General features: G+C 39.4%; 6 protein-coding genes and 1 non-coding gene across 7 annotated transcripts; 6 read left to right on the top strand and 1 right to left on the bottom strand.

Annotated features, from left to right (window-relative positions):
* Positions 1-7,608: 7,608 nt before the first annotated feature.
* lrrn1 (leucine rich repeat neuronal 1) lies at positions 7,609-10,524 on the top strand. The gene has a single exon (XM_069678175.1). The coding sequence runs from the start codon at positions 7,655-7,657 to the stop codon at positions 9,806-9,808; it is 2,154 nt and encodes a 717-aa protein (XP_069534276.1). The 5' UTR covers positions 7,609-7,654; the 3' UTR covers positions 9,809-10,524.
* A 12,984-nt stretch (positions 10,525-23,508) lies between these two features.
* On the top strand, positions 23,509-27,863 carry setmar (SET domain and mariner transposase fusion gene). Its single transcript, XM_069678828.1, has 2 exons — positions 23,509-23,619; positions 26,832-27,863. The coding sequence occupies exons 1-2, from the start codon at positions 23,509-23,511 to the stop codon at positions 27,627-27,629; spliced, it is 909 nt and encodes a 302-aa protein (XP_069534929.1). The 3' UTR covers positions 27,630-27,863.
* An 11,577-nt stretch (positions 27,864-39,440) lies between these two features.
* On the top strand, positions 39,441-117,269 carry itpr1b (inositol 1,4,5-trisphosphate receptor, type 1b). Its single transcript, XM_069677580.1, has 57 exons — positions 39,441-39,532; positions 43,323-43,393; positions 52,589-52,704; positions 52,919-53,005; positions 53,888-54,046; positions 55,584-55,682; positions 55,840-55,923; positions 56,196-56,342; positions 56,547-56,651; positions 57,891-57,935; positions 58,648-58,802; positions 61,544-61,643; positions 61,728-61,888; positions 62,092-62,233; positions 62,329-62,487; positions 62,575-62,747; positions 63,170-63,289; positions 63,376-63,567; positions 63,831-64,082; positions 64,177-64,318; positions 64,437-64,590; positions 64,795-64,988; positions 65,069-65,207; positions 65,572-65,626; positions 65,715-65,880; positions 66,003-66,170; positions 66,297-66,368; positions 66,450-66,587; positions 66,743-66,868; positions 67,032-67,232; positions 67,445-67,696; positions 68,299-68,424; positions 68,639-68,767; positions 69,835-69,955; positions 70,068-70,252; positions 72,439-72,587; positions 73,420-73,531; positions 81,561-81,690; positions 83,577-83,761; positions 90,603-90,786; positions 91,068-91,330; positions 92,044-92,244; positions 93,677-93,787; positions 94,965-95,060; positions 95,132-95,266; positions 95,777-95,884; positions 96,347-96,539; positions 99,139-99,261; positions 104,574-104,753; positions 105,266-105,426; positions 105,766-105,955; positions 106,124-106,219; positions 107,169-107,317; positions 108,409-108,574; positions 109,631-109,791; positions 114,354-114,515; positions 115,876-117,269. Exons 1-57 carry the CDS (start codon positions 39,441-39,443, stop codon positions 115,960-115,962), a joined length of 8,169 nt encoding a protein of 2,722 aa, XP_069533681.1. The 3' UTR covers positions 115,963-117,269.
* A 2,493-nt stretch (positions 117,270-119,762) lies between these two features.
* bhlhe40 (basic helix-loop-helix family, member e40) lies at positions 119,763-123,299 on the top strand. Its single transcript, XM_069678106.1, has 5 exons — positions 119,763-120,103; positions 120,226-120,286; positions 120,374-120,481; positions 120,860-120,983; positions 121,146-123,299. Exons 1-5 carry the CDS (start codon positions 120,027-120,029, stop codon positions 122,000-122,002), a joined length of 1,227 nt encoding a protein of 408 aa, XP_069534207.1. The 5' UTR covers positions 119,763-120,026; the 3' UTR covers positions 122,003-123,299.
* A 3,420-nt stretch (positions 123,300-126,719) lies between these two features.
* On the top strand, positions 126,720-131,975 carry LOC138605707 (N-acylethanolamine-hydrolyzing acid amidase-like). The gene is made up of 11 exons (XM_069678115.1): positions 126,720-126,921; positions 127,301-127,465; positions 127,602-127,725; positions 127,863-127,953; positions 128,056-128,141; positions 128,231-128,403; positions 128,488-128,550; positions 128,637-128,703; positions 128,828-128,856; positions 129,254-129,323; positions 129,471-131,975. The coding sequence occupies exons 1-11, from the start codon at positions 126,746-126,748 to the stop codon at positions 129,486-129,488; spliced, it is 1,062 nt and encodes a 353-aa protein (XP_069534216.1). The 5' UTR covers positions 126,720-126,745; the 3' UTR covers positions 129,489-131,975.
* Positions 131,976-132,239: 264 nt separating this feature from the next.
* trnae-cuc (transfer RNA glutamic acid (anticodon CUC)) lies at positions 132,240-132,311 on the bottom strand. The gene has a single exon. It is a non-coding gene; the product is annotated as a tRNA-Glu (tRNA).
* A 640-nt stretch (positions 132,312-132,951) lies between these two features.
* On the top strand, positions 132,952-138,666 carry arl8bb (ADP-ribosylation factor-like 8Bb). Its single transcript, XM_069677997.1, has 7 exons — positions 132,952-133,151; positions 134,591-134,671; positions 134,770-134,843; positions 135,119-135,212; positions 135,646-135,713; positions 136,595-136,665; positions 136,749-138,666. The coding sequence occupies exons 1-7, from the start codon at positions 133,029-133,031 to the stop codon at positions 136,796-136,798; spliced, it is 561 nt and encodes a 186-aa protein (XP_069534098.1). The 5' UTR covers positions 132,952-133,028; the 3' UTR covers positions 136,799-138,666.
* The last annotated feature ends 5,513 nt before the right edge of the window (positions 138,667-144,179 follow it).

The raw sequence follows: 144,179 nt of genomic DNA, 5'->3' as shown, positions 1-144,179 counted from the left end.
CCTGTAGAGTCTCTCCTCAGTGGACCTGTTTATGACCTCGTTTTCACAGCAAAGTGATGGAACTCCTCTTTTTGTGGCCCTTTAGGTTAAATAAAAAGTGTTTTTTAGACTTTACACTTTAATTACAAGCTTAGTGTCATGGTAGCTACGCAATCACTTCCCACACAACATTGTTTTTGATACTACTGTGAGCTGCTGTCTGAAAGATCACTTTTTTTAAGAGAAGCTGAATCAACAGAACAGACCAGATCACCTGATTGATTTCTTTTTGTTGTCCTTCAAAGGGGGCATCCCGTCTCACATGCACAACACACACTCAACGTGCACACACACAATAGACATACTCAGCCACACAAACACACATTCAAGATGCCTATTTTCTTTAAACTTGATCATGAGGATAGAGTGTGGTGTGCATGTTGCAGGCAGGCGTGTGGGGTGGGGTGGGGTGGGGGTAGGTTAAGAGACAGCAGGACTCATGGGAGGGGGTAAAGGGCTTCACAGCCCCCACCCCACCCCCCACAACCACCACCAACATTAGCTCCCAGGGGTATAGGCGGGGGTGAAGGGGGGCTAGGTTATAGAGCTCAGCTCTTACCATTATTCCTATAGAAGAGGGGATAAGGCATTAACCCTTTGTCCTTTGCGGGCTTCAGGTCTCAGAGACAACAGGCACAGTAACAGTGTAGCTCAACCTGCTTCAGTGACCTCCAAAGAATGTCAATGTGTGTACTAGTACAGGATATTCTTTATAACCCAGCAGTGTGCATGTGCAGATGTGTCAGAGAGAGACATTCAGAGACGCACCTGGTTGGCCTTAAAGTCCTTAAAGCCCGGTCATGTCAGACAACAAAGAGTGATCGGACCTAGCTGCATGCATTAGGTACAACACAGACATGGTTCTAACCTCCTTTCTCTAAATTTACATTTGATAGTAGTGCAAGACTTCAGTAAACATTTGTACTGCACTTTGCTTCTCTTAATATACCTTATACTAGTAGTTGTTGTAGCAAGACCTTCAGCCTACAAATATAAATCAATCAGCCTGTCGAGAGGCAGAGGATTTCCATCCATCCATTCCCTCAAGTGTCCAATGAGCTTTCTGGTTGAAGGTGAACTAGTTTGAGAGGTGCAGCAATCAAGCTGCTGTTAAATCAACACCACAAGTGCTGCTGATGACCTAATGGCCCTGTTGTTTCCTGTCGGGGAAGCTTTAACCTGAATCACGTAATGTAAAATGCTGACACTTACAATTAAAGATATAGTTGTCATTATATTGAGGTGTAACTTAATAGAGTCTGATTGGACACGTGTTTCCCAAGAAGCTGCAATATGTGTTTTTTCTCTATTTATTCAGGTGTTAGGATAGAGACAGAATGAAAGAGGAATAGGAAAGAAAGTGTTTTTCTCTTTATTCTAATCACAGTCCCAGTCTGTTCTCTATATATTATATTCTCCCCAATCCCCATGTTCAGTTTCTTTGCCATCATGTTCTGTCATCTAATTAAGGACTGTTTTGTCGCCTAAGTTTTGTCTGTGACTACATGTGTTCATAGGCTCTCTGTTTTTTGTTTTTTTATCTCACCGGCTAAACTTGTTATTTGTTTTCTGTTTTGTTTGTGTTTGGTTTTGTGTGTGTGTGTGTGTGTGTAACCGTTTTCCCACTGGTCAAAAAAACGGCTAACACACGCCTTTTTTGCTTAATGGGAAAGGCTACAATCGGCATTCAGACCCGGGTCAAATGATTCTGCAGTAGACCCGGGTAATTATCGCCTCAGCTCCGATCGGCATTGATGGGAACACAAAATCCGTGTCGACGCGCTTAATCTCCTACCCCGTTCCAGCGCGATGCTATGCTTCGTCGGTAACTTCTGCGACCCCTTGTCATCTCAGCTACAAATTCCACTCGTCTCCGTCCGAGCAGCGCTCGATCATCGTTCCAAATTTGTCCACGCCGAGTTTGATACACAGACTGACTGAGTAATAGATACAATAAAGACCTAACCACCATAACATATTCACTGTTTACTAACCCTGTTTCGGGCACGTTCGTGACATCAGGCGATGACGCAGGAGAGGACATAATCACATTCTCCTTTTAAACATTTCAGTCTCAATTCTTATCGCACTCAAGGAAAGATTTCCTTGAAGATTTCCCTGAGTGAACTTGGACTTGGAAGGGATTTAAAGTGATTTAGACTACAGTCTATAGTTTTTGCACATGTGATTTTGTAAAAGAGCTTTCACATTCACATTCACATATCAAACTCACAGGGCTCACAGGATTAGGAAAATAGACTTAGAAACTCATCACAGAATCTCTCAAAACTTCATATTCTGAGCACTCTGGTAACCCTTCATGGCATGCAGGGAGATAGATATGAATCTAGTGTTATGTCATCGAGTTATTAGCACTATAAGAAACTGTGCTTATGAATATTTGTACAAGCAGCCAATTAACACTTAATGCTATTAATGGACAATAACAAATATTCTTCTGTAGAAAACAGTTCACTTCAATCAACAATCTTCACACCGTTTCTTTTACTCTTAAAAAACACAACTATTCTTTACACCTCATCAAAAGCACACTCCAAAATAATGTTTGGTATGTACTTGGGAATACTTCATTTTGTCACTTTTCAAGTGTGAACCCACTATTTATTGAAAACACGCCTTAATTACGTATTATGGATTTTGGTGTTCTGATAGGGTTACGAATGGTATGTTTGCTCTTTGTGCTGTGTTTCAGCCTAACAGGGTTTGAGTTTATGTACTTGTGTTATAGATTATTCAAGTAGACGGTGGTCTGATTAGCAAAACTAGTGATCAACCTGTAGAATTATAAATATAGACATTACAGATTTGATCAGGAAAAACGTATCTGTTGATGCTGTGGCAGGCCTTGTATAGAGTCGGTGACGCAGCAGGTGAAGGAGTCTCAAAAGTAAATCAGTGCACTGCATAAGCATAGTCTTCAATGCACAGGCCCACATAACATGTAGCTGTTCTGCACAGCTGTCTGTTTTTCAAAAAACTCGAAATTTTCCCCTCAAGACAGCTGCACAATTTGTTCAGTGCATTTGTGCAAGAACAGACTAATTGTTTGGCACCGGGAAAAAGGTCCGTTCATGCGCGTGCTGTTTGAAGACGGAAAATTAGTTGTAACTGATTTAGCTTAAATAAAGACCCTTTAAACTTTTAAGTCAAGTTTCTGTTTCTCAGTTTCTGTTAGTAGTACATACATATAACAGTTTTTATTCAAAGATCTTCATGGAGCCCCCGAAGGTAAGCTTAAGCACATCCACATAGCTACACGACTGACGACCTTCGGGCACACATACACACACACATAAGTAGGGTAGAGAATCTGTCTGGTTAAAAGCTTATAACTGGCTTTGGGACTAAGTAGTGGACAACAAAAACTAAGTGAGTGGTAAAGTTTGTCAGGAAGCCAGGACCTGCGGAAGCCAATGTGGGCGAGAATCACATAGGGAAGCTGTACTCTTAGTCTTTAAAGTTGGAGATTAAATTTAAGATTTAAGGTAAAAAATCTTACGAATCATTTGATTACAGTAGATTAACTTTAATCTTTAAAAATTAGATTGATATTACCTGATATTATTATTGACCAAAATTGGAATCTTAAGTAAATAATTCATCGAGGGCTAAGGGCCCGCTAGCATAGCCCCTTCGATCCGTGAGTGCCACAGGCAGAAGATTAATGAACGTTCCATCGCTAGCAGGAAAGTTTGGGATTTGACACCCCAAGGGCAGCCTGTTAAGTCTCTTCGTATTGTTGTCACAGCAACTCGCTTCAGATGTAGTCAACATCTGACATCTACAATCTGAACTTCAAATTAGTTGTAATAAGTTCATCATCCTTTTGTCTGAGGATCATTGTTACCACCACAAGACTATATTTAGCAATCATTGGTCTTTCTGATCCATTTCCTGTGTATTTTTTAATTCAACATCATGATGAAGGTCACTAACAGAACCTAGCACAAAAAGTATTCTGCAGCAGGTATGGTTATATAAATGCTGTCTATGTCTGGAGCTGTTGGTATTTATTTCAAAAATCCTTTCAAGAGGTTGAAAGGTGGCCGTGGTTCAAACCTCAGGATTTTTCCGTTTCCTGCCTTCCTGCCTTTGAGGTTATGTTGTGTTGTTAGTGTTATTCCACCTGCTGTGTGTTTAAAGCTTTCCTTTGACTCTGGCTCACAATGGACCTGTGAACTGTGTCAAAATTAGTTGTAAAAATCAAACAACAGGATGTTACATCAGTTACACAGCTCATCAGTTTCATCATAGAAACGTCTTTATCTTCCTTTGAATAGAGGAAAGCTGTCAGTATCTACAAAATGAAGGGACTTTAAGATTAACCTCAACTTGTGGCAAAAACACGAGGAAGTATAAAAGAGCATACTTGATTATGTTTTTATATATCTTGCTTACAAACTTGCTGCATAGTGCTTACCCATGTATTTGCTCAGCCTCCCAAGAACAGCACCTGTTGTAATAGAAATATGAATATTTCAATCAAACTGTTTAAAAAAACTTTGATGTTTGAAATCCAGCTATCTTGATGCAGATGAATTAATTAACAATTACATGAGTGAGCTAATGCTATAAAGTGACATGATCATGTATTAATGGTGAGCAGAAGGAATTAATGGACACACCCTGCATATATTTATGCATTTAAGCTCCTGTGAGGAACTTTCTGTTCGTGTTGATTTTGGCGCCCCCTGTGGACAAAGCCGTACCTCTTGTCTCTTTGCTGATTTTGTCCTGTACATCCTTATGTGCTGTTTTTAAACAAAAATGTCACCCTGCTTTCTTTAACGGTCATATGTATCACTCACTTAAAATTTTTGCCCTGGAAAATGTAAACAAAGGCAGACAGCAGTTAAGCGATTCGTGTGACACCTCATCCCCCCCCAGCAGTTTCAGGCAGTAAAAATAACTATATAGATCTTGTCACTGATGGTCTGGTTTGCTTTTGTAGCTCATATAGAGGCATCATTATTAAATTCAGTCTGTTGCATAACCAGACCAACCAAAAAGCATTATTTGGGATAGCTTGAGTATATTATTTGTACCCTCAATATAAAGTGAAAGAGATACTTTTTTAAAACAATTGAATGTTTTATATCTTAATCAGTCCAACCAAGAATAGACAACAAAAACAGCTTTCTTTCATATGATGATGCATATTATAAATTATAAAACTTATTGAAAATATTAAAAATATGTCCAGATGACAAACTATTTTTTAAAATGAGATTTGGGCTCCTCTTCTATGCTGTATGTTTCGTAGATTCCACTGAAATAAAGTGTTAAGTGACCTGTTTCTCTACTTTTGGTTTGAATCAAGTACACTGCATGCCTCTAATCTCCACTTCAATATTTCCATCCACCAATCCTGACCGGCCAGGAATTGTCACAATATACAGTGCTTCAGCTTAAAGACAACATACTGTTGTATCCTTGTTTCACCCAGGCTCCGCCCTGTCCCATAGGGAGTTCCTGGTATAGGATGAGCAGAGACATGCTCCTGTCTCCCTGGTGCTGTTGCCAGGCAGTTTGCATTCACATGAATATGTCAGCTCTTCTGTCTGAAAGCCTCTTAAGTACTGTCTTCTTAAGCTGGTGTTGACCACAAAGCAGTGTGATGGAGAAGGCTGGTGCTATGGTGCTGCCGTATGGCTGTCCTCTGGCTGGGGTGCCTGCTTTAGTAAATGCACTTGGTTGCATGATGGGATCTCTGAAGTTTTGCTACACGTGTGAATGCTTGAAAAAGAAGTGCTGCCAACCTATAACTTTAAATAAGCAATTGTTAGGGATTAAACTGTTGCATAAACATACTATGTCTTTATACAGTATTTGAACAGAAGTACCAAGTGTCTGGGACTCATGGCTGATGTCAATGCGTTAAAAGGAATATGAAAGGCATGGTTCACTTGAAATCTTCATGACAACTCTGCAACACTCTCCATTCAAAGCACTTTTACACTGCATGTCACAGTGCATGCAAAGGCTTCTATGCAAAGTGCCAATCTCCACTCAGGAACTTACTACACTCATACACAGAAGGCTATGACTTTTGGAGCATTTTGGGGTTTAGTGTCTTGCCTAAGGACACTTCGATATGTAGACTGTAGCAGTTAGCAATCTAACGGCCAACCTTCCAATTAGGAGATGACCGAACATACATTGTTGTAAGTGTTTGAGACCAATTTTCAGATACACAGTGTAGGTCTATGTGAACATAAAAAAATGAGGTTTAGAGTCTAATTATGTCTCGTCTTAAACAAACCCAATTCCTCTCTATCTAAAACGTATCAGCAGCATGTGAACACCTTTTTATTCTGCTGAGAAATATTTCCTGTATTTCCATTTTTTCATACACGAGAGGTTTTAAAATGTAGCAGTGCTATTGAGTAAAATCTGTGTATTGTTTGCCAGAATTAATGCTTCATCTTCCAAGTCCCTGGTGTAAGTGTTCCTAACATATGGGCAAGCAGATGCCTTTTGTACCTTTCAGCATCTTGCAATCGCTGAACCAAGCGACTGGGCTATGTCTGAGTCCCTGGTCCTCTCACAACCCTCCCCCTAAATACAGATTTGTATTCATAATTATTCTTTGGGTTAAAGAATACTACATATTGTTTTGAAAGTTATCCCTCTTAATCCAATATTACTGAAAAAAATCTATATATGATCAAACTATTATTCATGTTTGGCTTAAAAATCAGAATGCTGAAGAATAAGACGTGCATCTTATTTGCTTTCTTTGAGGCATGGCACATTCAAATATCCCATGGTGCTTGATGACGTTCAGATAATCTAATAAACGAGGGCTTATGGGCCTGTTGAATAGACAAAAGCCCCTGATAGAATTTGATACAGTCATGCAAGCAGCTGTGTAAGGCTATTCTTTGAGCAATCAAATATCAATATGCTGTCAATGCTCAGAATGTAAAAGGATACAGGTCGATGCTAAGCAGGTATGTTTACATTGTTCACCATCACAGTGAACAAAATAATATTAAGTTTGCAGGCAATTTGTTTTAAACCAAAATATGTACCTGACGGTGGTGCCCAATTTTTGGAAAATTAATGAAAAAGTTGCTGATATATTTCACTCTAAACCAAATTTGAAAGCCACATGCTGGCTTTTGGAACCATGAATATGTGTACTAAATAAGGTGCCATCACTTTGGCATTGTATGTGATTCAACACAATATTTAGTTGATTTGACTGGATGGTGATGCAAGTGTAAAGGGCAGAGACTATCACTGAACAAAGTCTTTAGGACTTGAAACAGATATTACCACTAAATCTCACAGCAATCTAAAATATCAACTTCCTCAGGGGAATATGCTTCTAGTGGGGCAAAAGAAAAACATTCTTACTATGATATATTCTTTTTATCAAGAAAATGGGTAGACACTGTGGACTAATTAAATTCATGTTTGTTGTCTTCCAGAACTCTGCGGCTCCAAGATCTTCATTTAGAATTCTGCCCTCTGCTTCAACTCCTGACCATTTTGCTGGACTAAAAGACCTCACCTGTGGAAAGCTGGTTGATGACTGTAACACACTCGCTCCAAAAGTCCTCTGCCCCTCCTCCTGTTCCCTCTCAGTATGGCTAGACGGAGGTTAGACTGCTTTTTCCTAGGCCAGGTGTTTGCTGGCCTGATCCTGTTATCCATAGGACTGTCCTTTGTCCAGAGCAATGAGTGCCCCCAGCTGTGTGTATGTGAAATCCGCCCCTGGTTTACCCCACAGTCCACCTATAGAGAAGCCATCACTGTGGATTGTAATGACCTTCGCTTGACACGCATCCCGGGCAACCTCTCCAGTGAAACTCAGGTTCTCCTTCTACAGAGCAACTACATTGCCAGAACTAGCGAGGAGCTGGAGCAGCTCTTCAACCTGACTGAGCTGGACTTGTCACAGAACAACTTTAGTAGTATTCGGGATGTTGGCCTTACCAATATGTCCCAGCTCACCACACTTCATCTGGAGGAGAACCAAATAACTGAAATGCCTGATTACTGTTTGCAGGACCTCAGCAATCTTCAGGAACTCTACATAAACCACAATCAGATCAACACCATCTCTGCCAATGCCTTCTCTGGGCTTCACAACCTGCTCAGGCTTCATCTCAATTCTAACAAGCTTAAGAACATAAACAGCCAGTGGTTTGAATCTACACCCAATCTGGAGATCCTCATGATTGGGGAGAACCCTGTTGTTGGGATAATGGACTTAAATTTCAAGCCACTGGGCAACCTCAGAAGCCTGGTTTTGGCTGGGATGGATTTGACAGACATCCCTGGAAATGCCTTTATAGGACTTGACAATCTTGAGAGCCTTTCTTTCTATGACAATAAGCTGGTACGAGTTCCTCAGAGAGCTCTCCAGAAATTACCAAACCTCAAGTTCTTGGACCTAAACAAAAACCCTGTCCATAAGATTCTGGAAGGAGATTTCAAGAACATGCTAAGACTGAAGGAGCTGGGTATAAACAACATGGGAGAGCTGGTTTCCATCGCCAGGTACGCTCTGGACAACCTTCCTGAGCTCACAAAGCTTGAGGCCACAAACAACCCAAAGTTCTCCTACATCAATCGCCAGGCTTTTCGTGATGTCCCTGCTTTGGAGAGTCTAATGCTGAACAACAATGCCCTGAATGCCCTTTATAAGTCCACAGTGGACTCTCTCCCAAACTTACGTGAAATCAGCATTCACAGCAATCCCTTGCGCTGTGACTGTGTTATTCAGTGGATGAGCTCAAACAGGACCACTGTCCGTGTTATGGAACCCTTGTCCATGTTTTGTGCTATGCCAACAGAGGTAAGGGGAATGCATGTGAGAGAGGTTCTGCAGAATCATTTAGTAAACCTGTGCTTGCCCATGATTTCCCATGATACTTTCCCAAGCCACCTCAACCTTGACATTGGTATGACTGTGGACTTGGACTGCAGAGCCATGTCCCAGCCTGAGCCTGAAATCTACTGGGTAACACCAATGGGAAACAAGGTAATGATGGACACCCTATCCGACAAGTACAGCCTGAGCAATGAAGGTACATTGAGAATTTCTCATATTCAAGTAGAGGAATCTGGCAGATACACCTGTGTGGCTCAAAATTCAGAGGGAGCTGATACAAGAGTGACAGCTATACGGGTGAACGGAACTCTGTTAGACAGCACTCAGCTTATGAAGATCTATGTCAAACAAACAGAATCTCACTCTATACTGGTCTCCTGGAAAATAAACTCCAATGTAATGACCTCTAACCTTAAGTGGTCATCTGCCACTATGAAAATAGACAACCCGCATATTACTTACACTGCCAAAGTACCTGTGGATGTCCATGAATACAATCTCACACATTTACAACCAGCAACTGAGTATGAGGTGTGCCTCACTGTCTCCAACATCCACCAACAGATGCAGAAGTCATGTGTAAATGTGACAACAAAACAATCAGCCTTCACTGTCGAAATATCTGACCAAGGGACCAACACTGCTCTTGCAGCAGTCATGGCAACAATAATTGCAATCATAAGTCTGGCCTGTCTGGGAGTGTACATTGCCAAGAGGTGGAAGAGAAAAAACTATCACCATTCTTTGAAAAAGTACATGCAGAAAACCTCATCAATACCTCTAAACGAGTTGTACCCTCCCCTTATCAACTTGTGGGAGGCAGACACTGAAAAGGAGAAAGAGGGCTCATCTGAGACCAAACCAAGTCAGGTGGACACCACACGCAGTTATTACATGTGGTGAGAGCTACTATCCAGTGGAAGATACAGAGACAAGTTTCTTTCAGGAGCACAAATATACATACTTGCTTCATTGTGTAAAAGTGAACTGATTCATTTTTTTCTTTCCTGTTTCCCTTTTATTTTCAGATTTCTCTTCAACGTGAATTACAAACTGAGAAATCTAGATCTTTAGTTTAACATATTGCTTTTTTAACTTCTAATTTACACATAATATGGCAGCTTGGTTTAGCTTCCTTATTCACTTTGCTTTATCTTTAGTACTTGATTTGATGAACAAAGCATGAGCATTCTCACAGATTTAGCATACAAGAGCAAAGGAAAGGCTGAAGTCCAACCACTTTTCCCACGTTTTCTTGCAGAACTGTTAGAGACTGCAATCTTTCTTTCTCTTATGAAACAGTTTTACTGTTGACTGTTGTGCACTGAAAAATATATATACTAATTTCTCTATCAAATATAAGCTGACAAAGTATGTTTAGACTTGATATACTGTCTGTTGAGTAATGTTAGCTATTCCTCTGTAATGTTGTATCAGCTATGATTTAAATTACTTTTTGTACATTAAATAACAGTATTTTTGATTTAGACTTTAAGTTTGCAGAGCAGCTAATGTAAACCAGCAATAGAAATATGAATGTTTTGAACTAGTTAAGTAGATGTAAGGCTTTTGAAATTACTTAAATATGTCTTTCTTATTTTGCTACAATATGTATACAATCACTGGTTTTCTTATTGTTTACTCACATAAACATGTTGTTTATTGAGTAGCAAGTTTAATAAAATCTTTTTTCCTCATATTTTTAAACCATGATTTTCACACCCAGAGTTATTACCATGAAAAGTACATAAGGTTTACACTTTGATTTCATACGTATGCTTGAGAGAAACCGATATTTACAGGATCTAAGTAAGCTTAAAGGCTAGTATTTTGCTAAAGGGAAAATCATCATTTTTATAATTTCCATGTGCAGCATAGCTGTGGGTGTTAGGTTACAACGAAAGTGTTGAGAGAAAATACAAGATGCAGTATGCCCTTGCAATGCAATTATAAGGGAAACATTTGAATTCTAGTCCTGGTACACTATAATTACTGCAAAACATGCCTTGGAGTATACGGTTATATAAAAAACAAAGAAATTAGTCACTCCAAACCAGACAGATATATTACCAGCATTTACTTGTTCATTTTATCTTTTTTTTGATACTGTAAATAACTCTGAATTTCAAAATCCAAATAGGGAGACTAGCGCAACTGAAACAAGATAGAAGGGAATGTTAATATTAAATAAAGGATACTTACAGCAAGTTCAAGTAATATTTGTCACCATGCAACCCTTTTATAAAGAACCAAATGTTTCATATTCTTAGCATATTTTACTTTACATAGAGAGGATTTCACAGCAAGATTAAGACTGCGGCTATTCATCATTGTGCCATTTAAGATTTTCAGTTGATATAACATTATGAGTACTTTTTCTTTGTCTCTTTCAGTAAAACGACAAAAAACAACCATCTGTTCTCTGTGTATAAACTAGTTGATGGGAATATGTTGAGTTCTTTGCAACACAGGTGCCAGATTTTTAACTCCAGCACAATGCAACTCCTCATCTCAGTGACGTGCTGTCTACAAAAATGGATCTCCAGTGGGAGCCCAGAAGCCCTGTTTATTTCTAATGCTGAGTGACAGCTCTGGGATTTGTAGTGCAATCAAACATCTTGTGTTTAGCCTCCCTTGTTAACATGCTTGTGCTCGTTCATGCTCTCTCCTGTGCAGTGTCTTTAAACAGTTAATACATGAAAAGCAACATAATTACAGTTTTCAAAAAAGTTTTTATTTCTTTACTCTCTCACTCTTATGACTCTCTCTGATGAAGATGATGAGATGCAGCTGATAGCTCGAAATGGGGACATTAAATTATAAACATTTAAAAAATCTTAATATCTGCTTAAAGCTGCATTATACTATAAAAATGTTTATCAAGTTATACACATTATACATCCCATAATCAATCCCTTGACTCGTAACAATAATAATAATGTAACAATGCTTTCAGTAACTGATTTGGCTTTATGTGCATTATGCTTTACAAAATGCTGGTGATGAAATTAGTTAGAACTCTTCACACTACTGCTTTATTTCATGTTTTTCGTGTTTACGTTTATTTCATAGAGATATCAGGAGATGCTACAAGAAAACTGAATGTCATCGACCCTTTAGTGACCTGTGTGATACGCTGAGAATGATGGACAAGGGCCGCAAAGTAGCAGTGGTCTGGCATTTGTCAACCTGCACATTGAAACTGCTACTTAAAAAAAATCTGTCGCCGTCCTTTTGTCCGCACAGAATGGACGAGCCTTTATGTCGTCTCAGTGGGAAGTCTAGGTGCAGACCGGAAATCAGCTCATTGGGACAGCTATGAATGAAAGCTTTTCAAAGCATTTGCTGGAGCCTGCACCATGTCCCATCCCAGTGGCCTGTTTCCATGACAACCTCCCCCCTCCATCCACCATCCATTTCTCTGAGCCAAGTGAGAGAAGTCCCTAGAGCCTGAAATACCACTGACAAGGTCAACAACTCGCAGGTGGGAAACCACTAAAACATCATGTACACATTCAAAGGTGTGGAGGTAGAAAGTCTCCATCTTTGCGCTGAAGGTGAAGTAGAATGCCTCTTGTATTCGGTATCTATTATACTGGTTAAAAATAACCATTGTTAAACTATAGCGTAAGACAGGATTAAAACTGTAAAATAAAACTTCCATAAATATTTGCACATATATGCTTTCAATCAGAGGCAGAGGTTCATCAGTGGACTTAAGACTTGAATAAAGGCCATTTATTTTTTCTGGAATATTTCAGCTGACAGAAAACAACAACAGCAAGGGGTCAGGGGTCCGTTTCACAAAGAAGGTTCAACAAACTCTGAGTCTAACCCTGAACTCTGAGTTGATCTACTCTGAGATAGGAAACTCTGAGTTTCCGGTTCCAGAACAGCTGATCAGAGTTAGTTCAATCAACTCTGAGTAGGTTCAGCCAGAGTTAAGTGCGTGCACGCTGACTGTAAAAAGCCAGCATAAATGGAGCCCCGACACCACGATTCACCATGGCAACGGTACACAAAAAGAGGTCCTCCTACGTCACACCAGTGGAGCTCGAAATCCTCATGCGGACGTTCAGCGAATACCAGCATGTTTTTAGAAAAATAAAGTAACACGGCTGCAGCTGCAAAAGAGAGAGAAGTGACGTGGGAAGAAACTGCTGCTCGAGTAAATTTGCAAGTTTGAGCTGGTCTATTTATTTAATACTTAATCACGACCGGAAGCTAAAATTTATATTAATTTAGGAGCAATCCAGCGGGAGAAAAAAACATACATGGAAGCACTTCAATCATATTTTAAATATTAAACTAATGAAATATCATTCAGTGGCTGTTTTAATGTGCATTAGCTTTATCACTAACATGATGCTGTCTTCACATACATTATAATTCATGTTGATTAAACTGAATGTGTTAGTTTAAAAAAAGAAAATCCAATAACTTACGGCATCTTATTTGAGTGCTCTCGGCAGTGGTGGTGGAAAATTGACTTTGACACAGATTTGTCTATTTATTTTTTTTATCATAAATATAAAAGACTTTTGCAAAGCGGTCAGAGCAGCACAGAGACGCAACGTTTCTTCTTTTAATTCGGTAACCGCTCAAACACATGCTTGAGACGGGCTGAATGAATGAGGAAGTCGAATGAGGGTTTTATATTCTAGAGGGAGGAGACAGAGCAGAACTCTGAGTTTCCTGAAGAAAACCTGCTCGCGACCAGGTTAGGTTCATAGAGTCTGTTACTACGGTAACTGACCGAGAGCTTAAGTTACCTCTCTCTGTGAAACAGGCTAGAGTTACCCCTCTTTCTCTGGTTTGAGTTACCTCCCTTTGTGAAACGGAAAACTCAGAGTTTTCAATAAACCTGCTTTGTGAAACGGACCCCTGGTCAGGGGTCTGTCTACCATACAAATACTGACATAACCCAAATTGGTGGTATGTTGATGGCATGTTTTGCTAAGGGTTGTGACCTGTCTGTTTCTGGCTTCAGCTGGTTACTTTGATAGATGGTTGTGTCCTCCAGAGGCTCAAAGCCTACTGGGGGAGTTTTTTTTCTCAATTTCAACTAATTTCCAACATACCAACTGCAGATGCTATTAATCAACAGTTATCTATGTCAATCTATGTCAAGTGACGAAGCAGGAGACAAAGCAAAGCTAGAACCTTAGAGTCACCACCCTCTTGAAGCCTAAAAGATTGAACCAAAGAATTGAGCTTTGAGCACAGCAGAGTGAGTTCAAATGAAATCCCAGAGTTAACCCACAGAGCTACTGCTGGCTAGCTTTTCTTCCCTTGACACTTTCACAGGGTGAAGTGTCTAATAGGCCTCTTATTAATCATTTGGTCTATCAGATCTATGACTTGCATTAAAACACTGTGTTCAGTGACATTTTAATATTTGTGCCGATTAATTTAAAAACAAGAGGATGTGTTGCCCTGTTTTTCACCTGCCAGGGTTGTGTATCAAGGTTGAGTCCTTACCAAAACTGCCCCATTTGGATTCATCCTAGCTTACATACTTATTTTCAAACTATATGTTTTGATATTAACAGAACATGTGCCAATGTTTTCAGAATAAGAACTAACCTGCGTATTTAGCAAACATACTACACATTGGATTTGGTTTTTAACCCCCAAAACTAACCTACTTAGTCCATTCATTTGACCTTGGAGTTGACTTTTGGTACTCTAACCAAACAAATACAAAATTTTGCAGTTACCATTACAGCACATCCTTCTTGGTTGCAGCTATCAAACTGGCAATGCCTAGGCTATATTCACTGGATGCACTGACTTTTTATCTAGAGTCACCAGCAGAAACAAGGTTGTAACTTAATATGTAAAACTATGGATCCTACTGACTTTGCTGATCCTTAGACTTGTATCATCATGAATGTTACAATGTTTAAATTTCATGAAGCAGACCAAGTAGACCTAGCAGATTTATTGCCCTTATGATCACATTTTAAATCCACAGGCTTTTTGTTTATCAGGTCAGAATTTCAAAATTAGCTCTCATCTTACTGGTCACCTTGGAAAAGTTTTCATGAGTTCCATTACAGGTGCAACATAACCTTCCTGTTGTTCATGCTTGTTACCATGACCAGTCTTGTGACTGCCTTTTCATGTTGAAGATGTTGTGAAACATTCCATCACAGTTTACTTAAGCAGCGTTAGCTACTACCTTCCCCTCAATGCAGACTTGTCTTGCATGCGTTTTTGGTTTCTTCAGATGCTCCATATTCAACACCTGACTTTGACTTATGCCGTTATGCCTGCATTTGAAACCTGTCTTATTTCTATGGTGGCACAATGGTACTATACCTAAAACCATCCATTCTGTAAACTTGCAGCTTTTTTACCTCTAGGTCTAATCACTGCTCAATCCTCTTGAGACCCTTGAAAACGTTTCTGGAAACCACAGCCCACAACATTGACAGATCCTCTCTTCTTCTCCAATTTCAGACAAGTAACTACTAAATCCTGGTTCCACCGGCACTTGCTTTCTCCTCTCCTCATCTGTCCATATTTCTGTTCAGTACTCAAGACACTTTTTAGGAGTTGCCACTACCCTGGCCCCTCGCAATGGCATGCTGGGACACATTGTGCAGATCATGGGCTGTTGGTCCTTCCATAGGAACCTACGCTACATACATCCAGATCTCAGAGATCTCAGATCCGCTCAGCCTTTTATGTAGCCTGCCTGATCACCTGACATTTTTGGTTACCTTAATTTTTTTTAAATGGTCGATTTGGATAATGTGGAAACAGTCACCAGGAGAGCTGAAGGTTAATTTTCCTTTTTTGATGTTGAGTGTCACATTAAAATGTGAAATTATTGGCTCTGTACTATCTGAATAATGAGGCATGCTGTGTGAAAAATTACAAAAAAGTGTGGAAAAATAATGCACTTCAGTTAATCCCTAGTCCTTAATCATCTGTTAAATGCATAATGAATTGTTGGACAGATTGTTCTATTCTTTTCTCCCAGGGCCCAATTAAAGAGCTTGGATTTTTGCCTGCAGCGCACTGTGAGTGTGAATTTAGTCTCACTGCTGAAACCTGGGCTGGAAACTCATTTCCATCTTCTGAGACATAGCTCCTACTGTTACAGTTGTGTTGTTATTCTAATAGGTATATTAATTGCAGTAATAAAAGTCTACATCCATGGCAACAGCAGTATAAACTCAGACAGAATACAGAAAGAACAACATGCAATACTAAACAGTTTTACAGACAATAGTCCACTTTGACTTGAAGGTGACACAATAATGGGACAGTTCATTCAGAGGTGGCCTAAAACCCATTACTCTATTGATTGCATTGACATCACAACAGTGCAAAATGTTCCCTGATATTGACAAGTTGCTACTTGATGTGTGCATACAGTAAGTAGCCACACCTATGCCTGCGCTATGTTTCTATGTGTGTAACAATACATTTAAGCCAATAGGTTTAAGGCTTGTCACATAATTTAGTTGGTTTTTTTTCTACTTATGTTTCTGTGTGATATTTGATTGTTGGAAAGGAGTTGACATATAACTTAGAAAGGAGTGTTGGTGACAGCACAAGAAATCAATGTGCCCCCCCCCCCCCCCCCCCCCAATTTAGCTTCCAAGAAATTAGAAACAATGTCTGCAGTTATAAATAGCTTTGTAGGACTATCCATCATCTTTCTGTCGGAGGTTTGGTGTTTTGCTTTACAATATTTCAACATATTTTGGCCTGACCTGATGCTGCCTCTGACTACACAATAATGAAATTAGAAAGCAGGTCAGAAAAGGTCAAACATCTGCTGACTCAGAGAAACATTTCTTTCCCTTAAACATGAGGGATAGGGAGTTTGTGTTCTAACTGATCTTTTATTAGGAGGAGAGTGTGCAGCTTTTATTATATGGCAAAGTCTCTCTGAAAAGCTTTCGTTTTACTCATCAGGCCTTTTAAGCTAAGAGTTTAAATTATTTTTTTTATGAATTGGTCAGGTGTGAGGTTACAGGGTTAAACTTTTTTATTTGGCAACACTGCTTTGTTGGTTGGTTGGTCCAGTACTTTTGTAAAGAAATTTGTGGTGTCCAGAAAACTAATCCTCACACTGCTGACTTTTTCTCTAGTGGAACTTATAGGTTATAGTTTTCATTTATATCCAGAAGAAAATACATCCACATATATAACACAGAATGGCACAAAATGTGTACAAGCACTGGATCAGATGACTAATCTTAATGCAATAGTGATCCCAAATTTTTCCTGCAATTTTTCCTGCACCATGAGGTTGGCATTTTGTGACTTTGAGATAGATATCTGAACTAATGAATAGGTTGAATTGACAAATCATGCATATATCTTCATGTCCCTCACAACATGACTTGTTATTCCTTTGATAACTCCTACATTTTTATCTAGTGTCATTATCATGTCAAAATTTTACTATTACTGTTACTATTGTTTTTTACCAAACACCTGCAAAAGTCATGATATTTCTGGAACCTTATTTTGTGATTCATTTGTATTCATCCATCCATTTTCTATACCGCTTATCCAGTTCAGGGTTGCGGTGGGGCTGGAGCAGATTCCAGCTTAGGCGAGAGCATTGTTTGCCCTGGATTGGTCACCAGTCAAACTGACAGACAACTTTTCACATTCAATTTAGAGTCACCGGGAGCACTCGGAGGAAACCCACGCATGCACAGGAAGAACATGCAAACTCCACACAGAAAGACTCTTGAACCGGGGTTCAAACCTGGAACCTTCTAGCTGTGAGGCAACAGCGCTAACCACTGGACCACTGTGCAGCCATCATTTTTCTTAGCAAAAGTAATTACGCTTACTTGCTAAACTAATGTGTGAGCATTGTTTACATAATATCAGACATATCAATGCAGCTGAACAAAGCTGTGCTTACTTGAGAGTGTCCTGCTTGATTTATTGCCCCCCTTCAGTAGTACTGAGTTCTACCCTGCTGTGAAATGAACCCTGCTGGTGGAATTACGCAAGGAGGAGGGTCATCACCAATATGTGCATACATCAGCAACTTAGAGAGCCAGGAGGTGGAGAGGTGGCTTGCCAAAATAAAAATTGCAAACCAACAAAATGCTGTATTTACACAGGACTACTTTTTTGTTATTTGTATTGATATATGAATGAACTTTCAGATCAGTAAATACAGTAAGATTGTGGCATTATTATTAGGCTCTATGATATGGACATTTAATGTAGGTTTTGGTCTAAGTTTTCTTGGTTTTCAAGGTTTTGGGGAGTCTGTTTACTGTGTTGTATATTCTTTGATACACAGCAAACTTAAAGTCAAGCTGAAACAGCATTTCGAGAGCATCTAGCTTCTGTATCGTGACGTATTTCCGAGTGAAACAGGACGTGCAGGCGGCACATATCGTCAGAGGGATTTGATTTGATCGTTGAGAAGAGGGCATAGACAGACGTTCTCCACAGCGCAGTACCTAGCTAGCTGACCGAGCATTCTTGGTGCTCTGCGGCTAAATTGTAGATTGATTGGTTGAAATTGGTTGGTCCTAGCTTACGTATGCACACGTGATATTTTGTTTTACAGGAAGAAAAAATGATCGGATTTTGATATAAGAATACGAAGAAATGGATTTTCTGTATTTTTTTTGGCCTATATTGTCAAATAGATGCACAATATTACTGGGGATGTGATCTAAAAGGATTAAATTCATTTCACCTTGACTTTAAGCTTGACAGTTTGGCAGTGTAAGTTACCGTGGTTACTGAGCAGAAAATGTTATTAGCCACAACTGAATGTAACTCTTCCATCATCCTTAAATAAGGAAGACTCAACACAATAAATTAGTAGTATTAGTAATATTAATATCTGTACCTTAGCATTGCCATTGCAGGCATCATATTAGCATGCTCATGTTAGCAATACTTGTGTTTGTATGGCTGTAAACTTTTAGTTTTGTTTATTTGTAGAACAAAATGAAAGCATACAGTTTGGGTTCAAACACAAATACTTTAAAATAGATTTAAGAAGTTATTAGAGCAGTGAAATAAGAGTCTGTGAATGTTTGCTCTGCTTCAATACAGCGCAGAGCGGCTTCGAAGGACGAGTGATGCAGAGAGCAGCAGCAGCAGGTAGGAGGGACAGCAGGCAAAGTGGTTGTTGTGTTTAAGAGGAAACTACATATATGTTTGCGAGTATGTACCCCAAATCAGGCACCGGTCCTGGTGGAGCCTTTGTGTGTGTGTGTGTGTGTGTGTGTGTGTGTGTGTGTGTGTGTGTGTGTGTGTGTGTGTGCGTGTGTGTGTGTACGCGTATTTGTGTATTTAGTTCAAATATATTGTGTCAGATGTTTGACTGACAAACTGCTCTCACTTCCTGTCTTCCACTCTTGCTCATTTCTCCCACAATCCATAGGCTACACATCGCCTCTGGGAGCGACATCCAACTTTTCAGGCTTCCAGTGTAGCCAGTGGTCAGTGATAAAGGACTCCTGGCCAAGACCTACTTTTTTGTTGACTGTATACAGTCCAACAAATGGTAAATGGTAAATGGACTGCACTTATATAGTGCTTTTCTAGTGTTCTGACCACTCAAAGTGCTTTAGCACATTCACATACACTGATGGCAGAGGCGTGTGTGCTAGGTGTGAATTCATTTATGCACAATTAATGGACTGGACCAATTTGGGGTTCAGCGTCTTGCCCAAGGACACTTCATCATGAAGACTGTAGCAGTCAGGGATCGAACCGCCAACCTTTCATTTGGGAGTTGACCAACTCTACCACTGAGCCAAAGCCGCAACTTCCTAGAATGTAGTTGAAGAAAATGTTTTAAAATGTTACATTTTTATTGTTAAAAAACAATAATAACTTTATAACCAGAGATGTAGCACTCTAGAAACTTTTTAAATCTAAGTTAGGCCATAATATGATAAAATATTACATATTTGAACTAATTAGGAAAGGGAGTTTCAAGCAGGCTTACTTTACAGAGACGGTGAGCTAGCTAGCTACAGTAAGAACAATGTACAGCTGACCATTTTTCAGTTTTATTGTTTGCAAACACAGAAGGTCTTTATGTCATTTTTGGTGAGCGGAGAAGCTGCTTATAATGTAGCTTCAGGGAACTAACTTAAGTGTTGAGAAATAAAGTAGTCTGGGTCTCCAGGGTCTGGGAACTATGAGAAAATTATAACTGACAAGTTATAATTAAGTAGAAGCATATACTGTTGCATTGTTCTGACTGGACTGGTTTTTATATTTTGCAATATTATGTATTCTGTATTTGCCTGCTTTTAACTGTATAAAGCACATTGAATTGCTCTATGTATGAATGGTGCTTTATAAATAAACTTGCCTTGCCTTGCCGTAGCTTCAGTTATTTCATGTTGATTAATCTGCCGGAATGTTTTCCCCCAGCACAGCTTTAGAGAGGCAAAAATAAAGATGTTGTTTGGGTGTATAGCCTACAGTCTCAAATAGCTTGTCTCTTTGTAAATTTCAATCAAACTTTATTCATTTTTCAAATTCAGAGTATGCTAAATATGTTGCATGCCTCAGGAAGCTCCCTAACCTGACTCCTTGCCTAATTGCTTTCTAACATGTTGTTGTGCGAGTGTATCACACTGTCATTGCAGTTTCCTGTCTTCAGAGGAAGGCTTCCAGGAGTCTCATGGGATTGTGCCCACAGGGTGCGTGAATGAGAGCCTTTCTCCTGTGAACGGTGTTTTCACACAAGTTTGAAAGCTGTGAAATTTGGTTTGTTTGTGTGATGTATCTCTTTCTTTCTTGGCCTCTTTCTTTTTTATTTCATTTTTCTCTGCAGTTTTAGAATACAATATCTGACTTTTCAGATCTTCTGACAAATGTAAGCTTCTTTGCATTACGGTTTGTTTTACTGCCTTTGATAGCCTTTAAAAACTCAGTGGGGCAGTCACGGAAAGCCCCTTTGAAACCACTTGGGTCAACTCGTCACAATCATGCCTACTGAAGCTGACAAAGACAGATGAGGGAAACCTTTGAAATTTCCCTTTGTTCTCTGCTGTCAGACAAGACAAGAGTGTCTCCACCAAGCCATGGCACAGCTTTCCTTACAAGCTAGGAGACGCATCACAGCCAATTTGAGGCCAAGTCAATCAGAACAGCAGCAGAGGGAGTGCTAGGCTGTTGCTGATGATCTCTCCAGAGAACATTCTCTATCATGCCTTTGGTTCATTAACTCTCCAACCAATTGTCCAACCTCAAAGTTCCTGCTCTTATATGTTAGTGTGTGTTGTGTGCGTGCTTGCTCTTATTTGAGCCAAAAGATTGCTGATAACAGCATGAAAGAACTCCAACAACTGGCCTTATCTTGAGTAAGAAAAGCTGAACAATGACAAGCCATGATACTTGAAAAGCCTCATTGAAGTGCTGTAGGAAAAACATTTAAACACATTATTCTTTAGACATCCCTAACATTAAAGAGGAAAATATTTCTTTCAAAAATTTAATGTTTAGATTAAGCAATGGAAAACCTTTTGATATGTGGTAAGTGAGACAGACTATGCAATTCTTTCACCATATCCTTGAAAATGCAGTCATCAGATGTAGCACTTTGGCTTTAATTAGTTCCCGAGTCTTTCATGAACAAAAGGATACGTGGTAGAAATGATTTCATGACCCTGTTGGATTATGATGTAAAATTTACATGATAGACTGGCAAATCATTTTGTGCGTGCATTCATGGTGGGAATCAAAGAGACCAAGGTTCAAGTTTCGTGTGAAATACATGTTTTAACCTCCCCATGATGTTTCCCCGATCCTTAACTTAACCAAACAGATCAGTTGATGTTCAACATGTTGTTAGACAGGGCAAAAACAAGTGTTACCATGTGAACTGTAGGACACGTAACAGAGCTACCTTATGTGTCTATATGAGACGCAAAGGGATAGATTGTAAATCTGAATAACACAGAGTGAGTGTGACAAAGTAACTATTTGGCAGATAGAACCCAGGTAGGTAGAAGTTATTCCCTCAAGGTTCAGTTTTAGCCTCTGTTTTATTTTATTTTTTTTTCAAACAATATTGGGAAGCCCAAAAACGATTCTTGTTTCTATCTAACTCATTGTCCCACACACTTCACTGTGTAGGCTACTTTATTTGGTTTCCTGTCTTTTATTAAGCTTATCAAGGAGACAATAGAAATGGTATGTTTATATTTCCAAAGCCATACTGAGTAAACTCCCTTCTTATTTGTTTAATCTCCTATCACTCACTGTTATGATTTTCGCTCCACTTCTCTACCAGGTACTAAGGATTCACTCAGAACATGGTAGAGCAGCTTTCTCCTATTTCGCATCCTGGAGAGGGAAAAACCTGAAGAATTAACTACAGCTTAATGATATTGTCAACCTGGGAGAGCTCAATGCTCTGATAACAACTAAGTGAATGAAAAGAGTGCAATTGCTTTTCCTAAACTTCCTTTCCTTTTTTACATTTTCAACACCAAAGATTTAAGTTGAGTGATACATTTGACATTTAAAAGACAGCACAGTGTGGTTTTTTGGTCAGAAAACACCACTTACACATGTACAGGACAAGGTCAGCAAAGAACAGAGGTTGCTACCGCTCAACAACTGGCAACATTTCTTAAGAGACCTATGGAGAAACCTAAACTCTTATGGTTATTTCAAAAACAACTTGTAAAGACTCTTCAGAGAAAGATCCCTAAATGTTATATATGAAGAGTTTTAAAGACTATTAGTGAACACATAGGGAACGTTCCCTAAAGGTTCAAAGAAGTTTGAGTATACTCTTTATAAAGATTGTAACATTACCTTTAGGGACCCCAAAATGTTTCCTTGAGGTTTTCTGAAGTTTACATAAAAGTTTCAACAACTATTTAAGAACCTTTAAGAAACATTTCCTAAAAACTTTGTAAATTTTATTTTTTGGTTATGATGATGTTAACACCTGGAATCATCAGCTGCGGTCTGACAGAACAAAACAAACAAACAAACAACCAAGTTGTGTTACTGATCTGCTTTGTTTGAGATGCTATGCTCTTTGGCATCCAGCTAAATATATTAACCATTTTAAATGCAATTTTAAATGTTTGGCATATAGATATATATACAAGCACTTTGCCAAGCTAATCCTGCCATCTCCAGGCAATATAATAGTATTGCAGTTGTCTAAGAGCACGAGACACTATGCAACAGCTGGTGAACGGGGAGGGTGATAATGAATAACTGGATGTGAGGAAAATATAGATCAAGAAAGGAAAGACAGAATCAAAGACAGAGAACACCACCAAACAAATGATAGTCAATAAACAAACGGGATACATTGGTGCGGCCGCGTTTATTTTCTCGAAGTAGTGCTCTCTAATTTCTCCCTCTCAGTAGTCTGCGTGAAACAATTATCTCGTGCTGTGCTGTAGCCTATTTATCCTCGTAAAGCTCCTGCCCACATTGTTCTGAGCCACGTTTGCCAGATGGTCAATCTACGCGGTTTACAGTAGTATTAGATCGTTAGAGGGAGCCCGCCTGTGATTAAACCACCGGAAGTTGCAACTGCTGTGTTTTAGTTTTTCGACATCCCAGCTGATTTTACGGCTGCCGTAGTTGTAGTTTAAACATCTGATATGTCACATCTGAGCGTTAACAAAATTTGTGAGGATTTGAGCAACGGTCTCGAGAATGTTCCTGTTTCTTTTGAGGCGATTTCAGCCATACGGACAGTTCCTGAATTTCAGGTAGGCTACGTTACGGAGAATTATCCACTTTGAAACCTGACAAAAACACATTTAGATGTGTCGTCCCACAACTTTTGTAGGCTACAGATGTAGCAACACAAACATCCCTTCAGTGCATAGTGTTATTTTGCTAGACGAGAATACTATTTTGGCTATGCAATATTTGTTTACTGGAACTAGTTTTACCTCGGTAAAATAAAAAATAAAAAGTCAATATGCATTCAAAACGTATCGCCTACTTAACAAACCTCAGCAAAATAGTTTAACCTCATAAGTTAATGCAGAAAATTCCAAGTCAGTAGCTTTGTTAATAAGATTTTTTTTTTAATAGGCCTAATTGTTTATCTTCACTTGCATTAATAGATTGACATTTGAAGAATTAAATACCTTATTTTTGAAGTGAAATTTGTGGTTTCAGAGTCTTTTAGAAGGCTGAAAGCTGTATTCATATCATGTTGCCTTCAGGAAGGCATGAAGTATGACCGAACCCTTTCTAAACACAGTATTCATGTGATTTGCAGTTACAAAGTTAAGCAAGCTGTTTGAGACCATAGTTAGCACCAAGTGCATTGTAAGAAGAATTAGCTTTGCCAGACTGTGTAGTTCAGCAGCCACACTTAAATTACTGACTTAACTTTTCTTTCATCAGACTTTGACTGTGAACACAGTGTAGATGCTTTGACAACCACACCATGCAGTTAGGAAATGTCAGCTATTTTGTGAACAGTTCATCTGTGAAATAGTCTACATTGATTTTTGTTATCAAAAGACGGCTACTTAAAGGGAAAATACATCAGGTGGGACCAAAGCTGGAAACTAAACATTAAGTTTAGTTTTTCCCTTTAAAGCTGGAGCTGGACTTCTGTTTGTTAATGAACATGTATTATATTCAAGCCCTTACCAAACTAATTCACTCAATGTTACTTCCGTGGCCACTGCCAGAGCTGAAAGGGGGGACAGCGCAGCATTGGTGGGTTAAAAGCAGTTATCACAAGACCATTGGTTTTTTCCACTGCCTTTTTGAAGCCTCAAAATTTGCCCTACAATTTAATAGAGAGAGAGAGTGGCGGGTGAACTGCACTACCAGGTAACTCAAAAGAATATTATCACTATAGCCCACTGTCTTCTCTGCATGGAAAAGCCAACAACAATCCTGAGTCTGACTCACATGCTGGGCCTCCATAAAATATACTGATGTATGACAAACACTGAATGAGAGAACAAGCCGGTGAGCACAGATGCCTGCTTTTTATTACCAACATATCAGCATAATACTAGAATTTCACTCTGGAGCACAGACTTTTTTTATGATCAATTAGCTGAGGTTACACCAAGCAGCACCAAGCCTTTGCCTTGGCAAAGGTTGCCGCCAGAGACTATTTACACCTGGTTTAAATATGTGAGTGATCCTAACACTAATGGACAGCTCTAATTAATCTGTTTACAGTTGTTAAGATGCATCTCCAAATGTGTCTCAAATTACTTTTTGTGTTTACATCTCAGTTTTCTCTACTACATCCAAATAAACAGCTGGCTTCAATCATCTTTATTAGCCTTCAAAAAAAATCAACTGATAAAAAGCTGTGATGCAGGCCTCAATCAGCACATTTATGTAATGTAATTGAGAGAGCGAGAGAAGGAGCAGCTTAATACGGACAGGTCGGATAAGTATTATTTGAAACTTTCAATGTTCTGTTTCAGTTCTGTGGTTTAGTGAAGTGTAAGAACTATTCTGCAGTCTGTGAACAGTGACAAATAGACTGATCCACGTTATAAACACTTGTCTCCTCTATGAGATATCTGTATCTTTAGTGTGGTGAATTATTATAAAATATGATGAACTGCTTGTTGGTCACATCAGTCAACTGTGTCTATCTCGTCTGCTTCCCTCGTTTGTGCAATGACCCTTACTGATTCAATGCAGGTGACAAATTGTCCTGTATTTCTCAGCACAGCCCACCATAATATATAAACTATGTTTGCACAACTTCGAATGACATGAGAAATAATGAAGCTTAAAATTTTTTACAAGAAACAGAAAAAAATAAGTATTAAATCGGATAAGAAGACCAGGCAAGAAGTCCGTCACTCAACTGCCAGATGAATGTGGAAACATGCTTTGCAGACCATCTACAATTTGGCCTGAGTAATCAGATCCCAATGTGTCCTGCGAAAAGAAAATCCCTGAAGCACTGTTTCTGTTCCTCTCCTACTTCTTGGCAGGTAGTTGTGTACCAGCGGAAGGTAAATGCAGCTGTGTCAGTGCGCATGCGTTGTTAGCTAACTCATCTAGTGAGATGGCAGAGAGGACAGCATTTACTTCATGGAAATATTCCCATTATTTTTAATTTCTGGGCAAAGGGACAAGAGCAACATCACGGTGAAATGTAAGTTGTGTCTGAAGGATAAGTGCTTGTCAGTTGCGAAGAGCTCTACTTCTGAAGTAGCATCTGCAGCTACTATCTTCAGCTCTGCAACACTGGTGGGACTAAGAGCTTGTGTTGTATTGTTGTCATTGAAACAGCTGTGCCTAATACTGTATGCCTCTGTCCAGTTCCCTGTCAGATTGTTAGCATGATAAAGAGCTCTATAGGTTATACTGCGTCAGTCTGTATTCCTGTTATTAGACTTAAGAGGTATGCTACCCCCACAGAAATTGGTTGTAAAAGCTCACATTTGGTGGCTGTAACATATGCACTTACAATTTATTTTCAGTGCATATCATAACCACCACAATGTATAGGCCTACTGTAGGCTACTGTTTTTGTTTTTTGTTTTTTACAGCAGATGGCAGCAAATCATTACTGTTTGCAGCCACACTACACACTGTAAAATGAACCCACTAAAGGAAAACAGCAGATGTTAGATCAGTGTTCTTTATCTCATCGCACAAAGTCTGATGATTGATTTAAAATAACAATAAATAGGGCCCTATGTTGGCAACCAGACCCCATCAAAAGATACTTGTCAACGGCTCAACAACTTTTCTGGGGGAAACCCTGCTGTACAAAAATACCCTAAATATATTCAGCTGACTGTCACAGGCAGCAAACCTCACAATTGAGAAATAAGTTGCAGGCTAATTTTTTGTTGAACAACTAATCGATGAATTGGTTAAAGATTTCATTTGTAAATGGAATAATTGTAATAATAATTGACATATTGTTCTACTTCACTTTTTAAATGTATTTTTTATTTTTTTATTTTTTCAGTATTCCCCGGATAATGTTCAGGGACCTGGATGCACTTTTGACCCCAGTGAAGTCACCCTTCCAGGATGCTCCTGCCTTTCCTACTCCTGCTTAACTGAGAGCTGCTCCTGCCTGCAGACACACGGATCGGCATATGACAGCACTGGGACACTGCTGAACCTAAGCAGCACAAACTCTGGTTACTTCTCACCTGTATTTGAGTGCAATGCCCTTTGCACCTGCAGCGATGCTTGCTCTAACCGGGTGGTTCAGAGGGGGTTATGGCTCAGGTTAGAGGTTTATTGCACCAAGAACATGGGCTGGGGAGTACGGACACTAGATGCAATCCCAAGTGGGACCTTTGTGTGCGAGTATGCAGGAGAGGTGATAAGCTTTGAGGAAGCCAGACGCAGACAGCTTGCTCAGAGAACTGAGGAAAATAACTACATCATTGCAGTGAGGGAGCATGCCGGTGCGGGCTCCATCACTGAGACGTTTGTGGACCCAGCCATGGTGGGAAATGTAGGTCGCTTTCTTAACCACTCCTGCCAGCCCAACCTTTTCATGCAGCCAGTCCGTGTGCACTCTGTGGTACCCAGACTGGCGCTGTTTGCTGGTCGGAACATTGATGCACAAGAAGAGTTGATGTTTGACTATTCAGGAGGATACATTAACCAACCTCCTGCAGAGCTGCTGTCCACACACAGTGCAGATGCAAAACAGGTCAGCGGGACAGATGAACTCCAGAGAAAAAAGTGCCACTGTGGTGCCAACAACTGTGTTCAGTTCCTTCCACTAGATTTATCAATTCTCAACTGAAATAATCTGAATTAGATTTCTTAATATGTTTTTATCCAAATGTCATGAGATCATTACATTTCTAAATAATAAACAACATTTTTTTTTTTTGCTACTTTAAAAAGTTAACCTGAGACATAAGGTTAGCTATGTCTTGGACTATTCTTAGGTTTCCTGAAATCTTGGTTGATTCAGCCCTTCATTGGAAGAAGACAATGCAACATGTTGATTGCTCCATAAACACATTCGGCTGGATGAGTCATGTCTGTGCCCGTCATTGTTTCCTGTTTTGTTCCCCCCTGAGGTCACCTGATCTGCAACTGTCTCCCACTCAATGTAGGATGATACAATGATACAATACAAAGCTAAACAGGTTTTATTTTAGAGGAAAACTATTGAGAATCGTCTTTTTGTGGTGCAATCGATTTTATCTATCAAGGGATGCTTGTTCTTGGTAGAACAGAAGATTAACAGTCTTGCAACTGTCATCTTGTCCTGACACAAAGAAATCCCATTTTTCACATGACACAAAAAGAGAGCATAAACAACAGAATTGATTTACTTACAATTGCAGTTATTTTTTTGTTTTGTAATGAGATGCCATGTCAGTCAAAAGTGAAATATCTCAATTGTCAGTTAAAGTTATCACTGTCATGTGTTTCCATCAGCTTGACATTTCTTTCCTGTCTTCATGCCTCACCTAGTAGATATTCTCAGTTTCTCATCGCACTCAAACCTCAGGAGAGATGGGACCAATTAAAAAGGGCCAGGGGGTGTTTTTTATATAGAAACAGACTTTATTCCCTTGTCAGAGGAGGGGTGAAGGTGTCCCACTTTAGTGTGACCATTCTGAAATCAGGACCTTTTCCTTTCAATCTGGCCCCTTTCTAGTCTAGACCTGCTTTCATCTTATTAATATCCACATCTGGGTTAATTAGGATGGAGACCGTTTTTCATCTAGAAATGAGACCAGTTCTCCAGCCACACAAGGGCTGAGAGAGACTAAATGGTGGGGGAAGATGGAAGCCCTCTGTTGATCAGAGACCACTGTCAAGTTGACTAGTTTTTGTGTCACCCAGATGAGAGGCGAACGTTGCATCTGTTTAAACTGTACAAAAAAACAAAGTGTAAAAACGAGGCACCGTGACCTGTGGGAGGCTTTTAGTTACTGACGTAACCCCCCTAAAAAATGTTGTTTTACAATTTGGTTTTGTATCTGTCAAACTAAACTAAAATAACATTCTCATAAATAAGCCTCAGAGGTGTTGGTGTATTAAGCTAGGTAGCACTAGTATCTTTGTATTTAACATACATCAGAGTGGTATCAATCTTTCAGCTAACTGTGTGTAGCACAACAATTAAGAGTTTTTGCCATTATGTCAAATTATCCTTCCAAACTCATCAATAGTAGTTTGATTGATGATAGATTGTTTAGAAACATTCTGCATTATTATCATTCTACAAGAATAGACTACATTAAGGTTTGGTTTATTATATACCCTAAGTCTAAGAATTGGAGCAGTTAGAACAGCTGTATAAACTTTTTATGATAGATGCTAATATAAGCTATATTTGTAAGAAACTCTGAACTGCCATGTGGAGGAACATGGCTGAATGTTAGCTGTGGCTGTGACCTTGGAAGAAACTGGGACAGAGATTATGCTGAGAAAAAATCTCTAGGCATCGCTCAAACCAAAGAAAAGAAAAGAAATGTATAGATAGTTCTGGGTCAAGGATTTTCTGTCCATCATTAGCTGAATGTTGTGATCTGGTATTTTACCTCAGCAAACAATTGGTTCAACATTTAATTATAGGACAAGAGGAAGCCCTTAGACCTCTTAATTTGAGGCCCTCTTTGTTACGCCATTGTGATGCACTAGATTCCACTGATCTTTAAACAAATGTACTACAAGTAAAAGAAAATCCATTTCCCTTCAAATATATGACTCATGTCATTTTTGAGTCAGATGTCCCTGGAATCCCTATGGCAACTGGCTATGTCTACAGGAGGTGATTTGGACAGCAGTGGCTGGTTCTGAGGTGCAGGAAGGCTGTTCTCAAATCCTGCCTGTTGAAGTGCTCGACTGCAAATGAGTTGCTCCTTTCCGGGATGGTCACCTAGCAACCAACAGTTAATCACATGAGGTGAACTTCCCCACCAAACCCCCTCCACACCCCCTCCTCACAAAAACAAACATGTTGAGTATTTCATAAAATGAATTTGTTGCTCTATGATGGTATCTTGTGAATGAAAACAGGCTGTGTGTCCTCCATCTCAGAAAATATTTTTCTGAAAGAACCTATATCCATCCATTATCTATACCACTCATCCTGTTCAGGGTCACGGGAAGCCTATCCCAGCTGTCATTGGGCGAGCGACGGGTTACACCCTGGACTGTTGCCATTCAATCCTAGAAGAAAGTACATGAAGTAGCTAACTGAATGGTAAATGGACTGCACTTATACAAGCGCTTTTCTAGGTTTGCGACCATTCAAAGTGCTTTTACAGTACATGTCAGATTCACCCTTTCACACACACATTCATACACTGATGGTAGAGGCTGTTATATAAAGTGCCCAACTGTCAATCAGTACTTATCACATTCACACAGCGATGGCTATGTCACCGGGAGCAATATGGGGTTCTGTGTCTTGCCCAAGGTCACTATGACATGTAGACTGAGGGAGCTAGGGATCAAAACACCAACCTTCTGTTTGAGAGACAGCCAACTCTACCAATGAGCCACAGCCACCCCAAGTAGGCTTACTATCATAAACTGTAGAGAGAGTCATTGTTATGTGTCACCTGGTTCTTCCTTATTATACTGTCACATCACTTTAAGCATGTTATAGGCACTGTGGCTCAGAGGTAGAATGGGTGTCCTTAGGCAAGACACTAAACCCCAAATTGCTCCCGACAGCATAGCGATGGGCATGTTAATGTAATTAAAGTAGTTCATGACATGCAGTTTGTATAGCAGCCCCTGCAATGAGTGTGAATGTGTTTGTGAAAGGGTGAATGCTGAAATGCAGTGTAGAGTGCCGCAATTGGTTGGAAGACTAGAAAAGCTCTTTATGAGTGCAGTCCATTTACTATTTACAGATAAACATTTCAATGGTTTTATTGCAAAAGTAAAACAGGAAGTGAAGCCACTAGCTTGCCGGGAGAAATGTTTCCAGCTAGTGGTCTTATTCGAATTGCTTTCAGTTCGGTTGCCTTCTGTTCAAAGCTATAGTTTGACATTTTCTGAAAACATTTTGTTAGATTTTTTGTTTGGAGATAAATGTCCTTATAATTTGAGGGAATGTTAAGTGGTCATTTAGATCAGCTTAGCATACTGGAAGACCGGAAACGGCTTGCCAGGCTCTATCGAAAAGGTAAATCTGCCTATAAACACCTGTAAAACTCACTAAGTCACTCCATATGTAGGGTTTGTTTCCAATTCAAAACATTGCAAATCATAACTCCAAAACAAAGAGAAAAAACAATGAATTTATAATTCTGTAACTGCCACTGGTGGCTGCAGTAAAAGTTCCATAATCTCATTTTGAAAAGAGATTTTGGTGTGTTCTTGATATTGGTTGCAGCCTGACTTTGATTTAGAAAAATAGAAATTACCTGAATGTCTTGCCAAGTCTATCTTGAAAGGACAAACAAAGAAACACGTTGCATTCAACAGAGCCATGCATTATATTGATAAATGAACAAGACACTATTTAAGGGTTAGTAATCAGTGGAGAAACCTCTGGCAGTCCATTTCTCTGATGAGGGACCAGATGTCCTTGCCTTGAATCCTTCAGCCAAATAAAAATAAATAAATAAAAAGACTGCAGCTGGGTCTCAAGTGGAAAGTGCATATTTAAAGTGCAATTTTATACATTTCTTTGTGCTATTGATAGCTTGTTGTGGATTCCATAATTTAGCCTCATCAAATAAATTGTCAAACTTAAATAATAAATGCCAGGAATGTAAGAAATCTTGTGATATGTTCTTGTACTCTTTATCAACAACACACTAGATCTGATTTTTTTTTTTTTTTACTATACTCTAACTTGTTCTCTGATGCAGCTTTGGTGTTGAAGGCAGGAAATGTCAGTGGTGTTTCAAATTGGGTCCTCCCATCACAGATGTGATGTTAAATTTGGCCCAGGACACCTGCAGCGGGTTAAGCAGGAAGCTCTGGAGCCCAAGAAGCACAAGCCTCCACAGCTGCACTTACCTCTGATCAAATTTATTTACATGTCTCAACCATACCGACACTACATTTACAGCACACACATTCTAAATTAAGCTACTAGTGTACATCCTGAGCCTTTGTCTGATTCTTATATCAAAGAAAGCAGCATTTTTTAGATAACAACAAAAGACAACAAGATTAACAAATTCTAAGGTATGCTTTCATTTATGTATGTTCCACTGCAATCACAATCTGCTCTGTGCCCTTATACCAAAGGCTGCACTTGTGATCGGATCAACAAAGACACATGTTAAAGCCAGGTGTAAACATGGCCATTCTTACCTCAGATGATCCCTTTAAGACAACATGCTTTGTGGGAAGTGTTAATGAGCTTGACAAAGGTGCAATTGTTGATGACATACTGTGCATATCCAGCTAAGACTAATGATGTGTGAGATATCACACTTTAGGATTTTTAAACCTTGTTCAACAACTACCAGACAAATAGTCAATCCCAAGTGCTTTTGTGCAGCTAAACTGTGACAATCCAATTCTCATTCCTGTCTCACCTTTGCAGCATCCAGCAGAATACCTTTCAAAACATTGTTGAAATATATGCTGTATTGTTGCTAGGTTGCTGTATTAACTGTTATATAAATAATATTATTCATAATAATAAGTTCGAAAAAGTAAATCATCTTTAATATCATTCTAATATGTGTGGGTCTAAGTCAGAAGAATTTCTTTGCATCTTTGTATTTTTTTTTTTTTTTTTTACTTGTGTTTAATGTACAGTTTAAAACCACACAGACTGATAGGACGAATAGGTTATATTGTATAGTGAAAGTCAGGCAAGGTTTGCTCTAACCCTTAATGGTCTCAGTGGATTACCTGCAGTTAAAGCAGCTTACAGAACATGCTCTGCAGGTTAAATAGGTGAGTTCCGATCACTGCCTCTGTAGATATTGCTCTCCTTCCGCAAGATTAGCCCCAACAGTGTTTACGTTGCAACAGTGTGAAAAATATCTACTTGTCTCCACAAACACCTGTCCGATAATTTCCCCTGGCATATGTCTATGGTCTGGCTTATTGATTATGCCGTAACCATGGGGATGTGGTTAAGTGATCCTCTCCACTGTGTGCAGTGATTATGGAGAGGGGACTTGTGAATGGTTCTGGGTATTTGATAAGCTTGTTCTGCTATACACTGCCCGCTTTTAGAGCCTAACAGAAAATGAATACCTGAAAACATATTGCCATAATGTTATTGTCACCAATTCTTTTTTTTTTCATGTAGATCAGCATACAAGGTCCAGTTGAATCCTAATTTTATTTTTCCTGCATGTGTTAACAAGTTATGGTACAAAATTACAGGGCCTAATTACAATATCTCTGCAGCTGTTCTAATCAGATTATTTCCATTGGGAGTGTGCAGGCCATTATACCAGCATAATTGTCTTTTATTTTTAGTGAGGTAGATCTCTACCTTATACTAGATTGCGTACCAAAACCCGTTGTCTGACAGGCAAGGCAGGAGGTGGAACCTCCTAAGCATCAGCAACAACACCAAGGCTGTGTAGCCAAGGCTCAATGGCTGTAACATGTATCTCTGTATCTCTGTATCTCTGTATCTCTGTAACACTGTATCTCATGCCTGATTTTCAAACTAAATGCTGGTTTCATGTATGGTCTCTTGGGAGGGGTCAATACCTACGTAGCAGTGCCCTCGTCCATGTCCGGTTCCTGTGTGTGATTAGAGCAAACTGAGGTATGTTAAACCTCATAAGCGACGACTGTGCAACTGCCTCTACAGAAACATGATGTTATTAACAGACTGTTAATGACACCATGTCCCTGTCAAAGACTTAAAGAGGCCTGCAGACAGAGACAGGATAGTAGACTGTTGTTTGTATGGCATTCTTTTCACACTACACCAGAAGGTCCTGTACTCAGTAAGTAATATGAAAGAGTGTTTTAACACTACACTTGTTCACACCACATCTTGTTCACACATTCTTTCATCTATATGTGCATGTTTCATACTGACACTGGGAAAGCCTTGACTCACTGTTTCAGAGGTCAAAGTCCAAATGCTAACTTTAAGTTCTTATACAGCTTGGATATACAGCTGTTTGTGAGATTATTGAAGACGTACTATCATTATTCTATATTTAGCTTGAAATTGCTTATAAGCCATTATGTATTGTTCCTACTCCCAGTGGCATCAGTCTTCAGTGATTCACTGTCCCAGATCTGAAACAGCAAATAGATGCCCCAGATGGATTTATAAAGTTGAAGATGTAGAGACCCCAGATTTTCTTTACAAGACTAGGCCTGTTTTTGAAACTTAATCTCTGAATAGAAACCAAGAAAAGTTGACCAATGATGAAAATGCAAGAGACTCTTAGCTCTACCCTGACATTTGTGATGAATGTGAGGATTAGTTTGCAGACATGGCTCAATGTCAGACAAGAAAACTACCAGCTATTGTGCCCACACATTGCTGCTTAGAGAAGGCCTGCATCTGCACATGAGAATACTCACTCCAATACATGCATAATGACGAATCTCACAATCTGTGCACCCACACAGATGTTCACTGTATTTTGTCACTCCTCTGTCTATGGTGCATACCAAACATGCAGATGCTGTACCCAATAACTTGTTATTGTCATAACGTAACAATTGTCATTGTAAGTCTCTATGTAAGCTACCAATAAAAATGAATCACCACTCCCTCCCACCAAACTTTTACAGTAACCCTTACAGTATGCACGAAAGCAATGGGTGTTCCCTGACAACTCATCTCCTGCCTTTCTTTATCAATGGTTGGTGTGTGTGCTTTACATGTGTGTGTGTGTGTGTGTGTGTGTGTATGTGTATATATATATATATATATATATATATATATATATGTGTATATATCAGTCTTCTGTGCACTGTATCCATGACAACTGAGTACTCAATGATTTGTATTCAACTTTATTTAATGTCGAAGTCTGAAAATACTTTCTATGAAATTAAGTTAAGACAACTTGACATCATTGCATTTAGACACATGTTCATCTCTAACTGATCAAACTAATCCTTAGAATAGCCCTTTTATGGTAATGGACACTATGGTAAACCCATTTATTCCACTTTTATCTTCCTTCTGGATTTTGTGGCCAAGAAACAAATTTAACAACTTTTCAATGGGTTTGGTTAATAACCCTGAGCTTGTTATAAAGTGCCCTTTCTCTACCTTTGTCTGTCTTTCTTTTATTCATATTGCAAGTAGGAATACATATGAATAATCAAATGCAACCATCTACTTGAAAAAGAAAGATACTAGATGCTCATGGTAGCAGGTTGTTAAACTCCAGGTGAATGCTAGGTGCTCTTGAAGGCTAATAAGTTAACTGTCGAAGGAAGGAAGCCACTGGGCTTTCTTCAGGCACACTCGCACCGAGACAAGAATTTAGTTCAAAATGCCTATATTCAATTAGGGCATCTCTCCTAAAAAACATCAATATTACAGGAGTAAACGCAGACCGGTTTTGACCCTCATCAACCATCTACTTATTGTTTGCTGGCTTTCATGGAGAAATTGGAGGTGAGCCTCTTTACTGTTTTGGAAGATTTACAAGGATTCCAGTGAAGTCAGTCATTGTGTACACTATATTTCATTCATATGGCAAGTTATTTGTTAGCTCCATATTGTACAATGCTTCTGTATATTTCAGGACAAGGGTCTGTTCCAATTCCAGAAGCGGAAAATGTCAGTGTGCTTTTAATGGGTCAGTTGCAAATAAACCAGATCACTCTCAAGCTGTGAGATTTCCTAACTGTTCATCACAAACTTAGAAACGTAGTGCTCCATGGGCAACACCACAGGCTGCTATCTATCTATACATGTATGGGGCATCCCTGCAATATCTCTTCAGTATTTAAATATACTTTATTTGTTGGTATCTTTGTAAGAAAGAAAGAAAGAAAGGGAAAAAGAAGGAGAAAAAACACACAGGCATTGAGAACTTGACTGCCAGTACCCGAATTAGTGTTTCTGACAGGAGACAGCAAGCACAACTGATGTCTTTATCTCATGTCCTTTCACACTTGGATAGGCACAGCATGACCCTTTCTTTGTATGGCAGTTTGTGTGCTTCTGTTTCTGACATTACATACATGCAATAATGTAGACATTGACAAACACCTCAAGTCACATGGGTTGTTTCATTCACAGACACCGTCTCTACAGTTCACCACATATGACACAGGTGAATGAGCTATTTCTTACATTTTTTGTTTAAACAGGCACCTCATGATTTAACAGAACTGTGAATTTCCATTTGTTATGTTCAACTGCAGTAATTTATTTTCTTTTTATTAACTATCGCTATTCAGACAACACTGATATGCTGAAGTTCTGCAGATATTATGTTAACATGATCCAACTTTGATTTGTTGTGTGTTATCTGTGTGTTTTATTATTTTAATTTTTTCCCGATAGGGCTCTGATTGGCAAGGAAAGCCCAATGTATTAAACTCAGGCCATTCACCCAGATGGTCGCTGTTTGTGTCCCGTGTCAAACCAAATGTCAGCACTGACATAATTAATAAAACCTAACCAAGTAGTTTTGGTGCCTACACCTAAACAAGTACAGTATGTGGTTAACATTGTGAAGCATTTCAGTTTCAAAGTCCATGTAAGAAATCAACATAGACTTTTTCTAGGGACACAAACAGCATCTCATTTACCCCTATGTGAAAGAGCTTCCTGACAGAGAGAAAGAAAATAAAAATCCTCTGGACTAAAATGCCCCATAAATTTGTTTACCAGTTCCTTATCGAGCGCAGCTCGTGACAGTACTTTAAATGCATAAAGAACTACATCACCCAGGGAGCTTTGCAACAGTATAAATAGTAACGAAAGGGGCGTTCCCTGCAGTGACATGTGGAGGAGGTAAGAAGCGGATTGTTGCCGAGGACGCATTCAGCTGTCAGAGATAACGCCGCTCAGCCTACCCTTACCTGGAGTTTCACTAACATGGACTTAACCGAGGATAGCGCTGTGGAAATGATCCTTTGCTGACCCACTTCTTCACACGTTTCGTTCTCTATCTAGCTTTGACGCCTTCTCTCAATTCTGCCAGGTAAAATCCTTATCTGTCTGTAGTTTTTCAGCTAGAGCATTGTTCATTTTGCCACTGAGCTGTAAGCATCCCTGTCAAGGAAGTAGCCCACGCGCTCATTTGTTGCTGTTGTTTTTACCACAGCTCGTGCGATTTAAAAAATGAAGCGACATGACATTACATCTAGCTAGCAGAGATAATAGTGTCCCATTTTGCAAAACTGGGCTCACAAGATGATCAAATTATCTTGAATGTTTTTTCAATGGGTTACATAGAACAAACTTTATGTTGCTTATGTGTCACAGTTAAAGAGGTTTAATGTTGAGAATTCACGCCTCATACGGCAACATTATTAGGCTAGGGTCGAAATAAAAGTAGGATATATTAACCCATTAATGACTATCAACTAAATTTAGTATGTTAAGGAAAAGCACCACAGATTTTTTTCTGTTGGAGATGGACATACAAAATTTGCTGTGGAAACTATAAATACATGCGGCTACACAAAACAAAATTAAAATTTTTGAATTTGAATATTTATCATGCCTTAATTGGCTGACAAAGTTGTGTATTTGTAAAAAACGCAAAAATCTCCAAAACAAGTTCAACATTCATTTGTCATGCTAAATATCCAACTTACACTGAATACATTTTTCAAGGATACATGCTAATGGCTAATGGGCCCAAAGAAATGAATGTAGTCTGATTAGCCGAAGCCCTTTGAGGTGCCTCAACCACTAGTAAACACATTTACACACAACATACACATGCAAAGACACGTGCACACACACGCACGCGCGCACACACACACACACACACACACACACACACACACACACACACACACACTCACTCACTCACTCACTCACTCACTCACTCACTCACTCACTCACTCACTCACACACACATTCAGGGGGAGAGAACAAAGGCCATAACCAGACACTTGTTTGCAAACATCTTTGCTCTTTGAAATGCAGGTGCAGGAGGTTTTTTGTGTGTGATTTGTTTGTTTCTCAGTTGGTCACTGCCAGTCTAACAATTCTTATACTTTATGAGTAAAATCTAAACTACTTTTTGTACAGATTTCAGAGGATTGTGTAATAATGGTGTAGTACTAGTAGTGTGTGTGTGTGTGTGTGTGTGTGTGCGCAGGCATGCGCGTGTGTGCAAGTGTATGTGTGCGTGTATAAGTGACATGGATATTTAGTTTAGATGAATTTGAGATTAAAACAGTAATTTTGTTCATAGAGTAAATCCCATAGGACAACATAGAAACACCATAGAATACTAGAGAAAAGGTCCCTAATTTCTGCAAAATATGACTACTGGACAAAGAAAAAGAAGTGGATTATCAAAATTATTTTTGAATATAAATTGTAAGAGTCTAGACTATGCGTGTATGAAGAATTACGAAGATGTGATATTCTTAACCTGTTGGTTTAGATGTTTTATTTGTGAAAAATCAAAAAACCTGCTACCCCTTGTGACTAACAACTAAAAATAGTTTAAGAAAAACTGGTGCTGTGGCCTCATACTTTGAAAGATTTGAAAATTTTCAATGGATTTGTTCTCAGCTCAGCTGGTACTTTGAGTGATGTGAAGGAAATCATAAAATTCCACTGTGGACATTAATGGGTTAAGAAAATATATTTTCTGCTTTCCTCCTTAAGACCTCTTCGTTTCTGTTGCTGTGAAAGTTATTACTTTATGTCAAGTTCAAGCTAACATTATAACATTAGAAAATAAGAGGGGGACAGTCCACTTGGCCTCTTTAAATGGTTCTTAAATTTGGTTCTTTCGTTCAGAAACCTGGAAGCGGACTAAAGTGGTGAGTGGTGACCTAAATTTAAGATGCACAGTAGGTTTCCCACAACTTAGAAAGCCACAGTGCACACATAAAGTAGATTTAGGGCCTACTCTACTTGGTAGAAATGCTTTCATTGTTTCATTTAAGATGATTTTATATGTTTTTATGCAGATGGATCAACTTTAATGAGCTGTAAATTTAAGCACAAATGCATCGGATTTATGTTACATCCGAAAGGAAAGAAATCCTTACATACTAAATGAACTATACATTTATTAAAGGACAACGATTAGCTTAATAATTTGTGTTGAATGTAGATAATGTTAATTTTAGAATATTTCTCTGTAATAGTTACTCATGATCTTACAGTAGGTGGTGCTCCAGGGGTGGGCTAAAACAATTAAGATGGTCTGGACCCAACTGACCATAAACTCCAACAGTAGCAGAGTAATTGTCAAAAATGTAATGATAGACCCCCCTGGTAATCAATCTTGTGCTTCTGTTTACACACTCTTGACATCTGAATCAGCTTCTTACAATCTATGTGGACAGAAACATGAAGCTGAAACAGCACATTATTTTAAATGATGAATATCTTACACGACTAATGGGCTTTCTACATTTTTTTGCTTCATTTTGACAAGTTCAGTGAGTTAAAAAAAAAAATTGATTTACAGTGTGTGATTTGATATTGTTGACAATCTATTGCAGGTGTAGTGATCCCTGTGGAACCATGTCGGACAAGATGTCCAGTTTCCTCCATATTGGGGACATTTGTTCCCTGTATGCAGAGGGTTCCACCAGTGGATTTATCAGCACTTTAGGGTAAGTCTGCTTAGATTTTTAATTTTTTAATTTTCCTTTCTTTATCTCCACATCGCATCTCATGCTGCAGGATCACTGGATGGATGGATAATATTGTCCCAGTGTGCAGAATACACAACTATTCTCCGTTACAGGCAACCAAATAAAAACAGTAGTGATCTACTTGATTACTATTTAAAATTAATAAATAAATAAGTTGTTTACTGTTCTGAGAAAATACTTGTAAAATATTGCAAAATACTTTTAAATACACACTGAATACCACCTCCTCAAAATGTATCTGGACTGTGCCCTATAAAGACTCTAAAGTATTTATTTTCCCAAAGAACACTTTTACTCTGCAGTATTTGGTGGCCTGATTTGACAACAAGCATTGAGCATTTAACACAGTCGCACATGTGAACTGCATGGAGTATGCTATACACTGGGTTTCAAGTAATTCATTGTACCTAGTTACTCTTAACATTGTCTGCCAAATGTTTTGTAGGATGAGGTATTTATTTGAAAAGTGCTGGATCCTGCAGTTTTCATTGCTAACCTTTTTATTTCCCTTTTACATTGTTAAAAAAGAGCTACATAAATAAAGAGTATTTTAATTGTTATATTTATTTTGTGCTTGGACTCTGGCCTCAAATTACCTTGTCTCTCCCTGCTACTTGCTAAACACCATTTATTTAAGTACTTGAAGTCTTGCCTCCTCCCTAATTGTAGCCTTCAAGTTAAAAGTGCATATTATTATGTACAATTTGGGCAAATCTTCCATTGACAGTCACAGAAATAACAGAAGGCTAAAAAAAAGATGTAATGACAGAGAGGGTGATCATTGATGTTAATTTCCCTCTCCAGCATGCCTGACGGTATATCTGGCATGTCAAGCTACATTTTCCATCCTCTGTTTGCAGCACAATACCATCTTTAATGGTAAACTGTGGTATGAAAATTTGGTTAAGAATTGGTGAGACTAAACACCCCTTCTGTTTTCATTCCTTTAAAGGCAAATGAAACCGATAATAATAATATATGTGTTATAATAGCATATAACTTACACATGATTTTTTTGAGACAGTTAAGGTAACATCTGTTAGCAGTGCAACCCTGCCCCAGACTTTGTTTTCATGCATCAAGCTTGTCTGTTCCTGCTTTCTCCTTGCAGGCTGTTTGTTTCTCTTCTCTGATGGTGAAAGTGAGCACTGCATCTGTTTTGTTCTCTCCTTTTTAAGTGACAACAACTGAGAGCTTTAATCTTCCTCCTCTTGCCATGTTACCCCTATTCTATTTGCCACTCACTACATGGCGCACGAGCCCTCCTTGCCAGCTTTCAGAAACATTGCTCTTTCACAGTTTAGTGTTGTGCGTCACCCACCATGGCAACAAATGTGTGCACAGCTTTGAAGACTGCAACCATGACAGAGCTCGTTTGTCAAATTTCCCATCTCGTATTGTCATGCGTGGTAATCATCACCCCCCCCCCCCCCCCCCCCCCTCACACACACACACACACACACACAAACACACACCCCTCTCTGCTGATGTTGCTATAAATAGCATTATTGTAGAAGGCATTGCTTTTGCTGTCAGCATAGTGAATGTGACCCCTGAGAGGCAGCTGCAACCACCTTGAACACTGCTGGACCAACGTCATATGCATAAGACTGAGTTGCAGCTTTGAAGCTATATCCCGGAATGCAATAGATGGTTTTTGACCTTGGATATAGATGACCCTTTAAACTGCTGTTCTTTTTGGACTTTTAATGCACGTGTGTGATCAAAGCTCTTCATTCCTGTAGCAGAAATTCTACCAACATGTTCTCTTTTCCTCTATCATCACAGTGGTCCTGTTTTGCAGTGTGCACTGCATGAGCTATAAAAAGATGTAACTGACTGGGCCAGCTAGAGCATCCTACTAAAGTGTTGTATTTGTGCTGCTCTACTCTACGATAGTATTCCCAGGGGTTTCCCCAGGTTTTCTCTGTATGATGGTGTTATCAAGTTAAGAAAGTTTTTCTCCAAACATATATTTCATGTCTTGTTTAGACAAATAGCAAGACAATCTTGATTATGTTGCTTCTGAGGGGTAAGATTGGGTGAGTGTTGTATTAAATAGAGACCCTAAATCCCCTGTTGTGTACAGGTAGAATGATGATACAATCTATTACTCGTGCCCCAGTTCAGAAAAGTATCACCTCATCGTTTGAGTGTTTGATTGACATCTCCTGCTTCTCCACATATTTATTTTGGTAGTATTCCATATATTATTTTCTTGCAAAGAAACAGAAGAAACCTGATATCCTTGCTTCATAACAGAAAGCTTTTCCATGGCCAGTTTCCATGGCCTTTGTGTGTGTTGAATCGTACTCTCAGTGGGTTAAAGGCCTTTAGACTGTTCACGCTGCTTGATTTAAAACCAATGAACTCATGTATTGTAGAATATTGAACACAACAGCCTTATTGTGTCTCAAATCTAATGTTTGTTGTCAATACCATGAAATATGTTTTCATCCTGCTCTTTTTTTTTTACCAATGAATGAACTGAAACTTTTGATTTTAACTGTGCGCTACACATTACATATACAGATTTGACATAGCAGGAAAGTTAAATCATGTTGAATCAAGTCAAATTTAACTCTGAAACACATTTAAAACAACACTTTGTCTTAGATGTGTCCATGTAACCAATATAGTTCATGCAGGCTCTCTTCTATTAAAAGATACCCTGTGGATATTTTCCTATGATCAAACAGGTGTTATGTTTACCTGACATTGTGTTACTCATCAAAGCTCACAATCTGTATCTTTGAGCTCTACCAAACATGTACGAGTTCATATGTATTAGCAAATCAAATTTGTATTTTCTCATGTTATGTTATCTGTAGATCGGTGGAATAGCGTGATGCCATCTAGGTGCACATACGCAAGACAAATAAAAACCTGCTCCTCTAGGTACCTTTTTAGTGTCGTGGCAAAAATACCAGAACCCAGGAACTGACTTTTGGAATTCGGCCATAGGATGGGTATGCTCAATCAAATCAAAATGCAAACAAGATGACTCCAGTGCTCTTTCTGAAGTTCTATCCCTTAAGTTCATGGGCGCGCATTGCCTGGAAACAAATCAACAGCTAACTAATTAAAGGCAATGTAGTGAACATCAGAGAATCTGGTCTTGAGGGTAAGTAGCCTCAAAAGGGAAAGTGGTTCTTCTTGTTATCATGGTGTATCTCTGTTCCTTGCGGGCAAGTACGAGGAAGAGGGAAAAATGGCATCTCATATTGCAAAGTATGAACACATCTATTGGTTTGGAATTGTGTTGTGAGGCTGGCTTTGAGGCATGTTGTTGATTTAGCATTTAGAATGCCAAGGCTTTGTACAATTCAGATTTCGAGCGCAGTTACAGAAGGAACAACTAGTGGACTGTGAGGAAATGTGCTTAATTTGAAAAAGTGCGTTAGATTAAAATTGCACACTAATGATGATTTTCCTGCTATGACATCTCAAAATGCAGTGACAAAGAAACAGTGTACATTTTCTCGGTTTAGTTGTTCTTTCAATGGTGTCTCTTCTTTTTTTTATGTAAAATGTTGTTATTGTGTAATTTCTATTTACTAAATTCTAACCTTCAACTGCATACAAGTTTTGTTATGAGAGTGATATCAGCTTCAATGTTTGTCGATGCATGGACTATAGAGTTTGAAGAGTGTGTTTAAAGGATGTTTAGTTGTTTTAGGTTTTTAAGTCTTGTGTAATTGCATGTGTTTGAGTGATTGTCTTATCACAATGATGGCTGTGTCCCCAGGCTTGTAGATGACCGCTGTGTGGTACAACCCGACACAGGTGACCTCAACAACCCACCCAAGAAATTCAGAGGTAAGGCTTCAAAAACATTGGCTTTCCACATAATATGTTGATGTTTATTCTATTAGTCAGGATGATGATTGGCAGTTGAAGTTTATAATATTTAACCATCATTTTGGGATGTCACTGCAGTAGTTTTACTTTCAGTAGTAGTTATCATATTAACCTTTTTATCAAATATTCTTTAAAGAGATTCCCCTCAATTGTGGCAATTACTGCCTATTGCACCCAACACATTTTAAACCAGAGTGATGCTCTTCTTATTAAAAAAAGTTAATTAATAATGCAGTATGAAGATAGAAGACAGACTAGATAAGTGACATTTCCTTGGCCAAGGCCAGCCAACCTTCCAACCAGGGCCATACAAGAAGATTGGCACCAGCTTGAGCTGATGATTCTCTGTTCTTTGTTTTGGACCTAGTTTTCTGTTGCATTAATAATTCTCTCCAAATATTGTTTTTTCATGCTGAACTTGAGTAAGTGGCTGTTCTGAGTGAGAGCGCCATATGTTACAGAACGACTATTATTCTTCAATTTTTACTTCACAGGGCATTTAAAACTTTCTGAAACAATTTAGCTTCCTGCTGGTTAAATACAGTTTTGTTGGTAAAATTGCAGGTGACCCTCCATTTCTCCAAAAATTGTTTTACCTTATTCAAATTTGGAGGCTGTGAAGGTCACTGGTTAGCAACAATGCTAACCAGGAGGGCTGCTGCATTCTCATATAATGGACTAGAATAGAATAGAGTATCTTTGTTGTCACTGCACCAGGTACAACAAAATTGAATGTGCAACTCACCATCAATGCATCAATAAGTTCTCAGCAACAGTAAGACACGTTAAAACAGAAACGACAACAATGTAGTAGGGTCCAACATGTGCAAATGTGCTCCCAGGGCCTTTCCACAGAGCATACCAGACACAAATGGAAAGATATGTCCAATAGCATCACAATCAAAAAATAATTAAAATAAAAACAAAAATTCAACTGGCTGTATTTCTATAAGACAGATAGCAAAAAAAATGTATCCATACAAAATCTTACATACCTTTAGCTGTGGAGAAAAAAAACATTCACAGGGTGGCTCTTAGCGCCTGGACAACATCATGATTAAAGTCACTAATGCCACCTGCAAAGACATTTTCAATATTCTAGCATAGTGATTTACACTGCAACCCTGCTACACACATTCCTAAATACACTTCTCCAGTAACAAGTCGATTCATGCAGGAAAAGACACAGCAACTCTCAAACATAATGAAAGTTATAGGAAACTTGAGTTCACATTTGTGTAGTAGGGTCCAACTTGTGCAAATGTGCAATAACAAAAGGGCAGATGTGCAACAATAAAGGTCAGTGTAGGCAGTTAGGAGGGGCATTTAAGGGACTGATTAAGGGCTGTTATGGCTCTAGGGATGAAACTGTTCCTCCACCTGGAGGTGTGGGTGGGAAAGGCCCTGTATCTTTGCCAGATGGAAGGAGTTCAAATAGAGGCTGACATGGGTGAGTGGGGTCCTTACAGATGCTGACAGCTTTCCTGTGGCAGCGTGAGCTGGGCTGCCATTTTATGAAATGTTGAAAGCATCAAGTGTTTAACGTCACAAACACTGATCCCAGACCTGCTGTTCTCCATTAGTGCATTCATGTTTTTAAGCAGCAGTCACTGGTGACCTCTCCAACCATTATATCTATTTTTCCAACTGAGCTGCCCCAATGAAACTGTAGTTTAAAAAACATGTCAGAAAAGCATTTTATTTAGAAATACATGAAGCTTAGACCCAGTGGGAGGTAAACATAGGCCCCAGGGGCCACCGGGCATTCATTACACTTCCATGCTTCCATATTCTAGCAAATACATTTCTAGATGTTTCTGAGGTAGGTTTGAGAAGCATCTGAAGAAGGTCTCTTTGCAAAAGTGTAACTTCCAAATTGTGTCAGTTGAATTGACTTAGGTTTTTAGCTTCCATGGGAAGCTTTGCAGGAATTTATGCCATTGTCATAAGGAATACTCCAATTTTCATCCTTAAATGACTAAAACTGGACAGTCGGAATATAATGCAACATAAACTCACTTACTGTGGATGACTGAATTCTCTTAAATCTTTTTATCACAACATATAGTCATAGATTTATTTGCCCTCTATTTGATGCCATGTACCAACTCTGAACAGACCGACCTGTACAACTGTTCTTACTTAAACCTGATCGAATGACTTCTTATGTGATCACACCCTGAATGGATCCCTGCATTTTCAGTTTATAATATATCTGACTCAGATTATAAAAGCTATTTGTGTTATTAGGGTTCATAAGGCCTGAGTTAACCATCACACCCATGACAACAACCTGCCATTGCACCTTGACATCAAAAACATGCTGTGAACATCTGGACAGATTAGCTAGCAGCCATGTGGCCTCAAATACAAAATGTTTGGCTTTTTTAAAGACCAAGTGAAGTTCCTCTTTCAATTTGAATCAGCATCCCATATCATTTAAACTTTTGTTGTTCATCTAATGCATGTAATTTAAAATAATCAATATGATGTGCTTTTTCATACTTGTTGACCAGATACTATGATAGCTGGTTATGCACAGACATTTGAGTCATTGCTTAATGAAATGATGTGATAATGTAAGCTGCTTCATGTTTCCTTGTGGCACTGGTTCTACACACCTCCTACTCATGACCCCTGTTCACAGGTGGCCTGTCTCTAAGTTGCAACTGTGACACTGCACAACCACAAAACATACCACAGAGCTGAACATACTGCATCACATTACTTCTCACGTGTCTGTTTTTTCAGGTCACTATTTTTATTGCAAGAAATACTGATTTGTAATGATGAGTTGTTTTGTTCTGGCTGTCTATCAGGGTGTTCTATTTTCATATGGTTAAGTGTTCCAGTGATTATGCACTGTTTGTTGGATCACAGCAGGTGACACAGTATTTTCATTGGGAGTTGCATTATTACATATGCATTTTTCACAGTTGAGATGAGATAACATGGCAACATTCTGTTAGCATTGATGTTTTTTCAACAATCTTAGAGTAAGTTTATCCTGTAAAGCACAAATCATTGTGGTTCAAGGTTCAGTCTAAAATTTGCTTTCTGCATCACTTAAACCAAAAAGTTTGATATTTATATAATTTTTTGGTTTGGTAGAAATATATGAGTCAAGGTGTAATAATGGAGCCGTGCAGGGTATATAAGATCAACAACAACAATAAAAAAAACTGGTTGAGGTGCTCTTAACTGTTTTTGCGTTAATACACAAAATATTAACATGACATCCTGATCTGAAGTACTGAGAAGCTGCATGTCAGCTGTAATTTAAATCATGTTTTTCAATTGAATCAATCTGAGAAAAATGATAAACAATTGTGTAGATTCAATGTAAAAGTTAAAATTGATATATGAATTCAATATTATGACAAATTAATGACTTAACTAACTTGAAATTTGGATTTCATCAATAGACCAACAGAAATAATGTCGCCCACTTCAGTTCAGTGACTCTGTAGTGGGTCTGTGTTGTGGTTTTAGAAGGTGTAAACACAACAGCAACAGCAACTATAGCTGTGGAGAAACCAAAACTCCTCTTACAAATGTGCTCCCAGGGCCTTTCCACAGAGCATACCAGAGACAAATGGAAAGATATGTCTAATAGCATAACAATAAGAATTAAAAAAAAATAACAATAAAAATTCAACCGGCTGTATTTCTATAAGACAAATAGCAAAAGAAATGTATCACACAAAATCTTACATACCCTTAGCTGTGGAGAAAAAAAACATTCACAGGGTGGCTCTTAGCGCCTGGACAACATCATGATTAAAGTCACTAATGCCACCTGCAAAGACATTTTCAATACTCTAGCAGCCCTGCTACACACATTCCTAAATACACTTCTCTAGTAACAAGTAGAATTATGCAGGAAAGGCACAGCAACTCTCAAACATAACAAAAGTTATAGGAAACTTGAGTTCACATTTCTTGTAAAAGAGCAAACAAAGTGCAGAGAACAAAGAGAATGTGTACCTGTGTAATGTCTCACAGAACATCCCTGACTAAAAGAGGAAGTAATGGTAACGGTAGTGCATCAAATGCATTGTGTAAAAAAAATAAAAAAGCTTGCCACTTCCCGCAACAAACCCCAGCACTTTCATCTTAAGGACGATTTTTCTTCTCAACATTTTATGATAACATATGTTATGAAAACTGACATGACTGATAAGTAACCTGTGAACAAAACTTAAGGAAAATAGAAGACATAGTAGAGGAAATGTTAAGCCGCCATCTTAAAAATAAAAGTCAACTACATTTCCATATGAAATATGTTGCCAGGTATTCGTCACCTCTATATGCTGTGTATGTTTGCAAAATACCCTCGTGGTTGTTACTTCTTTATTCATATAATTTGCTTGCATTAGTTGGTGGTTGATTTTTGGGACTTTAACTAATACAAGATATTTGAGCAGTTTTTTAATTGATGCACCTGTGTTCCAGTTTTCATGATTTTGCCTCATGAACTTCTGTCATACTGCTTTAAAAAATATTTAACCTGGTCATTGATACAGTTTAGCATAAATCAGCTGATAAGGTACTCCAACAATTGATTCCCCATTCCCCATTCCCAGGAAAAAAGATGGACTAAGGAGTCCATCTTTTTGGGTAGCCCTAGTATTTATTAGCAGCAAAAAAGATGGACTAGTCCATCTTTTTTGCTGCTAATAAATACTAGGGCTACCCAATATATCGTTTAACAATCGCAATTGCAGTGTGCGCATGTGCAATAGTCACATTGCAGGACGTGCAATAGTGAAGCAAATTAAGTGAAACACGTCTTGCTGCTACTTTGTTGCCCTGTGCAAAACGAAAACTTGCCAGTTTCTTGTTTTTCACTAATCTACAGGAAAAGTCCATCTGATATCACATTGGTGGAGCCCTTCAACAGAGCACACTCTGACCGCTGAACTTACCGTTGAGTTGCAGAGTCTGTGTGTCACCTACCTGTAAACTATAAACAAGCATGCAACGCTGCTGCCCTCACATATCATGTTAGCGGGTTGATCGAGGTAGATGCTCCATTACGCAAAGAGGCTTTTAGCGGCTTATCTGCAGCGTGCACACGGCGTGAGGTTGTGTGTTCCAACAGGAAGTACGAGACTGTTTAAGTAGCGAAACTGCAGCCCTCAAGTCTCTTTTTTTTTAATAAAGAAACGTGTTGCTTCACCTAAACACTACTATTTAATGCGGGTGTCAGAGTCGCTGAACCAAATGTGTTAAAAATAGGAGAGAGGGTTTCTTTTGTTAGAAGAAAAAGGACATAAAGTCTATAGACATAAATAATAAAAAGCATGATTGTTAGTGTCAGTTTTAGCCCTAATAAATACCCTGGATGACCATATCCTATAATCTCTAACCCAAAGTACCAGCTATTACTCTTTGAGTCATCTTCAGCTAGTTGTGCTGAACAGCAGGTAGGTAGCAGTGTGTTATGGATTTAAAGACGCAGCCTTTTTATTGAAGGGTGTTTTGCAACAACCTTTCTTGTCTGTTCCTAACTGAGCTATTCAAATCATATTCAAAGCTGTGGTTTAACTCCATAAAACCAGTAACAGCAGAGAAACCCTGCCTAAAATTTGTCACCTGAACATTTAGACCGTCTGATGCGAAAGCACAAGTAGACCTTATCAGATATGCAACTTCAAATAATTCTAAATGCTTGTCACCACATGTTGCACTGTTTCTATTATTTTGATTGACTCGTTTATTCAGGACCTTGGCTACAACATTCCATATTAAAACCTAAATTTATAAAATTTTTGTGTTATGTCGCTATTGAAAAGGCTTATATGTGTTTTACGTATACAATTTGCAGTCTCACCTCCCTTATTGAGGCCAGTGTTCAACAGAAGCAAAGTGTACAGTATCAGGACTAAGTCCTACCGTCCCTGTTGAGTATTAATAGCACACTTAAGCTATTTAAAAAGTCGGTACCGCAGGGAGCTGTAACGCAGCATTTTAAACCCTGCCTTATTCTCCCTGATCTGAGTGGCAAATGAACATGATATAATGTATGTGTGTTTTTACTCAGATACAGGTTGATTCCATGCTGATTGCCTTGTTAGAAGTGAGTTACTCTTTTTCTGTATGCACACAAAGCTTTGTCATTAATTTAGACTATGCATGCAGATTACCCTTTAATATCCCTAAGAGGGCTCAAAATCATCACATAGGCATGGCACTTAAACCAAAGCCCACCCTTTTCTTATAACAACAACAAGGGACGTGCACCTGCACACAACAGTGAACGTATCACGCTTCAACTTTAAACATCACCAGGGACTGTAGCTGGTTAAAAGGGCGACGTCCTTCAGTATCACATCAGTATGTGAGGATTAACATTATTGTATATATAATTTACAGGAGCAGTCCATTGTGTCCATGAATTCAACATACTTTCACCATAACCCCAATTGCTCATCCCTGGCAGACAGACTTTCTCCCAGTGACCCATTTTCAGCTTTTGTCCTTGGCCTCCTCTCTTCTCCTCCACCCTATGGCCCCAATGTTTAATCCCAGGAGACTTTTGTGTTGGCTGTATTTCTAACGGAGGCTGTCGTCATATAGTGGCTATTTTTACCATGCATATAAATCATCAAGCTAAATTAACCTATAAAGTGGTAAACTTAATGTCTTAAGGAAAAGGGCTTCTAACCATAAAATATTTTGTATATATGTCCAGTATAGTGTGATTAAAACAAAAACCCCGAAACATGAGTTTCAGCTTCAGTAGTACTCTTTCTCTCTCAACAGTGAAAGCAGATATACACAACAATGTCATATTTGCATACAGATTTGCAAACTTATTGCCGTCATTGTTAGTTTAAAATAGAATATTATTTCTTGACAGCTGAGCAAGTTAACATGGACGCTCAGATGTGTTGATTGAGTCTCGATTGTGGAAACTAGCATGTCTGAGACGAGGTGTGAACTTTTGGCAGGAAGTTTGGACTGACTGTGAGTGGGATCTTGGAAGGCATCAGCAGTGCCTGAAAAATATTTAGACATTCATAAATAGATGACTGGAAGGTAAATATGTAACCCATGTTCAAAAAGAGGTTTGTGAATACAGAAATTATTTTAAGCATGATTACCCCCCCATGGCCAGAATCAGTCCCCGGCTCTGCCTGCTCTTCTTTGGGCCATTATGGCCTTTAATTCTGAACCCTCTGCGAGCTCTCCTCTACGGCCATTAAAGGGTTTATCCTTTAGGGAGCATGAATGTGGCTAGTAAATGTCAGGGCAATTTCTTGATTGAACTTTGTTTTTCCTTTTTACAAGTGGACATTTTTGCAAAAATTGCCATTGATTGCTTTGTTTTTATGACTGTGAGCCTTTCTCTGTTTGAATACAGTAGTTTCTTGTTTTTATCTGAATCATCAGAAACTTTTCTAGGAAGCTTCTTAGGTTATTCTGTCATATGCCCTGCCCAGGGGTGGACAGTAAGGAAGTACATTTTTTGAGTATCTGTACTTTAATTGAGTATTATTTTTTGGGCAAACTTATTATTTTTACTCGCTACTTTTGCTCTGAAGACAGCTGATGAATTTTCTTTTCTTTTCTTAAATCTGACAGACAAACTGTGTTTGAGTTCTGCGTGTGGTTTGTCTAAGTGGCGTTGCCATACTTGTGATTCGTGCGTCTCCATGGTTGAACGTAGAGCTAACGCAGAGCAAATGTCACTCAGATCAGGCAGTTTATTTAATTCAAATGCACTCTACAAGAAGGGACGAAGTAGACTCTGTCTGCTCAGGAGACTCAGGCCTTTTGGTGTGGCGGGGGCACTTCTGAAGTCCTTCTTTGACTCTGTGGTGGCATCAGCCATATTTTTTGGGGTAGTCTGCTGGGGCAGCAGCATCTCTGCTGCTGACAGGAAGAGACTAAACAAACTGGTGAAGGCCAGCTCTGTCCTGGGTTGTCCTCTTGACCCTGTGGAGATGGTGGCTGACAGGATAATGATGGCCAAGCTGTCGTCTCTGATGGACAACACGTACCACCCCTTGCAGGAGACCATAACACCACTGGGGAGATCGTTCAGTGACAGGCTCCATTACCCGCGGTGTCTCACGGAGAGATACCGCAGGTCTTTTCTTCCTGCCGTGGTCAGACTCTATAATCAACAGTAAACACTCACACCAAAACGGACACAATTTGCAATAACACTCCTGTTAAGAGTGCTGCAACTCTCCATAATCTACATGTGCAATACCTATTTCTATTTATTTATTTTTTAGATGTGCAATATCACTATCTCACTTCTCATGTGCAATACTTATATATTATTACATCAGGTGGTCCATTTGTTCATTCATTCATGCTGTACACTTGCTGACTTAGTTTGTCATTTGGTCTGTTCCGTATTATCTTATTAGCTCTGTACATATTTTTTCGGATACACTTGTTTACTTATTCTTATATATTACTTATATATATATTTTAATGTTGCACTATCCACTTTGCTGCTGTAACACTGTAAATTTCCCCTGTTGTGGGACGAATAAAGGCTTATTTTTTCTTATCTTATCTTACTGGTGGTAATGATGACTACGGCAGACATTTTCCCTGGTCATAAGTGTTTTTGGTTGTTCCTATTATTGTTCCTATTATTTTGGAGCTGTAAATCTGTAGCATGTGAGTTTAAAAATGTAATATAATGTTTTCTAAATAAACGTAACGTAGCAGAATACACCCATGTATTGTTGACTGCACTCATGCATTGTGAAAATACAACAATGTTTGAGATTTTTTTTTTAAAAGTACTTTGTATTTTTAAAGCAAGTACTCCAGTACTTTAACTAAAGTAATAATTTGATTGATCACTTGTATTGGAGTAATATTTGACCAGGAGTATCTTTACTTTGGCTAAGTAATGAAGCTGTGTACTTTGTCTACCACTGGCCCTGTCACACTCCTTGTTGCTGTAGCCTACTGTAGACCCAACTGTTCAGTTCTGGCAAACCACGCACTGCTTGTTGATGTTAAATGCAAGACTTGAAGTTCTAGAGTGCTGTAATAATCATATTTCTTTGTATTTTGTATTTTTAGAAATGGTTTCTATCAAATTGAGATGAGAGGCAATCTAATACCAAATGATGAGTTTTTTTCTCTTTACCTTTCTCTTCTGTTCTTTTTCACCAGACTGCCTTTTCAGATTGTGTCCCATGAACAGATACTCAGCACAGAAACAGTTCTGGAAGGCTGCAAAACCTGGAGGCAACAGCACCACTGACACAGTGCTCCTCACCAAGCTCCATGTGAGTGTTCTCTTTACCTTAATTGCTGCTCTGGGACTTTTTTATTGTTAAACATAATCAATTGATGAACAAGAGACAAAAACCTACAGTGTTGTTTTTCTGTAAAATATGTGTGTAGCATCATTCTTTACAGAAATAGTCTTTCTGAAAAACCCTTTGCCCTCCAATAACTGACTGTTTCTATGAAGGTCTCTGTTTGTGCACTGTGTTTCAGCATGCTGCTGACCTAGAGAAGAAGCAGAATGAGTCTGAAAATCGCAAGCTACTGGGAACAGTCATCCAGTATGGAAATGTCATTCAGGTGTGTTCAGGAGAGATAAGGGGCTTAGGTTGATAGCTCTGCACCATCCGTTTGTGACACTGCGTGCTGAATAATCTTGCCTTTAATTCTGTTTTAATCAGAGAAGAGTTTTGAATAATTGCTACAGCCCAAATGTGTGCTGAAAAGTCATCTGTTGTAGAGTCCTATCTTGCTATTTACCCTATGTATCATGTCATTACCCATGGACGGTTTGCACACAGATATGACATCATCCTAAACCAAGAATGGTTCATGCATTCCTGCTGCATGACGTACACAGAGAAGACAGTACATACAGTGTAGGGTGTTCAGTTGCAATAAACTGTCATTCTAGTAATAAAGTGAGCAACTCTTTCTGGTTTGCCAGAAAAGTAGTGGTTTTAAGCTTAGATGTTATGTCCTTGCATGGATTTACATAATTTACATACATTACACCGTCTTTACATAAAACATGTCAAGGTGCACTTTGTACCTTTGGCATTTTGCATTCAAGCCTCATGGGATGTACTCTGTAATTCAAAGTCACTTCTTCTAACAGTACATTGTGTTATAGTAATGGGGTGGGCCGTTAGTTTTGTTAGTTGTGGGCCCCCAAAATATGCAGAGCTTGTATGATTCCAGTTAAGTGAGTTGTAGTTTATGTTTGGTAATTTGAAGGACAATTTATTTTAGATCATGAGAAGCATTCAAAGATAAGAAATTTCAAGGACATAGATCATTTGAGACACCAAAGTTACAGTTTCAGTGAAGTGCTCCCATCGGTCCAGATGTAACAGACTGTGACATATTTTGTCTTTGTACCAGTTCTGTGATTCTGTCCACTGCCTGTACTATGTCATTGAGAGTAGCCATGTGTAATACTGCTTTTTGTTTTGCCAACAGTTGCTGCACCTGAAGAGCAATAAATACCTGACAGTGAACAAGCGTCTACCTGCACTATTGGAGAAAAATGCAATGAGAGTTACTCTGGACTCAGCTGGAAATGAGGGTTCCTGGTTCTACATCCAGCCCTTCTACAAGCTGCGATCCCTGGGAGACAGTGTGGGTAGAGCGGGGTGTGGGATTCAACATAATTATGCACAGAAGGACAAATTAAGGATGTATTTTTAGGCTTTTCTCAGGGTTTGAAAATCAAAGTCACATGGACTCACATTAAGCTTGTTTTATTACATAATTAATTCATGATAGAAGCCAAAAAGTCCAACCTAAGCACCATGTCAGGTTACAGTTTAAACTTCCTTTTTTTTAATTATTATACTATACTAATTTTGCATTTCGACTATACAAGCATGAGGTACTACAGAATAACAAAGTCTATGAGTGTGGTTTTTTTTAGGTAGTTGAATAAGACACAGTCTATTCTCAGTGTGAATAAAACATTCTGCAGTTGTTTGGGACAGAACGCAGAAGTGCATTTTCACACATTTGAATTTGAGTGGCATTTTTGCTATCTGTGCAATATGAAACAGAATATGAAACAACCACTCCAAACCAGGCAGGTGGTCTACACTTGCCCTGCATTATAGTTACAGAGAGCCACTGAGGATGTTGATCAGATGCATTGATAATGTTGTTATGAAAGGCATAACAATGTGGATCTTTTGTTTATGAAACATACGTTTGCAAAAGAGAAAAGGTTTTTTTCTCATGTCAGCTTGAAGGAGACACTGGCAACTATTAGCAGAGCACATCCAAATCTCTGATCAAACCATCAGCTGTATAGTTGCATTATGGATAATTAGGTTACCAGGTTTTGAATAAGGAAGACTTACAATATAATAATAAAAAGACAATTTTTCTGGTTCTGCTCCATGCATTTAATTTAAAAAATAAATAAATAAAGCAGTATCTCCAAATATTAGTCCAAAAATGCTATAGGAGTGCAATATTAAATTGGAGGTCCAAATATGCACTTTTTCCAAGATAGAATAATTACACAATATAGCCACTGGTTATCTTTGCCTTTTGTGCACATTAATCGTCAAGGTTACTGGACTAATGTGAATTAAAATCCAGTATAACATGTCGGTCATACTCGCATAAAAAAAAATATTTTTTCAATTTCTCGCCGGTTAACTGTTGGTCTCTTAAAGAGACACACTAGTGGAGTGAGCAAACACAAATAAGTAACTAATGACATGGCTCATCCTCTTTTATTAGTGCTTGCTGATATGACTACACATTTTCCTTTGTGGTTAGTGAGTTATTGGTCTGGGTAAAAGCTACACCTCTGATCCATTCCTCTCACACACAATATGGTCCACAACTCCCTCTACTGCTTATCAGGAGACTAGCATGATCCAATGTTACCACATCTCTCATGCCTTCTTGTTATTTTCACCTTGTAAGGAAATGAAATTGCAGTGTTGAAGAATGGTGTCTAACGTCGTGGGACTTGACATACTTCTGGTTTGGAATTAAAATGGAGTGCTCGATCCCACACAGTGGCCTCCAAAGCAGCAGGATTTAATTTTCTTTTAAGATTTACTATTGCCCCTCACTGAATAAGTGTGTATTCATAGGACCCTAAACATGACATGTAATATGTATCTTCTATGTATTTATGTTAAATCTGCAGGTGGTGATTGGCGATAAAGTGGTCCTTAACCCTGTGAATGCTGGACAGCCTCTACATGCCAGCAGCCACCAGCTAGTAGACAACCCAGGATGCAATGAGGTAAACAAACGCTTGTGACCTTACAAGGCTGTGCAGATGACTCATAATAGGCTAAAAGACTGCATTATATTATATTATGTGTTTTTATTGTTGGAATAACATTTACTTTTTAAGATTTGCCTGGTTTGTTTGAAAACGTGTCTACTGTGCCTTTCAGGTGAATTCTGTAAATTGCAACACGAGTTGGAAAGTTGTGCTATTCATGAAATGGAGTGACAACAAAGAAACAATACTTAAAGGGGTAGGTACCCTTTTTTGTATGACATCAACTTTTTGTAATCCATTTTTACGAGTACCTTTGTGAAACGCACCTTCACTACCTAGCTTCAAAACGCACACAGATTACGTTAAATAATAATAACCTTACATTTTGAAAACACAGTATGTGAGACTAATGCAAAATATATTGCAAGAAAATAAAAAATACAAGAAGAAGATATTGACGTGATGTATGAATGCTGCAATTGCTGTTAATCAATTACACATTCTGCATGTATGTGTATGTATTGGCAGGGTGATGTAGTCCGGCTGTTCCATGCAGAGCAGGAGAAGTTTCTCACTTGTGACGACCACAGGAAGAAGCAGTATGTTTTTCTTAGAACAACGGGCCGCCAGTCTGCCACTTCTGCAACCAGCAGCAAAGCACTGTGGGAAGTAGAGGTAAGCACATCATGTACACATCATGATTAACTTTTTGGTGTCTGGCTGTTATTTTGCTTATAATAATAATAACCCTAGAAGAGAAAAAACAGTAAGTTATTTCTATTGCTTTAGTTCAACATAAATAATCTTCCAAAGAAAACAGAACTGAGCTTTACAGATATTTTATTCATGCTTTATTTTCATGTCTCATGTCACTGCCAGGTTGTCCATCATGATCCATGTAGGGGAGGTGCAGGCTACTGGAACAGCCTGTTCAGGTTTAAACACTTGGCCACAGGCTGTTATTTGGCTGCTGAGATGGGTGAGGTGTGTGTCAAACACTTCCTTTTTATCTCATAGTGTTATAATTCTGTGGTAACTATCTTTCATGCAATAATTATCTGACATAGAAGCATCCAGTCCAGTTTAATCAGCAAAATGCTCTTACATGGTTGGTCTAGTGCAGCAGTTCCCAAACTTTTAATGCAACACACCCCCTTCTACATCCCAACCGGGTTGATGCACCCCCAACCCCTGAAACCTAACAAAAAATAAAATGCAACATAGCCTATTTATAGCCGCATTGAAGGCATCAAGTTTAATTCTGTTCTGTGGCTTTGGACAATCGGCATTGCTGATCCAAGTGAAGCCCAGACCAAGGTAAGTTTCATCATATCTCCTTCTTTTTCCTCCAGTCTGATACCCAATCTCGTTGCCTTTTTTGCCCCCCTTGCCTTGATGATGGGCCTATGTGCTCCTGGTTTGTCTGTGCTCCCCGCTCCTCCTTTTCTTTCTCTCAGTCCGCAGCAACACTTCAAAAGTAGCCCAATTCTGCAGGAAAACCGTGGACCTGGCAATTCCTGTTCGTCAATTCCATTATACATCATAATTAGACTTTAAAACACATCATATAATACAAAATACTGTGATGCAGACTCGCAGAACAGATGGGGGGAGAGCTGCTGCGCATGAGCACAGAGGGAGGGAGGGAGCGGGTGAGAACGGACTGACGTGATGACATGAAATGTAACTTTGTTTGATCATGAAGCCTGATGCTCTTACAGCTCTGTGTTTATCAGTGAAATGTATGAACTACACAGCATATGGACATATGGCAGCATGTGGATACAGAGTTTATACTGTGCGCATAAATACACACAGATCTGCTCCTCTCCTAATGTCTGTCTCCTCCCCGCGGCATGATAACTGATAAACTACGGTCGGATCACCTCCGGTTCATCTCGCACAGCATGTGGAGATTTTATGCTTTATAAAGGTTGTTCATGGAAATACGGGACAGATCGCGACCCTATTGAGTCAGGGGCAGAGCATGAGAAACACACAGATCGGTGTCATCCCTGTGCTGCATGATTATAATTAATCATTAATACGCCATTACATTTTTCCTCACGCGCACCCCTTACAGGCAGGCACCACACTTTGGGAATCCCTGGTCTAGAGCCATGTGAAGAAAACAACTTAGGAAATTGGATACCCAGTGCTGTGATCATAATTTAAAAGAGATGATGTTGAGGAGGATATCTGACATGTGAATGTGTTCTCCAGGTTAATCAAGACTTTGAGGAGGAGAGTGCTGAGCAGCGGTCCTCGGTAAGACTCTTATCCTGTGAGTGCTTAGCAATGCCATGCTGGATGCCCCACTGCTATTGATCAAATCTGTTGATCAATTCTGTGCTGGATCTTTGCTCTCTACTCTAGGTGGTGGACTTTACACCCTTTAATTTCCAGGTACTGTCCTATAATCTTTACTTGGCTGCAGCAACCTAGCACAAGAGTACTGTCACGTCTGCACATGATCATGCTACTGCCTCTGCTGCATTGTTGTCAAATTTCTCTTGTGGCACATTTAATCATCAATAATTCTTTTCATCTAGGTTATGTGTGCCTTCATTTTAATAGCAGCAGATTTCCACAGGGTGTCATTATGCCATCATCTCTGCTGATGTGTATCTTCCTAATAATTACCATTAGGTGGCAGTGTTGTTCAAACCATACTTGCCTTAACATGAAAGTTGTGTGCATCTGTAGTGGTTAACTACTTCCTAAAGAGACCCCACAATCTTTGGTTGAAAGAAGGATATTTTACTGATTTCCACTTATTCAGTAAAAAATGAGAGCTAATCTGTCATATCAGCTTTAACAATGATTAGCAGGTTGATGTAAAAATTAACATAATCCTCAGCCTCATCCTGGATGAGGATCAATAGCACCTCTGAATCATGGTATTGATGTATTTTGTGTACTTGTAATTCAAACGTTCATAGTGGTGTGCTACCTCTCACTGCATGTGTTGATTCTTTAGCTTGATGCGGATAATGAAGCTCTACGAGGTCGCCTGCGAGCTCCGCAGGAGAAGATCATGTACACTTTGGTGCCAGTTCCTGATGGCATGGATATTTCCTCCATTTTTGAGCTGGATCCTACCACGCTGAGAGGCGGCGACTCCATGGTGCCCAGGTATAATATACAGTTATCCAACACACCAAACATTTCACTACTCTCAGTAGGTAGAACATAACTTGAGTACATCTATGGGTACAAAAAAGCTCATCTTTAGCTCTTCCTATGACAACAGAGTTTAAAATATATAAATAAAATAAATAAATGCAATTGGTATTTGTACAAAAACACTGGACCATGGCTAAGATTTTCAAGAAACTGTTAAGAAGAGATAATATAAAATACCAGACACACAGTCAATGTCAGTGATCCCTTAAGTGGAAACTATGGAATATATGGAGGGAAATAGGTGGAATGACAAATGCTCCATTTTGTCTAACCAGTAATACTACGATAATGTCAAGAGTACAACAAACCAAGCAGTGGCATTTCCAAACATTTGACTGTTGTTAGAGTTGACGGAGGGATTTGGAGCATTACAGGAAAGGCAGTTACTGAGGTTTTGAGGTTTGTTGTGTTACTGCAACTATGGACAAGGAGCTTTTTGTATTTTATGGCCTGTTATGTCTGTGTACCATCTGTTTGCTCTGTTACTTATTAACTTGATATTCAAATGAGAGATTGTTTCTCAGTCTTCTGTGTTTGGTTGAATCACAGACAGCAGGATAGAAGAGTGGTCATAGGTATGGGGTATTTTTCTTTCCTCTGCAACCGGTCGAAGTAGATTACTTCTGTGGGGGTTTGTTGTCTACATCTTTAGTCTGCAGACTTTGCCCAGTGTACAGTCAAATTATTTTTACATAAGATTTATGCCACTAAATCTAAATTATTTTATGCCTTCACTTGTAACTGTAAAATACTCATTGAGACCTCAGTGGGAATAACTTGTGTCACCTTCAGGGACACAAATCAGACTTAAGACCAGATAATTGAGGACAAAAACAGTGGTCTCAACACGCACATTTTTGGGTCAGTGCTTAAAATTAGGGTTAGTATTAGGTTCACACAAGTCAGAGTTAGGGTTATGGATAGGATGAGTCTCGAGGAAATGCACGTAAGTGCATGGGTCTTTTAGAATTTCAGTGTACAGGTTATCTTCTTATGGCATGACATTAGCAAAGAAGAGCAAGGAAAATCATGTGCTATTATCCCCAGTTGGTTTCAGATGAATAAATTATTTACTTATTATTTATTTTATTTGGAAAATATTTTGCAACAGTAAAACCTCACAGGTTCTTTGTCATGGTGTGTTGAATGACATGTGTACTTCCTATTTTTAGATTGTATATTTCTGTAACAGAATGTGTTATGTTTCCATACTTTTGTTTGTTTTCTTGTTGACATTATTGTGTGAGAGGATATGCTTCTAAATTTACAACAGTACATCCGTCACTGTCACTGTACATGAGATAAAAACAGGATGGTCACGTTTTCAAAGCCTCCATTGTGTCACATCGTCAGGTGTGTGCCTGCATGGTGCAGGCTACTAGTGCTAGCACCTCCCATTCCTACCTGAAGTAACCCTGTCCCTCTAACTGTAGCCAGGGGACTAATTATTAATGCCTGGGAGAACCGGTACACAAAGGTAAGCCTGTTAGCTCCAGTAGGCGTTTACGTAACACCTGCCAAGAATATAGCCACAGTCTGCTTTCTGTGTATAAGGCCTGAAAAGCCACACACACACACACCCCTCCTGTTGCACACGTGCAGAGGGTACGAAAGATGAAGTTGGCTCAGACTTTACTATGTGTAAAGGTTTAGTGCTTAATGACAGAGACATGATACTGTACAGGTCGCTAGTGGCTAATCTGTAATGCCACACTCTTGGCAGAGGAAGCCATGGAAGCATGTATTGCTCAGTTGTTGTTGTTACTTCTGAGTAGGAGGAAAGTACCTACTATACACTGACTTACAACTTTAATAGGTGCACCTGTCTAATGCAATGTGGAATAAATCCTGTCTGTGTTGCACATGATCTTCCGTTTATGTTGGCACCGTTTCAGAGAAGTGTTGATTTATGGACACATAATCAACGTTTATGAGGCCATAGAAAATGTTGTTGTTGGACTGTTATATTAATCTGCCCCCTCTCTGGATGTCAAAGGGATATTAATCATATTGTAGTGCTTCTGCTGAAAACAGCAAATTAAGTCAAGACAGGCGTCTTTATGTTTCTGCCAATCTGAAATGTATATCTTGGCAGTCCTTTATCAATCCTGTTTGACTTTTAGCTTTTAGCTTTCACTTGGCAATTTGCCAAATGTGCCTGTTAAGATTGTGAGACATATCATGTGCTTAGTTTATTTATTGTCATGATAATGGCTCTAGAGGATAGTTCATGTGTCTAAAATGAAAAGATTTGATATACAGAATGAAGTCTGTATACTCTGAGTATCTTAAGAACAGTGCCCTCCAGAAAGTCCAATGTCAACCCTGCAAAAAAAGTAGCCTTTTTATGAAACCTCCTTAAATTCATCTTATGATTAATTTCCAAAAAACACAGGGTTAATGGTGCTCTGACAATGCACTGATAAGAAAAACTAAGAATCCAGTGTCACTATGCAGAATCGATGCACTCAATGCTATTGGTCAATGAATGACCAAAGTTACAACAAAAGTTAAAACAAGTTTAAAGCTGGTTCACCTACCAAAAGTAGAATTTGTTGATGGTCTTTTCAATTGTTGATGAGATCAAACATGTATCTGTCAGATTTTTGAAGCACAATGGCACTTTGTACTGTGCCCTGTTGCTTCATTTATAATTTATCATCCCAGACAATTTCCCCTGTTACTTCTAGGAGCTCCTATGTGAGGCTAAGACACCTGTGTACCAACACGTGGGTTCACAGCACTAACAACCCCATTGACAAAGAGGAGGAGAAACCTGTTATGTTACGGGTGAGTAGCTGATGATAAGGTGTGGCTGTATTGCGCAGCTTACGTTTTCTGAACAGGTGAACTAAAAACAATTATTTTTTTCAGATTGGAACATCAGCAGTTAAAGAAGACAAGGAAGCTTTTGCCATTGTACCAGTGCCACCAGCAGAAGTGCGTGATTTAGATTTTGCCAATGATGCGAGTAAAGTGTTGGCATCCATCGCTGGCAAACTTGAAAAGGGCACCATTACCCAAAATGAAAGAAGGTATGTGGGAAAATATTAACTGCAGCCCTCAAATACTACATTATGAGGTGTATGGTATGGATTGTAGTTTTGCTATGTGTACATCCACTTGAAGGAAGCTTAGATATCACTGAAGAGGATGATAAAGAAAGATTATTTAATTGGTCTGTCATGCTCGGGGGTTTGGGGATGACTTGTACACTTATGTATGGTCTCTTCTTCAGGTTTGTGACCAAGCTCCTGGAAGATCTAGTTTTCTTTGTGGTGGACATCCCCAACAGTGGGCAGGATGTTTTGGAGATCATGGTTAACAAACCTGACAGGGAAAGACAGAAACTCATGAGGGAGCAGAATATCCTGAAGCAGGTTGGTTTGAAACCTCAGAGACTGTTACTGCACTAATTTATAGTTTATGAATAAGCATCTATATGGATACTAAAATTCATAAATTTCCATTTCAGATTTTCAAACTTTTACAAGCCCCTTTCACGGACAGTGGTGATGGTCCCATGCTCCGGCTGGAGGAGCTTGGAGACCAGCGCCACGCTCCTTTTAGGCATATTTGCAGGCTTTGCTACAGAGTATTACGCCATTCCCAGCAGGATTACAGGAAGAACCAGGTAGGTGGACACAACAATTCCTCTCTGATCCCTGATTCTATGGCCTTATCTTTGAAGTAATCATCACCGTATTCCTTCTCTTTACAGGAATACATAGCTAAACAGTTCCGCTTCATGCAAAAGCAGATAGGATATGATGTGCTGGCCGAAGACACAATAACAGCTCTGCTACACAACAACCGGAAGCTGCTGGAGAAACACATCACTGCTGCTGAGATAGACACATTTGTCACTCTAGTGAGAAAGAACCGGGAGCCAAGGTGAGGCTCACAGGAAGGGACAGGCCTTTGCTCGTATGATAAAATGTCACAGAAGAGGCAGCTGAGGCTCAAGTCCTTTCCACAACAGCTTCTCAAAAGGGTTAATTTATGTAAATGTGTTCAAATGTGAGCAGATGAGCATGAGGGAAACTGTTGGTCAACAAATTACCTGCACTGCCAAGGATATGTGCTTGTGTCATGATGAAGTCCTGTCAAGTACTGGTAACGTGAATCAGGCTGATGCAGTAGAAGAGGCTCTCACAGTTTGAACTATTACAGTACTGAGAGTTGGTGTAAAAAAAAAAAAGCATTAGTTTTTTAACTTTATGTTGTATGCCTGTATTATAGTCTGTAATTGACTATAACTCCCCAGGGTCAATGCCAAATACATAAAAATGTAATGTTTTTTAATCCGTGCCCAGGTTTCTGGACTACCTCTCTGATCTCTGCGTGTCCATGCAGAAGTCCATACCTGTGACACAGGAGCTCATCTGCAACGCAGTGCTCGACCCTACCAACGGGGACATCCTCATAGAAACCAAGTGAGCTACTTGTTTCACTTTTTTATATGAATTTTTACAAAATAAAAATGAGCATCTAGAATTTTTTTTTTTCTATTGTTCACCAGATTGGTCCTGTCGAGGTTTGAGATTGAGACGACCGCAAATGGAGAAAGTCCAATGGAGGCAGAGGATGAAGAAGAGGTCTGGCTGTTTTGGAAAGACAATTGTAAGGAGATCCGGAGTAAGAGCGTCCGGGAGTTGGCCCAGGATGCAAAGGAGGGCCAGAAGGAGGACCAGGAGGTTGTTAGCTATTACAGGTTAGATGTCTTTGATTTGACCACTTTGGACACATACACTGTTGTGAAAACTTAGTGGTTTGTCTTTGTATTCATAGTTTTTTAAAGTAAGGAAATTAATATTGTGCCACCACGTATGGTTCAAAGCGGCGTTCAGTGTGTAGCACGAAAGTAATTTTGAAATGTAATGAAAAATTGGTATCTGACCAAACTATGATCTCCTGCTTTCAGAAATGAGAAATTACTCTAATAATTCCAAACCTGTACCTAATCTTTCCTCACAGGTGTCAGCTGAACCTCTTTGCAAGGATGTGTCTGGACCGTCAGTACCTGGCCATCAACAAGATCTCTGGTCAGCTGGATGTGGATTTGATCCTGCGCTGTATGTCCGATGAGGACCTGCCCTTTGACTTGCGGGCGTCTTTCTGCCGCCTCATGCTTCACATGCATGTGGACCGTGACCCTCAGGAGCAAGTCACACCTGTCAAATATGCCCGTCTTTGGTCTGAGATTCCTTCAAAGATTGCTATTGATGAGTGAGTGTGATAATAAATACTTTTAGTTGACTTGTGTTACCATTCTAAAGATTAAACAGCTTCTCTAAGATATGATTTATGTCTAATTATCCAGCTATGATAATGATGGAACCACCAGGGATGAGATCAAAGAGCGGTTCTGCCTCACAATGGATTTTGTGGAGAACTACCTGAGAGAAGTGGTGTCACAGAACATTCCCTTTTCTGACAAGGAGAAAAATAAGCTTACCTTTGAGGTAATTCTTCTGTGTGGATGTTGATATCAGACAACATACCACATTGGTTTAATAAGATTATTAATAATAAGATTATAAATAATAATTATTAATAATTTGTTAATTTTCTTCTCCATAGGTAGTGAACCTGGCAAGGAACCTCATATATTTTGGTTTCTACAACTTTAGTGACCTGCTTCGACTGACAAAGATCTTACTGAACATTTTAGACTGTGTCCATGTCAGCACCATTTACCCCATCAACAAAATCGAGAAGGGAGAGGAAAACAAAGGTAAACCTCCAGCTGCTTAGGCTGAATTCACTTTGCTGTACATCATTGAAGAATGCAGTTGTAATGTCAAGTACTCATCTGTTCAAATACTGTTCAATCATTATTAATGTAAAACAAGTAAATAAATTGTTAAACAAGTAATACCTATTCATGATACCTGCTGATTTGAATGCCATTATTGGTGCGTTTCTGCATGTGCTATAGCTGGCAGTAATGTGATGAAGTCCATTCATGGAGTTGGAGAATTGATGACCCAAGTAGTGCTGCGAGGAGGTGGATTGTTGCCCACCACACCAACTCACCAGCCAGAGGGAGATGTGGTTAAAACACAGACTGAACCAGAGAGAGAGGACATCATGGTCATGGACACAAAGCTCAAAGTCATTGAGATCCTTCAGGTAAGACATCAGGAAACTGGTTCTTCTTTGATGGCAAAGCTTTGTTTTATGTTTATGCTCTAACCTATCTTTTTCTGTAGTTCATTTTGAATGTACGGCTCGACTACAGGATCTCCTGCCTGCTTTGTATTTTCAAACGTGAGTTTGATGAGAACAACCCACAAGGTGAAAACACTGCCAGTCAAAATGGAGCCAACAATGTCCCAGGACAGATGCCAGGTATGATGCCACTATTGTATTTGATGTACATTTTTCACATTAGACTTTCTGGTTTATTTTACCAGGAAAAGCACAAGTATGAACAACAACATAAACAAGAGTATATTTTATTTTGATTCAGAGTTTAAGGGTTCTGGTATTGTGCTGGCTCACTGACACTAGGAGACTTGATTGAGCTTGATTGAGCCAGTGTTAACAACATTAGTTTCACCTGTGCTTTTCCTGCCATACAAGTCAAAATGCCTGCAGTGAAATAAATAACAAATCAACTAACAAATCAACTTCGCAACTTTTATATATAGAAAATCTTATAAATGGTAACTGATTTCTTTCAAATAATGTTTTTGTTTTTTTTTAACTCTAGGAAATCTTGACTTCGAGAACATTGAAGAACAGGCTGAGGGGATTTTTGGAGGAAGGTAATAAATAGCTTGCTTGTCTTTGGTAAGATATTCTGAAGCTAATGCAAGATCAATGTAATGTAATTTCTGTTCCAATGAATTTCAGTGAGGAAAATACTCCACTAGATCTGGATGACCATGGTGGTCGTACCTTCCTGAGAGTCCTGCTGCACCTGACCATGCACGATTACCCTCCTCTCGTATCAGGAGCACTTCACCTGCTCTTCAGACACTTCAGCCAGAGGCAGGAGGTTCTCATGGCCTTCAAACAAGTACGCCTCATCAATTCTAAACAGCTCAGACAGAAGAAATTACACAAGTGCAAAGCAAGTAATTGAGAAATGAAAGGATATTTGACATCAAGATGAAATAGATGCTCTTTATTTAACTTTAGGTCCAGTTGCTGGTGACCAGTCAGGATGTAGATAACTACAAACAGATCAAGTCAGATTTGGACCAGCTGCGTTCTATTGTGGAGAAGTCTGAACTGTGGGTTTATAAGAGGCAGGGAGAGGATGGGATGGATGGAGATGGACCATCAGAGTCTGACAACAAGAAGAAGGTACACTAAAACAAATAACAATTGTTGATCTTGTCCAGTATCAGTTTATTTAAAGTAGTGTGAGCCTTCAAATTGATTGTTTTAGTTATACAAGACCTCTTCCCCTTTTTGCTCCTTGTTTTACAGGGAGACTCACATGGTTCAGACAAAAAGAAAACAGAAAGCACCAGCAGTTACAACTACAGGGTGGTAAAAGAGGTATGCTGTTTTGTATTTCAGTTTTTGGTTTCAAAATTCTGATTTGTTTCTTGTAATTCAAATCATTCTGTTTGTCTTCAGATCCTGCTGCGTCTCAGTAAGCTATGTGTCCAGGAGGGGAGCTCAGGAAAGAAGAGTAAGAAACAGCAGCAGAGGCTGCTGAGGAACATGGGAGCTCACAGTGTAGTGCTGGAACTCCTACAGATCCCCTATGAGAAGGTGAAGCACTGTAACTAAATGTAGCAGATAACATTGCATAATAACATGCAGATTAATATAGAGCTTTGAGGCCTGAACAGCTTTTACATATTTAAAGTTTCACATGAATGTAATGTAAACAAAAAGAGAGTCTGACTCTGTTTTACCTGCATTAGGGTGAGGATGTTCGAATGCAGGAGATCATGAAACTGGCTCATGAGTTCCTGCAGAATTTCTGTGCAGGGAATCAGCAGAATCAGGTTCTTCTCCACAAGCATATAAACCTGTTTCTTAACCCAGGGGTGAGTAGTTCAGAAGTCTTAGGTGTACAACTTCTACAGTGATTTCTAAAGTTGTTATGATGTTCAGTTTCCAAAATAATATCTTTAGGGAAAGCAAATCTGAAATTCACCAGTCATTGTTAGTTTCACAGATTGATCTTTTTGTCCACTTTAACTCTCTCAGATCCTAGAGGCAGTCACCATGCAGCACATATTTATGAACAACTTCCAGCTGTGCAGTGAGATCAACGAACGAGTGGTTCAACACTTTGTTCACTGTACTGAGAGTCATGGTCGACACGTCCAATATCTTAAATTCCTACAGACCATTGTGAAGGCCGAGAACAAGTTCATCAAGAAGTGTCAGGACATTGTCATGGCTGAGGTTGGTTCTATCTATGATACATATAATATTTACTACAGAGGAGATAGATAGACCTAGTCATTGGTAATATTAATAGAAAGATTGGTGATAGTAATGGTAACATGAACTTTTATCAAGCTAACGATACCAACTGACGATACCAACTGACAGACTGTAATAACAAGATATTTTAAGAAATAAGGCTGTTCTCTCTGGGACTCTTCCACACTCAGCTTGTGAACTCCGGCGAGGACGTCCTGGTCTTCTACAATGATCGTGCCTCATTCCAAACCCTGGTCCAGATGATGCGTTCAGAGCGGGACCGCATGGATGAAAACAGCCCTCTCATGTACCACATCCACCTGGTGGAACTGCTGGCTGTCTGCACTGAGGGCAAGAACGTCTACACTGAGATCAAGTGTAACTCCCTGCTGCCTCTGGATGATATTGTGCGGGTCGTCACCCATGAAGACTGTATCCCTGAGGTATGAACCATGCATTTTCTTCATTTTCCCTTGATTTTTTTTGTTTTAATAAGACATGTACCATTTGACCAGACAGTGTTAAAACAGTGTGAGCAAATGGTCATTGCTAACCACTAATCCTGTTAAACACTCAGTAAGAGAAATAGACCATTACAGGCTCCACAATGGAGGATCACTTGCCAAAAACATACATATCCGCAATTATGATATGTTGAACTTTGGAATAGCATCAACCACTAAAAGACCATCAGTTTCACCACTTAACATTTTTTTGAGTTTACTGTAGTGGACGGCACACTCTTTAGTTGCAGCAAAGGCAAAAGGATGAACATTTCCTGCGCCTTGTTAAATGCATCGGGGTTGTAATCTTAAACCAGGAAGGTGTATCAGATGCCTGAATATTAACCATAACATACATAATAACACAACATATGTTACCTGGCAGATTTGTTATTTATATTAATGGGTTCTAACACATCATGTTGTTTGCTACATATGAATGTTAACAGAAGGTGTTTGAGATCTAGCTCCTGGCCATGCAGAACCTGTCCTCCCCTGTTTTCACTGTTGCTTGTAATATTTGCTTGTTTGGATCCTTATAGGTGAAGATTGCCTATATCAACTTCCTGAACCACTGCTATGTTGACACAGAGGTGGAGATGAAGGAGATTTATACCTCCAACCACATGTGGAAGCTGTTTGAGAACTTCCTTGTGGACATTTGTAGGGTAAGCCACTATGCGACATCTCTAAATAAGACTGACAGGTAGCGGACACTGTGATCAATTGATAGAAAACTCTATCCGGCTCTATATTATGTCATGGTATTGAATGATTATTTCAACACAGCATGCAGTGAACATATGTTACCTGACACCCACATGCAGGAAGTATGATCCAGTGGCTGTGCGTCATGCTAATATTTTTTCTGTCCTTACCTAGGTGTGCAACAACACCAGTGACAGGAAGCATGCGGATACCACGCTGGAGCGTTATGTAACTGAGACAGTCATGAGCATTGTCACATGTTTTTTTAGCTCTCCTTTCTCTGACCAGAGCACAAGCCTGCAGGTAATCTGGATTTAGAAATATAGCATTTAAAATACAAATTTCAAGCAGTCTTGCAATTGCCTTTTAAAATCTATATACCATATATTTCCTTGAGTTTAGTTGTTTGACAGAGGGAAACCCCAAACACAGCTATATATAATAAATTATGGTTCCTCCCTCTGCATAGATGACACGTCATATGTATGTAAGTAATGGTGATTCTTTTCAAACCCTTGGGTGCAAACAGTGTCTGAATGTTTCAAAGTGTCTTCACTGTGTGGGTTTTCAGATTTGTATTGCTTAGTCAGCAGTCAGCCTCTGTTGTTCCCAGATCTGTGGGTGTGTTGCACAAGGTTTTGCTGGGACATGGTGCAGATGATGTATGCACGCAACATGGTCACTTTGTGTCTTTGACGTTTATGTAGCCTTGTTGCCCATGACTTTGCCAAAATGCCAGTAGCAGTACCCTCTATAGATGGCACAGTAACGTTTTTGTGTAGTATAAATATTGTTGCCCACTTGAAACTGTTCTTATTATGTGGAGTTGTTTTTTTCCAAGTTGGCCCCAGTAGTAATAGTTGATTTTATTTTAAGTAAACCTTTGCACCTTCTGAGAATTCTGCTTGCTGAGGTTTACCATTTATTGATGACATCACGACCCTCTTTCTTTCATAACAGGCTGCCATTTTTGGAAAGATAACTGAGGTATTTATTGTGCTCTTGAGCTGTGGCCAGCAGATCTTGCTTGTTAGCCAGCTCTTTTATCATGGTGGTAGAAATCAGTTATACCCTCAGTTAAACACTAGCTTTATGTGATGTGTTGGGACTGCATATGCTCATAAACAGCTGACCTACTGGACCTAAAGCTGTAGACCCTTAGGTGCTAGAGTACCCTTACATTGACAATTATAGCACAAATAATGTTACGAGTTACACCAAAACAGGGAACACAATAAACTCTTCTTTGGTAATTGGATTCTTATTCACATTTTTTCTCTTCCATCTTTCCTATATATGATGTATTTTCCTTTTTATTTTTAATTCTCTTTGTGATTTTTCTTATAATTACTTATTTCTATGTCTTACAGACTCGCCAGCCAGTATTTGTACAACTGCTTCAGGGAGTTTTCAGAGTCTACCACTGTAACTGGCTTAACCCTGTTCAGAAGGCCTCAGTGGAGGCTTGCATTAAAGTACTCTCAGACGTGGGTAAGATATTGGACAAACACTAACCACTAATCTGTTACTATGTGAGAAAGAGCCTTGTGGCATTATGATAAAAGCATTGAATGAAAACATCTTCATTGTTAACTCTACACAGCTAAAAGCAGAGCCATTGCCATCCCAGTTGACTTGGACAGTCAAGTGAACAACTTATTTGTCAAGTCGAATAATGTTGTGCAGAAGAGCATCCTCAGCTGGAGACTATCTGCGAAGAACACTTCCAGACGTGACTCTGGACTGACTACCTGCAAAGACTACAGAAACATCATTGAGAGGCTACAGGTTGGTAGTAAGACATACTTTCTTTGTTAGAATTTCTTTGTTGTTAATTGTGATAGTTTTTAAAGATTTATTTGATACCTCATCTTACAGAGATACGTCAGGCAGAAAGGTAGTGGGACAACAATTCAAAACTGAACAGAAACAAAAACAGTAATACGTTTTTGTTTTTTTATATCCAAGTATCTCCTGACTGCTCGGTGTATAAATCAGAGCAGTTAATGGAGGAGAACAGGAAGTTGTTTTTAAATAGTTGATTAGCATGTCAAAACACAAGACATCAAGTTCTTTTAGTAGTGGTAAGATGGTTGATAGTGCCACAGTCAATTTAGCAGAGAGTAGCTGGAATCGGAGTAGACAGGCGGCTGTGGCCCTTAAGAGCGGGTTGTCGTCTTCTCTGAAAATGGGCGATTCAAACCCCGGCTCCTCCAGTCCACAAGGTACTGAACCCAAAATAAAGGCAAAGCAATCATTGTCCTCCTCTGCCATCAGTCAATTAATGTTTTTGAATGGGTGTATGTGGCAATGTGTAACATTCTTTGAGTTGTCAGAACAATAGAAAGGAGATATATATGCAGTCCATTTTCCATGAAGAAAGTGCAAGGGCTCTAACCCACCACTGCACAGCATGTACATTTAGCTGTTGTTCTTGTCTGCATTGATAAGATTAATAGAGAGAGGAAACACTGGTAGGCCTGTGCTTTAACCATTGACTTATTTTATGGCACATTATTTAAGACACATTGTTTTAAACTTACCAAATAAATCACTAAACATTTTTTTATGTATAAAATTATACAATTTTTATATTGGTCATATTTGGAATAATTCTAATGGAGAGTTACCTAGAAATCACGTTCACTCTGAAGACTCCCAAAACAAAACAAAACAAAATCTTGTAGAAGTGATTCCTCATTTCATTGTGTGTGTGTGTGTGTGTGTGTGTACGTGTGGGGCGTTTTTGGTCATAGGCCAAAAGTTTCCACACTCATTCCTGTAGCACATGACTCAGTATTCAATGGAAGTTAACAAATCTCTGACCTACCTTATTAGATTGAGCTGTTATTTCTACTTACACAGCAAACTCATGGGTTTTGCTGAAAATGTAATATTATTAAAAAAACAAAAAAAACCAATTGTAATTACGAGACCAACCTAGTCATTATATTGTTATAGAGTTTCACAAGAAAGTTTAGCTATTTCAACAAGCCATTCTCAGACATTTCCCATAATGATATCTTTCCATTAGAGTATTGAGAGAGTAGAATTTCTCCTCTTTTCTGAACACTAATCATTGTTTGTAATGTTGTTTTCACCTACTCATAATTCTTTTGTTCAACCATTTGCTAAACAGCCCACACATTTATATAATATCCATCAGACCAGCAGCCTTAATGATGCAACTTCAGTTATTTGCATATTTTTACACTTATCGTCACCAGTTGGACAGGAAGTGTACAGAGAAGTGAAATGTGGCTGTGCATCACACACATGATTTTCTTTAAGTACAGTGTGAATAAATGTAAGAGGAACAGAAGGTGACACATCCAACACACTACACAAAGAAATCTCGCAAATATTTTGAGGAATGGATGTAGAAGATATTGCGATAAATAAGTCCTAGGCAGAGATGCCATAGGAGAAATCCTTTACTACCACTGCACTGCCTACTTCTGATAATTTTATATTTATACTAGTTCAGACTGTGTTGCTGAGAACTAGCACATTTTAATTTTAAAATGTCTTTCATGTCTTTGTTTTGGGATTTGTGCATGTAATAACTGCTGCCTGTATTAAAATGAAGTCCAATTGCACTTTTAGTTTAAAGTTATTGATTTATGCCACTTTGAGTGTAGTTGTTTTCAATTCCAGCAGGGCTTTGTATACACAGTGTATGGTACCAGCAGGTGAAGCTTGCACACCACTGTTGGTACCTGTGCCACTGTTTAGAAATCACTTTAATAACATGATAAAAATATGTGATTATATTTGTTTTACGTGTTACATAAAGAAAATCAAAAGCCTTTTTTTCAGTTTCAGTGGAATCAGTCTTGACTTCCCTTGTTCCTGATAGATATCATAACATAAATAATTTATAAAAGCTACATTATTAAGGCTATTATGTCAAAGCTTTTGTACTAGAACAAGAGTTTGTCTGAGCTCTGGTTGTATGTCTCTTTGCTCTGTAGGACATAGTGTCAGCGCTGGAGGACCGTCTGAGGCCGCTGGTCCAAGCTGAGCTCTCAGTGCTGGTGGACGTCCTGCATCGTCCAGAGCTGCTCTTCCCTGAAAACACTGACGCTCGCAAGAAATGTGAAAGTGGAGGATTCATATCAAAGTAAGTACTAACATACACTTTATATATAAAGTGTTAACTGGGTATATAGTACATTTTATCATTATTTATATGCTATTTATCTATGACATTTCTTTAATTATACCATGTTGTTTATATTGTGTTGTGTTTTTCTTACTATATACACTAGCATCTTTTTTCAGTCGTATGTTTACAGTAGAAAACCCAATGTGGGGAAAAACTAGGTTGAGATGGTTTGGGCAAGACTGCACGCCAGCAGTGTTCTGTGAGTGAAATTAGGCTTCTAACCCCTTATTGAGCACTGATTGAGATGATACATGGTAAATGTTAGAATAATGCTCTCTGGGTCAGTTTTAGTTTGCCTGTTTTACATGGGATGCGAAAGTCTCAGAGGGAGTGCTAATAAAAAGGCTGAAATGGAGCAACCTATGCTCATATTTTTTAATTTGGTAGGACAGTGAGCGTCCTGTCATGGAAACTTTCTGGCTTCAAACCAGTTTTCCCAGTTGCAAAGGAATTTTGGCAAAAATGTTTTCAAGCATTTTTTTTACTGCAATGAACATATTACATTTCCCTTTCAGCCATAAGTTCTTTTTCTGTAAAGACGTTAATTAATTAAAGACAAGTGATTCTGAATAAAATTGTAAAACAAGAAAAGAAACAACTGAGAATCTGTGTAAAATGTTTGTAATGAAAAGTATCATTAAAATGAATAAAATCATTTACTACCATTTAAATCACTGGAACTAATGTGCTGTTTTTGGTGATATTTTGTTATGTAGGACACACAGAGCCATTGTTGATGATGCATTACACGACTAGTTATCATTTTTCTTTCTCCTTTCCTGACCAGACTGATCAAACACACCAAGCAATTGCTGGAGGAGAATGAGGAGCGCCTGTGCATCAAAGTACTGCAGACTTTAAGAGAAATGATGACAAAAGACCGGGGCTATGGGGAGAAGGTATGTACCTTCTGTGTTTCTATTTCCCATCATCAGATTTTAGTCGTGCCTGAAGACACACCAACACATGAGAGAAAACACTTTACTGACATCTCAGGATACAGTGTCCCAATGCACCAAACTCACTGGAAGAAACAAGAAGTAAACATAAAAGAAGAAGCTGAGCTCTACTTGGTTGCTTTTGGAGTCTGTACAGCCGGCTAAACAAAACAGATCTATATGTTTGTTTTCAAGTCTTTTTTTTGACAGTTTATGAACACTCAGAGTCAGGTCAAGTTTTATGTTTGATAAAAAATTGAATATATTTTATGAAAAATAGATCCCCTCATTGCTTCCTTCCAAAAATACTTTATTCAACATAGGTCAAAACCATTGAGGTAACAAATATCAACATTATTAACACTATTAACAACATGCATTCACTCATTGTCATACTAATACACACAATACACAACATTATGATACTAATAACCTGAGCTAATATCTGATCGATTGGTTTAGCTCTGCCAGCTAGTTTTAACAACAACAAACTTAAAATCAAACCCACAACTGGAATTTAGATTTTGATACATGAAACTGAAGCATTTTATAATCATACAAAACAGCAATGAACATGAAATACAATATGAACCCTTTATTATTGAGAAACTAAAAAAAGCACTGAAGATCAATGCAAACAGAATTTTCAGAAGTGAAAAGTATTTATTGTGTTGTAGTATTAATGAAAATACATATATGTTACAACTCCCAAATAATATCTCTGTGGTCAGTTAAAGAGAACGTGAAAACGAGAGTAGCCCAATACTGTGTTTATATACTGTATGTACCTGTAAGCAAAAGCAGAACAAAGATCACACGTCTTAGTAAACCACTTGTAGATTTACTTCAAGTCATTATTGTAAATCAATGAAACTTGAAGGATGATTGTTATTTTTGATTAATATAATCCTGTATAAATTAGTTCTGGTTTGGAGCTTTAACATGCAACTCGTTCACTGTTTTTACTAACTTGACATACTGTGTGTGTTTGTGACAGGCTTTACATTGGCACTCCTGTAACCAAGCTTTTACTCACAGCTCTGCTAACTCTCTGCCCCCTATACCTTTTCTCTTGCAGCTGATTGCCTTTGATGATGAGATGGATGTGGCTGAGGTTGATCATTTTACTTACTATTGAGATGTGCATTTGATTTGTCTTCCACTAACAACTTAGACATGCTTGTGCTGCAAGTAGACGTTTCCAGCATCGCATTCTCATCTGTGACACCAGTCGGTAGCGTAGTCCATCCCTCCCTGTTTGGTGCGTGTAACAGTTGCTCCTGATCTCATTGTTAAAATGTAGCCAATTGCTAGCATGTCTAGCTCACATTGTGCAAAATGCTTGTCTGTTGTGCCTGTATATGGTCATGCACTTGTTTACCATATTAGACTGCACTATTCAAGGATAAAAATAGTTGTAAGACTAAGATTATTAATTTAATTGATCTTTCTACATAAAACATAGCCAGTTTCTGGATGTACTGTTGTTAAACATAATTGTTTGAAAGCCTATCACTAAATAATACAGATTGTCTGCAACAGCAGCCACACGCAACTCAGATTGCTCATCATAATTTGCAAGAGACTTTTGTGCCCTGGAGTTTCCGTGGAGGGGCAGAGGGTGCTTTTTTTTGTTTTTGTTTTTTAACTGAAACTGTCACATATTTTGTTTCCTGTAACAGTTGGAATCTTTTCTCTTTAAACATCATACTCCTGTCACATAAAGGAGGTTTATACTTTCTACTAGTCACACCATCTTATCTTTCACAATAGATACATTTTAAACATGAGTTGATTATCTATTCATGTAATTATTATATGATTCTTTTTTTTTTTTGGTTTCTATTTTTCTGGTCACTTAATCTACATGCCAAGCGGTCCCTTATGATAGATGGTGATGAGAGAGCATATTCTTTTAAGCCCTTTGCCAACATTACAAGAACAGGTGTTAGTGTGTATATATAGCAGGGGATACTCCATCTAACAGATAATTCATAACTCTGGAGGTTGGACTGTGGTTTCCAGCGTGAATGTCATGCCTGCATATCGCTGGAATATGTTTGTGGTCATGACCTGTGGCCTTAAGGAAGTGGATGAAGCAGGTTTCTCCTTTCTGTTTGTGATAATGAGTAGTCACAGGAACTATGGGTGTGACCACAGAGGAATCATATCTCACATGTCACTGGTGACTAATATCATAAGCTGAGAACTTGTCCCACGCAAATCTATTTAGAGTTCAGAGGGGATTTTGTTTATGTTACATTTAGTTAAGCTTTTTTAAAGAACTAAAAATTAAAGGTCCTTGGTTTCATCTTTCAGTGAAATTTAGTGAACAATTGTTTTAGACGCTCAGAGATCTTAAAGTAGTATTCCATGCTGCTGTGCTAATTCCAGGACAGCTTTGAAATGTAACACAAGGTCTTCAGGCACAGATGGATATTTGCTCAGAAGTAGCTGTTTAGATTTTATAGAACTTTTTAGTATACCATGTCTTTGTATTTCAGTGATTTTCATTTTAGCATTTTAAAAGATACATCCCCCTGACAATCGAGCAAATCCCAGCCTCTGATGAGTACATAGTAATGTAAAGTTTTTACTGCTTTAGCTGCTAAGTGGACCTTGTAAACTGTACATCTAATTGCCTGCTTCCAATGAAATAATTAAACTTCTAACTTAATATGTACAGATTTTAGAGAAGGATAATTTGTTCTGGCAGAAAAAAAACTGAAGGGTGAAACTCAGGGCTACATTTGTCACTTAATGAGGAGAGTGGTGAGTACTAGGGGAGTGAACAGGGATGTTAGTTTGGGAAATGGAGAAATAGTTGGAAGGGGTCTTTCCAGAGTAGCCAGGAAGCAACACGCCCTCCATTTGTCTGTTATGTCTGTCTCTTTTTCTCTCCTTCCCTCGCTCCTTATACATGCTTCTTAGTATTGTAGCAATGGAAATCCCCGGCTTCCACAAAAACAGTGCTGTTCTCACAGACCGCGGCTTTGTTCCAGCAACTCCTCCCATATGCATCTTAAGAATGTACATATACTCCCTCACCCCCGCAGCACATGCTGTGTGTCACCCATTCATGCACACACTCACATTTACAACAGCAACAGCATACAGTACGGTGACTGTTGGCTGGCAGCATGTGTGTGGATGAGATTCAGATGGAAGACAGGCAGACCAAAACCCCAACTTCCTCTCAGCAGCAGCAAGATAAACTGCCATGATAGCTGTTATGTAACCCCAGTATTTATCCTGCTGCTGCTCCCTGACCCACACTGCACCTCCCTCCCTGCAGCTGTCAGTTTCATTGCTGTTTGACAGACCCCACCATACTTCTAGTTGTTGCATGCCTGATCTGTGGGATTGTGTGTGTGCTTGTTTGTGTATGTCTGTGTGAGACTGTGTATCCAGGGATAGTGATGAGAGAGCAGAATAAAGCACTGTGACAGTTCCAACATTATCAGAGGTTATCTCACACTTCCAGAAATAGAAACATGACAAAATGTGAGCCAGGGGAAAACAAGACGTGACCAGAGTTGCGGCCCTCATTGTCAGACCTGATCATGTCATTCACTGCATGTTTTTGTCCTTCCTTCACATGCATGTGAACTTCTTTGTTCAAGAGACCGTGGGGGGGGGGTCGAAGGGGTCAGATGGAGATGATGTCTTATTCTGGTGATGTAATACGGTTTGCCGAGGATGGTGCTGAGCAGTGAGCACGTAACCCATACATGTAGTTAGGGTTATATAAGGGACTATTTCTATGCCAGTGTGGTGGTCTCTGCGTGTAACTGTGTGCAAGTGTTTTTCAAGCTCTCAGTCTATTTGTGTTGATGCTAGCCCACTACTATAATACTGACAGTTTTAGATTACTGTTTCCTTTTTTTCTTGATATAGTTTTCCAACCACTTCCCTAGTGATACTTTTACTAGTATTTAGTTTTGTCCATTCACTTTCACTTTCACAGCCTTGTTTTTCCCTTTAGCACTCTCCGGTCTCCTGAAACTTTACCAGTGTGCAACTCATCCAGCTGCCACTCCCATCACAAACTCTGCCAAACTGCCTCAGATAGACTCTGCTTATCCTGGTTCATTCCTCCTCCTGCTACTGTGGACTAAGTCAGGAGCCACTGGGCTGTTTGTTTTTTGTCAACAGGGGGCGCTGTAGACATTCTTTAGCAACACGCAGCACTGTCCCTATTTCCTTAACTTAATGCTGCACGATTCTTGGGTTCCAGCCAGCTCTCAGGAAGCAGTTACATAAGAGCCAGCAATTTTTTTTCTTTTTTTTTTATCAATTTCCTAGAATTTTAAACTCTTCACTGATGTGTAACCTTCAGTGGTAAGCTGCAATAAAAGTTCAGCAGGGATCTCTTCAAGGAGACAGTAGTCGTAGTGCAACTTGATCTAGGCTGAACAAGACAGACAAGAGGGCCATATGAAAGGTCAGGATTTACCTTGTGTGTTGAGGGTGCACTTCAGCCAACATAACACTCGTTAATTATTTGAGTATTTTTAGTAAGTGTTACAAAACTGTCATGGCCCTTTTCCCTAAAGCCTTGTTATCTTCATTAAGAACAGCCAATTTCCCATTGAGGTGAGGTAAGCAGTGGTCATTGTGTCTTGCTGTTAGGGATATACAGTAGGTTAAGGATCTTAGTTATGTCATCGTAAACAGAGGGGTGGTTTGACGGGCAGCAAAGTCCCTTGTCAGAAAAATATGTAATTTATCACAAAATAATAAATATGTTTTTTATCACAAATTATGGGAAGCAACCAAAGTGGAACTGATTTTCACAATCACGGGGTGAAGCCATTTAACAGATGTATCTTTTTATTTCCCAATAAAAATTGAGTTAATGTTAAAACATTTGTTGAAGTCGGAGATATTAGCTATGGAGTTGCATAAGTGATGCATCATCATTTTCCTGTGAAAATCAATTTGTTGACGTAAAAGGGGGCTTGACACAGGGAAATTCCTGGCCAGTTGCACAATTAACTAGCATAAACCACCATGACTAGGTTACAGAGGCGACGTATGCCCATTTTAGGTCACATGTTTGTTATGAAGTTTCTCATATTCGCTGCCTTCTCTGCTGTGAGGTTTTGAGTATATGTGTGTCAGTGCATGTGTGCAGGTATTTATATAAGCGTTGTCAGATTAAATTACTACTTTTAACTGGAATCTGAATGATTCCATGCCCTCTACTCCATCATCTAATTTTATTGTTTTATGTTGTTGAAAATTATATTTTCATGAATAAAAAGACTAAAATTATAATCCACATGAAAGTACTTAAAATAAAACTTACATCTGTTTTATTTTACCATTACAACTTCTACTACTACTATCTGACCTATTATTTAACAACAATGTGCAAAAGCAACACACAAAGTAACATTTTAATGCTTTTATTTACTTTTTCTTTCCAACCCCGTTATTACAGAATCTGATGAATTACTAATAATATTCAAGGTGCCTTCATAGCAACCAAATAAAAAACAATCTGCACAATCACTTGAATATATTTATTGGTATCAGTTAACTGTGCATATGTTTGCTTTCTTTAGCTCCTATCTTTCTTGGCATGCAGGGGGACAGGCAGCAGCACTTTGCAGCAGGAGGTGAACAGTGAACCACAGAATACTAAACACGCCACAGTGTAGCATTGCAGCCAAAGGCCTGTAGTTTGCTGAATGCAGAGCATTTGTCAAATATTTTGCTTGTAGACAGGGTTTGCTTTCTTTGTTCAGTAGGTTAATGCTGCTTCTTAATCATGCAGTTGTATTGGTGTAGCTTCATTAAAACAAAGAACACAAGACACACTGAAACAAAATGAACATACTTTGAGGAACACATGTTTTTGTCTGCTTTCTCCTACCCCTGCCTTTTTAAGTCTTGTACATTTATGATGTGCAGTTGTGCATGTGACCGACAATCTTGGTGAGCAATACAAAGCAAGATACTCATAGATGCATCAGTTAATAGCAGCCTTTAGGGAAATTAGGTTTGTTGGGTTGCATTTTTAGTGAGGGTGCTACTCTTTGGAGGCAGAAGCAACATACCCAATGAGGCATCTTCAAATTTTGACTAACATCATCCTTTTATTTCCAATCAGCTGGCACCTCCGCCTGAGCCCGAAGTCCCTGCCGAGGTGTGTTTAAGACCCATATTGCCTCGCTGCCCGCCCATATGGGTTACTGCTGATCAAAGATCATCTGTCATATACTAATTCCATCCCACTACACTTTTGTTCATTCTTGAACATCTCTTAACCTAAACAGATAAGAGTAACAACCCATCCATGTTGTATTTCCTACTTTGCCTTGTGCATTGTGCACCTTTTGGAGGGTCATGAATATTGTTGCATATACGCTGTTGTTTGTGCGCCTACCGCCGTATTGGTTTTTGAGCAAAGTCCAATTTCCTGACCTTCTTTCACTGGGAAGAGGGGAGGGGGTAACGGTGGAGGGGGTGTAGTCATGGGTGAGGTGTTTTTCCATGCCAGATTGGTGCTTACAGTGTGTGTCAGTAGCTCACGGCTGCATTATGTATTATGTAACCTGGACAGAGCTTTTTTTTTCTCTCATGGCTTGTGTTTCTCCCCCTCCGGCAGCTTGTCATTCTCTTATGTAAATAATTTGCTCCTTTGCCACTGTGACTGTAAAGTAATGAGGAAGCAACCACATGCCACAGACTAGGACATTTATAGTTTCCCATGCTGGATTGTCAAGACATTAGAATTTTTAAAGTTGAAGAAAAATGTTGTGACTTGTGGCTTTTTTGTAAAAGCTTTATTTTGAATAATTATGTAGTTATCTTATACTTGAAAAAAATGTGTCTGTTTGTTTTTTGCATGAAGCCTTGCATGACTTTGACTCAGTCTCACATCTTCCCTGACACAACCACTTCCTTCTTAACTGCATGGTCTAATTTGCACCCAATCTTTTTCTTCATGCTAGTGAAATAACTAATTTGCACTGTATTAACCCCTATCCTAATTTCTTTTCCAACCTTTTTTTTTTAATTGTTTATTTATTTATTTATTTATTTTTTGTTGCTTTCTGCTAACTCACCTCACCTTTAAGGATCTTGATCCCAACCAGCCACAGAAGCAACTGGAGGATCAAAGGAGGGTAGGTACTGAGTTTGGTTTGCTGTGGTCTCGTCCAGGCCAACGTCTTATTGATGCTTGACAACTGACCGACTGTTGTGATGCCCTCACAGTCAGTCTGCTTCCACAGCATGGCACTCACTCACCCCCCTGTCAGGTATACGATATGTAATATGTGAGGCATATCAACGGATGGACATAAACTTTGGCTGTTCATGTCTTCTTTGACATCATGTGATATTTTAGGCTCAGAGGGACCATATATGTGACTTTGCTGCACTGATTCACTCAAAACCAATATGGGAAAACGCTGAATGTCAGCATATGTTGAGAATGAAGAGGGCACATAATTGCCTTTGAACATCACTGGCTGAGGTCAAAGGTCAAATAAGAATACGTTGTGTGTATGTGTGTGAGAGGGACTAAGTTCTTCCAAAGGGGGTATCTTATTACGATTAGCCTTCAATGCTATAGCACGATAACTTTTATTTTTTTTGTGCATTTTTGATTTTATTAAAATAATTTCATACAAATCTTCTGTAAACCTGCAGGAACTGGTTAGAGTTTATTTTAACAGCTCCAGAAGAGCCAGAATACAATGAAAAACAAAGTGAAAGCCTCTTAAGAGGAGAAAATGTATTCTTAAGAGGAGATGATGAGGAATTTAAAAAAGGTTTAATTTTGTCAGGTAACCTTGTTACTTTGCACGTCTCATCACATTCTACTGAGGCCTTTGATGTGGAACTGTGACTATGTGTATTCTGCATTCATTTTCTAGTCTTGTATTGCTGCATTTACACTGACTTTGGGTTCCATCTCATTTTCTGTGGTAACTTTCATTAGACTTCATCTTCTAACATCCACTTTCACTGATAGGGCGAAGCTCTGCGGCAGATCCTGGTCAACAGATACTATGGAAACATCAAACCTGGCCAGAGAAGAGAGAGCCTCACAACCTTCAGCAATGGTCCACTCACTCCTGGAGCGCAGGGAAAATTGCCCACAGGTATGTGTGTGTGTTACTATGCAGTATATGTGTGTTTATGTGGTTATAATCATAAAGAAAAGATGCTTCTAAAATTATTTACTTTAGTAAACTAGGTCAGGGCTGCAGCAAGCTCAATGCATAACATACATCAAGCATTGCCATGAGTTCATAGCTGACAGCTGCATTATAGTAGCAAGGAACAAAAATAGTTAATTACAAATAAAGAATATATGAAACCTTTCAAATTCAGTCATGCCATTCAAACTTTACAGAAACTAAAAAAAAGATAACACCAGCCAGAAATGAAATCTTCACAGTAAGTGTTTGGAGCTTAAAGTCTAAGACAATTTTGACCCTTCTCATGTGGAATCTGTGTAAAGGAAAAGGCACCAAAAATATCTAAAGATAGATTACATTTAGACAGCCCAAAATGCTAAAACAAGTATTGTTTAAAGCTCTTTACAGTGGAATCACAGATAATTATTGTAATTCAATTGAATACATGATTAATAATTTGATCATTTTTTACAATCAGATGGAATAATCAGAATTAACACATTAATAAAATATCTATGTCTGTTTTTGTGAAGACAATCTGACACACTTGGTAAACGTATACATTTCTATCAATTTTACAAGAGTGTTGACGGATGACGTGGGAGTTCCTCTTTTGTCAGAAATGTTTGCTCATTCGTTACACAGATTACAAAGAATAGTCATAACTGACAATTTCCACCTAGTTGCAGTTAACACAAGATAGCTTTCATGTGGGTCGGAATCACCCACCTGGACCACACTATGCTCGTCTACAGCAGTATACTTATTGTGAAACTGATGCACATACACACTAACACCTCTACAGACAGGCATAGTTATGTACAAAAAACAGGCGTTATTCCAAACTTCTTTCTCCATTCACTCCTCTCTCCATCTCGGCTCAATCAAGATTCACACTGACAAATGTAATTGTTCAGAACTGACATGTATTCATTCTAAATACTCGGTGTCTCTCATCACGGCTATGACTCATCTTTAATCTCTGATGCCTTTGAAAGAAAAATATGATCTTATTCACAGCCATGGCCTTGTACTCCTTTAAGCCCTTGGACCCTGGCTCTGCGACTGAGCATACTGCGGGCCGTGTTGTTGCCAGGCGACCAGAGAGCCAAGCTCTGTCTAGAATGGGATGTGTTGTTGATTCAGTGGCTTGCCCAGCCAGAGATGGCTCTGATGGGTGCTGTTATCTCACCACTGCTTCCCTGACTCGTTATAGTAGCCAGCAGCAACAGCAGCAGGAGTTGAAGTACCTCCACAGATTACAGACACTTCTGATGCTAGATGGCTGAATAGATAGAAAAGACAACTGTTGCTTATTACATGAATCACAGACTCTTGAATATTCTAATTCTGATTTAAACATCTTGTCTCATTATGAAAGCTGCTATCTGTACACATCACTGATTGTATAAATGCTTTGTGTGAAAATGAAATAATACTGATGGAAATTTCTGCAGTTGAGTTGCCATGAAGTCCATGAAGGGGAGATGGCATCGTGTTCTTTTCTGCTGTCTACTACAGTTGTTAGATGTTTTTTTTCATGTACAGATGGATGCCACAGGGGAGGATTATAATGTTCAAATTCTGCACATAGTGGCTTTAAAGTGTATTTCCATTCCAAACACTGTTCTTTAGGTTAAATGTCTGTTAAAACCTGATGATCTTTCCTGAAAATCAATCGGAATTCATTGTTTCACTTCATTTATTGTGTTTTATGTTGAAATATGAAATATAACAACTCTTAAATCAACATATTTTATATTTGCATTTCAATTTGCAACCTGTCTGAAATCAGAAAACTTCAATATTAATGTGGACGATAATCATGTTAACCTCTGTGACCACAGTGGTCAGCTCCGGGGTCGGAGGTCGAGGGGAGCTGAGTTTGGCCGAGGTCCAGTGCCACTTGGATAAAGAAGGGGCTTCTGATCTGGTCATTGATCTCATCATGAATGCTACCAGCGACCGGATCTTCCAGGAGAGCATACTGTTGGCCATCGCATTGCTGGAGGGTGGAAACACTGTCATACAGGTTAGTGGGGGTGACTGGGTTCAAGAGTGCATGGCGCAAACAGTGCAAAGGAGGGTGGGTGTGAAGTGTTAATGAGGTACAACACTCACACGTCCAGCCTGTAATTAAATTGGACTACTTAAACCATTCCCTTCACAGAGGCATGAGCAGAATCTCAACAAGGCGATGTTATCTTAGGGTTCAAAGTTGTGGTGTGAAGACTTTAAGTTATTGCCCTCAATTGCTGTCAGAAGAGAAAAATAAGAGTATGACCTCATAGTGGAAAAGGGAAAATTCTTGGTTGCCAGTGTAGTATCCTGGGCACGTTATGAGCTAAAGTTCACAGCTGGGTGCAGAAACCTCTCAATGTTTGAACTCATTGACATTTTGAGCTGTGAAGAAAGGGAAAGTGAGTTTAAACTATGCACGTGGAGGAGAAAGGGAAGTTAGAAAGGAAGAGGAACAGAAATCTGCTGGGAGAGGTCAAAAGCTATGCAGCCAAACACGTCATCACCTCCCCACAGCCAGGCAGGGGTTGCTAAGGCAACTCTTTGCAAACCTCCCAGCAAGGAGGTTAAAAGGGAGAGGGCTGCTGCATTATTTCAGCTCTGCAGGGTGGTATGTTTGTGTGTGTGTGTGTATGCATGTGTGACTGTGTGCACATGCTTGTGTGCCTTAATGCATGGACTGTTATTTGTGTTTGCATGTCTTTGAGGCTGCTGCTTGTAAGCTGTATATCCGTGTGTTCTGGTTTTGTGGTTTGTGTATGTGTGCTCTGGTGTGTTGTCTTGCTTAAACAGGCCTGTTGCATAATAGGCTCTTATTTGCATGATGTTGTTACAAGGGGTGGAATATTTGGGATTCTGATTCCCACAGTTTGATAAAGAATTGATTCTTGATTAAGAACTTGAGAACATTAGAATGCATTTCTGCATTATAATGTAATTTTTAAAAGTTAACTGCATACAAGCATTCTACAGTATTCTGTTGAATGTGTATGAAAATATTTATGAATGTAAAATTGAATGACCAAAACTGTTGGTTAAATGTTTGTCCCAAAACTTGTTGTTGTTCACAAGTTCTTCATTTGAATGTCACACACGTTGTGTGACACATTGTCCACACCTGGCACTGTATTGATAACGTGCATCTCCAGCAGTTGAGAAAAGCCTCTTTGCTCCAACATCAGTCTAGAAAAAGTCTCTGGTACAAAGTATCCACAAAATATAGATAAATATTTCACTTCCTCTGCAAAGCGAAGATAAAGTAAATGTTTACTCTAGCATGTATATGCAAGTAATGGGACTCTTGCAGTTGATTTTTGCTTGAACCATTTTCCATTTGTTCAACATTCAGTACCTTTTATTACCAACACTGATTTATAGGTAACAATCACATTTCTTATTTAATCAGCTTTTCCAGCAGCCTTAGTCATTACTCAGCAATGCCTGACCTCCCAGCGTGTACACTAAGGCACTCACATGACTCCTGTTACATAAACTGCTGCTGTCTTTCTTCCTGGGTGAATATTGCCCTGAGGCCTGGGCCTCCTGACATTCCAGCCGGACTCTTAACTGGGTCATGTTTTGCTTCTGGAGAGGCTCAACCTCTGATAGGCTTCACAGTCGATCAAACAGATTTCAGTCACTCTCTAGTGCTACCTGAGGAAAAACCACTCCCTACAGCCTCCCTTAGATTAGATCAGCTCATCTGACTTTTTACAGCTTTCATACCATCTATAGTTTATTGCATCTAGAATTCATTTCTAAATTTCTACTTTGATTCCTTTTTGCAGAAAGGCAGCTTTCTCTCTTCACATTAAACTTTAAACTCAGATCAATTTCTTGGCTTCAATAAAGAGGAGAGACAATTGTAAAGAAGCTTCTTGTCTCAGAGTGTTTAAGTTAGGTGTTTTTCTCTGTCTATGGCATGGTGCTGGGACAAGTGAGCTCTGTTGAATGATCATGCATGGTCCAAAGTGAGTTCTGTTGAATGATCATGCATGGTCCAAAGTGAATTCACAACTTATCAGCAGATGCACCACATTTCCCCATCTTACATAACCATGGGTTGCCTTCCCCCTTTTCAGGACAGAAGGGTTCCTGTTGTCTAAATGAAAAGCAGGACAAAAACATGCTCACATATTTTCCATCAGCCTGTTTGTTTTTGAGGTAATCCAGGGTCGTAGCCTAGCCAACAAAAATTCTGGGAAAACAGCAAGTATAAGATCGTGTGAGGAGCTGCTAGTGGCTTCAGGTTGAATTAATCCCGACCTCTCCACTCTGTGCTAGATGGACTTGTTAACAAAGTCTTGGTGGAAAGGGTAAGTGTGTTAGCAAAGACAAAAAGAAATGGGTCAGGACACATTCCTACGGGCATTTTCCTGGCTCTCTCCCTAAATGATTTGTAGTGTATCTCATTGACGAGTCCATCACTGCTCCTTTCCCAGAGCTGTTTATCTGCTGGCCAAAATGTACAGTGTTACATCAGGGTGAGGTTTCTATGTATCACGTTAAGAACGCTAAAGAATTGCCAGTTGCAAGATTTAGCCTTTTCTTGTTGATCCATTTAATAAACCAGAATAATTTACTTTGTTGGGTTCTCTAGTAACATCCTTTAAGTCCCCAAACATGTTGCTCAGTGTCATTTAGATGTAATGGCAAACTACAAGTTTCGTCCACACTTTTATAAACACGTTTGACTCTGGTTCTAACGGTCGTAATTCTTGATTTTCCTTGTTGATGGTTGCTTTACTTTTTAGACTGTTTGCCTTCATCTGAGCCTCAAATTTGTTTGTTTCTCTTTGGATTTTCACTTATTTTTGAATTTGTATCTGTAGTCATCGATCTTTTCTTTGTTTGTACAGCCGTAGTAGATTACTGTTGACTCACAACATTTGCAGAGACTGGAAAAGCAGCCGCTTAGCTCCGCCTACCCTCTCTGGCAGACCAACCACCGCTGGGTGATGGAAAACGCGTCACTAACTGGGCACCGCTTGTGATTTTTTCCTCGAACGACACCCAGTCTGTAATACTGCAAATGCAAAGGCTTTTCATTTGAGCAGGCCATAGTGTTACAATGTTACAATGTTACAATTTCATTTAGCAGACAGTTTTGTCCAAAGCGACATGCATCTGAAAGTAAATGCAACACAAGGAACGATCAAGACAAGAGGGAACAATGTCACTAAGTGCCAACAAACAGCTTCAAGTGCAACCAGACACAGGTGCCAAAAGGCAGTGCACAGCATAGCAAAGGCTTTTTTTTTTTTTTTTTTAATAATAATCATCATCAGCAACGTCAACAAGGTCAATATAGTCATCATCATCATTATGAATATCCTAATCAACATAAACAACATCCTGTGTTACCTCATTCAGCGATAGTGACTTGACAGACATTTATTTACATGAAAATCTTAGAGATTATTACTTAACCATAACTTTAACAAAATAAGGCTATTATGGCAGAAGGTAATGTACTGTCATATTGGAACATTTTAAATCAATAATAATGCATGAAAAGTGCCTAAATTGTCACATTAACTTGTTGTGCTACATGTATGTTTACACCTTCCAGATTGTTTACTGATAAGCAGACATTAAGCACACACACTGTATCATTGCATGAAACTGCACCTTGCAAACTCATCCGTACACCCCATTAGCACATGCACAAACACACGCATACACTCCTGGGTATACTTAGAGGCTAGAAAGCTGATTCCAAAAACAGCCCTTAGAGAGAGTGTGTGTATGTGTGTGTTATGTAAGAAAAGAAGTGTAGAAGCTCTGCTCCTCCCAGCCCACCATCCATCTACTCAACACTGTCTTCATGACCTCAGATTCCTAACTGTCACAGGAGCAAACAGGTGCCACCACTCTTACTCAACAGGCTTGTTGTGGCACGCCGCTGCCTACAGCCCCTTCCAAACATGATTTACTCCCGCTACCTCTGCTCAGTTCAGGTTCACATTACAGCCACCTCTTGGAAAGCTTTAAAAAGCCTCCACAAAGTGAGTTTCCAGGCATCAGTGTCATCAGCATGCCAGCTCTCTTCTGACTACAGAGTGAGCTGGGGATTCTCCTTTAAACACAGTTGATAGTTTGTAGAAGTTTAGTTATTTCAACCCTGCCCTGTTCAGCTTTTTTATCAGACCACTGCATCTGTCTTTTGTTGTCAGACTTTGTAGGTTGCCTTTTCAGAATCTCGAGAATCTTGTTTTATTCTTTTACATTTCAACCTCCTATCTGGATTTTTTGTTGTAGCTTCAGAAAGCAGATCTCTGTGGTTACCAGCTGAGGCTGGGTGTGGAAGAGTATACCACTGATGCCCTCCAATAAACACAGAGATAGCTTTGTCACTCACCAAGGTGTCAGGCTGAAGAGGCGGGAGACGGATAAAAAGAGAGAGAGAGAGCTGGTGGTATAAACAGGCCTTACATAACCGGCCCATGTTGATGCCAGGAGCCGGGGTGGCAGCTGACAGGGAATGTAGAGAAAAGTAGAAGCGTAAAATAATCAGAAAGGAGGCCCTGCTGGGCCACCATGTTGAATCTGTAGAGAAGGAGAATGAATTCTGAGTCAACCTAAACCTGCTGTGCTGAACATGACTGACAGCTGCAGGATCAGCACAGCTCCCAGGGGGCTTAGTGGCTCTGTAGTTGGACACATAGAGGGCTAAGCTGCCTTGTGGGGGAAAGCTGTGGCTGATTGGCTGACTGACCATTTTCTTTGAAGAGTGACTCAGCATTTCATGTGGAGAAATGGGGTCTCGGTCGGGCACAAATCGTTCAAAATAGTTGCTTTCTTATGCTTTTTCTTCATGTAAGACAGTGCATCGTTAAATTCCATTTGATCACATTATTTGATCTCTGGGAATAATATTTTAAATAAACACAAAAGGAACAATGCAACAGTCAGTTAGCTGTCGAAGTACAGTATGGACCTGCTGACTCTTGACCAAATATTTCATAACAAAACAAAGAGAGAAATCACTGACTAAATTACCTTAAAAACCCGTTCTCAAGCCTCATGAATTTGCCAAAGATTATTTTTTTATGCATTTTCATGCCAATCATGGTTACAGTGCTCTATAAAATCCTTTAAACAAGTCAAATTTCTAAAGTTTAAAATTTTCTCAAATACAAACAAACACAAACTCTGCAGGCAGAGCAAAGAACAAGTGTTTTTTATGCTGTTCATTTTTCCTGCATGTATGAGTGTGCAAGTGTTGACAAAATGATTCACTTTACATCAGTAAAAAAGAGAGTTTTGTGGCCATATGGCCTAAAAAAGACTTTTATGGCCATAGTCATGAGCTCTATTTAATATGGTAATCTTGTAAAGCTGCTATCCTCGAGCTGTTCTCTCTGTTTGGAGAAGTCAGTCGGCTTGCATAAGTCTGCTGCTGACTCTGAATCAGATCACTATCAATGAATGACCCTATCTTGTCAACAACATGATGTTAACAGCTTGAAAAACAAGTAAGAATAACTGTTGCATAAAAGAGAGAAGGAAAACAACTCAGATTTTCTTAATGCATTTAGTGTTCTGCCTCCCTTAGGACTTGAGTCAGGTGACACTGCAGAGATTCTCATGAAATAAGATTCTTATTTTAATCATTTCCAAGCAGATAACGTCACTTCAGTCCCCCGCACAGTGCTTGCATGTCTTTCCCCTCTTTTAGAAACTTAACTGAGTTGAGCTGAACCTGGAAAGAGTCTTATATAACATGATTTCAAAACTGCCCCAGAATCTATGTATGTGATAACTCCTGCTTACATCAACCCCCTCTACCTTTCTTACCACTATTGGACCCTCCCTCTCACACCACACGCTCACTTCGTGCTGTTCTGGCACTGAAAAGTAGGGCAGGGTTTTCCTCTCTCCCTCTCCCACTCTCCAATGCTCACCCTCTGTGGACTGATGTAACAGTGTTAGAGCTGAAGTGCTATGTGCCCTCACTGTAACCACTCAGCTGATTACAGGTCTTATGTAAGGAGGGATTGTGGAGAGGAAAATGGGACAGAACATATGAGCCTGTTGCAGAAAAACAACAACTCCATGCATACAAGCCTTTCAAACAAGATAGCCTTTTGTGTAGTTCAGCTACAGGTAGAGCATTTCCTTCCTCACCTTGACTTCACAAACCCTCTTACTCATGATAAATAAAGCACAGTTAAAAAGCTCATGAAAACAGAAATGCGTGGTCTATTGCAACTCTAGTGAAGCCAGTTCTATGAATGTTTGTTTCTACAGCTGCATTTGTAAATGTGTTATGTTGACACACCTATCTTTGCATGCATGCACGTGTACACTGGTGGAGTTGTGCATGTACTGTCTGCAGGGTGTGTGGTTATGTCTGTATGTGTAAATGTGTTTGAGTTTGGCTGCAATACAGCTGCCTGTTTGTATGTGTTAACACAGAGCATAGTCCTCAGGGTGCCAGGACCATGTTATGCCCAGGGTGCAGAGAGCAGATGGTGTAGAGTCAGGTGAGCTTGGTGAGGACTTGCAGCATGTTTTCCTGGCACTGTGAGGAGTCTTATGTAACTGCTTCTAACAGAACCCCTGGCTCTCAGCTCTGCAAAGAAAGAACAAGAGAGACAATAAAACAATGATAAAAAGTGGACGCAAGAAATTGCTGAATTAACAATGTCCACCAGCCTTGAAGACTTTTAACAGCTTCTTCTGTAATCAAGGACATTTTGAAAGAAATCCCAATAATAAGACAGTGGAAAGTGATGTGTCAACAAACCAGTAACAATTGTTTAAAACTCAGGGAAGTGTTAAAACACACCTGCACGTGCCTCAAAGTGCACATTACAGCCATTGTCCTATTCTTTCTAATGTTTCTACAGCGATCATTCTTCCATCGTTTAACGGGGGACAACAAGTCAGAAAAGTTCTTCAAGGTGTTTTATGAGCGCATGAAGCTGGCTCAGCAGGAGATCAAAGCCACTGTGACGGTTAATACAAGTGACCTGGGCAGCAAGAAGAAGGATGAGGAGCCACCAGACAAAGACACACCAGCACGCAAGAAAGGTTAGAGGTCAAGAGTTGAGGTCATCGACATGAAATGGAAAATAAATATACCTTTAATATCCTGTGTTAATTATGTTATATACAGAATATGTTGGTGTTGATTTAATACATTGAGAATGTGTTAAATTCTGACAACTTATTAGTATGAAATGAACACATGATAAACAACATAATATTTCGCTAAAAAACTAATCTATGCATATAAATGAAGACATGAATATGTGACTGGTGAAATGAACATACAGTATAATGCTGTCTGTTTGACTCAATCTCCTGGTTAGTCAAAGACGTGCCGGTGGTGGCCGTGGTGACAGAAGAGGCAAAGGAGCAGCTAGTGGAGGCCTCCGCTGTCACCAAGAAGGCCTTCACCACCTACCGCCGCGAGGTCGAAGCCGAAGAGCATCAAGCGGCCACTGAAGGCGCTCCCGTCCCAGCCGCCGATAAGAGCCAGGAGGAAGGCGAGATGAGCGTCATCATCACCATTATGCAGCCCATCCTGCGCCTCATGCAGCTGCTCTGTGAGAACCACAACAGAGATCTGCAGGTCAGCCTTACACCAACCTGTTGTCTCTATTTGTTTTTCCTAAACCCCCGCTCTCTCGCTCCAGCCGCCCTGACATTTCATGACCTGTGATCTTGATTTCTATCACCACTCTTAGTTATACAGAAACGAAACCATGCAGAAAATAGGCACCATTTGCAGAACTTCCTGATGTAGCTGTTTCCATATCTAGTGTGTCTTGGTCTGGTTTCACTATGAGGAGTGTGTTGGTGTTTAGTAATTGCTCGCTCCAGCAGCACAGACAGAAGACTTCCTTCTTGCACTGATTCTGTTTACACCTCAAACCAGTGCAGGCCTTCGTTAAATGATAGTTGCCTGTGCTGAATCACTCTGTCTCATCCATTGTGACCCAGCGTGGGTGCAAGATATTGATTTACTGCTGGCCAGGCTGCACAGATGATCAATTCATTGAGATGTTGCTGTTTCTCACAAATTGTCTGGCTGCTGTAGAGGAAGACAAAAGTAGAATGAGGCATTTAACTCTTAACCTTATATTTCCCTCTTTAGAGAAAGAAAGTTGAAGTTGGGAAAAGATGTGTTTTAGATTCCATGAGTAGAAACCTAAAGGAGTTATTCTGGCACAAACTGATCCCTCAAACCCACAGACCATAATGTTTTGACATTTGCTCAACATCAAGTCTGAGTGTTTTGGGTATTTGTATATAATAAGCGTTTGTTTTTTCATCCATCTCCAGAACTTTCTGCGCAACCAGAATAACAAGAACAACTATAATCTGGTGTGCGAGACACTTCAGTTCCTGGACTGTATCTGTGGCAGCACCACAGGAGGACTGGGACTGCTGGGACTCTACATCAATGAGAAGAACGTGGGGCTCATTAACCAGACTGTGGAGAGCCTGACTGAGTACTGCCAAGGTCCCTGTCATGAGAACCAGGTGATACATGGACACACAGCAGAATGCATGTTGTCTGCAGTTTGTCTTGTCATTTACCCTTTTAACTTTATTACTTTAATTGTCAAGCGCCTTCTTCATTTGGATCTTAAAATGTTTTCAAATGATCCTGAGCTTATGTCAGTGTGACCTTTTCATTTTCGTTATCATGCTGGTGCTTTTGTTTGGGTTGCACTATTTGATCACTTGTATTTCTCTGTTCATGCTCAGTGCTCAGATGCAGCACTGAAGCTATGCAGTTGCTTGTCTTTTCTCAACAGTGTAACACAAGCAGCTTACTCTGGGCAGTGTGCCTGTGTTTGTTCTTTGGTAACATTGCTCGTTCTTCTCACACGATGGTGGCATCCTCTGTTCAAGCCCCCTTGGGGTCATTTCTTGGCAAGTGTGACAGTCTGGCATGACTGAACAATCAACTGGCCAAATGCAGTCGCTGTTTGAACGGATTTCAGGGACTGTCGGACCAAACGCTTTGTTTTGTTTCTGTGGTGTTAAGAATCTTAAGCCCTTTTTGTACAATGATCCTGCAATAAGGCTGTAAAGAAGCTTGCTTTCTCATACTGAATCAATTAATGCCGGCATATTGCTGTGTTATCTCGGATAGCATGGCACCGTTTCATCCTGCTGACTCCCCAATTTACACTGATGTTGATACTACCTCTACTGTGGATTATTGGTGAAAAGACATTGCCCTCTCATTCTGTCTCAGTACCTGCAGATTAACACAGTTTTACTCTTGACTGTAACAGGCTGTATAAAGGGGCCTTTTTTTTTAGATGTTTGCTCCAAACCTTTTGGCAGCCATTGCATGATTTTCCACTTAACTATTCATAAATAAATGTGGCATTGTTTTTGTAATCACTTTTTTTCTATGACAGTCAAATGGATCCTAAGATTTGGTGTGCAGCTTCAGACTTGATGATGGATACCTCGAAAAACATCTGTTATTATACTTAAACATGGCTTGTTAGTGCAAGTATGTGTGTATGACTTATTCTGTTAAAAGCCACATTAGTAATGTTGTGACAGCTTGAATAATTGGCATAAGGAAATGCTATTTATTGTGCTATTTATTTATAGTGACTGTCTTGGCCAGTTCACCCTTGCAAAAGAGATTTTGAATCTAAACGGGACTTTGCTGATTGAATACAAAATTAGAAGTTAATATTAATAGATGAATACATTATAAATTTATCCTCTATCTAATGTTGGTTATCCACTCCTAAAAGCACAGACCTTTTTTACTGCTGTGTTTACGGAAGATGTCATAATAACTCCCAACAGCCTCAGAAAATTCAAATGATTATATTTGATTGTTCTTGAGTGTTTACCTGTTTACAGTTAACAATAATGTTGTTACTAGTTAGAACTAGAAATTTTCCTGCTTTCATTAACTTTCATTTAATTTGTTCCTCAGAACTGCATTGCCACTCATGAATGCAATGGTATTGACATCATAATCGCTCTCATTCTCAATGACATCAACCCCCTTGGCAAGAAGAGGATGGATCTGGTGCTGGAACTCAAAGTGAGTTAGTATTGGTTAATCAAGTGGTTTTGAGGAGGAAACAACACTTCACAACACTAGTTGGTGCATAAAAAGAATATTAGTCTTTTGCTGCTTCATGGTTTATATATTCACTTTGTGACTGAGATATCACTTTGTGATTGAGATATCTTTTAACTAATTAGTGAGAGAATTAAAATGTAAACATTGACTAGAAGATTGAAAGTTAGAAATGAACCATTAAATTGCAGAGGCAATGAACCAGTTACAACTCTTACAATAGTTCTAAAAAAATGCATTCTGTAATGTAGAAAGTTTCATGATTGACATCACAATCACACCATAGTCTTAATGAGTACTTAGTAGTAAGACTAGGAATGCACGTTATCGGTGTCTCCAGATAATGGCTTGAAAATGACATACCGGCATCAGCAGATATGTCATTATTTAACAGATATTTTACCAATGTTTTTTGCCAATAAAACAATGCTTTAGCCTAAATGCTCGGTGAATCCCTAAAATGCCTTTAATGCTATGACATTATTTGGCGGGAGTGTGTGCGCACACTGCATGCACCTGGTCTCTTCCGTCAAGCGTGAAGATGTTCGCGGTATGGTTTTCCAAAGTTTCTGAAACGGACAGCAAGGTTGATTTTATTTCATGTGTTTGTTCTGTGCATAGGTAAAATTTGCCCTAGTTGTGACTGTTGTCAGGATTGTCTCAGGGAGAGCATCATCCAAGCCTGTCTAAGTTGTATGAATATTACACTTTTATTTGAAAGAAAATGTTACATACAAATGATTACGGCATTTTGTACATAACCTAAGTTTAAATAGTTCTGCCATCTGCCAGTGGGCCGCTGCAATAAGAGCAGACCTGATATAAATTCCACCACAGGGGAGACTTGATGTTCTTTGCAATTAGATGGAAAAAAACATGTGCCTAATATATCGGTATCGAAATCGGCAATCTGCAACAAGGGTTGGAAAATATCGGCATATCGGATATCAGCAAAAAATGCAATATAGTGCATCCCTAGTTACGACACATCAATCTGTATATTATCGAGTCGTTTTAGGAAATATAAGTAACTTCCTAAAGAGAAAATCCTGGAAACTGTTGGCTTAAATAAGGGATGTCAAGATATAACAAGATGAATGTATTTGCACTTTTATCTCTACTCCCATCATTTTTGTAGAATAATGCCTCCAAGCTTCTTCTTGCAATCATGGAGAGCCGCCATGACAGTGAGAATGCAGAGAGGATACTGTACAACATGAGGCCTAAGGAGCTGGTGCGTAAGACACCATATAAATCATCATACAGTCTGAAGTGGATGTTATCTGACAGTTTATATGTTTGCAGGTGGAAGTGATCAAAAAGGCCTACATGCAGGGGGAGATAGAGGTGGAGGAGCCCCAGGAGGGCGAGGATGAGGAGGAGGAGCACTCTGCATCTCCACGCAATGTTGGTCATAATATCTACATCTTGGCCCATCAAGTAAGCCACCAACTATCTGTAACACCAGTGTGGAGACAGACACATCCATGAGACACACCCATGAGCAGATGCTGTAACACATGCACAGCCTCATAATATAGTTTAGAGCTGAACATTATCAATGGCTGACTTGTATTTCTGAGTAATTTCCTGTGGCTGCTAAAGACATGTGATACCTGCTATTCTACACTCACCTCCTCCTTTTCAGCCCTCAAGCTGTGCACCGCTCAACCATGATTTAGGTTAACAACAACAATTACAGTTATGCAACACCCACTGTCAATCCAAACGCTGCAGCATTGTGGTTGAAAAATAATCCCGAACATCTTGCTTTCAAAGAAAGAATCTGTAGCATGTATCGTATCTAATTGTTAAATATGTTGGCTCAGTTATACAGCACATGTAAATTAATCACATATGGTATGTAAGACAAATCTACCTGTTAATAATAGAAACAGTGTTTTTTGTGATTGATCTGTTATCATTTATTTGATTGTGTTGTCATTTCAGTTAGCCCGTCACAACAAGGAACTGCAGGCCATGTTGAAGCCAGGGGGTACATATGGAGAGGGTGACGAGGCCCTGGAGTTCTATGCTAAACACACAGCTCAGATTGAGGTCAGTTGTTAGATCCATGTCATCTAATCTGTGCCTTTTGCTATGTAAAATTCCCACAATTTAGCTTTTGTCTGCCTAATGTCTGACATCCATCAGAAGACTTGTTTCAGCATTATATAATTGGCTTGATGCATGTGAAGGTATTTTTCTTGGCCTGCTTTTGAGTCTCATGGTGTTCCTTAACAGAATGACAAGCACCTTAGGCATGTTCGCACATTTTCCTGTGTGCTGTCAACAAGAAAAGGAATGCAGATTGTCAAAGCATTCTGGACTTGAGTGTTGGTTCAGTTCATCAGCCTCTTAAGAAAACTACCATTCTTTTGATATTGCAGAGATTACAGTTTGTGACAATAACCGGTCAGACCATTTAAATTGTCTATAAACACTTGGCTTCAAAGACGTGGCTTGTTTTGCCTGTGACAAATGGGTGTGATTCAAGGTTGCCTCTGTTGTTGTTTCCAGATCGTAAGGCTGGATCGCACCATGGAACAAATTGTCTTTCCCGTGCCAAACATCTGTGAGTTCCTCACCCAAGAGTCCAAGCTGCGCGTTTACTACACTACAGAGCGAGATGAGCAAGGCAGTAAGATCAATGATTTCTTCCTGCGCTCTGAGGACCTATTCAATGAGATGAACTGGCAGAAGAAGCTGCGAGGTACTCAAGAGGCTACTGGTAACACAAATACAGTACCCTGTACGTCCTTCTCCTCAACTCTTTATCTATTAGATCCTGGTCTACATGTTTTCCCCTTGCATTCCTCCAGGTCCCTTAGGATCACCCTGAATAGGAAGCAGATAATGAAGCCTCGTTGACAGACACACTCAATTAATGTTATTTTAAACTATCATCATTTGAGAGAAAGAACTGTTGAAATTTGTCTGGAGATCCAGTAAAACTCTCCCTCCACACATCTATTGGATCAAAAGTCATAACATGCATCACAACGAAGGACAAAAGCCTCAGCCACCAAAGAAAACATGAACTTAATGTTGTAGTTGAAATGTCATTTTTAAAAGTACAATTCCATCAGTGGACTGGAATTATGAAGCATTGAACTTCTCGTCTGCAGCTATTTCTGTAGAGTGTAGTATGTTTGTAATGCTGTTGCAAAGGACAACAAGCTGTGTTACAAAATCAGCAACAAGAACTTCAATCACCAACACAAGGCTTTGCCTGTTGTTAAATAGTGAACTTCTTGGGAATCAGCATTCTTGGTAAGGCTTTATTCCTAAAACTCTGTGAGATTTTAATTATGTTCATTAAGAGAAATTTGGGTTATTTAACAATTGGTAGGACATTGGGGCTATCCTGCTACCAGTGCTGCACAAACTAGGCAAATTTATATATTACCAAAGTGTTCACCTTCAGATTTACCTCTAAAAAGCATCATTTAGCCAGCCTTAATGAGATCAGCCCATGTTATTTGATATTCCACTGGTTTTGGCATTGCAGCCTTTCTTTAAAGTGAAAACATATCTGCAAACTGGCTCATCACATTTTTAAATCTTAACCAAAGACCACAAAAACACCCTGATTACTGATACCAACAATATTTCAGGTTCAATGATTGTAAATGACTACACCCTTCCCTAACCCTGAACCCTGGAGGGATGGAAGTGGAGAGAGCATGTAAACCTTGATAAGCAACTTATTATAATAAAGTATAAGTTTATTTAAGGCTAAGATGCTGTATACCTGATTATCATGATGTAAATTGATGTTTTTTTTGTGCTGGGAGAGAGTGATGTCATCTCTGAGTGTTATGTAGTGGAAAATAAACATAATAGTTGTGTGAGTGCGCCAATTGATGCACATTGCAAGCTCGGACACACAGACGTCTGTGCTTTAGAATTTACTAATGGTTCCTGTATTATATTGTAACCGAACGGTGTGTTACTGTAGTTTGTCTTTCGGGAAACATGATGATAGGCGAAATCAAAAGAAAGTTTTCTTGCATGATTCCCCCTTTTTGTCTTGTGCTACCATGAATACTGGATTTAGGGATAAAATGGTGAATTTACCAGCATGAACAATTGATTAACTACTGTTTTAGAAGTCACGAGTGTATAGTGAAAGTATTATCTCAACACAAAAAAGGATATATTGTGAAGCTGGTAGCCAGTGTTTAAAGTAATTTTATTGGTACATCTGCTTTGTTATAACCACAAATTGGACAGTAAAATGACCACGTTAGCAGCATGCTCCAAGTATATTCCAATTTAATGGGATTAAAGGGCCAACACGTGTTATCATCCTGTCCGTTTGAGGTAATGCTCAGGCAAAACATCCTAAGTCATCCTTATTTTTACTATTTTACCCAATTAAAATACCACAGTGATGCTTACCTAAATGCTACTTCCGTTTCAGCCGGGCAAGTCCCTGTTAACCCCCTAGCTGGGCTGTTTCAGCTACTACAGGGAAGAGACTGGTTAAGGAGCATGATGTGGCCTGTCTCATGGCCAGGACTGACGGAATATGGTTCGTCTATAGCGTGATATTACATGATAACAACTATCCCTCTCCTAACTGAATGAATCAGCACAGATAGAGGCCACATTGTTCCGCTGGTGCTAACCCCTTGTCATAAATTTAGTGACTTCTGTTGCTAAAAATCCCCATCCACAGTTCTACTTTTTATATGAACAGTCTAACAGCTCAAAATAGCATTGACCACGATACCGGTCTGCTGACTGAGGTCTGAGTAGCCGGTGTGCATGTGTGGGTGTGTGTGTGCGTGTTAAAGTGTTTGGTTCCCTGTTTTGTTTTTACTCTCCGTAAAGTAGAAAATCTTGTAGTGTGGAAATTAGATTAAAAGCATACATTCTTTATATTGGCATTGATGGGAACACGAAACCTTGGTCGACACGCTGACCTCCTACCCCTATCCAGCGGGATGCTTTGCTCCGTCTGTAACTTCTGCGACTCCTTGTCATCTCAGCTACAAATTCCGCCACGTCTTCACTGTTTACTAACCCTGTTTCAGGTGTGTTTGTGAAGTCAGACGTTGATGCAGCAGAATAGAGACCGACAGGAGTATACTCCACTGGCAATGGGAAAAGAGACAATCTGCATCTTTAAGCAGGTCTTCCCAGGTCTGAAAAACCCAAGTCAACAGGCTAATTTCCGTGGGAAAGGGGTATTAAAATGTTTTTGTAAAGCGTTTGGATCAACTGTATTTTGTTTGCATGCTGCTGTAATGCATATTGTGCTTTCTCAACTACATAATGACCTCTATTAAAACTCTGTCCTCCAGCTCAGCCCATCCTGTACTGGTGCTCCAGGAACATGTCATTCTGGAGCAGCATCTCCTTCAATCTGGCCGTGCTCATGAACCTGCTTGTGGCCTTCTTCTACCCTCTGGAGGGTGTCCGTGGAGGTCAGTCTGCTGAAGTCTTCACCTTTTAAACTTTCTCTTTCTTTTAACACTTGGAAAACAATAGACGCATGTTGCCTGGTTAGAGTCTGTTGTAAGTGCCCTTTGGTTAACACAATGATTGAGACAATACAAACACAGGAAATGATTGCTTGAACACCCAGCGTTCAAGCAAGGACAGAGGCGGGGCGGGAACATATACTACATATTTTGCTTCATCAGAAACCTGTATGGCAAAGATAAACAAGAAAAGAAATTGGGGCATGGCTTTTTAAGCTCTTTATTTTAGGGTCCGAAGAGATAGTGTTACACCATGCACGTTACGCAGTCCAGGTGCAGCTTTTTGATGCCAGAAGAAACATTCTGTGGCTCGGTGTGTAAAATAGGAGGTTTTTCTCAACTAAATCAGGCTGACAGTGGAGTTGAGGCTGATACAAAATACAAAATAAATTCTGTACAAATCACTCTGAAAGCAGTAAAGAGCTTTCTGATACTTGGAGAGGAACCGGTGTTCCATCCATCCACCCAGTACTACTGATTTTATGGCCAAAGTGATACTAAGCTCCAGAGGTAACTGTGCCAAGTATGATAAATGTCCCCAAGTGATTTCACTTGAGTCAACGTTGGTTAAGTCTGTAGACGACAAGTTTAAACACATCTGTGGCTGTGCAGTTAGAAAGAAGATAGTTTACAAGACTTCTGTAGCCTGCTACTCAGCTCAAGGCTGCATTAGCTTATACAAGTATAACACATCACAATGCTGATCTTTAAGTGGCTCAGTTGCATTTTGGGTAATATAGGTGCAAGGTTGCCAGGTTATTGTGTGGAATACAAAAGACAAAATCTCTGGTTATGCTGCATTGATCACTTTCATCACAAGTGTTAAAGGGGAGCAATGCTAAATTGGTAATTTAAGGACCCAAACAACTTTAGTAGATAGTATTTCTTTTTCTACTACAAGCATGGTTCCTTGAGTACCTTTTCACATGATTTTAACGTTCACACAATTATTTATAGTTGGCATGTGATCGGATCACATAGGGTAAGATGCATTATTAGTGTGCACAGGAATTTAGAGAACACTTTGTGCTCTCGTGCCTGTGGTTTGGGTGTAGCCTCACACCTCCATAACCAAAGTGAGTTTCACATAAGTGGAGGTGTGATGAGAATGCAATCCTAGCCAAGATATTTGGATCTTGAAGGGGATGTAAGTAGACCTGACCTGAACTGCAGTGCTGCTGTCACAGAAGACCAAGATGGATTTGTTCTATTAGTTCCTGACCTGTTTATTGATACTGTAGCTTCCCTGAGCTTGACTCAGATTTCTGTCCTCACACTAGCACTGGACTTAGTTTGAGTTGTCTTCTTCTCAATATGATTAGGTGTGTGTCTTTGTTTGTTTGTTTGTGTACAGCCAATACTGTTGGCTCCCCAAAAGGACAACATAATACCATGCTACTAACTGGAGTTTGAGATACTTTTGAAAGTGAACATTTGATAAGATGCAGATATATACACACACACACACACACACACACACACACACACACACACACACACACACACAGCAAAAGGTCAGTGTCATGGTACATGCATTTAAAAGCCATTTTTACTTCTAGTTTATTGAATATGTTTAAACATAGAGGTAAACAACTGCCCAACACGGAGTATGTAGTAGTCAAACAGATTTATTGGTTGTTTTCTTGGTAATTCCAGGTATAATAAAGGTAATTCAGTTCCTTTGTGGATCTACATATTTGACCTTGTACCCCACACCATATTAACCCCTGGTCAGGGTGTGTCATGTGCCCTACATTTAAAGATTTAAAGTTGGGAAAATCTGTTTGGTGTTGGGTCACAAGGTGTGACAGATTAATTTAGGGGTAAAATATTCCCTCAAAGGGATTTCTCTAAGTGATACTAATTCCTGCATGACAGAAGATTTTCACAAACCAAAGGAATGAGTGACAGACCTAAGCATATCTTAACTTGCAGTTTCTGTTTGTTTGTTTTCTGTTTGTTTTGCTGTCTCTAATTCCTTTCCTTTTTTTCTCAGTTCTCCTTGAGGGCAGTATTTGTGGGGATGTGAAAAGCCCGGCCGTTAAGGCCTGCATTGTTCCAGTACAGAGTAGCAGACAGAAGACACACATTGTGATTCACATAAACTTTCAATTGTTCTGTCTGGGGTCAAACGGCGAGGTCCCTTTTGTTTTAACTTCCTAACAACAGTATAGAAGAGACAAAAAAAGGGTTGTTAGCCAAGCTCTAGAAACTCCATGTGGTTTTCAGTGTCAAAGGTCTTCTGAGAGCTTAGCAGTTCATTTCAGGGAACTCTCATGTTACCTTTTAACTGAAGCCAGTTATCAAGTGGAAATGCTCTGAACCATCCGTCCAAGAAGTCTGTGCTCCAGCCTTTTTTAAGTGAGTTATAATCCACTATTATGTTATATATGTCAGCACTAATGAGCAGTATGATGCCTACTGACCTGGCTTGTTAAATATATGTGCACTTGCCACAAGCTCTCTGAGCTTCTTAAGTATTAACAACTGTCAGCAGCAAATACAAATAGAAAGTAATTTTGTGGGAAACACGTTGGTTAATTAGCTCATTCATCAGCTAATGAATGAACTCGGGGCACAGACACCTTTAATAACTTAGGGTTTGCCAACCCCTCGCTCCTCTCGTGCCACCCTCTTGTCCAAAAAAAAAGTCACTTCTAGCTCAAGAAAACAGACATGGTGGTGGCCAATATGCCAAACTCCAGGCTTCAAAAACAGCAATTGACTTCCAATGGGCAACGTCACATAGGATACATCCATTTTTTATAGAGTCTATTGATAAACACGATAACAAATACACACACATACACACATACTTACACTGTATCCTGAATTCTCACTACCTCAGTTGTCTCTCGTTTATATTTGAACCATCTGCTTGCAAACCTTTAAAATGCCAAACTGTTTTTATGAACTTTTTTTGGGCATGACAAGCATTTATTTGCGAGTTTGACATTAAGACAACTCTAAAGTTAAAAAAGCATGTTTAATTTTTCAATTACATAGACCAGGGGTTCTCAAACTTTTTGGGGCCAGGGACCCCTGGAAGCTATATACTTCAGACCTGTTTCATAGTGGTAAACAGAAAAAACAACTCAATTTGAATCATGTTAATACCATCTACGTACTTTAAAACAGAGGGTCATTTCATTCAAATTGCTTGGACTCAGCTTAACAGCATTTATACTTTTTAAGTAATTGATCTTAAAAGCTTTCAGAAAATGAACAGTAGCAAGACAGCCGCAGGTCGGTTCATTGCGACCTGAGTGAGTTGAGTGATTCATGACAGATTGACTCGATGTGTCAGAATCAGATCAGTTTCTCTTGGTCCAAAGCTAATGTGGATGGGAGTAATGGACCCAATATGCTTGTTTCATTGGCACAAATGTTGCTCATCTGTAGATATAGAGTTTGTAATGATACAGGACAATTTTATAATTTATTATCCATTTATTATAATTATTTCGCGGACCCCCAGGCTATGGTTCGCGGACCCCCAAGGGTTCCAGGACCCCACTTTAAGAACCACTGGCATAGACAACTTAAAAAACAAACTCCCCTTATACATTATTGTAACCCCTGCACACTTCTCTCACATGTCTGTCAGTGGATCGTTCATTCAGAGGGTTTGTTTTGAGGAGGAACTGTGCTTGGGAACTTTTCCCAGTAGAGGCCACATGTGCTGTAGTCATCGAATAAAGGCACCTTGGATAACTCCAGTTTGTAAATATTATATTTGAATGCTTTTTAGACAGGTTAAAGTCAGATGGGTGTTTGACCCATACTAGTCCAGACTTACATGACCTGATACAATTGCCACAGTCTCAACCTGATTGTGATCAGGTTGAAGTTGACACCACAGCTCCATAGCTCAGACACTTTCCAACAATAATTAAAACTCAGGTGTGAATGCAAATCCAAATTTTCATCATGTAGTGAATTTCAGGCTTTTTGTAGAACTTACCTGAAGTAAAGTGTAAGTGGATTAGTGTAAAGCTTGGTGTCTCTTTCCTCTAAAGGCTGCAGAGTAAGCAAGTAATAGTGATGAATGGTCTTAGACTGTAGGTTTATGACGTACAAGCTGCTGTGTCTGGGTTAGCTGCCAAGTACAAACGCAAAGGCGGCTTGTTACGATGTAGGACCATCCCTGATGAATTTAGCTGGAGCCAAGTATATTTTTAGCCAACTGGGTTATGTAACGAGTACCTGTCATGTGATGTGTACACAGCAAGGCAAGAAAAAGGCCTCACAAGGGAGAGGATAGGGGTAAGTTCGTGTGTAACGCAGAGCAATGAGATCAACAAGGTAATGTAGCCTCTCCACTGCATGGTGGTTAGGATTTGGCACTGAGCCCGTGCCTGGTGAGCTGACGATAACGCTTTGCTGACCTACAATAATGGATGTTAAATTCGTAACTGTTGTGTAAAAAACAACACATGCTCACACACTCATGCACACACACAGACACACAGAATTTAAAATCCTGTAAAAATCCCTGTTTGCTCTCGGTTTGTTGTAGTGAGCAAGGTGAGCCATGTTATTTCACCTGTCACTACATGTCGGTTTCTAATTAGACAAAATTACCCTTTGGGTAATTATTGACTGAAGAAACATGTGGATGTTTAGTTTGTTCAATGCATTCTGTGACACTTGCAATGCTTTTTATTTGCTTTTTTCCTAATAAATCACTGGATGCTGTGCAGAAGCATGGTCAGAGTGCTTATATGTACACACATTCATGAGTACAAGTTAATCAATGCCACAGTTTTTGTAGGAGGACTCATACACACCCATTACACAAACTTCTCTGGGTATGCACTGTTGCTAAATAAGGGCCCTGGAGTCCACGTTATAATATTAAATATAGATATAGGAGAAAGCAAAGGTGCATTTATACAGAGATATTGAATCTCAATGAGAATTGATTGTCTCATTGAAACATTAACCCCTGCCCAGCTTTTTTTTCTCTCTGTTCACAACGGCTTCATTCCAGTTCTTTTCTACCAGAAAAAGTCAGTTTAGTCAGCTGCAGGTTCTTAAGCTAGAATCCAACTCGTGCATGCATGCTCAGCATTCTTTAATATTGAGCATGCATGTTCTATAAAACTCTGCATACATGTTGACGTCTTATTCTTTTTGAATTTTTAGTAACTTTTTTTTCAAATGCTTTATGCCATATTTGAATGTGTTCCTCCTGAAACTGTAAAAAGAGAACAATAGACTCATTAAATAGTACATCATGATTGATTCCTCAGGTACCCTGGAGCCCCATCTGTCTGCGCTGCTGTGGATGGCCATGCTGGTTTCTCTGGCTATAGTCATAGTCTTGCCTCAGCCTCATGGCATCCGTGCACTCATTGCTTCCACCATCCTGCGCCTGATCTTCTCTGTCGGCCTGGAGCCCACTTTGCTCTTGCTGGGCGGTTTCAATGTAAGTGTGCATCATTGTATTCTGGGCAACAAGTATTTGCACAGCACTTCACATTTGTGTCACAGTGTCACATTTATACCCAGTAGATGATTGACTAGGATTTGCTCTGACAATAAAACACTGTCACATACCAAACTTTACCTAAACATTAAACTCATTTATACAGGACTTACATGTACATAATGCAGGAACACAATCCCCAGTACTGTAGTGCACACCGTTCAGCAACATTTCACATGTGGACACACAGGTAGACCAGTAGAGACATTATCATAGATGCTTGTGAAAATGTCACTTGTAGCTGTTATGTGTTCATGTATGAGCCGTAGAGATTCCACTCCAGCTGGTGGTCAAACACATTCACTTTATTTTTAGCGGTCTAAACAATGAGCACATGAAGATCCTACAGAGACATACTAATACTGCTCTTTAAGCCTTTGATCACTGTGTGCTCGACCATGAAATGATTGCTGTCTCTTCATTTTGTCTCTGTGGTGTCCATTGCTCTTCAGTTAGGTAATAAGGTAATCTTCCTGACGAGCTTCGTCGGGAACCGTGGAACCTTCACACGTGGATACTTAGCTATGATCATGGATGTGGAGTTCCTGTACCACCTGCTCTACCTGATTATCTGTGGCCTGGGGGTCTTCGTCCATGTCTTCTTTTACAGCCTGCTAGTACGTGGGCACACACGCAACATAATCTGAACCTTACATACACATTTACATAAAAGGTCAAAGACATAATAGGTATTCTAACAACATTGTCTGATTGGCCATGAATAGGAATAAAAACATTGTATTTTTTTATTGTTACACAAAGAACCAGAAGATTAAAATGGTATTCGGCTTCAGTTAAGGTGCACTTATAAAGTAAACTGAGTTTAGTAATAAGGGAATGATCCAAACAAAAATCTGCCCTTTGTCTGCTGTTGCCTTAATTATTTAATGTGGTCACATTAACACACACAGTTTGCATATTTTTTGCACACATCTTTGAATTCTTTATCTTTGCAGCTCTTTGATCTGGTTTACCGAGAAGAAACCTTACTAAACGTGATAAAGAGTGTGACCCGAAATGGCCGCTCCATTGTTCTGACAGCAGTGCTGGCTCTTATCCTCGTCTACCTCTTCTCCATCGTGGGCTATATCTTCTTCAAAGACGACTTCATTTTGGCTGTGGACAGGATACCCAACAAAACATTAGGTACATTGAAATACATATTTCTTCTCATTCCCCTACAGACTGAACTTGCATTATCTGCACTCCAAGACAAAGACAAACACAAAATGTTTTTTGCAATACAAAAGGAACACACAACTTTTAAATTAAAATCTTACAGTGGCATGATAATGTCTCATTGTCACTTATAAGTAGAGCATGGAGCCAGTATGGTGGGGGAGTTCTTCTCTGGTGGAGTGTGCCAGAAAGAAAATGGAGAAAACTGTTCAACAGAGGCTGTGATGGATGGTAGGTCAACAAAAGTTTAAGGTAACTTTGTGTGTCTGCGTCTGTATGACTGGGATAGGGGGTGGACGATGGGGTTAAAGGGTTCTTTTGAGTTGAAATCCATGTGTTTGTCCATGCATGTGTCTCTGGAATTCCAAGTGTTTGTGTGGGACTGTGTGCTTATGTCTGTCTTAGTAAGTGCAAGCTTGTTCGGAAGGGTCTTTATGTCCTCGCAGACAACTGACTCAGCCAGAGGAGATTCGTCCCACTGAGCTGAAAATCTCGGCGGCCGGGTGATCATGGGATTAAACCTGGCTGGGCCAACTGGGGGCTTTTAGGGAGCTGGGTGAAACACTGAGGGTTCAAACTCCTTGTACTCAGTAGGCCTCTAAGGAGACTGAGCCAAAGTCCTGATGTCGGGGCCAAGGGCTAAAAGGTCAGGGATTAATTACCATCAGGTACAAGCAGGTCGATGGGTCCACTCTGGGATGGCGCAGAGAGCCTCTCACTGCAAACAACGAGTTCTTGCAAACCTACTGACCTTGAAGGGAAAAAGCTCTGATCAACTCAAAGCCATGCAGCACCTTAGAATTGATCAGCCAACCATGTAGAATCCTCAAACTGTCTGGGGCCTGACCCTGTCCGGGCTCCACTGTCCGTCACCAGCAGTTTAGCTAATGGTGGTAGTCTGGGGACTGTTTTTTTATGTGTTTATTTTTTGATGGTTGAGGAAATTCCTAGTCTTTAAGACCTCACAGTCCCCTGATTGGGCAAATTAAATTAACCTTTAAGAAAGCATGTAATGTGGGTTTGAATGCATGTCATGTCTCATTTGTATATTGAATTTGAGGTTTAGTGGCATCTCCTTTTTTGACCTTATGTTTAAAGGCCTTATTGGCTGATCGTAGCAATGCAGCTGACGGAGCAGACAAAGAAATGACTATCTGACTATGTTGGTGTGTTTCTATAGCTTCCCTTGCTGTTCAACCATCGGCAGTGGTGATTGAGGACAAAGAGCGAACGTGTGACTCCCTGCTCATGTGCATAGTCACAGTATTGAGTCACGGCCTGAGGAGTGGAGGAGGTGTTGGAGACGTCCTGCGGAGGCCATCCAAAGAGGTACAAAGCACAGGAACGAAGCAACAAAGAAGAAATCAAACCATCAAACCAAATTTGAGTTTAGATTTCAAAAAACTGTGCTAATCGATCCTGTTTCCTATTCTGTTTTTAAAATTGTAGTCTAAAATCTAATGGATAAAAGTACACTTGGACATTTTACCGCTCAGATAACAAAGTGCAATAAACATAAAACATGCTCAAACAGTTTGCTGCTAGACACACAAGGACTTAAAGTAAGCAGTAAGTGTTTCATTGAGTTAAAATATTTTCATGAGTGCATGATTTTATTTGATTACCTCTAATTACAAACAGTGGTATGTAACATATTTGACCCAATAAGCCAAAAATAGAATGGTTGGCTAATTTCATCCCACAAGAATGAGGTGGCTTGTAACAACTGATGTGAGGGCTACAGCATGTAGAGAAACATATGATCTGCTGGAGGGTCGGAGAGGTTAAACACAGGGCTCATACCTCCAAACATACCAGAAAGAGAATTAATGGTACTTATCCAGGATGAAGACAATCTTGTACACTGCTGCAACATGTGTTAGAAATGAGGCTTGACCTGTAGAATGAGGGCATTATTCATTCATGCTTATATAAACCCTTAAATCAACATCCATGAGAATATGTTGCATAGAACTGTGTATGCAAAGAGGACTTATTAAAGATTTTGTTCTCAGTTTCCAAAATAACTTAAAAGATCTTTGAACCTCTAAACTAAAATCCTGAATACATCATGTAAATGAGTAATTATGACATTATTACACAGTTAACATTATTTAAATAGGTGTTCCCCTGCTCACCTAAAATTGCAAAAACATCTACATGTCTGTGTTTTTAAACTGTTGCCAGCTGGTGAGGTATCCTTTTTAATGTATTAATTTGGTCAAGAAGCACGATTTTGGATATAAAGTTAAGATGAGAAAATATAATGTAAATATAAAAGTGCTTTGTTAATTGCGTGTAGACTTAAGCTCTATGCAACTTTACATTGAATTTAAATTGGGCCCTTATTCCTTCTGTGACTGAGACATTCCCTGTGTGACACCAGCTTAATTGCTTTTTCTCCTGTCTGGCTTCAACAGGAGCCCCTTTTTGCAGCCAGGGTGATATATGACCTGCTCTTCTTCTTCATGGTCATCATTATTGTCCTCAATCTCATCTTTGGTGTCATCATCGATACCTTTGCTGACCTGAGGAGTGAGAAGCAGAAAAAAGAGGAAATCCTGAAGACAACATGTTTTATTTGCGGTGAGAAAGTAAATGCATGAAACATGGTGATATTAGTTTAAAACTTTTTTTAAGTTGCCGTCTTTGTCACATTTGTTTTACTGTTAAAGCCTTTCTGCCTACTCAGCAGCCATTTAAAGAACATTGAAACTGTCTCATCAACATAAGAGGGATGTGACTCATGACCTTTGACACACGTCTCCTGTCTTTTTCCCCATCGTTGCTCTATAGTAGTCGTACTGCCCTTCTTAGAAATGAATAAAGAGGAAATGCCTTGCAGTTCTATTCAAGGCGACGCTGCAGTCAAAACTCGACACACTGCTCTATAACATTTGTCGTGCAGTGCATTCAGCAAGTGCAAATCCTGAGGTTTGTGGACGATGATGAAATTGAAGACAAATCAAATGAATGGTCTGCTCTGAGCATGTAAGCGCAACGCTGCAGCTTCACATCAGGGCTCCGTGCAAATAGGGGCTGTTTTTCTGGGTAGTATAAACAACCGAACGCCTCCTCTTCCCAGAATGAATGGTTAGTCATGGTAGGTGCTGCTGTGGAGGAGGAGTGTTTCTTCCGTTGCCATATGGGTCTTGACCATGTTAGACTGTACAGTCACTGTCTGTATTGATGACATCCATCACTAAACAGTCACTTATTGGCATTTCATCCAACAATCATTGGTCAGTTCTGCTTATTCTTACTGCTTTGTGTTGGGGAACTCTGAGAAGGGTTATTCCTCTTTTGCAAATGCAATGCAGGGATTTGGCGTGACTAACAATTGTGATCATTTTTTGCAAATCTCCCTTCTGACGTTTTATCTGCCCATTATCTCATGACCCCATTTCCTCTTGTTTATTTAGTAACCTTCACATAGGTCACAAGAACGATCATGCAATTTTAGTGTATTTCTTCACTCTTCCAAAGAAATGAGATCACTGTGTTTATCTGGTGTGTGTGTGTGTGTGTGTGTGTGTGTGTGTGTGTGTGTGTGTGTGTGTGTGTGTGTGTGTGTGTGTGTGTGTGTGTGTGTGTGTGTGTGTGTGTGTGTCCTTATGTTTGTTTGTATTCTTTCATTTTTAGGTCTGGAGAGAGACAAGTTTGACAATAAGACGGTTACCTTTGAAGAACACATCAAAGTTGAACACAACATGTGGCACTACTTGTTCTTCATCGTCCTGGTGAAGGTGAAGGATTCCACCGAGTACACTGGCCCAGAGAGCTATGTGGCTGAAATGATCAGGGTAAGGATGTTGTCATACACATCCATTTCCCATTGTTCACCTTCAAATCTACTCTACAGGGCTGATTATAGATTATCAGAGCGAGTACCATGTTTTGAAAAAATGAGTATATTTCTATACTGTGAACAATTTCTCGGTTCTCCTTTCAAAAAACCAGCCTGCTTCACTTTATTAGCCTCAGCAGGTAACTATTCATGCTCCAGCGACTCAACATAAAGAATTACCATGAAACCATGTGTACAACTGTGGCCTTTCCTGAGGTTAACCTTAACTTCTAACAACACTGTAGGTGCTGTGAATCCAGCAATCAGGTTTAAATGGGTTGGACAAAGTTGATTACTGCAGCCTTTTATTTCTCAGTAGCAGCTCAGTCAGCTTTAGAATGGAGAATTAACTTTCAAACAATGTCTGCCATTGGCATAAAATGTGTTAATCCCCTGAAGTAGCAATGCTTTGCTTTAATCATTAAACACACACACACACACACACACACACACACGCACACACAGATCTAACCCTACACGTTAGGCACTCAGTCAGAAACGAGACGTACCCTCATGACTAAAGTTTACCTGCAGTGTGAGAAATCTCCTTTAAAAATATATTCTTTTACAGTCAACATTTCTAAATATATTTTCTATGTTGTATTGAAACATGAAACTAATAAAATAAAATATTCATAAAATCTAACATTGATACATGTTAAAACAAAGCTTGTAATTAACAGATACAGACGCACACACGTTCAATCCGGCTTTATTTGTCACTGTTGATGAAACAAGAAAATCTGTAACTTTGACATAAATACCAGAAAGAAAATCAATAGTTTTGTTGTTTTGGTTGGTGCATCATACTCATTGCCTGTGAGCAATTAGAAAGTATTTTAACTGCCAAAGGAAAGCCCCTTCTTCTGAAGTGGTTGCTTCCCTGACGCACTTGTACTGCTGTCAGTTTCTGACACAGTTTCTCATTAGATGCCATTCAGCCCACTCGGCTGCTATTTGCCTTGATCTGCTACGCTCAGTCTTGTGAGGAACCACCTGATTTGGGATTAACCCCCATCCTCTTTCCCATTAACCTTGCACCCCACTGAGCCAAAATGAGTTTGTCAAGGGTGTGTTCTGAGCAGCAGGTTGTAGGGGCAGCCTGAGCAGAAAGGGCACACACGGTGCGAAAGACCCCAATGACCTGTCAGCTGACCCACTCATCCTTAACATTACCACTTAGCTTCACATGCAAGTGTGTTCTAGCATTCATTAGTGGTTTACAAAGACTGCAGTGTTCTCAGAGCTTCTCTCCTAAAAGAAATGTATAACATCAATCATTAAAATTATGTTAAGTCTTGAGGTCTTGTTACCTGTAGGGAATACATGATCAACTTGATAGTTACAGATACAAATAGAAAATGCAAGATAAGAGACAGAGAAACTTGGCAAAATATTTTAATTGTGCAGTGAAAATATATACATGTTAAGTGTTAAAATCTGGTCATATCAATACACATTTTTGTGACACATACTGTATGTCTAATGAAATTTTGCAGGCATTCTCTGTTATATTTCACCTTAAGAGTCAATTTAACAGTTGAACTTAAATGTACTTACATGTTATTTGATCCAGACTATTTGCACCAGAGTAGTGATTATTAAACCATAAAAGGTTCACAAAGCAAAAGTAATGTAAAATAAACAACGTATAATGAGAAAACAAACTGAAACACTGCAAGAATAATCTTGGGAGACACTTTTCTGCTGTATATAAGTTATTAATTATAGTTTTAGTATTTCCTTATGAGTTAATCAGAAAAAAATATTTTAAGCTCAATCTTTATAGTCAGTCAGGTCTCTCACCCATTTTATTTTATTTTATTCAACGCTGCTGTAACAAGGAAGAATCAAGGGGGAGTCTAACTACTCTGACAATGACTGGGACTGACGTCAATGGTGGAGGGCTCTGAGAGTGAAGTGTCAAATCTAAGGTGTACAAAGATGAGTCTTGATTCACACTCATGGCCCTCATTCTCTTTGAAGCAGCAGGATATCCCTGCTTTACGTGTAGATTTGAAACATCTGTAGCCGCAAGTTTATATATGAGTGTTTCTCAGAATAGCAAAATGTGCTTAAACCTTAAGCCCAATTTTTTTGCTACTTATTTGCATATTTTGTGAGTGAGTGGGCTGTCAGCTCGTCAGGTGGCTTGCGGCATGACTGTGACGTTTTGTGTTGCTGTTTAACACCACAGCATCCTGTTTCTCTGTTATGGCCATGTGGTTTTAATAATGAAAGATGTACTTCCGTCATTTCCATTGAACCAGTGTAAAGTAGAATCTGAAGTCGTGGCTTCACTACTCAGTTTACTGGAAGTGCGTTCGTTTGTAAACAGTGGGGATGGAAAGAGAGAGAGGCTGCTGGTGACAAAGTCGTCAAACAAACACAAATGTGGAAATGACAAATTTGTCATTTTTAGCTCATCATGTATTTACTGCTTATGAGCCTAAGTGAGTGCAGGCTGTAACAGAGAAACTTGTGATATAAATTAAATCACTGGAGTAATTAATTTAACATAACATCATATATAATGTGATGAATATACAATTGTATTTACTAAAACTGATATATTTAGATGGTGATATAATGTTGGGGGGGTGCAGGTGAACTAGGTAAACACAGCCTGTGTCACCCTGCATTCAGGAAGTGGAACCTCCTCACGGCAGTCGTCTCATCCTTTCAGAATGAGTGTGTGCTGTTCATTATCTTAGTGCTGTGTGATTTCCCCTTGGGCTGCCATCTGACCCAGCACTAGTTTGTGGTCTCTGACGGCCAACTCACTAGCCCATCTGTCTCCAAAACAACCACTGAAACCTAGGGACTTTTTCAGTCCAGTTCTTCTGTACTGCACTGTTTCCAGCCACGGACCTCAAGGGGGACGCAGCATCCTTCCTTTTCATTCAAGCTGCTGTAAGGCTGACGGTTATGCCAACTGAGGGTAAATATCAGTGACATGGCTAAGTGGAATGTGTATTTACATTGTGAAGAATTAAATGTAAAGGAAAAGATTCCTCCAGCTCCCAATAATATTTAACATGAGGGTCTTGTGCATGAAGAGATAGTAGGTCCTTCAACCCTGTTCAGACACAACAACCCCAGATGTAGCAGATTGGTTCCATTTTTATCACACATTTGCACATGAATACATGTACAGTGCAGTGAAAAGTACAGTGCAGTTTTTCTGGTTTTCATGTCTGATTTTTTTAACCATAATATGCAAACATAAAAATTCAGATATTACACCTGTTTGATTAACCACCACCTGTAACAATGCCTTTTTGATCTTAACTGATTTGCTGACCCATTTACGCAATCAACCACATCTAAACAGTTTGTAACCATGGCCTGGTCAGATATATTCCCAAATATGTCAGTAGGTAATGATATTCAAATTCAAATAATGTCTCAAAGAAACTGCATTTTTACTGACATATTTGTGCATTAAGAGCATTCACTGGCAGTTAGATGGACTGATTAATGTCCAACCTCATATCCCTCTATAGTGTGAACAACACCTGCAGTTGTTGCAGATGTTCTTTGTGTCTCTGGAGCACAACTTGGAACAGCTGCAAACTCTGTTGTTCTTCAGGGGCAAGAGATGTCATTTGACGTAGTTGGTCACCCAGAATATGTTATTTCCACTTGGACTTCTAGGCTCCAAATCAGCTTGTATTGTAAACTAAACAGTGAAAGGGGCATCCCTTTATATCAGTGCAGATACAGTTATGGACAAGAATACATTGTTGAGTTCTTTTGCTGACTCTAATATACAGCCATTTGATCAGTGGCATATAGCAAAAGAAATGCGGCAGAGTTGGGCTGAGGCCGTGGCTATTCGCATGCAATGCACCCTGGTACATGTAGGCAGACCTCCACAAGCAGGAGAACTCATCTTCTCAGTCACCAGAGCACACACACGGGAAATCATTGCTTTCAAATGATTACAGTTACCATCAGCACTGATCAGACATCCACAAACAATTTTAAAAATCCCTTTAAAATATTTCTTAAACTCTGACTTAACAACTGTAAGTCCTGGCAGAGCTGATCTGATCTATGTGTTTAACCTTGATTTTTCTTTGTTGCTGCTGACACCAGTGTGTCAGAAGTGTGTGTCAAAGGCCACATTCAAAGAGAGATTGTACAGTATCTTTTGTCACTGCAACAGCCAGTATTTTAAACGCTGTGTGTTTACTTCAGCACCTTTAGTTTACCAGATTTGTCCTGGTTATGGCAAGCTCTAAAGAAAACATATAACCAATAAGTTAACTACCTATTCCCAGTGATTTCAAGAATGCATAAAAATCCGTTTTGTGTATTATATTAATGTAAGAATTAAACTGCGCTGGGAGATAAAAATAAGACCTCCTTATTGGGGAAGTAAAATTAAAAATGAACAATAATCAATTGCAAAACTAACAGCAGATTGAAGAAAGAACCACAGTACACGTGAGGCACTGGTTTCATTATGTGAGAATAAACCACGTCATAATCGCTCACATTTCTCTCGACCAGGAGCACAACTTGGACTGGTTTCCCCGGATGCGGGCCATGTCGTTGGTGAGCAGCGATGCTGATGGGGAGCAGAATGAGATCAGAAATCTGCAGGAGAAGCTGGAGTCCACCATGAAACTGGTGTCCAACCTTTCGGGCCAGCTGACTGAGCTCAAAGAACAGGTTGGTTAAACTGAGAGTGAAACAGTGACAAAGGCTTTGGTGTCTCACAGTACATCTTGGGGAAAACATGAGGCGTGAGAGACGATTCGCTGTAACAATGTGGACAGCAGTCGTTGCTTGACGTGTTTGTTTGCCGCTCTTTGCCCTTTAGATGCAGAGCTTACTAAATGCAAAAGGTGATGATTCATAGTTCATAGTACAACTCGTGAGGCTCTCAACCTGATTTATTTTGCATCACTGAGCAACAGTTGACTTGTTGGCCAAAACTAAAGTTTTTATTTGAATTTTTTTTTAAATTCATTTACTGGATAAAGACTTAGACTCGATATTTTCAAGAAGAGGACAAAAAGCAAACGTTTAAAATATTTGCTTTGAGAGTCAAGCTGTAAAAAAAACACTGGCTGAAACGCTTCTCAGTGTAAGAATAGCTTCTGCTGATATTGTGTATAAAGGCAAACAAGGCTTTAATTGCACAATTGCTGCAATCCACTGTTTCAAAAACAGAATTGTAAAAATGTCTTTACCCTTGAAATGAGAACTATCTGTGAGGAAGTGAATGTAACCAAGACATTTTGACCCAGACAGGGGGAAATGATTATTGTGTTGCTGAAAGCTGTGAAGGGCACGGTGGTAACTGTCACATTTCATTCTGTAAAGTCAACATTTGTTAGGCCTCATCTGAGGGATTTTATTATGAAACTATTCAAAAAGTGTGCTGTAAAAGGATTTAATGAATCTACTGGCATTCATTAAGAACAGTGCAGTGAAGTAAACTGTCTTAATTAGAAAACTGTTGTGTGAAGAAGGCCAACATTCTACTGCTAACTGAGCTTAAACTGTTCACTTGATTTGTCTCAATGATATTTTTCTCTAACTTATCCCTCTACTCAGAATTATTTCTCCTGGAACACTCATTACAAGAACACTAGGTCTCACTTTTAATATTGTAGTGTTTCAGTGTTGAGGACCAGATCACTGTCTTATGTTACTTAAACTTGATTCTTAGCAGAAAATGCTTTCTTATACTTGCTGGTATAAAGGTTAACAATTGTGTAATGACTCATTGTGCCTTGCATGATCTCTGAAATTTCTTTTGACTGAGTTTCAGTATTAGTAGTTTGTATTCTGCTGCTTTCGTCAGAAGACACTGTAATGTGGATGACACGTCTGGCAGGACTTCAAACGAATCTGTTTCACTTCATCGGTGTGCAGAGTTTGTGCAGCATTTGTTATTTTCTTGAAAGTGATATGAATGAATGGATTAAGACTAAAGACATGCGAGGCTTCAGCAGAGGAGGACGTGCATGCTAACAGAGGTACAGGTGAGATGATTTTTTTAATACCTGTCTTTTCTCTACAGATGACAGAGCAGAGAAAGCAGAAGCAGCGCATTGGCCTGTTGGGACACCCTCAGCACATGAACGTTAACCCCCAACAGCCTGCATAAGGTCAACTGACACAGCCCTGAAGCAGCGTGGGATCGGCTGCTTGTCAGGATGAAGTGTGTTGTCTTCATTCGGAGGTTACACATAATGTAAACTGCACTGAGTGTGAGTGACATCTATAACGGTAGGGAACCACAGTAAGATAGGTAGGAATAAGGCAATGTGTAGCTCTACCCCACGCATGTGTTACTTGGAACAGTAACACTCACCCACCTTGTTCTGTTCAGTTTGAATTGGTGCCAAATGTTTTCTACGTAATAATAAATTGGATTTCTCATCACATGGCCTTTACTGGTTGAACCTGAAACATGCTGACTAGACAGGAGAAATCAGTCCAATTTGTTTTTCATTTTTTATTTAAATGTTTTGTATTTCTGGCATAATAAGCAGTATTAAATGTCTTATTTTTGTATGTTGTGCAATATATTAACTTAAATATGCAACATCATTGGTGTGTGGATTTAAGTTCCATCAATTATGTCTTATTTAAAAATGGGCCAATGTTTTTGTTTGTACCTTATTGCCACTGGATAAAATAGAAAGTAGCTGATTGTCTTGACTAACATAAATATAAAACTAATATTTAACAAGCTAACCTTCTGAATACTTTTCTTTTATTTCTTAAAAATGTGCATTCTTCTTGAGGGTAAACTGCTCTCAGTAGAGATAGTATATTGTGTGAAAGCAATATATACAGATAGTTTTCCTCACCTGTGAAAATGGAATGGTGTCATATAGCAGTGCTAACTTGTTTTATGATAAATTTGCTTTCGATTTAAGTTGGTTCTAAAGGACATTGAGAATGTTTGTCTCATTGGTCAAATATACTGCATTATAATGTATAGTTTATTCACGATCACTCATGCACCTACAATTAGCTCAGGAGTTGTGTAACTTTTATTCTAATAAAAATCACGAGCATAATTTCTTGTTCTGCAGTAAACTTGTTCCATTTGTGCCTGTTTTTGGCCTCATGTAAAGTCTGATACAAGTCTGCTGCTTGTGCACAGGCACTAATTTTTATTTCATGTTCACTAAAATGTGTTACTTGGTTTTCATGCTACCGATAGAGAGATCTTTTTTGACTACTATATGTACAGAAAGTGTGTTGCTTATCTTGCTTTTGTATAGAAAATGAGATGGAGAACTGTTATGTTAAGAATAACTACAAATCTAAGCACTGTCAATTTGTATATTAAAGTAGAATTATTTATTAAAATTGACGTATTTATCCTTAACTTCATTTTGCGATTGCTTATTGTTTGTTTGTCCGTTTGCCTCAAATTATATTGAACCCCATCATAAACTATCCCCCACTCAACTCATTAAAGATGAACTGCTGGCTGACATTTTAATTTAAAATACATTTATTACTGTTTTTTTACCATTATCAGTTTGTTTGCTATATATGGCCATAAAAAGCATATATAACGTACAGGATTTTAAAATATGCAGTATATAAAACGCATTACTGATTTTTATTGTGGGAATATTCAGGTATAAGCCTTCAACACACAAACTGTAAATGAGGCTTGAGTTACAACTATTTATTTACAATATAGAAGTTACATGCAGCTACTGTTTCCCTGTTCATAATAAAATTCACATGTATGTCTTCAAACTCTCCACCGGCGGACAGTTAAACAGTGGAATTAGGTATATCCAATTAAATTAGCTCATCATAAAAAATGCACCTACAACTGTATAAATAATTGCATACTATTATAACCTACTCAAATTGATTGATCAAGCTTTTGATGTATGTTGCAGCGGTGCAACAATGGAGCTCCACTCAAGGTCTCATGAGTTGAGTCGAGCTTCAGCAGTATAAGAAATGGGCAAAATCTTTTGGCCTAAAAATTGACTTGGTACATAGATAACACATGTTGCAATTTTTTTCTATGATAGCCTTTAGAAAAGATTGCCTTGCTACAGGAGACTTTACAGTAGCAACATGAGTGATTATGGGCAGTGGTTAAACTTATAAGCACAGTTGTGCATTTCTGAGTATTTCCATTTTAAGCTAATTTATATTCATATTTCACTATATTACAGAGGGGAATATTATAATTTAATTGAACTAAACTTAATAATTCCAAGTTGCTTTTTTAATAGGCCATGATAGGCTACATATAATCAGTTTCTAAAATATGATGTATTATTATAGATAAAACAACCTAACATTATATGAAGTGCAACATGAGCTCCAGTACACTTAATGCAGGCCCTTTAATACATGAATAATGTAACAATAACACAATTACAAATTAATAAATCAGTAAGTAAACATTTACTAAGGTAAGTTATGTAAATACTCCTTCCACTACATAGAATATTGGTTAAAAAATCTCCTAATTTGCAGGGCTGGTGAAAAGGGTGTGAAAGTCTAAGAAATTCCTCCAGCAGAACAATAAAAAGGAAATGCAGGACACAATGTTACATAATAATGTAGGTGGGTAGCCTACTATATCTCCAAAAACACTTATGACGGTGTTAATTGGTCTGAAACGTGGGGCCAGAGCCAGACCTCATAGACATCTTTGTTAATTTGCCCCTTCATTGCCTTTTTCCAATGGACCAACAAACGCAGAAAAATGACACTGAAACAATAGTCTTCAAGATCGTTGTTACGTTTAGAACATGTGCTGACAGACTCCCCCTTCCCGCTCACTCGTTTCCTGCCTGGCTCTCCCTTGTTTTGGGACTGTTTCTATCTATAGTCTCTGGCTGCTTCGGGACGTCGGCGGGAGGAACCGACCAGTCGGGCACTCTCGGTTGATAGCGCGCATGACGTCACCAGCAGGGATCTGCTCCACGGTTCTCTCCCTGCCATGAGGAGCTCAACGTGACAGCCTGCTGGGTACAAGCAGGTTTAATACTATCAGTACAGCAGCCGTATAAAAAAAAGAAAACAAACGCTCCGCTCCCGCGACACTGTCATCCCGCTGCAGGTGCACGTGCCACTGAGCAATCGGGTACAGTATGAAATTACACGGTGTCCGTGCTGAGCGCATGACACATGCAGAATGATTGCCCTGTTGGCAACAATGAAACACAAATGTGGATACGTGTTTGACTCATTGTGTCATCTAATAGTTTTTATTCTTGAGTGATAATTAGTCTCGGCTGTATTAAAAGTGCATAATTTAAAATATTAAAATAAGAAAAATGATTCAAAACATACAAACAATATAGGCTAAGTCTTAAGTGTTCATAGCAGACTAAATAATTCGAATGTTTAATTAAGATTATGAATTCCAGTGTATGGGCAAGTTGTTCTGTTATCAATTTAAAACAATACAGTGTTGTTCAGTTGGCTATTCTAATACTATTAGGCTACTGCATTTTTTTCAGGTTTTTCATGTCTGATGAGTTTTTTTATTTCAACTATCTGTTTATAATGGCTCACGTCTCTAGAAGCTACGACGTGTTCAGTCATATTATAACAATGTAATATAAAGTTGCCATATTTGTACTTGTATGAAACAATATTTCACCGTTTCAGAACTACTGACGAAGAAACTGCTCCACTTTCTGTCTTTGTAAACACAGTCGGCTCTGCAAACACGGTTTGCCTCGAGAGCCGGAGCATGGTGGTACACGGGACTCGGCCCCAGCGGATGAGTACTACACAAATGGGTTGTACTCAGTGGCAGCGCGAGGGGAGGAGGTGTATGTGTGCGGGGAGGGTGAGGAGTTGAAAGCGCCGTCCAACACGTGAGGCTCATGTGACGGTGTCGAGTCTGTGTCTGTAGCCGAGAGACGTGCCCGCAGTCACAGGGTTTAACACGTAGTCAAAACCCACCCAGCTCTCACACATTCAGCCGCGCGTGGAGCCTCCCTAGACATACTACTGAGTCCGGACCTCAGGGTGACAACACTGTGCCGTGCCCAACTCCAGCTTACAGCGGGAAAAAAACACACACACTGGATATCAGGAGATACTTTTTCTTTATTTTTCAGTTTTTAGATGATTTTTTCTCGTTTTGAAGTGCGACTGCAGAGAAGCAATTGACATTTAAAAGGCATTTTGAAGTAAGTTATTCGGGTTTTACAGTTAAGCGACATGGAGAGGATTACAAGTGCGCAACCACCTCCTTGTGTGCCAAAACACCCATCACTGGATATAGCTGAAATGCAAGGGTAAGAGGAAATTTTCTATTTTATTCTTTTTCTATTTTTATCCCCTTGTATAACACTTTTTTTTTTACAGAAACCTAACTGCCACAAAACTAATTTTCCCTCATTTTATCTTATTTCCAAAGAATGGATTTTCCCATTTATGTATACAAATCCAGAAGGGGCATGAAGCGGGATGACAGCAAGGTAAATTCAAGTTAATAATCATAATATTACTGCATGTATCACTTTAAACTGCCCGGATATCGCTGACAGCATTTTAACTCTCTTTAGGAGACGTACAAGTTGCCACACCGACTGATCGAAAAGAAAAGACGTGACAGAATCAACGAATGCATTGCCCAGCTTAAGGATTTGTTGCCAGAACATCTTAAGCTTACAGTGAGTATTATCTTCTACTTCTGGCATGTCTGCTATACAGCCTCAGAACCTGAGACACCACATGCTTCTGTTGAGGAGTTTGTTTGCTCCAGCCTTTGGATTCAGTTTTAGAGTCTTAAAAAACAAAAGTTTAGGAATTAAGAGGCAGTAGAGACCACAGGATATTTTCAAAATATAGATTTTTTTCAGTTTTAAATTTTTATTTATTTAATTGTTTAAAACTTAAAAGGTTTTAGATTTGAATTTGTTGTTGAGAATTTTGTGTGTGTATGCGCATTGCATGGCTTTCCTGGTTGTTTGAGGCTTGTCCTCTATTCAGCTGCAGAATGTGTTACATAAGAAAGATCAACATGCTTATCGAAGGTCTTCCTGTTTTAGACGCTGGGTCATTTGGAGAAAGCCGTGGTGCTGGAACTCACTCTCAAGCATGTGAAAAGTCTCAGTACCCTCCTGGAGCAGCAGCAGCAGAAAATTATCGCGCTACAAAAAGACCTGCAAATTAGTAAGTTTGATGCATTTATGTGTAGATGTAAAATATAAACAGCTATTTTTCTTATAGCATCCATAGCATGACTTAGAGCTCTGCAATCTCATGCATCTGACAGAACTACTTTAAGGAGAATTTTGGGATAAAAATGTTTAAATTGTGGTTCTCATCAACCAGGTGATCATGGAGGTGAAGAGAGCAGCGAGGAGATGTTCCGGTCTGGCTTTCACTTGTGTGCGAAAGAGGTCCTCCACTACCTGGCCGACCAAGAAAGTAGCAGGGACCTGACTCCTTCCAATGTCATCAGCCACATCCAAAAGGTTGCAGCTGAGGTTCTGCAGCATCAAAGCAGCCAAAATCCAGACGAGTCCATCCCTCAGGTTTCAGAGAAAGTGAAGAAACCCAATGGACAGCCCCAAAGGGCGTCTGAGGTCCCAGCTAAGAACTGTGTTCCCGTCATTCAAAGGACTTTTCCCCATGGGATGGGGGAGCAGAGCGGCAGTGACACAGACACTGACAGTGGCTATGGGGGAGAACATGACAAGCGTGACCCCAAAGCCCAGTGGTCAGAGAATCATGCAAAGGAGGGGGAGCTAAAGCAGGCTGGGTCAGAAAGGACGGCTGGTGCCATCAAGCAGGAGGGTGACGAGCCTCAGGCCAAGAAGTCGAGGTCTGACTCCTCAGATGACGAGATTCTCTCTGGTCACATGGTCGGAGGCCCTGGCAGCTATATGAGCTTTTCCCCCAACCAGCACCCGTTCTGTCTCCCCTTCTACCTCCTCCCCCCTGCAGCCGCAACAGCCGCGGCATATCTACCCATGCTGGAGAAATGCTGGTACCCTGGGGGCATGCCGGTTATGTACCCCGGCATGAGTGGCTCTGCAGCGAGCTTGCACCCAGAGACACTTTCTTCATCGTTGATGATGTCCCAGAGGGCAGGGTCTCCCATGTCCCACCAGAACCCCATGGACTCCTCTGCCCTTCACAAAGCTTTAAAGCAGGTATCCCCATTGAACTTGGAAACCAAAGAGTGAACAGATATGTTTCTGTTTGAAACCTTGCCCTGTGTTGAATGTTGATGAAAGGTTCGAACACTGAAAAGATGGTAAACGGACAAAAACACACTGGTATCCCTTCCAACCCCAGTTGTTGTTTGGCCTATCAGAATTTTGCCCCATCAAAGAACCTCAAATGGCCATCAACATTTATCATCAGCTCCGCGCACACTGAAACAGTACTTTAGTGGGCAACCTGGACCGCCCATGTGAAGGCTCATAATATATCACCAGTTGCATGGCTCTGAAACACTGTGAAGATCAATTTTGGTCAGTTGAAAGACGAGAAGTGCGCAAGAGATCAAGAGATATTTTTATTGAGCAAGGTTTGTCTTCTCGCGCTCTGTGCTGAATGTCAGAGGTAAACCCAGAATGTAAGGCAAAGATAAGCCCCCCCCAAAAAAAATTTTTGGACCTACTTTTTTGCACACACACCAGTCTGTAATGAATGTAAAGAACAAAACCCCTTGTAGATGCTGCTTGAATGATTATTACCTGCTGTAGATCTGTAAATGAAGGATCTACCTTCAGTGTTCGTCGCTCTTGTAACTGCAACAAACCATTGTTTGCACTAGAATGTTACCAAAAAAAATTCTGGTTCTTGATGACTCGAGTTGTCAAAAAATACATTGCTCATTTGACCCTTCAATTGCCCTGGAGCTAATTGAACACAAGTGTGCACACTGTTTAAAGAATTCAGGGCGTTGTCACCGTACGAGGTGTGTCACACATGTCTGTTGAAGTGTGATGTGGCCATAAGCGCTTTTATGATTTCATTTATGACTCATGGTTATTTGTGTATTTAGATGGAGTTCTTTTAAAGTCATGTCTTGTAATTATTTTTGTTTATACTACTTGTACATCTCTATTTTTGATAAGTGACCCACTGAGTGTATTTCCATCGCTACCAGGCGAGGGTTGAGGTAGTCATTTGCTGTATCCAGAGAGCGTGTACAGTATATAGCGTTGTGCTCAACCAGATTTGCATCTTGCCCACAATTCCCTGTTGTGTTAAGGCCTGACCTTAGCTCATGCTGTTGCCTTTACTCGTTTTACGCAGACACAACGATTGCAGGTGTTTCAATGTATTTTGCTTTAAATGTTGTGTCTGTGGCAAAAAGAGTGAATGTAAAGTTAAAAAATAATAGTTTTGTATAGAAAGAGGTACTTGGGATTTTTATTTTGCATTGTAACAAAAGGATATTTGTTGTACATATTTTGTATATAAAGTATTATTGATATATATTAAAATATTAATAAAGTTTTTTTCCCCACATGGAATTTGTGTTTCACTGCATGATCGCTTTAACGTCTTGTAGGCAGCCAACCTGACAGCTCCTCACAACAACACATACTTACATAACGCTTACATAACCCATAAAGCAGCAGAGCCCGTGTAAATCAATAGCTTGCCTTAGATTACAGGCTAAATTCTTTCACGAAAGCTACATGCGTATAAAACTCACCATGCAATCATTAAGATAAATTAAAAACTGTAGGTAATGGCTTTATTTCCCCCTCAATATATGTAAATGTAGAAAGAAAGTACAAATTCGCTGAATTATCTGATTTGGTTTAGTAATTTCTGTGCCATACAGTTTGTATGGTTCACATACTGAAAGGCAGAAAAAGTAGCAATATTGAAACTTTGTGTCCTACAACTTGAGTTATGTCACAGCGGTTGGAAATGCTACTTGGGATAGCGGGGGAAAGGTATCAGATGCTTACCACCCACCTGTCTCCCTGACACATTTTGAAATGGCACTTTTTCTTTTTTTATCACAACAGTGTCATTTGGTCCATCGATAAGTAAAATATTCCAACACCTCATTTTCAGATTGACTCTTTTAAGATCTGTTGACAGTCCTGATGTGCCCAAAAATGCAGTACAAGCGCCACCTTGTGGATTGTGTGCTTACTGCAGTACTTGATACAATTTTCACACAAGGACTCGTGTATCAATGTTCCCTAGACCACAACCAGAGGTTAAATCTGGGTTTTCAGGCCTGCGCTAACCCATTGAGGATTTTTCAGTAAAAAATAAAAGTTTGAAAAACCACAATGACCACCTGTGATGTTCAAAAGACTATCTGAAGATAAGGTAAAACATTCACATTACAACCACAGAGAATATGAAAATATGTCAATAACAATTTAGTAGAGGTATATAAATGTCTAAATATCATGCTTGCTGTTTTGGGGATTTTTCTAATTTGTGTATTAAAGTCTGAGTTTAAAGAGAACACAAGACTTCAAAGCTTTGTTTCCTGGAACACTGGGAACTTGTTTTCAGTATTTTTTCTCTGATAAACACATTACCTGCCCAGCACCAAACAGCACAAAGACAACATTAGCAGCTAGCTGTTGAACATGGTGGAACATTAAGTTAGAAAAGAGCCTGTTTCCCCCCCCCCCGGGAGTTGATGGAAGCCAACTAGACTTAAACTTGGACTTAAATTTAGCATTTGGACAAGATCACGACTCCACATGTATGAGTATGAATTTTGCTTGTATCCAGTGGCTGTGTAAAGTAGCAACCGTTAGCACAGAAGTTTGCATTATCATACTGTACATCATAAAAACTTAATATTATATTTACCAATTGTTTCTTCTTCCCCCAAGTGGCCAAAATTAGGTTAATGTAGAATCCAACCGTGGCAATAAGATCACTGACATGAGGTTTGAGGATCCTGCAGCAACAGGCGTGCCGTGGTAGCTTCTCAGGATGCAAAGGACATGAATCCAGTCAAGGTCACCACAGTGCATGTTGGCATAACTGAACATTTGGTAAAATGGTAAATGGACTGTACTTATATAGCGCTTTTCTAGTCTTTGCGACCACTCAAAGCTGCTTTTACACTACATGTCACATTCACCCATTCACACACACATTTATACACTGATGGCAGAGGCTGCTACGTAAATTATCTACTGTCAATCAGATATCACATTCATACCGTTGGCTATGCCACCGGGAGCAATTTGGGGTTCAGTGTCTTGCCCAAGGACACTTCGACATGTGGCCTGAGGGAGCTGGGGATCAAACCTCCGACCTTCCGATTGAAAGACTGCTGCATTGTAAATAATCTTACCATGTTTTAAATGTGGCACTGTTGATTCGACACGTTTTTTCTGTCATCTTCAGTTAGTTCACAGTGTTCTCTGAATGCTTCCTTTACTGAATTGAAGTGAGGCAGGGTGTTGCCTGATTTAGGCCTTACTGCCGTAAACCCTGAAGGCGACTGGAGAAAACACTGACACTAGTGTAAAAGAGGCAAAAGATATGTCATGAGATAAAGACTGGCTTCCACAAAATTAAATTCCTAGTTTTTTCACCCAGTTCTTCAGAAACTCTAGTTTCTAAGTTTTAAATATCTTGGTGTCATTATGAAATATAATGGTTCTTTGAGACTTCCATTGGGGAACTGAATGAATGTCATGGCAATGAATTTCTGTAAATGCTGTGTATTATATTTGCCTGCATTAATCTCTCAAGACCTCTTTGACAAGTTAGTTACACCAGATGTGTTGTAAATAGGCTATTTGAAGAGTTATGGGTTTTTTTTTACCATAGTGCAACTAAACGTTACAATAAAATCAAATATTACCAACCTAATGCCCAATAGTCGCCTATTCATTCTTTCTTCAATATCGCTATCACATGTCACAAAAAAGCCTTCTAATAATGAGACCTCGTCTTTGCAAGGTTCAACAATATGACATGCAGATCACATTCACACCAAACCTGAGAGTTCCTCTTTAAACCTCAGATGCCCTGATTCTTCTTGACTTCCTCTATCAGTGGACTGGCTTACACTTGTCCAACAAGTTTTGTGTTGACTACCACGACATACCACTCCCAATCTCTTTTTTGATTGAAGTAGTTATTATTCAGTTGTGGGAACTGTCTAAGTACATTTACTCAACATGTCTGTGAAGGTTCACAGTCATCCCGGTCATGGTAATTCGAAGCTTAATCCAAAAGGCAACTGGAGCAAGCAACTTTCCCAAGTAATGTAAAGTACAATGAATGGAAATAAAATAAACAATCTCGAAACCTTTATTTACTCGAGATCGTTAATTTCATTTTTCATAGTTTGGTTGACCTTTACCCATTTGAGATTCTCTATATCTTTATTTTGTGTTCATTGTTAGGTTGACCTTTACCCTTATATGTGTTACTAAAGACGCAAGATCATTTACACCACTTTTTTGACCCAATGCAGCACTCCCTTTATTTATTTGTATTTTTCTAATGTAAAGTACAGTTTTGAAACAAGCGTAGTTTACTTAAATATTTCCATTCCATGTTATACTTCTCATCTACACACTTTTCACAGTAAGATCTTATATACAAAACATTAACCTAGATTAAACCGTGTTAACGCATTAATAATAATGATTAGTTGTTATAAGACTGACAAAGTCCATTCGCCATGATAACCTACTTTTAATTCAGCCAGCCTACCTTGGGTAAAAACAGTTCTTTAAATTGTTGTGTTTTCATTAGTATTGTTAAATAGCTTATGACGAAAGGTTTGCAAAAGCGAAATGTTTTTGTCATGACGCTTAAAAAGCTTTTGCGTATCCTGTGTATTGTGCAGCTTTTATTTTGAAAAACTTAGAGCGGAAGTTTATTTTTTGGTTTTTCCTCTATCACAGTGTCAGCCGAGTTCCGCGGTCTCCAGTATCAGCCTCGGGCTGTCTCGCACTGGACCGACCATGGTGATACGGTCTGCGGTGCTGCTGCTCGGATTCGCAGTGTGCTCGTGCAGGGCAGAGATCGCTCCACCCACACTGAATATCAGCCTGGACGAGGATCCAGAGGTGCGTTGGGCGCCTCTTATAAAAGTCTTTGACGTAGACTACCTGAACAAAGCCGCCGCAGAGATCATCGAGTAAGTTTTCTCGAAGCTCATTCTCGCATATTATGTCGTTAATGAAAATGATAACAGTGAAAAACACATTCCCAGTAATACTATGCAGTGTTTGACTTTTAAAAACTTATTACAAAGTGTAGCTACTTTTAATCGTTGTTGCACAAGTTAACCAGTATAGTGCTAGCTAATGCTTTTACCGCATTGTCAGTGGTAATAAACACCACTTTATAAACTATGATCATTTGTGGCAAAGCCACAATGAGCAAACAAAATCTTTTGAATCTTGAATCAACATGTAATCTAAATAAATTAGGTGTACGGTCACTGTGTTGTTTGTATCTAGAGCTGACAGGGCACAATGACACGTTTTTAAAAAAAATTTCTTTTGCTTTGTCAGCGCCACAGTTCCAAAATGGGTGCATCATGCAATCAAACCTATTGTAATGGCCTTGGAAAAGTACGTTCCTCAGCCTTACGTCGGGGAGATCCGTGGCCTGGCCGCGCACTTTGGAGGAAGCCTAGCAGATGTCATCATTCTCAACTTTGCCTATGAAGTATCTGCGTATGTATAATTTAAAAAATAAAACATTTGCCATATAAAATTGTGTATAATGCAGAGGCAAACGTGTCTAACAATGTATGCAGGATTAAGGATTAAAACCCACTCATTCACGCAAACAAACTTTATGCATTTCTAGATTCTGCACCAGCATCATAGCTCAAGACAAAAAGGGACACTTGTACCATGGCAGGAACCTTGATTATCCACATCCTGTTTTGAGGAATATGACCATCGACGTAGTTTTCCTCAAGAATGGAGAGGTACAGTTTGTAGTCAAAGCATTTAAAAACCAAATAATCATCAGTCCATCAGACCATTAGTTAAATCTGAGCTACAAAATAAAAGTCAAAGTAGCATAGGATACAACTTATCATATTTTGTTGTCACATCCATTAAGGTGGCCTACCGCGGAACTTCATTTGCTGGCTACGTTGGCCTGTGGACAGGACAGAGTCCTAATAAGTTTACTGTGTCTGGTGACCAGCGAGGTAAGACCACACTCCTTCTCAGCACTTGTGTGTCCAAAAGTGTTGCAATTGTCAGATTTTACAGATTCTTTTGTTGGTTACATGTTTGTTTGTAATCATCAGGCAGTGAACATTTGTGGAACTGGTGGAAAAATGTGGTGTCTGCTTTCATCTTTCGGAGATCCCCAGTTAGCTGGCTAGTGAGGGAAGTGAGTAATGCTACAGAAGTTGGTTGAATGAGAATGTTTACAAAATGAGGAAATGAAAGTTAATTACTAATTAAGCATAACCTACACAGACGCTGGAAGTAGCAGAGAACTTTGAGGATGCAGTGATGCGTCTTTCCAAAATCCCCATCATCACTGGAGTGTATTACATTGTGGGTGGTGTGCGACCAGGGGAAGGGGCTGTCATCACCAGAGACCGGACGGGCCCAGCTGATATCTGGCCATTGGATCCTGTGAATGGAGGGTAAGAGGCGAAATACAGTGTTCGAGGAGAATTTTGTACCGCAAAGTTTGTTTTGCACAACAGTCAAAAATGTTTGTGTTTTAGATGGTACAGAGTGGAGACAAACTTTGACCACTGGCTTCCTCCCCCTGCCAGAGATCATCGAAGGTGAGTCATCTCCACATGCTTATTACTTACACAATATTGCAGTTGTTATTGTATTTATTGTACTGTTGGTATGGTTTTATTTCTAGAGAAGCTGCCATCATAGCACTAAATGCTACTGGTCAAGACCACATCGACATGGAGGCACTTTATCAGGCAAGTGTGGACCAATAAATCAATATTTCAGGAGACCAAAGTACACGTGATACCAAGAGAAAATGTTTACTGCTCTTCTATTCAGAGACAATGTACGGGTAATAAACAGACTATTGTCCTCCAGGTTTTGTCGCTGTTTCCAGTGTGTAATGGGTAAGGAGCACGTTTTGTTCATTCTGCTCTCATTTTTGTTTATAAGAAAAATCACATGACTGTCCATGATGTTGAGATGGGGCAGTGGTGGGCATACCAGTTTCAATTCCTTCAGCCCCACCTCAGCAATAATGTCAATAGGCCTTTGTTTGACACTATAAGTCAGCACATAGCAAGAAGCATATAGAAGCATTAGCAGGGTTTCAGTGAGAAATAGGACATTATAGGTGTTTTAAAAAACCCAGTGCATGCTGTAAGGTTCAACAGACTCATTAATGATATGACTATTATTTGTGCTCCTATTTAAAGTAACCAATAAATAGCTTGTTTGAATAAAGTAGGTGCATGACATTTGACAGAATTGATAGTATTGTCTGCTTTTTTGATCATCTTTCAGGATAACAGTTTACACAACAACAATGAGTGCAGCAGCCCCTGAGAATTACAAAACACTTGTCAGGCCACAGGTAATTATATCACATTTTAAACCTCCTTATTTGTTTATATGCTCATTTTTTTCTCAGTCATTTTGTCCTCAAATAATAAGCAATGAAGTTGTGATATGTCTTGGAAAAAAATGAGACCCTCACCCATCCTTTCTAATCTCTTTCCAGGGCTGCGGTCTAGACTGACAGACAGAGCAGTCAAGCACACACCCATTTCTGCAGCAGTATCTTTGTGTATCTGAACTTCAGAACTCTTCCCTAATATGCAGGTTTCATGATCATGTGGAGATTTTATATTCAATGAAAAAGGGAGGGAGTTTGACTTAGTATTTTCAGGATGACAGCGTTTGACTCTAATCAAATGAAAAAAAGTTTGATCATTTTAGTCACATGTACCTGCAATTCACAGTATATGCAAAGCTTTATAAGATGTTTTCTTGAATGAATTTGATCATCTGGGCTAAGCTGAAGAATCCATTAAGTGACAACATGTCTGAAGTATGGGAATGACACTGAAATAGAGCGCCGCTTAAAATAGGCCAAGGGAAAAAGGAGGCAAACTGAATGTGCATATAATTATGTATCCTTGCACACAATAGGAAATGTGACAGTGGCAATAAGAGGGAAGAGACCAAGTAGTTTTCTGTCAAATGCATAAAGAGGGCTGAGCAGTGATTTAAAAAGTTAAGTTGATTAAGTGTACTCATTTTATTATCATTGAGAAGATTGAGAACATTCTAATACAGATTTTTGACTTAAGGGAGTGAAGACTTGATTGCAATTTGAACAACTATTAAACAGCAACTGTTAGATTTATCTTTAGTTTCATGAAGCACTTTTTTGTATTTAAACTGCTTTTTTTGTAATTGCAAGTGCGATGGTATTTGTTTGCTGTGATTGAGGCTGTCCATTGAGCAGACTGTGCCTGACCAACAAGACCTTTGTAGGTGAGAAGAGGGATTTTAAATTCTATTCTAGATTTTATAGGGTTCCAGTGCAGAGAGCTAATATAGAAGAGATATGTATATATCTATTTTCCTAGTTCTTGTTAGAAAATGTGTTGCAGCATATTGGACCAGCTGAAGAATCTCTAGAGACTCACTGGAGCAGCCTGATAATAAGGAATTGCAGTAGTTCAGCCTAGAAGTAACAAATGCACAGACTAGTTTTTTTTGCATTGTTTGTGAGACAGGATGTGTCTGATTTTTGCTATGTTATGTGGGTGAAAAAGGCTGTCCTTGAAATTTGTGTTATATGGGTGATGGGGGAAATATCCTGATCAAATAGAATTCACAGAACAGTGGTGCTGGGCAGCTCTATCATTGGAAAATGTATCTCTAAGGTGTTTGGTGGCCTAGCACAATAACGTCTTTTTTGTCTCAGTTAAGTAGCAGAACAGTGCCGGTCAGGTCTTTGTCTTTAAGGCATGCCTCAAGTTTAGTTAACCGATCGCTTTCATCTGGCTAATGAGCAAACTGAGATCAATCTGATAAATTAGACTGTGACTCAATTGCTGTCTTACTTATATTGTGACCTCTAAATGCTGATCTGTTATGAAGAAAGTTTTGAGGATCTTCTCCATTAAAGGAAAGTTAAATATATTAAAAACTAATCCAAAGGACTACTGCATCTTGCTGATGTTCTTGAAGATGTTTTGCCTCTTGTTCAAAAGGGCAGCGCTAGAAATATAAACCCCTGTGGGTCATTAGAATGCTAATAGATGTAATCAAATGAAAGTCTTTAACCTGGGCTGTTGACTTTGTATCACCTAGAGTCCTTACCACCCTCTTGTGTTGGTGGGTCGTTAGGGTCATATAATTCATTTAACAGTATGTGTTACGACATTACTCTGTTTTTCCGATACCCAGGAGAATTTTTCAACACACACAACATCCCAGAACATTTGAAACCAACCAACACTGTAAAACAGAAGCTTTTCCACCCAAAAGACAAAACAGCCAGACACAAACAGAGTAGTTTAATAAATGAAGTACAATGTAACTAAGAATGTACAGACATGTACGTTGGGAAAACAAAACAACCCCTTTACAAACACATGGGCCAACATAGGAGAGCCAGCTCAGGTCAAGATTCAGCTGTATATATACATCTAAAGGTCAAAGGACACTCCTTTGAGGACAGCAACGTACAGATCCTGATCCCCAGAGATGTAACTTGCATGTATTAGCCCATTTTTAGGCAGATGACACTGCAAACAACTTTGTATCAACTCTTGTCAGTCTCTCCAGAGGACACTGAGCTCATCATGAGATAGATTAATGTTACAGAAGTAACTGTGACATTGAGAAGAGATAGCCCTGGATTTCATGATAGTACAGAACGAGACTAAAGGCAGGTGTGTTCACTACTTCCAGGTTTGAAGTGATTATGCCATCTAAAATGTGTATATAATGGCTTGATTTGTATTATATACAGTGGTTGTGATAGGCTAGATAACTATTTCAGTAATACAATATTTTGGTCATAGCACTTTAAAAAATATCTATTTTAAAGGCTATTCTAATATTGTGTTATACCCTTTTTTCAGATTTATTGCAAAAAACAAAACAAAAAAACACACACACACATAACATGCTCAATTAAAAACAACAGCACCTTTAAGAGCCCAAACAACCACCCTCTCTCTCTCTCATTCTGTTCCAATTCAATCATTCTTACATACTCTTATAAACTGTCTCTTTTTCTCAATCTGTCTCTCTCACTTTCTTTTGCAATTGTTTGACAGATTTCACAGATAGCAGAAGGATTAAACAAATAGCAGAAAAAATACCAGTTGACATAGGACCTTCAAACAGCTGGTATCAATGTGGTTTTCGTGATCGGTTCGCAAGTGGTCCGCTTTAAGCACTAGCGTTCACACTTTGCATTTCAATGCGTTTCCAAATACAGTCATTGGTTCAAATGCATAATAAGTGGTTCCCTGACCGGGAATCGAACCCGGGCCGCGGCGGTGAGAGCGCCGAATCCTAACCACTAGACCACCAGGGACAGTAGGGAGTCGAACAGATGTCCATTCTCAATCCCACCATTGTAGTGTTGGTTTTGTTTACGGTAACATAGCCGTTTAAACGCTCTGGCAAAGTATCTGTGCAACCACAGCAGAAAAATGAAGATATGACGATCTTCATTTGTTCTTTCTATGAGACCGTTAATAAGTTTGTGATTGTATTCGTTTAACTCTCTGTTGGCCTATTGTTTACCTAATTGTATTTATTATTAACTTTGATATTTTTTCCCATTGTAAAGCACATATTTATATTTTGGAAGGTGCTGTGCACATTTTTTATATAAAACATGTTGTGTTTAGTACTTAAAAGGTTTTCTTACCAAGTAGCGTGCGGTCTCCTTATTCATAAACATTAAATAGCATTAAATATCAAATATTTCTAAAAAATAATCTTGTCGAGCCGTGTTACCCTCTTGCGATACTCACATGTCGCTAACCTGAGAGATAACCAGCAGCGAATGTTAGTAATAGTCTAAAAACAGTAAACTCTGGCAAATGTAAAATTATTTTCATTCAGGATCCACTTTTACTGCGCGCGCTCCTGTTTGGCTCGTGCACTTCTCAGTAGGCACGCACGACCAGCAACACTTGTCAGAAGATCACATGATATGACAAAGCAGCTAGCCACTTCCTGTGTAGACTGCTAGCCAATTCGCATCCAGACGGCTGCAGACAGTGCGACTACCGTGTCATCCAAGATGCTGGCCCTCATAAACAAGCTTTTGGACTGGTTCAGGTCCCTCTTCTGGAAAGAGGAGATGGAACTAACATTGGTTGGACTTCAGTACTCCGGAAAAACCACATTCGTCAACGTGATTGCTGTAAGTAGCTAGCAAGCACTGTCAATGTGGGCCCAGACTACTACCTGGGAGAGGATTGGACGAATGCTTCCTTAAATATTACAAATAGAATGTTAATGCCACATATGTTATGAGTTGTTTTTCCAAATTTCAGGGACATGACTGCTTGGTTAGACAGTGCTGTTGCCTTAAAATAGCACACTCTACTGCGCTATCAATACTGGTTACGATTTTACTCAGTTGTTTGGGCAGCTAGAATGACGGAGTTCTTGGTATGACTGTGCACCTACTTATGAAAGCAGTCATGTGAATGGACTTGTCATTGCTTAGTAATAGCTGCCGGTGTGTCAGCATCAAGGCTATGTTGACAACACAGGCAACTTGTTACATTGTTTGTCAAACCTACCAGTTTGTCTTGTATACGTCATATAGTAGCTAGGTTGTGCTTAATCAGACGAGGCCTGGATTCATCGTGTCCACATGTTGCCAATCATTTATAATATTTGAACAGATTGCATATACAAATATATAGATAATTGTCTCCTTTCTTAGACCTTTTTTTGTTATGTTTAGCCTGTTAAGCCTGACAGCCATTGCTGCGTATGGGGTTGGTGTTGTATTCTGTAGTCCAGTTTTGTTTATGTTTGTGTTTCTTGTTGATAGACCACTCAGATGCCTTAGGAGGAAGTTAAGTTGTAGGCCACAGATGTACGCTCCCTGTTTCCTGGATTCATCACGAGAGTACTAAAACATATTTTTTATTGTGGTCATGTCAGGTGATCTTTAATTGGGTTTAAACAAAGCTGTTGTCTTCTACCAAGGCCCGTATGTAAGCTACACAACAATACTTTTCCAACATATTCAGTATATTATAATGCTTATTAGGTTCTTTGGGATGTCAGACTATGTTCTATGTAGTGCCTGTCAAAGCAGTTTACATTACAATCTTGTGCAATGTTAGGCTTTAAAAGCACTGGTTGGTAGTAGAAAGTGTGAGTGGACATTCATGTATGCTGATGCATAGATGGCATCATCTTAACAAGATTCATGGCGTTCAAGGACGAGCACTCAGGAAGAGGCTTCAAATAACTAGATATACTTCGTAATCAAATCATTTCTCATTTCATTCATTCTTACCACATGCACAGGAATAAGTCACATCATCTAGGCTTCTCATGCACTTTCCAAATAAGATGCACTTGAATCTATACATTCAAGTGGTTAGGTTAGGTTAGGTTAGCATGTGGGTGTACTGATGCAAATATTGACTATAGAATGTCGTTACACAAATGGTAGAACCTAAATAGCACCTTTTATATTAAGCAAAGTTTATAGAAAAGGGACTTGTTATATTCAACTGTGTATTTGTATTTAATAATATATATTATTAAATAACAATATTAACAATGTGTCTGGCAGTATTCGCTAATATGATGCCTTTTGTCTTGTGTCTCCTACAGTCAGGCCAGTTCAGCGAAGACATGATTCCCACAGTGGGTTTTAACATGCGGAAGGTCACTAAGGGCAACGTGACAATAAAGGTAAATGAAACGTATTTGACACAGGACCCGTGCCTGTCTCAAGCGTTCTATTTGCACTTGTGTTTCGTTTATAACTGCTCTACTCTTTTTTCCCTCAGATATGGGACATTGGTGGACAGCCCCGCTTCAGAAGCATGTGGGAGCGCTACTGTAGAGGAGTCAACGCTATTGTGTAAGTTTTAGATTCCATTGTTCAAAAAGTTACCTTTGTGATGTTAAATGAAACTTTTGGCTTCCTAAGGTAGTTTAATGATGAATGAAAATGTTTACTTACGAATAAAATGTAATCCTTTTTTGAATATTCTCATGCTCGCCTTGGCAGTTCCCCATGTGATTTTATCATTAAAAAAAAACCACAGCAAGAATATGTTTTCAAAGGTTTTAATTTTACTTTAACGTAATAAGTATTTCAATGCTACCAAACCTAAGATTATTTTCCCCCTGCAGTTACATGGTGGATGCAGCAGACAGAGAGAAGATAGAAGCTTCCAGAAATGAACTACACAACCTTTTAGACAAACCACAGCTACAAGGAATTCCTGTAAGAGGCCATTTTTGATCTTTAGGCCAAAAGCTTATGATGTTACTGCTTCAAACGGGTTCATCACATTGATTTCTGGGGCTCTTGTGACTCTGGTCACAAGCATTGATTAAAATCATAATAAGTAATTGCTGCAGCTAATGGGTATCAGTGACTCAGGCTTGATGACATTGCACGCAAGTGCTCAATGAATCTAATCAGAATTTTTTAAATGAGTTTTCAATATCTTAGCTGGCTGGATAATTGACCTGACATGGTTTTCCATGCTGAATCGATAGCCTTCCAGCTGCTGTGACTACATAGTTTATCTTGTCCTAAATGAACGGTTGAAAAGCTCATGGTTAAGAGAAACTCTTTAAATTTTCTGATTGAACAGTGTGATATTGCTGTGCTGGATACTTATCAGCACTTTCCCTTTTTTTCCATGTTTCAGGTTCTAGTTTTGGGCAACAAACGAGACCTACCCAACGCACTCGATGAGAAGCAGCTCATTGAAAAAATGTGAGGCACTGGAGAACAATGTGTTCTTGATAATCCTAACATCAGTACTTAATTCTGATATACAGTATCCCATAGTCATAACAAGTGCATGATAAATCAGTGTTGGGAGTGTTTAAGTGTCAGGAGTATTAGAGTCTTTACCTCACATTACTTATCATCCAAAAATACCATATCAGACATTTCCATCATATTAAATTATACAAAGTATTGCCAAAAGATGCGATACTGAATAAAATACAAAAAAGAAAAGGTAAAGGAAAAGATTTCCCAGAGGAATGGAGGCTATTGGTAGTAGTAATGAATGCCCTTATTTATGTTCAACTAATTGTGTTCAACATGTAATGTCAGGGTGTCCACAGACTTCTGCCTATAAAGTGTAGATGAATCATTGACAGTGTAAGGGCAATGGTAGAAATGTGTTCTCAAATCAGAACTAGTAGTATTTTGCTGCAAAGATGGGTGGAAATTAGAGGCTGACGAGTGTAAGTGACTTTGAGTGCTGAATCTGAAGTTAGCACAATGCTGTCAAATAAGCTGTCTCTAATGTATGTTGATTCAGTGAGAAACTCGATGACAGACCAAAATGTAACTTGTCTGTTGTCTGTCCACTCGGTAAGTGTTTGTATTCAAACAGCGATTTTCTATACCAAACCTCCACCCTGTAACACTTAGTTACAATTTATGTTGAAATGAGTGTTATTGTAGGTCCAACATACACAAGAGGCTCTTATGCCAAATGAAGTAGTCTACAGCGGTTTTTATTAGTTATAAGAACTGGATCAGACAAAAAACTTAACCCAGTCATCTCTATTGTTATTTTTGTAATGCTTGTACATATAAAACTGTTATTTGTACTTTATACTTACTTGTTCCTGTTTCAGGAATCTATCTGCCATTCAAGACCGAGAAATCTGCTGCTACTCTGTCTCCTGCAAAGAGAAAGACAATATAGGTAAAGATCAGAGTTTAAACCATTCTATAATGAACCTCATAAAACTAGTGTTTATTAACATTCTTGATATTCCTTTCCGTCAGATATCACACTGCAATGGCTCATCCAGCATTCAAAGTCACGGAGAAGCTGAAAGTGAAGCGCCCCCCCCCCCCCCAGTCGCAGCTCCGGCCTCAGCCCCCCTAATGGTCATGGGTCCTCGACAGCCATCCCTTTCACTGCCTTTGTGAAGTAATCCAGCTCTCTCTGCTCACTACAGTCACCACCTGCACCACCCAGTACACTACCATAGATGTGTAGCCCCTGTACAGCACTATCGCTACCCCCGACTATCTGGAGCCTTACAAGGTTGTTTCAGTATTGTGCTAGAAGATGGATCGTATATACCCATAAAGCCTTATCACCTGTCATTGGGGACATGCCGTCTGTCTACATCATGGAATTTTTTTTTTTTTAAACTCCCTCTGTTCCTTTTCAACACAAGAATCTAATGATGTTGCAGTGCACTGCTCCCTGGCTACACTCGGAAGGAGCTCTTTTAATCCCACATTCAAACATATGTTCTGTTGCCTGTAAACATTCGGTGTCTACATGACAAGGTTCTGATTGTAGTTTTTAACTGTGACTTGCCAAATGATGATGCTTGCTAGTGCTAATGCCTTCGATTCCTGATAAACTCCAGATAAACAAATGTGCCCTGCAATTTTATTTGCTGGCGTATGAAATTATTTTATTAAGTGACTCAAATTAAAGTTTACACATAGCATAAAGATGAATGGAAGGTGAGACTGTGAGTGGTTTTTGTGTCTGAGGGAACGATCCTAAGATAGTTCAGCAGAGTTTTAAGTGCCTTTGGTTAAGTGAGTGTACCAATCAGTTATTCCCAATGCAACTCCAAACCCACTATTCTAAATAAACACATGGTACAGGCACAGCATAAACCACTTGACTGAATTAAACGCCACCCCTTGACAATCTCCTTTTATGTTCCTAATCACATAAATGCATTATAATGTCTAAGAAAAGACAGCAGTGTACTAACAGAGAACAAGAGGAATGAAGTCATGGATGAGAGGTGAATGAGAAAATGTTACATTTTGTTTGGTTGATGGGTAATTTAAATGCTGTTTCACTCATAGCCTGTGACTAATTTATGTAGCTTGAAATGTGGGCTAACTTTTGCTTGCAGTTCTCAGGTTGTTAAAGATTTTTTTTTAATGTCTGAATACATTTTGGGTGTGCCCAAGTCCAAGTTTTATAATCTCTGTGTTGTTTGGGTTGGATAACAGAAAGCCAGAGTTAGTCACAATGACTGAGCTTCCAGAGAACGGAGGACAGGCCATTATAATGTTTAAAGCGTTGGATACTTGATGTCATCCATGCCTCGCCACACCCTTGTTTGAATCCTGATGTGTTTTTGTAGAAGCCTTAGCAGTCCAGTGACAACGCTGTCTCTTCTAAAAGTGACTTATTGATTGACACTTTTTTTTTTTCCTTTCAGCAACAAGACAATGATTTCTCACAGGTTGACCACTCTATTAATCTGCAACCTGCTTGGCCAGTGCATCTTTATCAATTTGACTTCTTTTTCCATATGTGAGTGTTGCTGGATCAGGGCTTCAATACTGTATGTGGGCCTTCGTGGCTTCTACATTTCACTGTAATGTCATCTACAAATCCATCACATGCCCTCGGTTATCTCACATGTTGTTCTGTGTCTGTTGGTGATTGTCGTTATCCTAAATGTTGATTTTGGGACCGCAGCAGCAGTGAGGGGCTGTTAAATGTGGGTGACTGTGTGGGAAATTTGGGAAAGCTTTGTTACCTGTGTAATAATATAGCCTATTTGCAATTTGTATGTGCATGTGCTGAACTTATTCACATTCAATTGCAGACTTTGTAAATAAGAAGTTAGCATTTTTATTCCAACAAATGCTCCTGTAGATGTCATGTATTCTTCCCCTGTGATTGCTAATAAATTTGTTTTTATTTTTAAGGATATTAAGTGTGGCATCCAATTTCTTTGGAAAATAATCAATTTAGTTTGTCACCACCAGGTGGCAGCAGAGGACTTTGGAGGGGAAAAAGTAAAGGGTTCTTCAAAGGGTTCTTCATGAAGCCGCTTTTTATGTAGTGGTGATTGTAGGGCTGTTTCTCTGTGCAGGTCAGGAGAAGTCAAACTGAAGAGATTTAGAGTTGAAGTGATTGTATATGAGTGGTATAACTTAAACTCCAGTTTTCAGCTATTGCCGCTCTACTTTGGACTTGAAACCTCTCAGCATCTTCATCCACAGAGGTGTTTATAACAAGATGCTCATCAGGCTGCTCACCTGCACCCACAATTCCCTTAAAAGCCTCCACATGCAGACTTGTGCTACTCTTTGTGGATAGATATGGCTCTGTGATTTCCATCAACCTGCTATTGTTACTTTCAGATCCGATAATAGTTGATTATCACCTCTCTGTGTTTTTTGGCAGAAAAAGCTATTATGCATAGAAATGTAACACTGCTAAGAAGAATGGAGAGGAAAGCTGAGGGAGTGTTTTGCAAACCAGGGGGCAATAAAGCGAGCCATGTTCTCACAGCTGGAGCTGCAGAGCCGTCACAGAGCAGGCCTGTGCTGTTAAACGAGGAACACCTTAATTAATCTCATTTCTTAAATGTCGCTTTTAATGAACAGCTGCTGGCATTTATTGTATGCCAGGGCAGTCGTAAGAGCGTGTGGACAGATCTAGGCGTTATCCGACAAATTCCATGGGTCAGTTGAGACTGAGACGTGTGTGTCCATGAGGGAACCTGTGTAATTGTGTGTGTGCTTTACAATTGCTATGACCGCAAGGAATTAAGTAGTGGTTACAAATCTGGGGCAGAGATTTATGTGCGGAGGTCACAGAGATGACCCGAAGGCGTGACATACTATTAATGTAGTTACACTCCATTACCAATGGGCTCATTATGCAATACAACATGTTTGGCACCCACCACCTGTCACATCTGTGCTGTTTGCCTTCCTTAAACGTCCAAACTCAGTCAAAAACTTGGAGGTGAATCTTTCCGACATAAAACAATAGAATAAAGAATAAAGCAACCTACATTGACTGGGTCACGTCTGTCTCTCCATCAAACAGTCCTGCACTCTCACGCCACAATTGGTTTGGGAAGGCTGAGCTTTACTTTCACTCAATTGTCTGACAGCACTGTGACAAGTGAACAAATCACACCGAGTTTTTGCAGCCTCATAATCATGTTTTACACATCATGTGCAGAAATGTGCGAGGGAAAGGTCACTCTGCAATCTGTGAACGCCACCACAACTTCATTTTACAGTGAGGAAATGTTTAAAGTCTGTCCATTCACAGACATTCATGGATTTTTTTCATCTTGGAGTATGATTAGATGTGTGGGTGTGTTTGTTTGTACATCTGGGTTTATTAGCATGTACACAGGAAGCACTACTGCACTTTCCATATCAAGGCTGAAGCATCCCTATTTCCGTCTCCACTCTCTGATTCCGTGTCATTATAAACAGTTTTTCTATATTCCCAACTGGCTTGTAATAATATTTAGTCAACTTCCAGCATTTAGACTTTAAGGTCTTAATGTTTACAATACACAGCATTTACAGTGCACCCATGGAGCAGCTCATTAAATCCCCAAGCTGTGAACATGTGGCTCTCAAGGTGAAGGTCATTTCATGTCAGATTTACAGCCTCTGTGTCAGTCGGACTTTTAAGCAGCAACATATCAAATGGAAAATTCAGCAGACAATTACAAAGCGGTTGCAGCCTGACTTGGTGGAATCCCAAATGAAGCATGGGTGGAGTCACTTCTTCTGCAATGGATTTTGCACAGCCTTTCAGTAAAGAACACAGTCATTCATATTTGAGACATGATTTCACCTCGGCCATGCGCTCAGTTGTATATTTAACGGTGTTTGCCAAAATGTTCTTTTTACTCCCGTGACAGCGCTGACAGCAGAGCACCACTGTCTTTAGCTGAAGTAACGGTCACGTAATTTGTCCCAAGATCTTAAAACCTCTGTTTTATGAGATGTCAATAGGTTGTTCCAAAGTTGTAAAACTATAGTTTAGGGATTAGAGGTTTGAAACCTCAGCATGGACGAGCATCTGCAAACACTTCATTAAGGTCTCTGTGTGGACCGTAATTTGGCAATAATCACTATGTGTGGAATGTCACGTGATTGATTCAGAGCAGCATGGCACGTATCACCAACCTTTACTGTTCTACACCCTGTAAAAGACAGATGGTCACATGCACACACACCCTGTAATACACCAAATTAATAAGGCTCCATAGACGGATACATTCCTCAACTTATCTGGTTTACCTCGGCTGTGTGGTGACGTTTATTAGTGCGGATATTAGTGCACCCGTGAGAATGGTTGACCCAATTGGTTTTTAGCTCAGCTGTTTTAAACCATCTGATGCTTTTGTTTTTTTTCTATAATATTTGAACGCAAAAAATAAAAAAATGAAATCTTGCTTGAAAGGTCAACAGATAATTATAAGCCCCAGCACGAGCATTGAGTTGTGGATGGAAATACAGGTCAGGCTGGTCAGGCACTTTGTTTCTTACTGTGTCCAATTCCCTCATTCACTGTTCCCTGTTATCGACACAAGATGGTTAAGTGACAGCTGTAGAGTCACACAATGTTAGTTTTCTCATCTACAAATTGAGGAGCATTGCATTGTTGAATTGTGGTAGTGTTTACTCCATAGACACTAATATATTTTGTACTATTATTACATTTTGAGGGCACAGTTACAGAGTATTTTTCATAGTAAAATAAATAGACTTATGAATTGAATGTTGGACAGTTAGCACAATGCATAATATAGCAAATAGGGAGAGATTTTAACAAATTTTGAAGCTAGCAGTTTTAATATGGTTGAAACATGTTTCATGATTTATACTTGGAACACTGAGGCTTTCAGTAGTCATTGCTTCAGTTTATCGGGGATGAAAGCATCAAACGAGAAAGTTATTTTTTATTTGACGTAAAACATGACTTTACTTTTCTTGTTGGTGATTGTGGGAGTGCAAAAAAAAGCTGCTGAGAACTCTAAACGCAATAAATCCATTTCCACTCAGTGCGAGTAATCTTTCAGGTCCATTCTGTTATCCGGTGTCCTCTCAGATAGCCAGCTCTCCTGTGAACGCTTTCACACTCTCACCTCTTTGCCTCGGCGCCGACACTCTCCCTTCCTCAGATTCCATTAAAAAGCAGAACTTCAGCTCCTGGGGCGCTGATCAAATAGGGCTGTTAATGCATTTTTCCTGCGTTTTGATTTTTTTCCAATGTACCTCATATTTACATATAGATTGAGTATTTATCAGTCTGCATTTTAAGGATGATTCACTGTAGTCCACTTTATTAAACCATGTTGGATTTATGTATTTTTAATGAAAAGTTGATGTAGGGAGTGTAATTCTTATACCTGCTATGTGGGATGAATAGCAATGCAGGGGAACAACAGAACTTCAAATGTCTTTGGTGGGGTCAGTTTGTTTGTAGTTTCCTTTGCTCCTCTAGTCTGAATTGAACATTGTTCCATGAACATTGATAGACTAAGAGAACAAATTATTAATATTCATTATCTCTTTTCTTCTTCAAGAGCAGATGGAAATGAGGTAGGTCATTAGCCACACCACACACTGCACAAGTCATAGCTGGAGCAGGTTTACTATGATTCATATTCCCTGAGGTCACCTGCCTTCTCTCCTCCACTGGGATGCCAAGCTTACAGCTAGAGCCCGGAGAGACGGTTATTTCAAGACCTACAGTTGAAGGAAAGTTTTAACAAGAGAACGGTGAGAGGATACCACTCTCATATCTGTCTGTCTGTATGCACAGCAATGCAATAAGTGCAGCCATCATCCAATGTCAAATTCTCCTCCTCACTTCCAATTAGCTCCGTGTTTGTAAGAGAACGGGCTAAGCTACCAGGACACACCAAACTAATTTGTGTGTATTTGTTTGGCTGTCATCAGTAGCGCTTGGTGTTTCAGTGCGAGCAGGTCTCAGCTCCTAAAGTGAAGAGTCAATGACAATCACACTTACCATGCCGCTGCAAGTGTAACAAAAGCCCTACAAGCAAAAAGCCAATAAGTGTAATATACCGTAGGCTTTACCATTAAGGAGATGACCAGGTCAAACATATAGATTAGATTGATATTAATTTTAATGTACTTATGCTCCTAAAGTGACTTAATTTACCCATGTAACAATATAAAACTGAGCCTCAGACTCAATATAATTAGACCAGATTATTCATTAACATACTGGACCCCGGGAGGTCTTTAAACTACACAAGACGAATGTAAAAAGAAGGGGAAAATAACATGTCACTAAAATGTGTCTTCTCTGATAAATGTGGTCCAAATCCCTACAAAGGATGTCTCACTGTGTGCTTGCAGCCTTCCTGGCTGGAGGCTTGAGGAATCTGCCACTCTTTGTTTGCAGGCAGCATCAGGTATGAGTGTGTTCAGGGGACTTTGCAGGCGCTGTGTGAGTCCTTTATCCTCCAGTCATCGTGGCTTCAGGTTAACAATGGCTGAAAACCCTGTGGGTTGTGAATAAGGAGGCTGACAGGACAAATGCTGCTCTGCAGGCTGGAATGCTGGAGAGAAAATGAATGACAATAGAGTAAAAATAATGTAGTGCCAACACTGTTGCAACCTAAAGGCTCAATCTTAAATGCTGTTATTAACGTGTAAGGTTGTGCTATTTCGTGTGCAAACCTATCACTGTAAGTTTTGTTTTGCAGAAGAGATTTTAGAGCTATTTCATATTTGTGTTCCTTTGAGTGATGAGCCTGACTGCCGCAAAGAGTTAAGCATCATTCAGCCCTTCTCCTCTTAATAAGGCCTCTATGAGACTTTGGATTCAGTTCAATGAGATTGACAGATGGTCCCTCGGGCCAGATGGACTGGAAACCAGGTGACAGCTGGATTCCGACCAGGTAACTTGCCTTTGATATTAGCAGAACTTTCCTCTGCAGGTAGCTGGCCTGGGCAGATGACATAAGGCCAATCAGATGGGAGAACAGCCTTTAGCTTGGTCTGATCCCCTGCCAGGACTCCTCCTGTAACTTTCCCAGAGTCAGAGCAGACACAAGGTGATCATCCTTGCTGTGCATCCCACTGCATGTGCAGCAATGATGGAGGTAGCATAGCTCCAGATGGGAGGTGATTTGTGAAGAGGCCTCCAGTATGTGTGATGTTATCTTCAGAGGCAGGCTGCGATCTGCGCCTCTTCCTGGCTTAATCCTCTTGACTACATTTGTTTGATTTTTTTTTTCTCACTAGTTTTTATTTTTATTTTTAGTACATGTTGGAAAGTTTTGAGCAACTCTTGAGCAACAAGATTTACTTTTGCTCATACAGTAGAAGCAACTGTTTTTCCCTGTGTGTTTGTGCTTTGATGAGAAACAGCTGTGACCTAAACAACCTCTGTCGCAGGAAAAGGACAAATAGCACTTTGGCAACTTT

This window comes from Semicossyphus pulcher, unplaced genomic scaffold (genome assembly GCF_022749685.1).
Source record: "Semicossyphus pulcher isolate SPU_LCO1_2020_fin unplaced genomic scaffold, fSemPul1.0.p SCAF_3, whole genome shotgun sequence".
NCBI lineage: Eukaryota > Metazoa > Chordata > Actinopteri > Labriformes > Labridae > Semicossyphus > Semicossyphus pulcher.
The sequence above is the reverse complement of the archived record's forward strand: the minus strand, read 5'-3'. Positions and strand labels throughout refer to the sequence as shown.

Excerpts from the sequence above, each read along its gene's own strand:
- setmar (XM_069678828.1), top strand. The coding sequence starts at position 23,509 with ATGTCACATCTGAGCGTTAACAAAATTTGTGAGGATTTGAGCAACGGT. Across the intron at positions 23,620-26,831 it reads GGACAGTTCCTGAATTTCAG|TATTCCCCGGATAATGTTCA; the intron begins GTAGGCTACGTT and ends TTATTTTTTCAG.
- itpr1b (XM_069677580.1), top strand. The coding sequence starts at position 39,441 with ATGTCGGACAAGATGTCCAGTTTCCTCCATATTGGGGACATTTGTTCC. Across the intron at positions 99,262-104,573 it reads TCTGGAGGGTGTCCGTGGAG|GTACCCTGGAGCCCCATCTG; the intron begins GTCAGTCTGCTG and ends TTGATTCCTCAG. Across the intron at positions 106,220-107,168 it reads AACAGAGGCTGTGATGGATG|CTTCCCTTGCTGTTCAACCA; the intron begins GTAGGTCAACAA and ends GTGTTTCTATAG.
- LOC138605707 (XM_069678115.1), top strand. The coding sequence starts at position 126,746 with ATGGTGATACGGTCTGCGGTGCTGCTGCTCGGATTCGCAGTGTGCTCG. Across the intron at positions 127,954-128,055 it reads TGTGTCTGGTGACCAGCGAG|GCAGTGAACATTTGTGGAAC; the intron begins GTAAGACCACAC and ends TGTAATCATCAG. Across the intron at positions 128,551-128,636 it reads CCTGCCAGAGATCATCGAAG|AGAAGCTGCCATCATAGCAC; the intron begins GTGAGTCATCTC and ends TTTTATTTCTAG.
- arl8bb (XM_069677997.1), top strand. The coding sequence starts at position 133,029 with ATGCTGGCCCTCATAAACAAGCTTTTGGACTGGTTCAGGTCCCTCTTC. Across the intron at positions 134,844-135,118 it reads AGAGGAGTCAACGCTATTGT|TTACATGGTGGATGCAGCAG; the intron begins GTAAGTTTTAGA and ends TTCCCCCTGCAG. Across the intron at positions 136,666-136,748 it reads CAAAGAGAAAGACAATATAG|ATATCACACTGCAATGGCTC; the intron begins GTAAAGATCAGA and ends CCTTTCCGTCAG.
- bhlhe40 (XM_069678106.1), top strand. The coding sequence starts at position 120,027 with ATGGAGAGGATTACAAGTGCGCAACCACCTCCTTGTGTGCCAAAACAC. Across the intron at positions 120,482-120,859 it reads CAGAACATCTTAAGCTTACA|ACGCTGGGTCATTTGGAGAA; the intron begins GTGAGTATTATC and ends TTCCTGTTTTAG. Across the intron at positions 120,984-121,145 it reads ACAAAAAGACCTGCAAATTA|GTGATCATGGAGGTGAAGAG; the intron begins GTAAGTTTGATG and ends CTCATCAACCAG.
- lrrn1 (XM_069678175.1), top strand. The coding sequence starts at position 7,655 with ATGGCTAGACGGAGGTTAGACTGCTTTTTCCTAGGCCAGGTGTTTGCT.